This window comes from Kogia breviceps, chromosome 5, assembly GCF_026419965.1.
Source record: "Kogia breviceps isolate mKogBre1 chromosome 5, mKogBre1 haplotype 1, whole genome shotgun sequence".
Classification (NCBI taxonomy): Eukaryota; Metazoa; Chordata; class Mammalia; order Artiodactyla; family Physeteridae; genus Kogia; species Kogia breviceps.
The window spans coordinates 20,351,566-20,495,744 of record NC_081314.1 but is presented as its reverse complement, the minus strand read 5'-3'; the positions used below and the strand labels follow the sequence as shown (position 1 = coordinate 20,495,744).

The 144,179-nt window shown below is 38.6% G+C and overlaps 2 protein-coding genes across 5 annotated transcripts; one reads left to right on the top strand and one right to left on the bottom strand.

The window, feature by feature from the left end:
* Window positions 1–8,028: 8,028 nt before the first annotated feature.
* Window positions 8,029–24,812, top strand: CDV3 (CDV3 homolog). Of its 3 annotated transcripts, none has more exons than XM_059065351.2 (5): window positions 8,029–8,586; window positions 9,315–9,391; window positions 19,648–19,793; window positions 21,081–21,240; window positions 22,436–24,812. In XM_059065351.2, the coding sequence occupies exons 1-5, from the start codon at window positions 8,347–8,349 to the stop codon at window positions 22,584–22,586; spliced, it is 774 nt and encodes a 257-aa protein (XP_058921334.1). In that variant the 5' UTR covers window positions 8,029–8,346; the 3' UTR covers window positions 22,587–24,812. The 3 variants fall into 3 exon arrangements, with proteins under 3 accessions (XP_058921334.1, XP_058921337.1, XP_058921338.1); XM_059065354.2 differs by having other exon boundaries at window positions 8,255–8,586; window positions 22,895–24,812; XM_059065355.2 differs by having other exon boundaries at window positions 8,255–8,586; window positions 22,614–24,812.
* A 30,983-nt stretch (window positions 24,813–55,795) lies between these two features.
* On the bottom strand, window positions 55,796–133,811 carry TOPBP1 (DNA topoisomerase II binding protein 1). Of its 2 annotated transcripts, XM_067033776.1 has the most exons (29): window positions 133,604–133,791; window positions 132,875–132,965; window positions 130,814–130,948; window positions 130,184–130,313; window positions 129,182–129,325; window positions 127,882–128,063; window positions 126,452–126,648; window positions 124,518–124,697; window positions 123,459–123,619; window positions 121,379–121,542; window positions 120,980–121,230; window positions 103,965–104,308; window positions 103,141–103,313; window positions 98,878–99,089; window positions 97,310–97,596; window positions 90,617–90,790; window positions 90,415–90,524; window positions 87,737–87,860; window positions 86,987–87,133; window positions 86,767–86,869; window positions 85,015–85,207; window positions 83,398–83,618; window positions 82,380–82,546; window positions 82,032–82,143; window positions 72,370–72,533; window positions 71,692–71,829; window positions 67,445–67,534; window positions 67,145–67,306; window positions 55,796–56,544 (listed from the first exon to the last, which is right to left on the bottom strand). In XM_067033776.1, the coding sequence occupies exons 5-29, from the start codon at window positions 129,281–129,283 to the stop codon at window positions 56,401–56,403; spliced, it is 4,302 nt and encodes a 1,433-aa protein (XP_066889877.1). In that variant the 5' UTR covers window positions 129,284–129,325; window positions 130,184–130,313; window positions 130,814–130,948; window positions 132,875–132,965; window positions 133,604–133,791; the 3' UTR covers window positions 55,796–56,400. The 2 variants fall into 2 exon arrangements, with proteins under 2 accessions (XP_066889877.1, XP_058921309.1); XM_059065326.2 differs by lacking the exon at window positions 130,184–130,313 and having other exon boundaries at window positions 133,604–133,811.
* Between the last annotated feature and the right edge of the window lie 10,368 nt (window positions 133,812–144,179).

Genomic DNA, 144,179 nt, shown 5'->3' with positions numbered 1-144,179 from the left:
AGTGTAATATGCTGTTTTTGGATGGAATGTCCTACCAATATCAATTAAATCTATCTGGTCTATTGAGTCATTTAAAGCTTCTATTTCCTTATTAATTTTCTGTTTGGATGGTCTGTCCATTGGTGTAAGTGAGGTGTTAAAGTCCCGCACTATTATTGTGTTACTGTTGATTTCCTCTTTTATAGCTGTTAGCAGTTGTCTTACGTATTGAGGTGCTCCTATGTTGTGTGCATATATATTTATAATTGTTATATCTTCTTCTTGGATTGATCCCTTGATCATTATGTAGTGTCCTTCCTTGTCTCTTGTAACATTCTTTATTTTAAAGTCTATTTTTTCTGATATGAGAATTGCTACTCCAGCTTTCTTCTGATTTCTGTTTGCATGGAATATCTTTTTCCATCCCCTCACTTTCAGTCTGTATGTGTCCCTAGGTCTGAAGTGGGTCTCTTGTAGACAGCATATATATGGGTCTTGTTTTTGTATCCATTCAGCAAGTCTGTGTCTTTTGGTTGGAGCATTTAATCCATTCACGTTTAAGGTAATTATCAATATGTATGTTCCTGTTACCATTTTCTTAATTGTTTGGGTTTTTTTTTTTTGTGGTACGCGGGCCTCTCACTGTTGTGGCCTCTCCCGTTGCGGAGCACAGGCTCCGGACGCACAGGCTCAGCTGCCGTGGCTCACGGGCCCAGCCACTCCGCTGCACGTGGGATCCTCCCGGACCGGGGCACGAACCCGTGTCCCCTGCATCGGCAGGCGGACTCTCAACCACTGCGCCACCAGGGAAGCCCTGGGGTTTGTTTTTGTAGGTCCTTTTCTTCTCTTGTGTTTCCCACTTAGAGAAGTTCCTTTAGCATTTGTTGTAGAGCTGGTTTGGAGGTGCTGAATTCTCTTAGCTTTTGGTTGTTTGTAAAGATTTTGATTTCTCCATCGAATCTGAATGAGATCCTTGCCAGGTAATGTTGGTTGTAGGTTCTGCCCTTTCATCACTTTAAGTATATCATGCCACTCCCTTCTGGATTGTAGAGTTTCTGCTGAGAAATCAGCTGTTAACCTTATGGGAGTTCCCTTGTATGTTATTTGTCGTTTTTCCCTTGCTGCTTTCAATAATTTTTCTTTGTCTTTAATTTTCGTCAATTTGATTACTATGTGTCTTGGCATGTTTCTCCTTGGGTTTATCCTGCCTTGGGCTCTCTTCACTTCCTGGACTTGGGTGGCTATTTCCTTCCCCATGTTAGGGAAGTTTTCAACTATAATCTCTTCAAATATTTTCTCGGTCCTTTCTCTTTCTCTTCTTCTGGGACCCCTATAATGTGAATGTTGTTGCATTTAATGTTGTCCCAGAGGTCTCTTAGGCTGTCTTCATTTCTTTTCATTTTTTTTCTTTACTCTGTTCCAGGACTGTGAATTCCACCATTCTGTCTTGCATGTCACTTATCTGTTCTTCTGCCTCAGTTATTTTGCTATTGGTTCCTTCTACTGTATTTTTCATTTCAGTTATTGTATTGTTCATCTCTGTTTGTTTGTTCTTTAATTCTTTTAGGCCTTTCTTAAACATTTCTTGCATCTTCTCAATCTTTGCCCCCATTCTTTTTCTGAGGTCCTGGATCATCTTCACTATCATTATTCTGAATTCCTTTTCTGCAAGGTTGCCTATCTCCACTTCATTTAGTTTTTTTTTGGGGGGGGGGTTATCTCGTTCCTTCATCTGGTACAAAGTCCTCTGCCTTTTCATTTTGTCTTTCTTTCTATGAATGTGATTTTCCTTCCACAGGCTGCAGAATTATAGTTCTTCTTGCTTTTGCTGTCTGCACTGTGGTGAATGAGGCTATCTAAGAGGCTTCTGCAAGCTTCCTGATGGGAGGGACTGGTGATGGGTAAACTAGGTATTGCTCTGGTGGGCAGAGCTCAGTAGAACTTTAATCTGCTTGTTTGCTAATGGGTGGGGCTGGGTTCTCTCCCTGTTGTTTGTTTGGCCTGAGGTGACCCAGCACTGGAGCCTACCTGGCTCTTTGGTGGGGCTGATGGCAGACTCTGGGAGGACTCACGTCAAGGAGCATTTCCCAGAACCTCTGATGTCAGTGTCCTTGTCCTCATGGTGAGCCACAGCCACCCCCCACCTCTGCAGGAGACCCTCCAACACCAGCAGGTAGGTCTTGTTCAGTCTCCCATGGGGTCCTGCTCCTTCCCCTGGATCCCAGTGTGCACACTACTCTGTGTGTGCCCTGCAAGAGTAGAGTCTCTGTTTCCCCCAGTCCTGTCTAAGTCCTGCAATCAGATCCTGCCAGCCTTCAAAGTCTGATCCTCTAGGAATTCCTCCTCCCATTGCCAGACCCCCAGATTGGGAAGCCTGACGTGGGGCTCAGAACCTTCACTCCAGTGGGTGAACTTCCGTGGTATAAGTGTTCTCCAGTTTGTGCATCACCCACCCAGCCATTATGGGATTTGATTTTATTGTGATTGAGCCCCTCCTACCATCTCATTATGGCTTCTCCTTTGTCTTTGGGTGTGGGGTATCTTTTCTGGTGAGTTCCTGTGTCTTCCTGTCAATGATTGTTCAGCAGTTAGTTGTGATTCCATTGTTCTCGCAAGAGAGAGTGAGCACACATCCCTCTACTCTGCCATCCTCTTAAATTGTCTTTTTAATTGTTTTTTTAATTGTCAGCAAATGTTTAGTGATTGTTTACTATGGGGCTGGCACCCCCTCAGCAGGAAATGAAGACCCAAAATGAGCCGCAGGGTCAGAGAGGACAGATAAAGGAACAGTCACCAAAAACCCCTATGCAACTATAAATCATGTTACATGCCTTAGTAATAACATGAATACTATTAATAATAATAACTAACATTAACTGGGATGACTATTTGTCAGACACTGAGCTGGGTGGGCTTCAATTCCATCCTCTCACTGAGTCCTCACAGCTCCACAAGGCAGGTGTGTTTATCATCCTTACTTTACCAGTGAAAAAACCTGAGATGCAGAGAAGCTAAGTGACCCGCAAGGAAGAGGCAGAGTTGTGATTTGAGTCCAGGTCTGACTCTAGAAAACAGGCACTTGACCATGAAGTAAAGAGCAAGGTGCTTGAGAGAATGTAAAGGACTTGCCTTCAGTATGGGAAGCTCTCTCTAGGCTCCCTAAACCCTCACCCTTTTCCTGCTTTTTTTTGTTTGTTTATTCTCAGATATATTAGGTTGAACCATATGGAACTGCTACTTTGGTAGGTTAAAAAACAGATAGCTGCAACTTCATGTGGTTCAACAAACAGCAGACCTGATCCACTAGGGGTGGGCTTAATGAGTCCAACTCCCTTTTGCAAGCCTTGGTGGTAGGTTTATATATGGGGCGAGGGTGGGGTGGGGTGCAGGGTCATGCATGGCAGCCCTTTACCTCTTTCTGGAAACAGGCTCTTCTGGGTAGCCACTGGGGTCTGGGACCTCATTCCTCTTGTTAACCATTTATCCTCCAACTATAACCTTAATGTCAGGGACGAGCTAATGAGGGACTTGAGGTTGAGGATGAAGGTCAAATTTTTGGCTACACATGACTGACTATGTATTCTAAAGCCAACAAGGAATGATGTTGAGGAACACTTGGAGAGTCCGTGGTTTGTGCAATCCCCTGTTAATGTGGAAAACTGGGGACTAGTGGAGACATTTTACAAACTTCGGTCAAATGCCTCTGTGACGTAGGCTGTACGCCCAACACCATTCTTACCTTCAAGTGTTTTTGTTACCGAACACAAGGCCGTGTGTCCAATGCATAGTGAGGCGAAACAATACCAAAACATCAGAATTTGGAGCAGAGAAAAGTTTATTGCAGGGCCGTGCAAGGAGAGGAGTGGCTCATGCCTTAAAAACCCCAAACTCCCCAAAAGCTTTCAGCAAAGCCCTTTTATAGGAAAGGTAAGAGAGAGGCATGGTTAGTTGTTGCAAACTTCTTGGTGTCAGATCCTTTGTTCTTGAGGTCAGGTCACCACGTTCCTGTAAACCTCCACCAAAACAACTGTTATCCTCTGTTCTACCTAGAAAGGGCAAGGTTCCAAGGCTCAACTTTTGCCCTCCAAGGTCCAGGCCCTGGCTAAGGGGAGGGGGTCCCTGCATAGGCCAGTTACCCTGCCCAGGAGCATTTGTCCAGCACCCAGTCTGGGTCCTCCCTCCAGTGCCCAGGCTGGGCTGAAGAGGCAGATCTCTGCTGGCGGCGCCCTCAGGGCCAGGTCCCCAGACCCTGCCCAGCCTTCATCACTGAGGGGGCAAGGCGCACAGGACCCCACTGGCCCTCAGGCTCCTCAAGCCACCCAAATGGGGGTCAGGTCCTGCAGAAGACAGCCGCCGCCATTAGGTCATGGAAGTGGGGATGAAGGAGAGGTTCTCGGCTGCCTCAAGGCCTGGGCCTGGCCAATGGGTGCCTGTGGCGAGGGCTCTGGAGCCCCGCAGGACACAGTCCTGTCCCCGGGCCCCCCAGCTCGCCTGCTTGGCTCCGAGGCCGGAGGGCCTGGAGGGTCCCAGGGAGAAAGCCATGATCCCCCTCTCACCGCACTCTGCTTCAAGGACCACTGCAAGGCTGACTGTTGGTGGAGTGGACCTCTAAACCAGGCTCTAAGGGCTGCGCACCCGCTGGGCCCCTATTACATTTTCAATGTGCTATAATTGTATGTATACGTGTGTGCTTCTGGCTAACAGTTTACCATACAGTAAGCTCTGTGAGGGAAGGGCCTATATCTGACTTATACTTAACTCCTAACATCAGGCCTGGCATACAGTAGGTGCTCATTAAATAAATGTTTTACATAAATGAATGAGTTAATGAGTGGATGAACAGTTAAACAACAAATCATGCAAATACCAGGAAAGCATCAAGCACCCATACCAAACAAAAGGTCTCTGGGCCTTTAAAGATCAGGAACCAGGCTGCCTGTAGGAGTCAGTAGAGGTTTCACCAGAGGAAGTGACCTGAAAGTAGCTGCTCCCCAATTGGAAAAGGTCGTCAGTGAAACAGGCCAGGCAGTAGCTCACAGATCGGAGAAAGGAAGCCACAAATGAAAAGTTACTCCCCATTTCCTGGCAAGTCTTTGGCCAGCATGAGCTGCATTCCTTTGAGCTGAGCATGTGTGGAATTTGCAGCCTAGGTAGTAGAATGGAACTTGGAATGAATAGCTCAGCAAAAAAGAACCCAGGGATAATGGGGCTGGGCCCAGCTGCCCTGTGCCAGCTCTTGAGCTCATGGAATATTGGAGCTCAGTGGGCCTTGTCGAGGGAGATAAATGATGTTCTTTGGATTATACCACTTCAGAGGACTCAGAGAGAGATTTCCACATTCAGACAGCATTAGTATCCTTAGAAGATGTGCTGAAATACCTGGTAATGTTCCCAGTGCTCGCCACTATTCAACTTTCCATCTACCAAGTACAAATGAAGGTCTGTTTTGCTTTAAAGATGGGGAAGGTCCAGGGCTTCCCTGGTGGCGTAGTGGTTGAGAGTCCGCCTGCCAATGCAGGGGACACGGGTTCGTGCCCCGGTCCTGGAAGATCCCACATGCCGCCGAGCGGCTGGGCCCATGAGCCACGGCCGCTGGGCCTGCGTGTCTGGAGCCTGTGCTCCGCAATGGGAGAGGCCACAACAGTGAGAGGCCCGTGTACCGCAAAAAAAAAAAAAAAAAAAAAAAAGAAAGATTGGGAAGGTCCAAACATCGAGAGAGCTGGATGATGCTTCATGATGAGGATGGGATGAAGATGAGGATTCAGGGCTCTGTGTAACCCATCTGGAGGAGGGTAGCAAGGGAGATTTAAGAGGAAAACCTGGTAGGAATATATGCTGTCAGTTTCAGGTCAGGGGATTCAAAGTGGAGGAGACTAGCTTCATGAAGGAGAGTATTAACTACAGATAATGACACAACCACAAAGACCCTGGTCTCTCTACTGGCCTGACCTGAGTTTTTTACATATGATCAAGTATGGGGAGCATGCCATCAATCACACTGAACGATGTAATAGGGAATTTTACTGCATTAACCCTCAACTGCTGTACCTTCTCTGCTTTTTCCCGTCATTAATTATTTCAAGACATGGATACGTTGATAGGGACCTAAGAAAGGGAGGACTGAATTTCAGTTATTCATATCTAGATCTTTTCTTCTAGATTATAATGGAGTTGAAGGCAGGAATGACAAATTACTCTGCCTGGAACAAAGCACATTGCCTTAAATATAGCTAAATAAGTCCTTCACAGATGAGGAAAGAAAGAACAAAAGGAAGGAAGGGAAGGAGGAAGGAGGAAAGCAAGGGAGGGAGAGAAAAGAAGTAAAAGAAATTTGATCAGAGATGTTAAGGAAGGTGGGGGAGGGGCAATACTGAACTTGGCCTGCATCACAAGAAGATACCTGGTGTCACAGAAGGAAGTTACCTAGAGACCCATCCCAGGTGGCTGAGGGCAGTTTATGTTTGTGGAATTATACGTAAGCTTGCTATTGGCCAAGGCCAGGTCCTTGATTTGCTTCTTTGACATATTCTAGACTTAGTACATTAATAGTAGTGGCAGTGGAGGGGGCATGGGGGAGACAAACTTTAACGGAAAAACTGTAAAGGAAAAGACCAAGAAGTAGCTCCATTTACTGGCTGTGCTCTATCTACCCCACAAGGCTACTAATAAGTCTGAGTCATTTCCTCAGTGGTTGTGACAGTTCTCTGTCTTTAGAAGGAGGAAGTGGAAAGTTTAATACCTTACATTAGAGGCCCTTTTTCATATGCAAGGATTCAGTTCATTCTCAAGGCCCAGAAGGTACTTAAATGGGACAACCACGTATAGCATGGGCACATTTGGTCCCCATTACTATGGCATGCCATTCCCCTCCTCTTATCAGGTATAAAAAAAAGATAGATTACAGTCATCATCTCGTCAGGGCAGGTGATGCTATTTAAATGTAAAATCATTGATCGCATCCAATGTGTATTAAGCACTGCAACTAAGAGGTACTCTTGGGCTTCCCTGGTGGCGCAGTGGTTGAGAGTCCGACTCCCGATGCAGGGGACGCGGGTTTGCCGCGGAGGGGCTAGGCCCGTGAGCCATGGCTGCTGAGCCTGCGCGTCCGGAGCCTGTGCTCCGCAATGGGAGAGGCCACAACAGTGAGAGGCCCGCGTACCACAGAAAAAAAAAAAAAAAAAAAAAAAAGGTACTCTTTCCACAAGTATCTTGCAAGAGCTAACATCTCCATTTTACAGATCAGGAGCTTGAGGGTCAGATTTATTTAGCTTGACCTTGGTAGATATATCAATATCTAGTAGAAGGTGGAGTATAGATAAAACCAATCTCCTTTTAATTACCTACTGGCTTACTAAGATCTTTTAGTTAATGAGAACTAAACTTCAAGGCCACTGCTCCTCACTTTCGTAACAATCATCCCCTACGATGAAAATGAATAGTTGCCAGACCAGAGAGGGTGAAAGTACAGAGGCCAGCAGAGCGTATGGTACCATCTTTAAAATAGCTAGCTTAACACAGGGCCTTTCCGTCTAGCTAAAGTTCAAAAGACTACAAGGCCCCAGCTAGCCCCGGACCAGCAAACACACGTGTACCCTACGCATGCGCCCAGACGGGACCGACCCGCCCCTTCGACCGGCCCTCTTTAGCCAAGTCACCAGCCAGCCCTCTAAATGCCCGCCCCCAAGACTAAACCTTCGACCAATCGGGAGGCAAGAGTCATCAGGCACGTCACTTATTTAGCATATACCCTCTCCCCGCCCCCAAGCCATGGCCCCGCCCCGTCCGAGACAGGGCTTGTTGCCTAAGCACTTCGTTCTGGCATCTGATTGGCTCCCCTGCCAGCCCCGCCTCCGTCTCCTCCCACCGCCCTCCCCTCCACGCTCCCACACTGGCGGGCGGAGCTAAGTACGCAGGCGCGGGTGCTGCCTCTGTCTTCTGGTGGCCCGCCCGCTCTCCTCCCCCTCCCTCCCCTCCCCAATCCCCTTCCCCTCCTCTCTGGGCTTGCGTGCGCGCGTCCTCCTCCTTCGCGCGCCGCCGCTAGCCTAGCACTCTCGCTGGAACCCCTGGCCCGCACCTTCCCTTTGCCCTCCGGCTGCGGAGAGGGCGGGCTCCTGCACCGCTGTCGCTGCAGCCCGGGCGGGCGGGGCGGCGGCAGCGGCACGAGAGCCCCGAGGAGGGCCGTACCACCATTCGCCAGCACGCGGGGGGAGCCGCTCGCCCCGCCGCGAACGCCTCGACGACCCCGCGGGGCTGAGGCGTCGCTGCGCTCGGGAGCTTGAGCGCCGAGCCGGCCTCGACCCCGAGCTCGGAGCCCCCGGGCAGAGCCCGCCGCCGGCCCCACCCATCCGGGCCGAGGAGGCCGCGACCATGGCTGAGATGGAGGAGCGGAGCCTGGACAACTTCTTCGCCAAGAGAGACAAGAAGAAGAAGAAGGAGCGGAGCAACCGGGCGGGGAGCGCCGCGGGTTCGGCGGGCGGCGCCGGCGGGAGCAGCGGAGCCGCGGGCGCGGCGGGCGGTGGGGCGGGCGCGGGGACCCGGCCGGGCGACGGCGGGACCGCGGGCGCGGGGGCCACGGGCCCCGGGGCCGCCACCAAGGTTGTGACAAAGGTGAGGGGCCAGGGAGCCTGGGAGTCGGGGCCCGGGCCGCGCGCTTGCGCCCATGTGCCCGCCCCCGCCCGCCTGCCTGCTTGCCTGCCCGGGGAAACGGCCGGGAGGGGCGGCCGTGGCCCGGCTGGCGGGCTGATGGGCGCGGAGACCGCCACGTGACGCGGGCTTCCCACGGCGGGCCGCCTCGCGCTCCCCGCTGGACCCCCGACATCCCGCTCCCGACCCGCGTCGCTTGGCTCGGGCAAGGACGCAGGCCGGCGGCGGCACCCTCCCGGGAAATCGGCCCGGGTCGGAAGTGCATCTATCGAATGACGTCTACTCTGAGTAATTTAGCGTTCTGATTTCAGACCAGTAGTCTGAGCTGAATTTTCTAACAATCGCATTTGTGGCAGCTCTAACTGGCACAACTTGGTCTCGAAGCCCGTAAAAGAAAAGTCTCATGGCAAGATTGAGCTAGACGTTTAGTTGTGCGCTTCCTGTTGATTTCATCTGGCGTTTCCTGGTTGCTTTTAAAGTAACAGGTCTCATGAAGGAACGCGGTGGAAGTAAAGTTTACTCAACGTTTGTCCTCCAGCCTAGTTGGCCTTGGGATTGAGCAAGGGCTTTGGCCAGAAAACGAGTCCACACTTTAGGTTCCAGCCGCTTGATCCCTTTTTCATAGTCTGATAGTTGTCTTAGTTGTGTTTTTACAAATAGCTTTAATTGACTAAGTGGTACCTGTTTTACAGGATGAAGATGAGTGGAAAGAATTTGAGCAAAGAGAGGTTGATTACAGCGGCCTGAGAGTTCAAGCAATGCAAATAAGGTATGGTCTGGTTACAGATGTGCTTAGATAACCCAAGGGATAGATACTGTATGTTTGGAGTTTTTTAGCCCCAAAACAGCATCACAGTACTCTTGTGCTTTAAATATGCTTATTAGGATTCTAATGGATTGTGCCTATTCCTCTGATGGCAGCCCTTCTATATGCTGATCAAATTAGCTGCTAGCTCTAAAATCCTGTGAGAGCTTGCCTGCTTCAAATCTTGGTCAGGCCTTTTTGAGACAGCTAAAATGGATTTTGTTGTTTCAAAATTTTTACTTTTAATATTGGTGGGTCGAACTTAGTTTTTTTTTTGTTTCAAAAAATAACAGATCCTCTCTTGACAGACAAGTTATATATGTATTCGTAATTGAAGCATAGTTAGAGGGAAATAACAGATTTTACGATCAAGTTATACATGTTTTCATAATTGAAGCATAGTTAGAGGGAAATAACAGATTTTACTTATTCACACAGTGAAACCAACTTGTGTAATTAGCACTGAGGTCAAGAAACTGAACATTACACCCTCGTAGTCACTGTTTTCACCCCTCAAATAACCACTAACCTAACACTAGATTAATTTTCCTAGAAATGTATAGAAATGGAATCATAGTCTAAGTACATTTTTAAAGTTCAAGGAAACAGTAATTTCTGAAAATTGAATTGGTTGGCTTTTAGAGGATTTGAAATTAATGTGTTTTATCAAGTCCGGTCTATGGTAGTCACGTGAACTTTAGATTCATGTAAATAAATGTCATGTTTTTGAGGGTCTCATGAAGTAAAATCCATTGGTTTAGATTAAAAACCCTTTATTCTCAGTTTCAAGAAATAAGTGATCCCTGGGAATTCCCTGGCAGTCCAGTGGTTAGGACTCAGCACTCTCACTACCGGGGGGGCCTGGGGTCCATCCCTGGTCCGGGAGCCAAAGTCCCGCCCGCCACACAGCACAGCCAAAAAAAGAAGTGAACCCGATGCACTGCCTCCCAGTTTGAAGTCTGTGATTTATATATGCCCGTGACTGCCTGGCACAGTGGAGGAAATACTTTTCCTTAACAAAATACTGTCTTTTGACCTCTCTAGATTGTAACATTTATGGTGTTAAATAACTTATTTTAAAAAAGGGCTGACTTTTATGACATTTGTTGGATACTTACCACAACTAGGCATTCATGTCCTAGGTTCTTTCACGTCACTGTGTGAGCTTAAGCAAAGTGAAACCTGATTTATAGTGGGAAACTTTTAGGAAATGCAGCTTCCCCACTTTTGAAATACCTTTCGTGGTGGTGTGAAGTAGAGGTGTTTAGACTGGAGGTTTATTCCCAGACACTTCTTGACTTCCTTCGTATGTTAGATGTTTTTTGTTTTTGTTTTTTGTTTTTTCTTTTTTTGGTTGTGTTGGGTCTTTGTTGCTGCGCACGGGCTTTCTCTAGTTGCCGCGAGCAAGGGCTACTCTTCGTTGCAGTGCGCGGGCTTCTCATTGCCGTGGCTTTTCTTGTTGTGAAGCATGGGCTCTAGGCACACGGGCTTCAGCAGTTGCAGCACACAGGCTCAGTAGTTGTGGCATGCGGGCCCTGGAGTGCGCGGGCTTCAGTAGTTGCAGTGCACGGGCTTGGTTGCTCCGCGGCATGTGGGATCTTCCCGGACCAGGGATCAAACCCATGTCCCCTGCATTGGCAGGAGGATTCTTAACCACTGTGCCACCAGGGACGTCCCAATGTTAGATGTTTTTGAAGAGACATAGTTTAGAAAATATCCGTTTTCTTTCCCCTGGGGCTTAACTTTTAAAAATGGGGGGGGTAGGGATGTGGCATTATTAACAGCCATTTGTGATTGTGGAGCTGCCTGTGTGTTTGGTTCCTGTGTTCTGTTGTAGAATAAGGCTCTTGCTCTGCCTTTCCTGACTGCAGGCCCTAGACTGCATGTTCTCGAAGACTCAAACTTACTGAGCAATAGCAGCCCTTTCTGAGGGAAAGGTTTCAAGTTCATTGAATGCTAGAAGTTCATGAGGATATTTAAACTGCACCTATTTTTGTCATTGAATATATATCCCATACCCATTCAAGGTTATTCTTCATTTTTAGCTACTCCCGAGGTGGTGAAACATTTCTTAAATCACTTATCCTTCACCTTTGCCAGGGGCATAAGTAAATCTCAGCTAGTATGAGCCTTAAGGTCTCCTTGACCTGAAGTAGACCAGCTTTTTTATACTGCATTTTTCATTATTTAGCATCTAGTCATTGCCCGTAAGTGGCCATCCAGAGATCTTTCTCTTACCTGCTAACATTGAGAAACATACCTTCTTAAGGAAGCTGCTTTTGTGGATTCTCAGTCACTGTGGAGTCTGGGGTCTATCTCTGTTGTCTTCCTAAATCAACAGAGGGGAATCTAAGGGCTTCCAGGAAAGGCTTGAGAGTGAGAAGCCATCAGAGGGTTAATCTTTCACTTTATACATCTGACCCTTGAACAACATGGGTTTGAACTGCATGGGTCCACTTATATGCAGATATTTTTCAATAGTAAATGCTGTATTACACGACCTGCAGTTGGTTGAATCTACCGATACGGAGGAACCGCAGATGAGGCATGTTAACACCCCTGTTGTTCAAGGGTCAACCATGTACTGAATATCTTTATAAACTTTGTATTAAATGTTCTTGACATTGAAACTCAGTAGGAGTGCGAGTCTACAAGGAAAGACACATTGGTTCAAGAGAATGGGAAGTAGGTTACTTACACAAATAGGATATAGTTGATAATGTGGCAAAAACATGGACTTTAGGGAAAGACAAACCTGGGCTTGCATTTTAGCCCTGCTGCTTATGTGTGACCTTGGGCGAGTCACTTTACTTGTGAATGTAAAATTGAGCAAAATTGAGATGACTACTCAGGATTTTTGTGAGGATTTTGAACAGGATGTTTATAATATATCCACTTGGTTAATGTTAATCAACCTCTCTATTTAGTGGGCAAATTAGAATGTCTTACTCTTGGGAATTTCTCTGCTATTTAACCATGAGGCACCTGCTTTATAATACCAATATTTGAGGAGAAGGGGTAGTGGAGGCACATAATATTATCATGACTAAAGTCCTACTCTGGTGAGTCAGTTCACTATGGACTTAATAGGAGAACATGACATGTTCAGGTTGGCATTAGTATAACCATACAAAGAAAAATCCTTCTCAGAGTTGCTGGAGATCTTCAATGATTGTCTTTTATGACTTGGTCTTACCTTTGGGGCAGAAGCCCTTAGAAGGGGAGAGAAATGAGTTCTCTCTCTTCTCTGGAATTGGAGGTTGGTGGTTATGCCTTTAGTTTGTTACCTTTCTTATCCGTGAGAGAGACAGCCTTGCTATTTCCATATGAAACAAGGGAAAATGAAACTTTGAAGTTGACTTAATATCTTGAAATTCTCCGTCTATAGTCTTAATTTTTTTTCTCCCAACTTATTGTGTTGAAAAATTACAAACCTCAGAAAAGTTGCAAGAATAGTAGAATATGTACCCTTATGCTCTTGCCGGAGATCTACAAATCATTTTTTCTCTTTAGTTAGCTGCATACAGTCTTAAAAGTTCTTGGCACTAGTCCTCGTAGTAAGTTAGCATGCTGGACGTTTGTTGAAGGTGAGTGTGCAATTGAAAGGGGGAAGTTTTCAGCAGCAGCAAGCATACTGTATTAACGTCCTAGCTCACATTTACCCATTAGCTCAAGATTTAAATACCAAGAGTATTATGAGGTCATGTGTCAAGTTTTGTGTTTAAGTTAATAAATCTTATTCAAGATCACATGATTGTTTACAGACAAGTTCTGAGAGGGAAGCCATTGAGATGGTGATAAAAGAAGGGGCCAAGCGCTTGAGCTTAGATTATTGGTTGATAGTAGGACCTATAGGCCTTTCTCATTAAAATGGATTTGAGGAAAAAAGATTTCATTTACTACTTATTACTAAATGGTGAGCATTTGTCATGTTTCAATAAAAAATTGAGTCCTTGGAGCCCAGTGCTTTTCTAAGAATCTTAAGAAATCTAGACTTTTAAACCCATTAGGTAGAGCTGGTTAAGTTGTCCTTTGAAGAGAAGAAATTATTCCAGCATCCAAGCTAGTTTCATTGTAGCAAATATTTGTGGGACTGCTGTGTCCTGGATATTGGGCGTTGACTGCTGTGTCTTGGAGTTGTAAAAAAATAACTCATGCTCTCCTGAACACTAGTAGATCATTTCAGTGATGCGTAGGGGCCGTGGAGTCCAGGAGAGGCGCTTAGGTCTACTATGAACAGGCCAAGAAAGAGTCCTTGGATGAAATACAGTGACATTTTAAGCTGCCAGCCATGGCTCATCAGGCCATTTCTATCCCCCTGGTTTACTGTTTTAACAGTGGTTGGATAATAGGGTCAAATCAGTGGAGCTGCCCAGCATTCCGGCAAAAGTGCAGTCAAGTCCAGATTTTGTTTTAGCTGCTTTTGGGGAAGGGGGAGTTAGGATACATAAATTCTCCTGTAATGTCCCTTGAGATAAGGAGGTAAGAATGTTCTGTTCTTTATAAACACACTGCTGTAGAATGTGTCATCCCTGATCAATCTTACTAAAAAAAAGTGACTTTCTCAAATCTCAAAATAGGGAAAATTTTTGTTTCATATTGTAGAGCTATAAAGAGTGAAATGAAGTAATAGGCAACCTGAAAGAATATGGGCTCTGGAGTCCCAATGACTTGGCTCTGCTACATTGTAGCCCTGGTGAAGGTACTTAAGTATTTGAATATCAGTCTCCTCATATGTACAATGGGTCTTCTCCCTGCCTTAGTGTTATTTCAATTTTTAACTTTGTAAAACAGGTACAACACTGCCTGGCATAGTAGATGCTCAGTAAATATTCCTTTTTGTAGCATTATCATTCCCGCTACCCCAAAATAGTGCCTTACAGACTAATGCATATTTAAGACAGTATACTTTGGATTGTGGTAATGAATTTACAGTAGCATTGTAGTTTTTATTTTTATTTTATTTATTTATTTTTGCGGTACGCGGGCCTCTCACTGTTGTGGCCTCTCCCGTTGCAGAGCTCAGGCTCAGTGGCCATGGCTCACAGGCCCAGCCACTTCACAGCATGTGGGATCTTCCCGGACCAGGGCACAAACCTGTGTCCCCTGCATTGGCCAGGCGGACTCTCAACCACTGCACCACCAGGGTAGCCCTACTTATTTATTTTTTTAGTATTGTAGTTTTTAAAACATCAAATTTAGCTGATGAGACGTTGTATATTATATTTGGGTCAGACGCCAAATTTTAACCTAGTTGTCTTCTGTGGAAATAATTCTCTGCAACGTGTTTTTTGGTCTTTGGCATTTGGAGGTTTGACATTTTCTGGAATATGTAAATATGAAAGAGTAGTAGGCTATTTAAATTATTTCTGTCCTGCCATTGTTATTATAGCACTTTGGCAAGGCTCTTAGCATCTCTGGGCCTTATTTCCGTCTGTTGGATGAAGTGTCTTGACTAGACAATTTACAATGTTTAGTTTAGCTGGTATTTCAGAATCTTATGAAGGAAAATACTAAGTTGTCTTGTGCATGTTATCAATATACAATCCCTCTAATTAAAACAGATCACTCTTATTTTCTAGTAATAGTTTATAATCTAGAGGTATTTTAGATTTGTGATTTTTAAAATTCATTTCTTCACTTGGCTCTGAGGGTGAAAAGGTGATGAACACTAGACAGTAAAGGAATCTTCTTTTCTTTGAGACTGTCAGCATTCTATCACTAAATTGGAGTTTTTCTTCAAATTTTTTTTTTTTTTGCAGATTAGGAAAACAATGTATTTGTTCTTTAGAACATTTGAAGAGTATAACAGCATAAAGAAATATGCAAGAATTATTCATAATCCCTTCTGCTTAGGGATAATCAGTGTTAAAATTTTTTTGGTTTTCAGTTTATTGCAAGCTGATAATTCTGGAGTTTAAATATTAAAATAATTTAAGGGAAAAGCTATTTTAATTCAGTGCATTGTTGAAATTAACTATTTCTAAATGTAACTGACCAAATGAAAGCTATCACAGTTTGGGGATATAAGAGTGTAAAAGTGCCATGAGGTCACTTAAATCTTTGTGGGATCTTATCACCCTGTCTGGCATGGATTGGGTTGCTGCCACATTGCTACATAGTCAGTTATAGCTAGGTGAGTAACACCTGTGCTTTTACTCATGGACCAAGCAAATTACATTTTAGTGTAATTACGTAAGTGTGGCTTCAGAGGTGGGTAAGTTTTTAAAAAAACTTCTTTGGGGACAATTTTGACATTTGGATACCACTGTTAGACTCCTGGATAAATTACGACTTTCATACTCTTACCTGATCGTTCTACTTAAAAGCTTTAGGAAGCAAGGTCATACTGCTTAGTGTCCATTTTAAAAGAACATGTTTTCATGTTACTTTTTTTTTTTTTAATGAAAAGGTGGTATATGTGGTGCTTATATGAAAACTCAGATATTAAAATGCTGGAGAAGGTGTGAAGAAAAGGGAACCCTCTTGCACTGTTGGTGGGAATTAATACAGCCACTATGGAGAACAGTATGGAGGTTCCTTAAAAAACTAAAAATAGAACTACTGTACAACCCAGCAATCCCACTACTGTGCATATACCCTGAAAAAACCATAATTCAAAAAGAGTCATGTACCACAATGTTCATTGCAGCTCTATTTACAATAGCCAGGACATGGAAGCAACCTAAGTGTGCATGGACAAGTGAATGGATAAAGATGTGGCACATATATACAATGGAATATTACTCAGCCATAAAAAGAAACGAAATTGAGTTATTTGTAGTGAGGTAGATGGACCTAGAGTCTGTCATACAGAGTGAAGTAAGTCAGAAAGAGAAAAATAAATACTGTATGCTAACACATATATATGGAATTTTAAAAAGATAAGAAAAAAAATGGTTCTGAAGACCCTAGGGGCAGGACAAGAATAAAGACATAGACTAGAGAATGGACTTGAGAACATGGGGAGGGGTAAGGGTAAGGTGGGACGAAGTGAGAGAGTGGCATGGACATATATACACTACCAAATGTAAATTAGATAGCTAGTGAGAAGCAGCCGCATAGCACAGGGAGAGAGATCAGCTTGGTGCTTTGTGACCACCTAGAGGGGTGGGATAGGGAGGATGGGAGGGAGGTTCAAGAGGGAGGGGATATGGGGATATATGATTCACTTTGTTATAAAGCAGAAACTAACACACCATTGTAAAGCAATTATACTCCAATAAAGATGTTTTAAAAAATAATAAATAAATAAAAAGCATGTAATACCAAATGCTTACGGCACTTACCATGTGCCAGGCACTGTTCTCAGTGCTTTATGTCTGTTAATCAGTCTTCATAATGGGACTGTTACCCCCTTTTTACACGAGGAGACTGAGGCATACAGAAGTTAGATGCCATACTTAGTCTTCCTGGCTAGTAAATGGCAGAGCCTGGGTGTATTGAACCAGGCAGTTTGGCTTTAAAATCTGCTCGCTCCATGAAGAAAATAAAGTTATACATTCTAGCACCCACTTTTTAACATTTACCCAAGAAATCATTCTAGTTGTCTTTCTATCTATATTAGGTGCATAGATTTTTAGTATTGATACATTGTGGTTTATGTGACCTGATTATTACTTCCATGTTAGTGTAGGCCTAACATCATTTTAAATGTCTCCATGGGATTCTATTATGTGTTAGCAAAAAGGAAGACTGAAGCCTGGCTTACCCATACTCCCCATGCTTTTTTCTTCTCAAACTATAGTCTTTAGTAAAATCATGCTCTAAATGCAGATTGTAGGTAAGTTTGTTCCCTTGTCCGCTTTCTGTTGCCACCGTAAGCCTCTAAATTCATGAATCATCTCTGGTTGGTGGGCAATATGTGATGGTACTATTATCTGAGTGTCTTTAAAGAAGACCATTAGCTATTCAAGAAATTTGTTATATAGCCAGAATTTACTTTAATAGACATGGAAAGAAACCACCCTTAGATGTCATTTTGCAGAAACCAGGATATGCCCTGATGTTCCCAAGGTCACAGTCAGGGTGGGAGTCATATATACGTTGTTATGGCCATTGCCATGGATCAGATATCAAAAGGAGAAAATGTCTGAAAGACTGGAAGGCCAGGGACAGAGCTTTAGGCAGCAGCATATAGCATTTTCTTTTTTTTCTTTTTGTTGCATTGGGTCTTCACAGCTGCTCCCGGTTTTTCTCTTTGTTGCGGTGCACAGGCTTCTCATTGCATTGGCTTCTCGTTGAGCATGGGCTCTAGGCACATGGGCTTCAGTAGTTGCAGTATGCAGGTTCAGTAGTCGCAGCATGTGAGCCCTAGAGCATTGGGGCTTCAGTAGTTGAGGCACATGGGCTCAGTAGTTGCAGTATGTGGGCTTCAGTAGTTATGGCACACGGGCTCTAGAGCACAGGCTCAGTAGTTGTGGCACATGGGCTTAGTTCCTCCGCGGCATGTGGGATCTTCCTGGACCAGGGCTCAAACCCATGTCCCCGTCCCCTGCATTGGCAGGCGGATTCTCTGTGTGTGTGTGTGTGTGTGTGTGTGTGTGTGTGTGTGTGTGTGTGTGTGTGTGTGTGGTACGCGGGCCTCTCACTGTTGTGGCCCCTCCCGTTGGGGAGCACAGGCTCAGCGGCCATGGCTCATGGGCCCAGCCGCTCCGCGGCATGTGGGATCTTCCCGGACCGGGACATGAACCCATATCCCCTGCATCAGCAGGCGGATTCTCAACCACTGCGCCACCAGGGAAGCCCTGCAGGCGGATTCTTAACCACTGCTCCACCAGGGAAGTCCCGCAGCATGTTTTTTTAATAGAGGAAAGGACAGTTAGATTGATGACAGAGATTGATAAGCTGAAGACCTAGGAAACACCACCACTGTCATGGAAAGTAATCCAGGGAGAAGGTTGGTGGTCTGTGCCAGGTGCATCATCTGCAAGGGCAAAGAGTTGCAAAAAGGAAGTTTGATTTGGCAATTATCTTTGTGCTGTCAAGCCAGTGGTATAGAGAGAGGCAAGATATATGTACTTGATAATTTAGCAAATTCAGGCTTACATAAAATAGTAGTAAGTAATCCAACACAAGGAGAAATAATCAAAGATACCATGCAGAGATCACAGACTTCTGACTCAAGTCAATTCAAGAATAAAGAAATAAGGACTTGCCTGGCAGCCCAGTGGTTAAGAATTCGCCTTCCAATGCAGGGGATGTGGGTTCAATCCCTGGTTGGGGATCTAAGATACCATATGCCTTGTGGCCAAAAAACCAAGAAAACATAAAACAGAAGCAATATTTTAACAGATTCAGTAAAGACATTAAAAATGGTCCACATCAAATCTTAAAAATTAAAAATAGGCATTAAATAGAACAGTTCAGTCAGTCTTAGTGGTATGTCACCACTGAGGATATATTTTGCATTTATAATCACTAGTAAGCCAAAGACTGAGTTCTTGTATTCTCTGAGTTCTTATATTCTCACCCATTTAAAAATGGGTGACACATCCGTGATGTTAGGGACCAGTTCTGTATACTTCCTATGTCTAGACAGTAGAGACTGACATTAGTAAAGTATGAAGCACTGATGTAAATACTGAATGCTAACTTGTTTTCCTCTGTTGGAATGTGAATTAATTTTGAGAGTATTTTTTTACATGTACTAAAGGATTAGCAAATGAAATTATACAACTTTTAAAACCCATTCATTTGATCACTAAAAATATGCTTACCACAAGTGCCTGTTTGTACACTTTGGTCCTAGAAAAAAAATCAAGTAATTGTACTTTTAATCTTTCAAGTTGCCCTTTTCTCTACATTTCAGGTTAGATTGACCTCTCTTCCCAACCTCAGTAGGGGCTGCTATAAATAATCAACAAAGATTGTTAAAAGCCTGGCATGTCAGTACATTAAATATTTCTAGATGTTCTTGAGTGTATGGAGTTCGCAAAAAGGGAAATGGAGACTGTCAGACAGAGAGGTTTTCTGAACCTTTTTCCAGCAATGAATCCTTTTACATGAAGTCCTAATGCATAAAATAGATAAAATCCCCTAATTCTTCCTCTCTTTTTTTTTTTTTTTTTTTTTTTTTTAAAAACAAGTGAGGCATTTGGGCTTAAAGAGGTTAAGTACCTTCTCCAGAGTCACAGATCATTATTGATAGAATTAAGGATTTGGACTGACAGTTTTCCTGGTGTTTCTGTAATTGAATTCACTTGTTTATTTTCCAATAGTGAAAAGGAAGAAGATGAAAATGAAAAAAGAGAAGATCCAGGTGATAACTGGGAAGAAGGCGGAGGAGGTGGTGGTGGTGTAGAAAAATCTTCAGGTCCCTGGAATAAAACAGCTCCGGTACTAGCACCTCCTGCTCCAGTAGTTGGTAATCTTCATATTTTATTTTCTTAAAGATGTCTATTTGTGTATAATTTTATGTGCAGTCAGCTTTCAACTAAATGCATGCTTGCACTGAGTGAGTAGGGTCTTCTTTCCATTCCCAGGAGAGAGATTTGTGTCTAATCTAAAGACTTTCATATCGTCAATAAAGAAATTTGGAAGTTAAGGCTATAGGCTGCTTAAATCTTACTGCAGTCCTATAGCTTGCCAGATTTACATGTTTAAGCATTTTTTTTTTCAATGTTTGCTGGCTGACTAAGGAATATTGGGTACCTGTGTCTTTTTTTTTCCATTCCCCATTTTACTCCGTCTGAAGGATGAATTCTCAGAAGGGTGGATTTTATCACTCCCAAGAGGATGAAAAGTGCTTCTTGGCTCGGGGGAGAGTGGGAATGGTAAAGAAATCTTAGATCTTACAGTGGTTTGTGGCCCATCAGAGGGCCAGAGTATGTAAACATATGTATAGTGTATCTGTGGTATTAACATTTTTTGCTTGGGGCATGGGGACAGTATTGTTCAGGAGAAAGTTGTCTAAAAAGGCTCTTTTAGGAAGGCAATAATGAAAAAATGTTGAGAAATAATGCTCTAATGTATACCCATTTTATACAGAATAATATAAAGAATAACAACTCACCCCAAATGTTACTGTCCAAAGATCACAGATTACTACCATGCATAGTTTTTGCATGTTTCTTTCTAGCTGCATTACACTTGAGCTAATAAATGATGTAGAGATGTTCATTTGAAAGGAAGCTTTTGATAACTAGAAAACATGTGTAAAACACTGAATTCATGTTTAGGATGGGGTGGGGGGAAATGGTATGTAAGAAAAGCTGTCCAGGCTGTGTCCCCAAAATCTTGGTCATGGTACAAGACTTTGGGCTGCTTAATTTTTTCTCCTGTTTTACTAGAAAATAAAAAATTTCATTGATGATGTAAAAGTGGTCATACTTCGAAAGGTAGTCCCTGGTGAGGCCTGTCTCCCAGGACCAGCAGATTCCTTTCCCACTTCCAATAAGTTGACTTAATAGAACTCATTTACATAGATAATTAAAACTGTACATGGAAGAGAAATTGGAAGACTACTTTTACCCTAGAAAAATAGGCCTTTGCTTTTGGACATTTCCTCAGATAACTTTCCTTCTGTTGTTCAGAGACCCTTAATGTAAGTATTATTTTTTTCCATAACTGTTAAAATGATAAGAAATTCAGGAGTAGCTTATTAAAACGCCAAGCACTTGAATAGTTTCTCTAAACTGTTTTGAAATGTTAGTTACAGAAACCCCAGAACCGACAATGACTAGTGGCGTGTATAGGCCTCCTGGGGCCAGGTTGACCACAACAAGGAAAGCACCCCAAGGACCACCAGAAATCTACAGTGATACACAGTTCCCATCCCTGCAGTCCACTGCCAAGCATGTAGAAAGCCGGAAGTAAGTATTCTCAATATTGTGTTTTGGAGCCTTATCCTTTGGCCAGGGAGTGGGGTATTTGGGATTTAAAAACCCACCTGGGGTGTTGCAGTAAACCCCAAGCTGCAGCTGAGAGGCAACTGAGAATTAAGGTGGGACTTATATGCCCAGGACTGGGGGGAGAAGGGGTGAAGGACCCAGGGGGTGGGGGGGCAAGGGGAAAGAGCACCAAAGACAAACTTCGTCTGCAAGTTTCCCTTGTCCCTAGTTTATGTCATTCTGTAGCCATGACAAGTCTCATCTAGTAAGGATTCTTAATAAATATTAAGTACATTATTGCTGCTCCTGTGTTCCTTGTAATATAGAAACTAGAAAAGTCAGCAATATTTCATTATATTCCCAGTTGATGTGAGTAGATGAAAGATGCTGGCATTTATAAATCTAATATTAAAAATAATCTTATTTCAGCAGGTACTTAAAATGAATGCTACCTGGAGTTAAATGACCACATATGGCACATCCATATTTTATTTAGGGACATGAATTTTTTTACAAAGTAAATAAAATGGGAAGAAATGTAAATGACATCAGATGGAAATTTTTCAGGGTGGCTTTTAAATTTAAAAATCCCAGCGTTTTTGCCTCTTTGAGAGCACAGCTGGCTTGAATTTAAACCTCCACTTGACTTGTCCCTGTGCTCTGTCCTCCACGAGAGGCAGTGATTCACCACCCTCATCTTTATCTGACCCACTCCCATGAAGTAGATGTGTGGAGAGTTCTTTAAATAATGAGTAGAACTTTACTTGAATGAGGAAATTGTTGTTCTTACTTTATGCATAAAGAAAGAGATGTGTATTGTCTATTATTTGCCAAGAGTAACCGTGAGTCTTAGAAGGAATCACCATGTCATTAGACAGCTTTTTAACTTTCCAGTTGTCTTGAAGTTGGTCCCAAAATAGGTTTTCAGTTAATAGTATTCAGTAGATTTGCTACCATAGAAAATAGGACCCTAGAGCTTCAGTACAGTATTCTAAATTTTCTGTTCAATTGAAGCCTTAAAAATGGTTTTGGTAAGGATTTATATACCAGTTTCCCCCTCCTGTCCCTTCCTCAAGATTTTTCTAAGGGGTGGCTTTTTTTTAAATTCAAGGAAGGATATTTTCAAAACAACCTAGTGAAGAAGAAATATTTACTGATTACATTTCTTTTCCCTTAGGGATAAAGAAATGGAGAAGAGCTTTGAAGTAGTAAGACACAAAACTAGAGGTAGGGATGAGGTTTCAAAAAACCAGGCCCTTAAACTTCAGCTAGACAACCAGTATGCTGTACTTGAGAATCAGAAAAGCAACCACACACAGTACAATTAAGGAATGGTGTTTGCTAACCCTTCTAAGGTAACTAGACCACAGCTAACCACCACGGACAGCCATCCATCATCTGATCTCTGCTGGATCTACAACTGATGCAGACCACTCGGTAGACGGGACCGGCCCTATTGCACTATGGAAGTTTAAAGTATCACAACTGCTCTTTATGTGTATTGGATTTAGGGGGGTTTTCATTGTTACATAAATGTGTGAACTAGATTCAGCAGTGTTCTTTCAGAGTTACTCTGCAAATACAAAAAAATCAAAAACTGCCGCCAGTGGTCATTTCAAAATCTTTTTATGTTCAGATACTGAGCCTTCGTAAGGGTTGACTACCTCAGATTTGCTGCACTCATTGTGGACTTCATGTGGATCACAACTTCTGGATAAGAAGGTTACAGCTTTTAAGTGTCGATGTGAAACTTGAAACCAGCTCTACTGGATTCCTATCAGAAATCCTGCAGAAAGTCAGCCATCTGGGTTCTGATCTGCTGTAAAAGAGGAAGATTTAAGTGACCTTAATTAACCTGTCCTGTGCCCCATTCATAAGGAACACTCTGTAGTGGGTATTAGACTTCCTGGAACATGCCGCTCTCAAAAGAACTGATGTGTTCAGATAATCTGTGTAGGGCTGTGATTTATAATTTAAACTTTGAGTTGTATTCTGAGGTAACCACAAATTAAATTCAACCAAACTCGGGTCACCAAGTGGGAAAAGGGGTCGGGGGGGAATAATCTTATTTTTTTAGTAATTTTGTATTTGGGTAGTGCTTTTTCTGTGTTCCATATTAAGGCTTTTTTTTTTCTTTCTTTTTCTTTTTCTTTTTCTTTTTTTGCTTTGACTTGGAATAGTTCTTTGACAGAGCATATTGCTTGGCTAAGTAACCTGAAATATGCATTGGAATTGTGAAACGTCTCATGAATTTGCCAATCCCTAGAGCAGAACCAGATGGCCTTTGATGTAAAGGGCAGTAGATGCAGGGGGCTGTACTTCAGGTGCTGTTAAAGCTTCCTCTAATCAGGTCTAAGTTGTATAGTAAACTGGTGAAAAGAGTATATTTTCTGCTCAGGCCAAGGGAGTCACAGATGTGTCCTTATAAATTCAAAGCAGTGAAAGCAAAACCTCAACCTAAAACCCACTGAAGTTTCATGGATCTTGCATGATCTCTGACAAGAATTCCAGATGCACTTGTGCCCAAACGTTTAAGGTATTAGACGCAGTGATTGTCCCAGCCTAGCTCTGTCATCAACCTCCTGGTGTGTCTTTTTACGTTGTTCATTTGGAGAGTCAGGGGCGAAAGACAGGTGATGTAGCACTTCTGTTTTTAATGATTACAGCTTAAACTATCCAGTAATTTTTAGTCCTGGAAAAGGGCATCAGGACACTACCCAGGATTACTGAAAAGTCTTTCCATCTATTGAGATAGTCTGGTAATTTCCTAGTTTTGTATCTTCAGTTCAATAGAAATATTTCAAAGTGGCATGTGACCACTTGATGCAGAGTCTGGGTTTCTCTATAATAAAATCCCTTTGCCAAATATAGGAGTTGCAGACTTGCTACTGGCAAGAGTGAAGCAAATGGGTGAGTAAAACTATCCTGATGTGGGAGCATTTTCCTCTAGGAGTTCAGTCTTGATAAGTGTCAGTGCAGGAATCGCACTCCTAGGAGTGTTACAGAGTCATCTGCTGTCAGATGCGAACCATATCTGGGCAATAATGTTGGCATTATTTGAAGTGGCAGGCAGGATGCCTACGTTCTGGTGTACTTGGGTGAGTAGCTGAGCCAGCCAAGGAGAGGTTGGATGAGTGAGAAACAAAGGATTCTTGGTTAATCTGAAGACTTCATTTGAGAACCAAAAATCTTTTAACAAATAACTTCTTGGACCTTGAGCCACATATTTCCCCTAAAAAGTATGCATTTTTTTCCAGCAAAATTTTGTTGGGGGTTATGTTATTGAGGAATAAACTGAGATGAATATGTGGAAATGTTAACTTAATGGCATAGAAATCTGAAGACCTGCAGGAGATTTAAAAATTCCAACCCTTGTTATAACTTTTTAAAAGATTGTGAAATTATCAAAATGCACATGAATCAAGTTTTAATATGCTGTATGATGGGTGGATGAGGCTGTCCATTGTACCATTTCTTTCTTTGAATTCTCAGGCATGGTTTGGCAGTGCAAAAACTCTGTAACATTAACAAATTCAATAAAAAGTAAATATGTAGATTTTGGGGTCTGGTGGTTTTTACTCTTAACTGGTAACTGATTCTCTATCTTTGAAAATGGAGAATTGAGGACATTCCTCCTTTGCTCTAGGAGGCTGTTAATGTCATCTCGAGTGTACTCTTAATGTTAAAACCAGACCTGGAATGAAATTGGCTGTGAACCTGTGATGAATATTCTTTTCCAGAGAGAAACGTTGAAATTTACTCTTGTCTTCATTGCTATATTAAATTGTGTTATCTTAGACCATGGTAGGGAAATCTACAGTCTCTACTCTGTAAACTAAAGATTTCAGGGCTTGTCCTCTGAGAAGCTTATGAATTTCTCAAATGAGCCATTTTAAATTTCAGGATTTAGTCTGGATTATAGTCCCTAAATTTCTAAACTAGAGGAAGTATATTTTCAGTCATTTTTGGTTGGAGTGTAAATTTTTTTTCAATATCAGAAATCAAATACAAGTGTATTTTTAACTGAACTCTTCCTTTGGGGATGTAAGTATATGTATTTTTTTCATACCTACAACTCATTTATTTTGTAACTGGAAGTATGTACCTCTTAATGTTCCTCATCTATTTCACCCATCCCCACACACACCCCTCCCTTCTGGCATGTGTTCTCAGTATCTATGACTGTTTCTGTTATGTTTGTTTTTGTTTTATAAATTTCACATATAAGTGAAATCACTATTTGTCTGAACTATTTCACTAAGCATAATACCCTCCAGGTCCATCCATGTTGCTAATGGCAAATTTTCATTCTCTTTTATGGCTGTTATTTCATTGTACCTATGTAACACATTTTCTTCATTAGGTTGCTTCCATATCTTGGCTGTTGTATATAATGCTGCATTGAACATAGGGATGTAAATGTCTTTTCAAAATAGTGATTTTACTTTCCTTGGATAAATACCCAGGAGTGGTATTGCTGGGTCGTATGGTAGATCTGTTTTTAATTTTTTGAGGAGCCTCCATACTGTTTTCCATAGTGACTGCAACAATTTACATTCCCACAAATAGTGCATGAGGGTTCTCCTTTCTCCACATGCTTGAGAACTCTTGTTTTTTGTTGTCTTTTTGATAATAGCCATTCTGACAGGTGGGAGGTGATACTGTGGTTTTGGTTTGCAATTCCCTGGTGATAGCATCTATCTGTATGACTTCTGTGGGAAAATGTCCTCAGGTCCTTCAGTTCCTCTGTCCATTTTTAAATTTTTTTTTTTTTGGCTATGCCATGTGGCATGCAGGATCTTAGTTCCCTGACTAGGGATCGAACCCATGCCCCCTGCAGTGGAAGTGTGGAGTCTTAACCACTGGACTACCAGTGACGTCCCTGTATGAGTTCTTTTTATATTTGGATGTTAACCACTTATCTGATACATCTTTGCAAATATCTTCTCCCATTCAGTAGGTGGCCTTTTTATTTTGTTGGTAGTTTCCTTCACTGTGCAAAAACAAAAGCTTTTTAGGTTTATATAGTTCCATTTGTTTATTTTTTTTTGTTTCTTTTACCTGAGAAGACATCAATGTATACACATACACACAAACCTGAGACCAAGGGTAAAGAGCATCCTGCCTATGTTTTTTCTTCTAGAAACTTTATGGTTTCAGGTCTTACATTTAAGTCTTTAATCCATTTTGAGTTTATTTTTGTATATGGTGCAAGAAAGTAGTCCAGTTTATTTTGCATGTAGCTGTCCAGTTTACCAAATCATTTATTGAAGATGCTGTCTTTTCTGTTGTATATCCTTAATCATAGATTAATTGATGATAAAAGTGTGGGTTTGTTTCTGGGCGCTCTATTCTGTTGCATTGATCTATGTGTGTTTTTATGCCAGTACCATTCTGTTTTGATTACTATACCTTTGTAGTATATTTTGAAATCAGGGATCATATTACCTCTAGCTTCGTTCTTTCTCAAGATTGTTTTGGCTTTTTGGGGTCTGGTGTTTCCATAAATATTTTAGAATTATTCTAGTTCTGTGAAAAATAGCATTGGTATTTTGATAGGGATTGCATTGAATCTGTAGATTGCCTTGGGGAGTATGGTCATTTTAACAATATTCTTCAATCCATGAGCACAGTACATCTTTACATTTGTTAGTGTCATCAGTTTCTTTCATCAGTGAATACAGGTCTTTTACCTTCTTAGATTTATTCCTGGTATTTTTCATGCAACTGTAAATGGAATTTCTCTTTCTGATCGTTGTTAGTGTAGAGAAATACAACAGATTTCTGTATATTAATTTTGTATCCTGCAACTTTACTGAATTCATTGATAAGTTCTAATAGTTTTTTGATGGCATCTTTAGGATTTTCTGTATATAGTATCATGTCATCTGCAGACAGTGACAGCATTACTTCATCCTTTGAAATTTGAATTCCTCTTATTTTTTTTCTTGTCTGATTGCTGTGGCTAGGACTTAAAATACTATGTTGAATAAAAGTGGTTAGAGTGGACATCCTTGTTTTGTTCCTGATCTTAGAGGAAATGCTTTCAGCTTTTTATACCATGTGATGTTACTTGTAGGCTTGTCACACATGGCTTTTATTATACTGGGGTATGTTCCCTTCTGTACCCCCTTTGTTTTTTAATATTTTTGTATATATTTTGATGGCTCCAAGTCTTAGTTGTGGCTTGCATGTGGGATCTAGTTTCCTGTCCAAGGATCAAACCCGGGCCCTTCTGCATTGGGAGCACAGAGTCTTACCCACTGGACTACCAGAGAAGTCCCTTTGTTGAGAATTTTTATCATAAATGGATTTTGAATTTTGTCAAAAGCTTTTCTGCATCTATTGAGATGATCATGATTTTTATTCTTCAGTTTGTTAATATGGTGTATCACATTGATCAATTTGGGGATAATGAATCATCCTTGCATCCCTGGGTTAAATCCCACTTTATCATGGTGTATGATCCTTTTAATGTATTGTTGAATTTGATTTGCTAATATTTTCTTGAGGATTTTTACATCTGTGTTTATCAATGATATTGGCCTGTAATTTTCTTATTTTCTTAATATCTTTGGTTTGGGTATCAGGGTGATGGTGGCCTTGTAGAATGAATTTGGAAGTGTTTCTTCCTCTGCAATTTTTTGGAGTTTGAGAAGGGTAGGTGGTAACTCTAAATGTTTGGTAGAATCACCTGTAAAGCTGTCTGGTATTGGACTTTTGTTGGAAGTTTTTGGTTTTTTTTCTTTGTTTTCTTTTTATTACTGATTCAATTCCCATTACTGTTAGTCTGTTCATGTTTTCTCCTTCCTAAATCAGTCTTGGGAGATTGCACATTCCTAGGAATGTATCCATTTCTTCTAAGTTTTCCAGTTTATTGGCATATAAATGTTCATAGTATTTTCACAATCTTATATTTCTGTGGCATTAGTTGTAACTTCTCTGTTTTCATTGCTGATTTTTACTTACTTGGGCCTTCTCTTTTCCTTGATGTATCTGGCTAAAAGTTTATCAATTTTGTTTATCTTTTCAAAGAATCAGCTGTTTCATTGATTTTTTTTCTATTGTATTTTTTAGTCTCTGTTTCATTTATTTCTGCTCTGATCTTTATTTTTCCTTCTACTTAACTTTGGGTTTTGTTTGTTCTTTTTCTACTTCTTTTAGGTGTAAGGTTGTTTGATATTTTTCTTGTTTTCTGAGGTTTGTATTACTATAAACTTTCCTCTTAGAATGGCTTTTGCTGTGTCCCATGGATTTTGGATCATTGTGTTTTCGTTGTCTCCAGGTTTCTTTTTATTTCCTCTTTGATTTTTTCAGTGACCTATTGGTTGTTCAGTAGCATATTGTTAAGCCTCCGTGTGTTTATACTTTTTGCAGTTGTTTTTTTTCTTGTAATTAATTTCTAGTCTCATGGCATTATGGTTGGAAAAGATGCTAAAGATGTTAAGTCCATCTGATCTAATGTATCATTTAAGGCCAGTGTTTGTTGATTTTCTGTCTGGATGATCTGTCCATTGATGTAAGGAGAGGAGGGTGTTATTTAAAGTCCCCTACTATTGTGTTACTGTCAATTTCTCCCTTTATGTCTGTTAAAATTTGCCATATGTATTGAGGTGCTCCTATGTTGGGTGCATGTATATTTACAAATGTTGTATTTACAATTGTTATATCTTCTTGGATTTACAGTTGTTATATTTACAATTATTATACCTTCTTGGACTGATCCCTTGATCATTATGTAATGTCTTTCTTTGACTCTTGTTACACTCTTCATTTTAAAGTCTGTTTCGTCTGATATAAGTATTTCTGCCCTGGCTTTCTATTCATTTCCATTTATATGGAATACCTTTTCCCATCCCCTCACTTTCAGTCTCTGTGTGTCTTTAGATCTAAAGTGAATCTCTTATAGGCAGCACATAAGTTTGGGTCTTGTTTTCTGGTTGTTTTTGTAGTTCTTTTGTGTTCCTTTTTTTGTTCTCTTCCCTTGTGATTTGATAATTCTCTTTCGTGTTATATTTGGCTTCCTCTCTTGTGTGTGTATCTATTATAGATTTTTGGTTTGTGGTTGCTGTGAGGTTTATACATAACAATCTATCTATCTATCTATCTATCTATCTATATATATATATATATATATATATGTGATTACTTTAAGTTGATGATCTCAAGTATGAACACATTTTAACCCTGCATTTTTACTCCCCCATGTTTAATGTTTTTGACACCATATTTTACATTTTTTTTTGTTTTATGTATCCCTTAACTACTTGTGGATATAGGTGATTTTACTACTTTTTCATATAACATTCCTAGTAGCTTCATAAGTGGTTGATCTACTACTTTGACTATATTTGCCTTTACCAGTGAGACTTTTCTTTAGTAATTTTCACATTTCTAGTTGTGGTCTTTTCTTTTCCACTTAGAGAAGTCCCTTTAACATTTCTTGTAGAACCAGTTTAGTGGTGCTGAACTCTTATCTTCAAATATGTTCTTTGCCTCTTTATTCTCCTGGGATCTCTATCACGTGAATGTTAATACATTTGATGTTGTCCCAGAGGTCTCTTAAACTGTCTTCACTTTTTTTTTCTTTCTTCTGTTCAGCTTGGGTGATTTCCACTACTCTGACTTCCAGTTTGCTGATCTGTTCCTCGGTATCATCTCATCTCCTGTTGATTCCATCTAGTGTATTTTTTTTCAGCTACTGTATTCTTCAGATCTTTTTGAGTCTTCTTTACATTTTCTAACTCTTTGTTAAACTTCTCACTGTGTTCATCCATTCTTCTGAGTTCATTGAGCATCTTTATTATTATTACCTTGAACTCTTTACTTGGTAGATTGTTTATCTCCACTTCATTTAGTTCTTCCTCTGGGGTTTTATCTTTTTCCTTGTTTGGAACATATTCCTCTATTTCCTCTTTTTGCCTAATTTGCTGTTTTTATTTCTATGTATTAGGTAGGTCTGTTATGTTTCCTGATCTTGGAGAAGTGACCTTATGTAGGAGATGTCCTGTGTGTCCTAGCGGCACACTGCCCTCTGGTCACCAGACCTATATTCTCTAGGGGTGCCCTCTCTGTGAACTTCTGGGCTTTTCTGTTGTGGTGGAGCAGACTGCCATGGGCATGCTTGTAGTCATGACTGGCCCCTGGTCCAGTTGGTCACAAGGATCTGCTTAGTGCACAGGCCACCAGCCACTGGTGGGCAGGGCTGATTCATGAGCAGCTGGCTTCAGGAGGTGGGGCGGGGGGGCGTTTCTAGAGCTGGTGCCAGCTTGCTGGTGAGAAAGCTGAGTCCTGGGATGGTTGCTTGCAGGCCCAGGTGTCCCAGAGCTGGTGTTAGACTGCTGGTGGATGGGGCCAAGGCCCAGGGCTAGTGCTGCCCCACTGGTATGTGAGGCCGGACCCTTGGCTGCTGGCTGAGGGGCCCAAGCTGTCTTGGAGCTGGTGTCCAACACTGGTGAGTGAGACCAGGTCCAGGGCTAGCGCTGGTCTCACTAAACTGCCACTAAAGGGTGGAGCTGGGTCCTGGGGTCTCTGACTGCAGGGGCCCAGGGTTCTGGAGCTGGTATCAGCCCACTGGTGGTCAGGGCCAGGTCCTGACATGGCTGGCTTTGGGGCTTTGGGGGGCCCACTAGTGGGTGGGGCCAGGTCCTGGGTTCTGTGTTAATGAGAGGCTAGGTCAGGGACCCTGGGGGCCTCAGGCAGGCCCACAGCTGCTGTTGGCCTCCTGATGGGTAAAGCTGTGTCCCCATGCAGATAGCTGCTTGGCTTGGGGGGGCCCCAGGACTGGTGCCGACAAACTAGTGGGTAGCGTGGGGTCCCGGTGCTAATAATCTAGTAGGAGGATTCCAAAATGGCACTTGCCAGCACCAGTGTCCTTGTGATAGAATAAGCTCCCCAGAATGGCTGCTGCCAGCCATTAATGTTAACGATTTACTATTTGGTTATTCTTTGTACTTGATTGAGATTATTCTCAATAGTGCTATTTAAAATAGAACACACACAAAAACACTTCCTATCACTCTTCCCTCCTCTAAGTTCCTCCATAGATTTTTTAACCGACTTTTTTTTTTTGAGATAAAAGTCTCCATTTTAAATTGTACAATTAAGTAGTTTTCAATATATTCTCAAAGTTATGCAACTATCAATACTTTTAATTCTGGAATGTTTTCATCATCCCCAAAAGAAACCCCATACTCATGAGCAGTCCTTTCCTACTTCCCTTCAAATCCCCAATGCTACGTACTGACTATTATTTTTTCTCTATAGATTTCTCTATTCTGGACATTTCATATAAACTGGGCTATATAATATGTGGTCTTTTTTGACTGGCTTCTTTCATTTGGCATGTTTGTTGTTTTTGTTTATTTATTTATTTTTGGCTGTGTCGGGTCTTCATTGCAGCACACGGGCGTCTCTCTAGTTGTGGCACACGGGCTTCTCTCCAGTTGTGGCATGCGAGTTTTGTTTTCTCTCTATTTGTGGCATGCGGGCTCCAGAGCGCATGGGCTCTGTAGTTGTGGTGTGCAGGCTCCAGAGTGCATGGGCTCTCTGTTTGTGGCAGGTGGGCTCTCTTGTTGAGACATGTGAGCTCAGTAGTTGTGGCGCAAGGGCTTAGTTGCCCCACAGCATGTGGGATCTTAGTTCCCCATCCAGGGATCAAACCCACATCCCCTGCATTGGAAAACAGATTCTTTACCACTGGACCACCAGGGTAGTCCCAGTACTTCATTCCTTTTGATTGCCGGACTTGTGTGGATATACCATATTTCATTTACCCATTCATCATTTGATGAACATTTGGGTCGTTTCCACTTTGTCCTTGTTATGAATAAAGCTGCTATGAACTTACAAGTTTTTATGTCAACATGTCTTTCAGTTCTCTTGGGTATATATCTAGGAATGAAATTGATGGGTCACATGGTAACTTTTTTTGAGTAACTACCAAACTCTTTTCCAAAATGGCTGTGCAGTGTCTGAGGATTTTGATTTCCTCATAGCCTCATAATTACTTGTTACCTGACTTTTAATTCTAGTCATTCTAGTTGGTATGAAGTGATATCTCATGGTTTTGATTGCATTTCTGTAATGATTAATGATGTTGAATATCTGCTCATGTGCTTATTGGCCTTTGGTATGTCTTTGGAAAAATTTGTCTATGCAAATCCTTTGCTAATTTTTAAATGGACTTTTTGACTTTTTATTATTGAATTATAAGAATTCTCTCTATATATTCTGGATACTACTCCCTCATCAGATACATGATTTGCAAACATTTTCTCCCATCTTCACTTTCTTAACAGTGTCTTTTGAAGCACAAAAGTTTTTAATTTTGATGAAGCCCAATTTATCTTTTTAATTGCTTATGCTTTGGGTATATCTAAGAAATTACCTAGCCAAGATCACAAATATACTTGTTCTAAGAGTTTTGCGACTTAGCTCTTTCATTTAGAACTTTGATCCATTTTGAGTTACTTTTTGAATATGGTGTGAGGTAGGAGTCTAACTTCATTCTTTTACATGTGGATATTCAGTTGTTCAGCACCATTTGTTAAAAAGACTCCTCCATCATTAAGACTCCTCCATTATTTTGCACATTAAGCATCTTGTTTATCTTCCTCCACTAGAATGTGAAATCGGAGTAGAAACACATGGGAAGTGATGTCAGGTTTGGAGTGTGGCATAGGATTGGGGGAGAGAGGTCAGGCAGAGGGTGGTAGACATGAAAGGATTGTGATCAGAATCTGTATTACAGGGACTTCCCTGGTGGCACAGTGGTTAAGAATCTGCCTGCAAATGCAGGGGACATGGGTTCAAGCCCTGGTCCGGGAAGATTCCACATGCCGTGGAGCAGCTGAGCTCATGGGCCACAACTACTGAGCCTGTGCTCTAGAGCCCATGAGCCACAACTACTGAGCCTGCGTGTCACGACGACTGAAGCCCACACGCCTAGAGCTCTGCAACAAGAGAAGTCACCGCGATGAGAAGCCCACACACCATAACAAAGAATAGTCCCCACTTGCTGCAACTAGAGAAAGCCCACACACAGCAATGAAGACCCAATACAGCCAAAAAAAAATGTTTTTAATAAAAAATTTTAAAAATTAAAAAAAAATCAGTATTACACAGTGGAGACAGAATTTAATGGGATAATCAGAGCTAGGAAGGAGAATCAAGGAAGTAGAGAATTATATACACAGATGCTCTAATAACCAGTGTCTTGAAACTACACGCGTATAATAGTTTTAATTTATCACCCAGCTACTTTGACAAAGCATAATGGGGCCTGCAGAATGCAGGCAAGTTATGAATTGCTTCTTTTGTTTGTTTGTTTTTTGACCATGCCGTGCAGCTTGCGGGGTCTTAGTTCCCCAACCAGGGATTGAACCCAGCCCTGGCAGTGAAAGCACCAAGTCCTAACCACTGGACCACCAGGGATTTCCAATGAATTGTTTCTAGAGCTTGATATAAAGGTAAAGAATATTATGAAGAATAAATTAATCAAAGAACATAAATAACTGCTCTAAATAAGTGTTTTTATTATCTAAAAATCAATGAGAAGACTATATCCACATCAAGGATTTAGAATATATATATATATATAAAATCATAAAGGTATTTTAAGCCTTTTGAAATTATAACCCAAGTGAGAACTAGCATTTTAGACAATAACTGGATATAGTAACAGAAGATGGGTTGAACTTAAGCTGTCAACTCTTATTTTACCCATGAATATCCTCCCCACTGAACACCCTCCTGCAACTGCACTCCACAGGGTTCCAGTCAGAGCAGGCAGCAGGAAACTTGTGTGTAAGGATAAGATCCTTTGTCTCCAAATATGATGGAAGATAGTGTGTAAGTATGAAGGAAGAGGCATCCATAGTCTGTCTTAATTGGTAATAGGCCTGAGCACACAGCTTTAATATCAGGTGAAAATATCTAAGGAGGCGGCCACTTTCTCCTTAAAAAGGGTGGCAGATTCAACTGAGGGAATGATTTTTTTAATTTATTGCAAATATTTAGGGACTTCCCTGGTAGTGCAGTGGTTGAGAATCCGTCGGCCAGTGCAGGGGACATGGGTTCAATCCCTGGTCAGAGAGGATCCTGCATGCCATGGATCAACTAGGCCCGTGGACCACAACTACTGAGCCTGGGCTAGAGCCCACCAGCCACAATTACTGAAGCCCATGCACCCAGAGCCCATTATCCATAACAGCAGAGGCTACCACAGTGAGAGGTTCATGCACCATGGGCCCCTGGCAGCAAAGAGGACCCAGCACAGCCAATAATAAATAAATAAAAATAAATAAATTTATTTTTTAAAATTTATTGCAAATATTTAGTATGATGTTCTACATATTTGCAGTGCCATTTTAGGAAACATGGTCTTCTGTTTTTGTTTTTCTTTAAACCTGAGCAGTTTTGACCAAAGCTCTCAGGTTTTAAATTTTAACCAGGGTATTTACCTTTCCTTTCTTTGTTATGACACAGTGGCAATAATTTTCTATACCATCTCTTTACTCCTGTTGTATAACTTAAACTTTTTTTCCCCAGAAAACTCAAACTTTGATTTTTTAATCTTTTTTTGTGTAAGGAGGCAAAACGTACAAAATAAACTATTGATAATTTTGAATGTGAGTGTATGGAAACTCAGAATATTACCTCGGGACAGAGACTGTGTCCTGGATTTTCAACTCCAAAGTTCAGTCAGTGTATCATCTCTAAAGAGACTACAGCTGAAGTTTTTATCCTGTAATGATTTTCTTCTTAAGAAGTGAGGCAGCTCTATGGGTTACATCCATGGTTCTCAAACTGCTTCATTTTGGAATAACCAGGAGATCTTTTTAAAAATACTGATGTCTGTAGGAGGAGGAGGAGTTCAATCAAAACAATGTATCAGAGGGAAGACAGCAGAAGCAAGAAGAACTACAATCCTGCATCCTGTGGAACAAAAACCACATTCACAGAAAGATAGACAAGATGAAAAGGCAGAGGGCTATGTGCCAGATGAAGGAACAAAATAAAAACCCAGAAAAACAACTGGATGAAGTGGAGATAGGCAACCTTCCAGAAAAAGAATTCAGAATAATGATAGTGAAGATGATCCAGGACCTCAGAAAAAGAACGGAGGCAAAGATCGAGAATGTGCAAGAAATGTTTAACAAAGACCTAGAAGAACTAAAGAACAAACAGAGATGAAGAATACAATAACTGAAATGAAAACTACATTAGAAGGAATCAATAGCAGAATGACTGAGGCAGAAGAATGGATAAGTAACCTGGAAGACAGAATGGTGGAATTCACTGCTGCAAAACAGAATAAAGAAAAAAGAATGAAAAGAAATGGAGACTGCTTAAGAGACCTCTGGGGCAACATTAAACTCAACAACATTCACATTATAGGGGTCCCAGAAGAAGAAGAGAGAGAGAAAGGACCCGAGAAAATATTTGAAGAGATTATAGTCGAAAACTTCCCTAACATGGGTAAGGAAATAGCCACCCATGTCAAGGAAGCACAGAGAGTCCCATACAGGATAAACCCAAGGAGAAATACACTGAGACACATAGTAATCAAATTGGCAAAAATTAAAGACAAAGAAAAATTATTGAAAGCAGCAAGGGAAAAATGACAAATAACATACAAGGGAACTCCCATAAGGTTAACGCCTGATTTCTCAGCAGAAACTCTACAATCCAGAAGGGAGTGGCATGATATACTTAAAGTGATGAAAGGGCAGAACCTACAACCAACATTACCTGGCAAGGATCTCATTCAGATTCGAAGGAGAAATCAAAATCTTTATAGACAAGCAAAAGCAAAGACAATTCAGTGCCACCAAACCAGCTCTACAACAAATGCTAAAGGAACTTCTCTAAGTGGGAAACACAAGAGAAGAAAAGGACCTACAAAAACAAACCCCAAACAATTAAGAAAATGGTAACAGGAACATACATATTGATAATTACCTTAAACGTGAATGGATTAAATGCTCCAACCAAAAGACACAGGCTTGCTGAATGGATACAAAAACAAGATCCATATATATATGCTGTCTACAAGAGACCCACTTCAGACCTAGGGACACATACAGACTGAAAGTGAGGGGATGGAAAAAGATATTCCATGCAAACGGAAATCAGAAGAAAGCTGGAGTAGCAATTCTCATATCAGAAAAAATAGACTTTAAAATAAAGAATGTTACAAGAGACAAGGAAGGACACTACATAATGATCAAGGGATCAATCCAAGAAGAAGATATAACAATTATAAATATATATGCACACAACATAGGAGCACCTCAATACGTAAGACAACTGCTAACAGCTATAAAAGAGGAAATCAACAGTAACACAATAATAGTGGGGGACTTTAACACCTCACTTACACCAATGGACAGATCATCCAAAATGAAAATAAATAAGGAAACAGAAGCTTTAAATGACACAACAGACCAGATAGATTTAATTGATATTGATAGGACATTCCATCCAAAAGCAGCAGATTACACTTCCTTCTCAAGTGCGCACAGAACATTCTCCAGGATAGATCACATCTTGGGTCACAAATCAAGCCTCAGTAAATTTAAGAAAATTGAAATTATATCAAGCATTTTTTCTGACCACAACACTATGAGATTAGAAATGAATTACAGGGGAGAAAATGTAAAAAACACAAACACATGGAGCCTAAACAATACATTACTAAATAACCAAGAGATCACTGAAGAAATCAAAGAAGACATCAAAAAATACCTAGTGACAAATGACAATGAAAACACGTCGATCCCAAACCTATGGGATGCAGCAAAAGCAGTTCTAAGAGGGAATTTTATAGCTCTACATGCCTACCCCAAGAAACAAGAAAAATCTCAAATAAACAATCTAACTTTACACCTAAAGGAGCTAGAGAAAGAAAAACAAATAAAACCCAAAGTTAGCAGAAGGAAAGAAATCATAAAGATCCGAGCAGAAATAAATGAAATAGAAACAAAGAAAAAAATAGCAAAGATCAATAAAACTAAAAGCTGGTTCTTTGAGAAGATAAACAAAATTGATAAACCTTTAGCTAGACTCATCAAGAAAAAGAGGGAGGGGACTCAAATCAATAAAATTAGAAATGAAAAAGAAGTTACAACAGACACAGCAGAAACACAAAGCACCCTAAGACTCTACTACAAGCACCTCTATGCCAATAAAATGAACAACCTGGAAGAAATGGACAAATTCTTAGAAAGATATAACCTTCCAAGACTGAACCAGGAAGAAACAGAAAATATGAACAGACCAATCACAAGTAATGAAATTGAAAATGTGATTTAAAATCTTGCAACAAACAAAAGTCCAGGACCAGATGGCTTCACAGGTGAATTCTATCAAACATTTAGAGAAGAGCTAACATCCATCCTTCTCAATCTCTTCCAAAAAATTGCAGAGGAAGGAACACTTCCAAACTCATTCTATGAGGCCACCATCACCCTGATACCAAAACCAGACAAAGATACTACAAAAAAAGAAAATTACAGACCATATCACTGATGAATATAGATGCAATAATCCTCAACAAAATGCTAGCAAACAGAATCCAACAAAACATTAAAAGGATCATACACCATGATCAAGTGGGATTTATCCCAGGTATGCAAGGATTCTTCAATATACGCAAATCAATCAATGTGATACACCATATTAACAAATTGAAGAATAAAAACCATATGATCATCTCAATAGTTGCAGAAAAATCTTTTGACAAAATTCAATACCCATTTATGGTAACGACTCTCCAGAAAGTGGGCATAGAGGGAACATACCTCAACATAATAAAGACCATATATGACAAACCCACAGCAAACATCATTCTCAATGTGAAAAACTGAAACCATTTCCTCTATGATCAGGAACAAGAAAAGGATGTCCACTCTCACCACTATTATTCAACATAGTATTGGAAGTCCTAGCCACAGCAATCAAAAAAGAAAAAGAAATAAAAGAAATACAAATTGGAAAAGAAGAAGTAAAACTGTCACTGTTTACAGATGACATGATACTATACATAGAGAATCCTAAAAATGCCAGCAGGAAACTAGTAGAGCCAATCAATGAATTTGGTAAAGTTGCAGGATACAAAATTAATGCACAGAAATTTCTTGCATTCCTATACACTAATGCTGAAAAATCTGACTGAGAAATTAAGGAAACACTCCCATTTACCATTGCAGCAAAAAGAATAAAATACCTAGGAATAAACCTACCTAGGGAGACAAAACACCTGTATGCAGAAAACTATAAGACACTGATGAAAGAAATTAAAGATGATACAACAGATGGAGGGATATACCATGTTCTTGGATTGGAAGAATCAATATTGTGAAAATGACTATACTACCCAAAGCAATCTACAGATTCAATGCAATCCCTATCAAATTACCAATGGCATTTTTTTCAGAACTAGAACAAAAAATCTTAAAATTTGTATGGAGACACAAAAGACCCCGAATAGCCAAAACAGTCTTGAGGGAAAAAAAACGGAGCTGGAGGAATCATACTCCCTGACTTCAGCCTATACTACAAAGCTACAGTAATGGAGACAATATGGTACTGGTACAAAAACAGAAATATAGATCAATGGAACTGGATAGAAAGCCCAGAGATTAAAACCACGCACTTATGGTCAACTAATCTATGACAAAGGAGGCAAGGATATACAATGGAGAAAAGACAGCCTCTTCAATAAGTGGTGTTAGGAAAACTGGACTGGTACATGTAAAAGTATGAAATTAGAACACTCCCTAACACCATACACAAAAATAAACTCAAAATGGATTAGAGACCTAAATGTAAGACCAAACACTATAAAATTCTTAGAGGAAAACATAGGAAGAACATTCTTTGACAAAAATCACAGCAAGATCTTTTTTGATCCACCTCCTGGAGTAATGGAAATAAAAACAAAAATAAACAAATGGGACCTAATGAAACAAAAGCTTTTGCAAATCAAAGGAAACTACAAACAAGACAAAAAGACAACCCTCAGAATGGGAGAAAATATTTGCAAATGAATCAACGGGAAAAGGATTAATCTCCAAAATATATAAACAGCTCATGAAGCTCAATATTAAAAAACAAACAATGCAATCCAAAAATGGGCAGAAGACCTAAATAGACATTTCTCCAAAGAAGACCTACAGATGGCCAAGAAGTACATGAAAAGCTGCTCAACATCACTAATTATTAAAGAAATGCAAATCAAAACTACAATGAGGTATCACCTCACACCAGTTAGAATGGGCATCATCAGAAAATCTACGAACAACAAATACTGGATAGGGTGGAGAAAAGGGAACCCTCTTGCACTGTTGGTGGGAATGTAAATTGGTACAGCCACTATGGAGCACAGTATGAAGGTTCTCTAAAAAACTAAAAATAGAATTACCATACTGAGCATATACCCAGAAAAAACCATAATTCAAAAAGACACATGCACCCCAGTGTTCATTGCAGCACTATTTACAATAGCCAGGTCATGGAAGCAAACTAAATGCCCATCGACAGACGAATGGATAAAAAAGATGTGGTACATATATACAATGGATTATTACTCAGCCATAAGAAGGAATGAAATTGGGTCACATGTTGAGACATGGATGGATCTAGAGACTGTCATACAGAGTGAAGTAAGTTAGAAAGAGAAAAACAAATATCGTATATTAATGCATGTATGTGGAACCTAGAAAAATGGTACTGATGAACCGTTTACAGGGCAGAAGTTGAGACACAGATGTAGAGAACAAACGTATGGACACCAAGGGGGGAAGGATGCGGCGTGGTGGGGATGGTGGTATGATGAATTAGGTGATTGGGGTTGACATGTATACACTGATGTGTATAAAATTGATGACTAATTAGAACCTGCTGTATAAAAAAAATAAAATTTAATTTAAAAATTTTAAAAAACAAAAAAATACTGATGTCTGACTCCCACTCCCAGGCATTCTGATTTAATTGGTTTGGGGTGTGACCTGCACACAGGGATTTTTTTTCTCTTCAGTTAATTCTAATATGTGGCAAATTATGGGAACCACTGGGTTATGTCAAAGTGAGAGACAAATGATCTCTCTGTGACTGAGTGGGAAAACAGTCACAGAGCTCATTAGACTATGTAGGAAATCCTTTCTACTCTATTCTTAGCCCAGAAAAGATTATCATATTTCTGAATGCATTATTAGAGACTGTGAAATGGGGGCAAATGGATACTGAAATGGGGAGGGGGAAGACCTGTAAGCTGAAATACTAAGTTTTTTTGACTTTTCCATACACCTTTTTATAGTTCAGTAATTATCAGCATAAAGACTATGTTAAATATTTCCCAGAAAACTGCCGCACCATCAATATAATTACCGTAGCTACTTTGTTTTCCTTCTCATACAGTAATTTGTTTGACTTGTGTCTTGACAATAAGTCTGACCATTCCAGAATTTACTCAGTGTACATGTTAATCTGCCTTACACTGGCTACTTTTAATTTGTCCTTCCATTATGTTGCCCAATGACACCACCTCTGGGTTTTAAGGGTTTCTTTGGAATTCTGAGTTCTCCCTGGTGACTACGAAATGAACATGATTAAATTTACCAGAGACAGGCTTTAGCAACTGCACTATCCTACGGCTCACCTACTCAACCCTGGAACCTCAGACGCTTTACTGTCCACACTCCTGGCCGGTGGTTTACTTCAGTCACCTTCTAGGGGTTTTGTTGTGTTGCACTGAAGCATCCTTTTGAATGGCGTTTGGGCACAGAGGAATCCTCTTAGGCTTGTCTTTGGCTTTAGATGGCTGGAACTAATGCAGTTGTCTTCCTGGGTTTCTCTGATTTTAGAGTTCAGATGCATGCCTTTAATTAGGACCTGAATTAAATTTGCATGTCAGGGACTCCCAACCTCAGTAACACCATGTTAGTGTAATGGGGATGAAAGCAGGTTGCAGCTTCTGTTATGTTCCTGTGTCCTTCTCTGACACTCCCTTCTTCCTTGTCTTTTTTTAACCTTAACTCTAGTCTGGCAAGAGTGTTAAATAGCAAATCATTTGTTAGAATTTTTTTTAGAGAATTACTATTTTTAAAAAAATTATTTATTTATTTAGGCTGCACCAGGTCTTAGTTGCAGCACGTGGAATCTTTGTTGTGGCATGTGGGATCTTTAGTTGTGTCATGTGGACTTCTTAGTTGTGGCATGCATGTGGGATCTACTTCCCTGACCACAGATCGAACCCAGGTCCCCTGCATTGGGAGCATGGAGTCTTACCCACTGGACCACCAGGGAAGTCCCCATTTGTTAGAATTTTTTAAAATTACTCATATAGTATTTAACCTTGGGCCAGGCACTCTTCAAAACAGGTAACAAATGTTACTCATTTAATTCCTGGCAGTCCCTTAAAGATGGGAAAATAGATTCTGAAAGGTTAGGTAGGGCTTCCCTGGTGGCGCAGTGGTTGAGAATCCGCCTGCCGATGCAGGAGACACGGGTTCGTGCCCTGGTCCGGGAGGATCCCACATGCCGCGGAGCGGCTGGGCCCATGAGCCATGGCTGCTGGGCCTGCGCGTCCGGAGCCTGTGCTCCGCAACGGGAGAGGCCGCAACAGTGAGAGGCCCGCATACCGCAAAAAAAATAAAATAAAATAAAATAAAAATGAAAGGTTAGGTAAACTTGCCTGAATCACAGAGCAGGTGATGAAGGAGCCAGGATTCCACCCCAGGTGTTTTTGCCCTGGAGTGTTCTTAACCATGAGGCTTTGCTTCCACTCCACTTGCTAGATTTAAGGCTAGAGAAGAAAAGTGGGAAACTAACGTTTCTTCGAATTTGGCTTGAAAATGCCTTTTGCCATATTCCCATCCCAAGATCGGTATGGATGTCCTAGAGGCTGGCTTCCTTACAGTCTCCCTCTCAAAGCAGCAGAAGATAGAGTTCCTGATACTGAGGTGAGGTGTACTACCTTTAAATTTTTTTCTGGGTGTGGGATTTTATTTTTTAGGATGTTTTATGATTCAAATACATTAGTACAGAGAATAGTATAATAGATGTCCTCAAACCCATAGCCCAACTTCAACAATTATCAATCTGTGCGCCACTCTTATTTCACCTGTGAACACCCTCTCCATTTCCCAGATTAATTTAAAGTTAATCCCAGACTTATTTCATCCATAAATGTTTCACCTAGGGATAAAGATCCCTAACCATAACACCATTATCACACCTAAACAACTAACATTTTCTTTCTTTTTTTAAAATTAATTTATTTTATTTTATTTTATTTATTTTTGGCTGCATTGGGTTTTCTTTGCCGTGTGTGGGTTTTCTCTAGATGTGGCAAGCGGGGGCTACTCTTCATGGTGGTGCATGGACTTCTCGTTGCAGTGGCTTCTCTTGTTGTGGAGCACAGTCTCTAGGCACATGGGCTTCAGTAGTTGTGGTGCATGGGCTCAGTAGTTGTGGCTCGTGGGCTCTAGAGCGCAGGCTCAGTAGTTGTGGCGCACGGGCTTGACAACTAACATTTTCTTAGTATCAAATATCCTATTGGTGTTAAAATTACTCTGATTTCTCCTGGTGTTTTACAGTTGGTTTGTTTGAAACAATCCAGACAAGGATGACCCATTGCATTTAGTCTTTAAGACTCCTATAATTTTCCCACTGTATTCTTACCACAATTCTGGTCATTTGGCTTGTAGAATTGTCCACATTCTGAACTTAGCAGGTTACTTTCCTATGTCTCCTATAAATGAGTAGTGTGCCCGTTATTAAGTTATAGGCTTATTTTGTGGTTCAAGAACTCTGGACCCTGTACACATCTCTTCTTTGCCAACAGAGGGCGCCGAAGGAACACTGTAGCGTTAGCAGAGGACCGTGTCTTTCTTCAGATCCTCTGGGAGGATTGGCATGTGGAGCCTGGGATGTTCACCTCAGCAACCCTCGCTGTTCAGCCACCCTCCAGAAGTTACTTCAGCCCATATTTCCCAGCAAGTTTCTCTGCCACTGGCAGGTTGGCTGTTGCAGTGGAAGCCAGGCTCTCCCCTCACAGGTTTGAACTTCAGCCTTGGGAGGGACCCTTGCCTTTAAGTTTCTAAGTTCCTTTCTTGTTCACTCTTCCTCAGCTCTAGGGCTAGTGGCTGCTTTCTATAGTTGCTACTGCTAAACCCCTAAACACACTCTTTTACCCTTCTAATCGTTAACCACTTTTACTAGTTAATAATTCTTTATATTTTTCCTGTCTAAATTACTGTTTTAATTTGTTTCCTGGCTGATGAAATGGTACCAGGAATGGTCTCAGGAGACAAACCGTCAAAGATTGGATTTAGGGATTGGTTTGGTGGTACCTTTGGACTCAAGAAAAATGATGAGCTCCTTGCCAGTGGGAAATGGGATACTCATAATCCACGACATGCATTACAGTTCAGCTACCACCTCTGCTTGTGATGAAGTGTCTGCTGAAGCAAGTGCTTTGGGAGCCCCTGGGACTTGGGCTGCACTTGAGTTTTATGGCAGTAATGATTCCTGCAAGGGCTAGTGTGGGGCTGGTTCTCCATGCACTGGAGTGCTTACAAGAAGAAATGACAAGCTTAGGTCCTTCAGCTTAAGTCACAGTCCTAGGACCAGCGAGCATCCATGGCAGCCCTAAGAGAATCATTTCATGGAGCCAGGGAGCTGATGTTGCTGAAAATCAAACAAAACTTAATTGTACAGGTTGTAGAATTATGACATCAGTTGAATTCACAACCTCATTAAGTTGCTCGTGTGAAATTTAGGATATTGACTGGGAGAGATGGGGGAACTTGGAATGGCAAATTCTGGTTGGACTCAGACTAAACTGAGAGTGTTAAAAAGTCAAGTCTCTCTGAGCCTTCCTTGTCAGTGGACATAGTTTGCCCTCCTGTGTTAGCTGAGGAGGTGAACCTTTTCTTGAAAATCCTGAGATTCTTCACTTGGGTCAGAGTGCCTTGCAAAGACATGCTCATTCTCAAGAACTTCTTTGACGCCAGTAGTTGTGTCTGACAGGCTCTAGAGCGCAGGCTCTAGTTGTGGCGCATGGGCTTAGTTGCTCCGTGGCATGTGGAATCTTCCCGGACCAGGGATCAAACCCGTGTCCCCTGCATTGGCAGGTGGATTCTTAATCACTGTACCACAAGGGGAGTCCCTTCTGCCCATTTTTAAATCAGATTGGTTTTTTGCTATTGAGTTGCATGAATTCTTATATAATTTGGATATTAGCCTTTTATCAGTTATATGGTTTACAAATATTTTCTCCCATTCAGTAGGTTGCCTTTTCATTTTGTGGATGGTTTTCTTTGCTGTGCAGAAGTATTTAGTCCCACTTGTTTATTTTTGCTTTTGGTGTCAAATCCAAAGTATCATCACCAAGACCTATGTCAAGGAGATCACTGCTATGTTTTCTTCCAGGAGTTTTATGGTTTTAAGTCTTACATTCAGGACTTTAATCCATTTTGAGTTTATTTTTGTGTATGGAATAAGATAGTGGTCCAGTTTCATTGTTTTGCATGTGGTTGCTCAGTTTTCCCATCACCATTTATTGAAGAGATAATCTTTCCCCCATTGTATATCCTTAACACCTTTTTTGTAAGTTAATTGACTATGTATGTGTGGGCTTATTCTGTTCCATTGATCTGTGTCTGTTCTTAATGTCCACGTCATACTATTTTTTAAATAAATGTATTTATTTTTGGCTGTGTTGGGTCTTCATTGCTGTGCACGGGCTTTCTCTAGTTGTGGCAAGTGGGGGTTACTCTTCATTGCGATGTGCGAGCTTCTCATTGTGGTGCCTTCTCTTGTTGTGGAGCACAGGCTCTAAGCACGTGGGTTTCAGTAGTTGTGGTGTGCGGGCTCAGTAGTTGTGGCCCACGGGCTCAGCTGCTCCACCACATGTGGGATCTTCCCAGACCAGGGCTTGAACCCGTGTCCCCTGCATTGACAGGCAGATTCTTAACCACTGAGCCACCAGGGAAGCCCTGCACCATACTATTTTGATTATTATATCTTTGTAATATAGTTTGAAATCAGGAACCATGATGCTTCCAGCTGTGTTATTCTTTCTCAAGTTGCTTTGGCTATTCAGGTCTTCTGTGATTCCATACAAATTTTGGGACTTCTATACATATATATGTATAAAATATATATTATATATTATATATATATATATATATATATATTTTTTTTTTTTTTTGTGGTACGCGGGCCTCTCACTGTTGTGGCCTCTCCCGTTGCGGAGCACAGGCTCCGGACGCACAGGCTCAGCGGCCATGGCTCACGGGCCCAGCCGCTCCGCGGCATGTGGGATCTTCCCGGACCGGGGCACGAACCCGCGTCCCCTGCATCGGCAGGCGGACTCTCAACCACTGCGCCACCAGGGAAGCCCCAATATATATTATTTTTAATCATCAAATTATATAATAATATATATATTTTATTGACATAGTTGATTTACAATGTTGTGTTAGTTTAAGTGTAGAGCACAGTGATTCAGTCATATAGCTATATATATAGATATATGACAATATATTCTTTTTCAGATTATTTTCCCTTATAAGTTATTACAACATATTGAGTATATTTCTCTGTACTATATTGTAGGTCCTTGTTGGTCATCTATTTTATATATAGTAGTGTGTATGTTAATCCCATAATTCCTAATTTATCCCTCTGCCACCCCTTTTCCCTTTGGTAACCATAAGTTTGTTTTCTATGTTTGTGGGTCTATTTCTGTTTTGTAAATAAGTTCATTTGTATCTTTTTTAAAAAAGATTCCACATATAAGCAATACCATATGATATTTGTCTTTGTCTGGCTTACTTCACTTAGTATGACAATCTCTGGGTCCATCCACATTGCTGCAGATGGCATTATTTTACTCTTTTTTATGGCTGAGTAATATTCCATTATATATATATATATATATATATATATATATATATATATATATATATATATATATATATAACACACACACACACACACACATCTTCTTTACCCATTCATCAGTTCATGGATACTTGTGTGGTTTCTGTATCTTGGCTATTGTAAACAGTGCTGCTATGATAATTGGGGTGCATGTGTCTTTTTGAATTAGAGTTTTTGTCTTTTCTGGATAGATGCCTAGGAATGGGATTGCTGGATCATATGGTAACTCTATTTTTGGTTATTTAAGGAGCCACTGTACTGTTTCTCATAGTGGTTGCATCAATTTACATTCCCACCAACAGTGTAGGAGAGTTCCTATTTCTCCACACCCTCTCCAGCATTTACTATTTGTAGACTTCGGTTTTTTATTTTTTTTTGGTCATGTTGCGCAGAATGTGGGATCTTAGTTCCCTGAGTGGGGAGCAAACCTGCACCCCCTGCATTGGAAGCATGGAGTCTGTCTTATCCACTGGACTGTCAGGGAATTCTATTTGTAGATTTTTTGATGATAGGCATTCTGACTGATGTGAGGTGATAGCTCACTGCAGTTTTGATTTGCATTTCTCCAATAATTAGTGATGTTGAGCATCTTTTCATGTGCTTGTTGGCCATCTGTATGTCTTCTTTGGAGAAATGTCTATTTAGGTCTTCTTCCCTTTTTTGATTGAGTTGTTTGGTTTTTTTTTTATATTAAGTTGTATGAGCTGTTTCTATATTTTGGAAATTAAACCCTTGGCGTTATATCATTTGCAAATATTTTCTCCCGTTCTGTAAGTTGTCTTTTCATTTTGTTTATGGTTTCTTTTGCTGTGCAAAAGCTTATAAGTTTGGTTAGGTCCCATTTGTTTATTTTTGCTTTTATTTCTTTTGCCTTGGGAGATTGATCTAAGAATATATTTCTATGATTTATGTTGGAGGATGTTTTGCCTATGTTTTCTAGGAGTTTTATGGTGTCATGTCTTTTTTAAAAAAATAAATTTATTTATTTATTTTTGGCTGCATTGGGTCTGTTGCTGCATGCAGGCTTTCTCTAGTTTTGGCAAGCGGGGGCTCCTCTTCGTTGTGGCCCACAGGCTTCTCATTGTGATGTCTTCTCTTGTTGCAGAGCACAGGCTATGGGCACGTGAGCTTCAGTAGTTGTGGCACGCAGGCTCAGTAGTTGTGGCACATGGGTTTAGTTGCTCCAAGGCATGTGGGATCTTCCTGGACCAGAGCTCGAACTCATGTCCCCTGTATTGGCAGGCAGATTCTTAACCACTGCGCCACCAGGGAAGTCCAGTATCATGTCTTATATTTAAGTCTTTAAACCTTCTTTAGTTTATTTTTGTATATGGTATGAAAGAGTGTTCTTTTTTTAAAAAAATAAATGTATTTATTTTTGGCTGCCTGCGGGCTTTCTGTAGTTGCGGTGAGCGGGGGCTACTCTTCATTGTGGTGCATGAGCTTCTCATTGCAGTGGCTTCTCTTTGTTGTGGAGCATGGGCTCTAGGCGCACAGGCCTCAGTAGTTGTAGCACATGGGCTCAGTAATTGTGGCTGGCGGGCTCTAGAGCTCAGGCTCAGTAGTTGTGGTGCATGGTTTTAATTGCTCCACAGCATGTGGGATCTTCCTGGACCAGGGGTTGAACCTGTGTCCCAAATAATTTTAGGATTATTTGTTCTAGTTTTGTGAAAAAGATCATGGGTAATTTGATAGGGATTGCATTAAATCTGTAGATTGCTTTGGGTAGTAGGACCATTATAACAATATTAATTTTTCCAATCCAAGAGCATGGGATATCTTTCCATTTCTTTGAATCATCTTCAATTTCCTTTATCAATGTTTTATGGTTCTCAGCATATAGGTCTAGGATTGTTTTCTTAATTTCACTTTCTGATAGTTCATTATGAGTGTACAGAAATGCAATTTATTTTTGCGTATTGATTTTGTGTCCTGAATTCATTATTTAATTCTAACAGTTTTTTGGTGAAGTCTTTAGGGTTTTCTTGCTATAATACCATGTCATCTGCAGACAGTAACAGTTTCACTTCTTCCTTTTCAATTTGGATGCCTTTTATTTCTTTTTCTTGCCTCATTGCTCTGGCTAAGACTTCCAATGTCTATGATGAATAAAAGTGGCAAGAGTGGGCAACTTTGTCTTGTTCCTGATCTTAGCGGAAAAACTTCCAGCTATTCACTGTTGAGTATGATGTTGGCTGTTGGCTGGTCATGCATGGCTTTTATTATGTTGGGGTGCATTCTCTCTATAATCACTTTTCTGAGAGTTTTTAAAACGGATGTTGAATTTTGTGAAAAGCTTTTTCTGCATCTACTGAGATGATCATAGGATTTTTATTCTTCATTTTGTTAATATGGTGTATCACATTGACTGACTTGTGGATATCGAACCACCCCTATCCCTTGTATCCCTGGAATAAATCCCACTTGATCATGGTTTCTGATCCTTTTAATGTATTGTTGAATTCAGTTTGCTAATATTCTGTTGAGGATTTTTGCATCTATGTTCATTGTTAGCCTGTAATTTTCTTTTCTTCTAGTGTCTTTGGTTTTGGTATCAGGGTAATTCTGGCCTCATAAAATTGGTTTGGAAGTGTTCCCTCCTCTTTTGTTTTTTTGAAAGAGTTTGAGAAGGATTGGTATTCTTTAAATATTTCTAGAATTTACCAGTAGAATCATCTGGTCCTGGACTTTTGTTTTTTGAGAAGTTTTGGATTACTGATTTGATCTCCTTACTAGTAATCACTGTAATCAAATTTTTTATTTCCTCATGACTTAGTCTTTGTAGTCTGTATGTTTCTAGAAATTTATCCATTTTTTATAGGTTGTCCAATTTGTTGGTGTATAATTATTCATAGTAGACATCATAATGTCTCTGCTTTCATTTCTGACTTTGAGTCCTCTTTTGAGTCTAGCTAAGGTTTGTTTCTTTAGTTTATATTTGATATTTCATTTTTCAAAAACAGCTCTTCGTTTCATTGATCTTTTCTATTGTCTTTTAGTCTCTACTTCATTTCTGCTCTGATCTTTGTTATTTCCTTCCTTCTAAATTTATAAATTTAGACTTAGTTTTTTCTTCTTTTTGTAGTTCCTTGAAGTCTAAAGTTAGATTGTTTGAGATCTTTCTTGTTTCTTAATAAGGCTTTTATCACTATTAACTTCCCTCTTAGAACTGCTTTTGCTGCATCACATAAGTGTTGGTATGTTGTATTTCCATTTTCATTTGTCTCAAAGTATTTTTTTATTTCTCTTTTGATGTCTTCTTTGACCCATTTGTTGTTCAGTAGCATGTTGTTTAATCTCCACGTATTTGTTGATTTTCCAGTTTTTTTCTTATAATTGATTTCTAGTTTCATATCATTGTGGTCAGAAAAGATGCTTGGTATGATATCAGTCTTCTTAAATTTATTGACTTGTTTTGTGGCCTAACATATTACCTATGCTGGAGAATGTTTTATGTGCACCTGAGAAGAATGTGTATTCTGTTGCTCTTGCATGGAATGTTCTATATATGTCTGTTAAGTGCATTTGAGCTAATGTGTCATTTAAGGCCAGTGATTCTGTATTGATTTTCGTTGTGAATGATTTATTCATGAATTAAAGTAGAATATTAAAATCCCTCACTACTGTATTGCTGTCTATTTCTTCCTTTATGTGTGTTAATTTTTGTGTTATATATTTAGGTGCTTCTATGTTGGGTGCATAAATATTTACAAATATTGTATTCTCTTGTAGGGTTGACCCTTTTATCATTTGTATAAAGACTTTCTTTGTCTCTTTGACTTAAAATCTATTTTGTCCATTATAAGTATAGCTACTCCAGCTTTCTTTGGGTTCCATTTCATGGAATATCTTTTTATATCCCTTCACTTTCAGTCTTTTTGTGTCCTTACATCTGAAATGAGTCTCTTCTGAGACCCATATTGATGTGTTTTTTTTGTTGATATATTGTTTTGTTTTGTTTTGTTGTTTGTTTGTTTGTGGTATGCGGGCCTCTCACTGTTGTGGCCTCTCCCGTTGTGGAGCACAGGCTCTGGACGCACAGGCTTAGCGGCCATGGCTCATGGGCCTAGCCGCTCCGTGGCACGTGGGATATTCCCAGACCAGGGCACGAACTCGCGTCCCCTGCATCGGCAGGCGGACTCTCAACCACTGCACCACCAGGGAAGCCCTTGTTTTGTTTTTTAATCCATTCAGCTACTCTATGTCTTTTGTTTGGAGAATTTACTCCATTTACATTTATAATAATTATTGATAGGTACATAGTTATTGCCATTTTGTTAATTGTTTTTTGGCTGTTTTGTAGTTCCTCTGTTCCCTTGTTCATCTCTTGCTCTCTTACTTTTTGATTTGATGGTTTTCTGTAGTGGTATGCTTTGATTCCTTTCTCTTTGTCTTTTATGTATCTACTGTGGGTTGTGCTTTGTGGTTAGCATGAGCTTACATAAAACAACTTATATTTTTATTTATAACAGTTTATTTTAAGTTGATAACAACTTAAGTTTGATCTCATTCTAAAGCTCTACATTTTTACTCCCCACATATTGATGTCACAATTTGCATCTTTTAATCTTGTGTATCCATTAACAAATTATTATTGTTATTAATATTAATAATATTGTTATTATTGTTAACAAATTGTAGTTATTTTTACTACTCTTGTCTTAACCTCCCTAGTACCTTTATAAGTGATTAACTCACCAATTTTACATTAGAGTATTTTGAATTTTACTATATATTATCTCTAACAGTGAGATTTATACTTCCATGTTTCTCATTACTGATTAGTGCTCCCACCCCTCTTTTAGTTTAAAGAAGTTCCTTTAACATTTCTTGTAAGTCTGGTCTAGTATTGATGAACTTCTCTAGCTTTTTCTTGTCTGGAATACCCTCTATCTCTCCTCCAATTCTGAAGGACAAGTTTGCCAGCACAGTACTTTTTTCTTTCAGCACTTTAAATATATCATGCCATTCCCTTCTGGCTTGCAAAATTTCTGTTGAAAAATCTGCTAATAATCTTCATGGGGGTTCCTTTGTACATAACAAATTGTTTCATCTCTTCCTGCTTTTAAGATTCTTTTGTTGTCTTTAACTTTTGACACCCTAATTGTAATGTGTCTCTTTGGGTTCATCTTATTTGGAACTCTATGGGCTTCCTCGATCTGTATATCTTTTTCCTTCTCCACTTTAGGAAAGTTTTCAGCCATTATTTCTTCATAAATATTTTCTGCCTCTCTCTCTCTCTCTCTCTCTCTCTCTCTCCTCCTTCTGGGACTCCTATAATGTGAATGTTGGTCCACTTGATGTGGTTCCATAAGTCCCTTAAGCTATCTTTACTCTTTTTCATCTTTTTCTTTTTTCCCTTTTTGCTGTTTGATTCAATGAGTTCCACTGTACTGTCTTCACATGCATTGATCTTTTATTCTTCATCTAGTCTGATGTTGAATGCCTCTATTGTATTTTTTTTTAAGTTTAGTTATTGTATTCTTCAGCTCTAAGACTGCAGTTTGATATTTACATTTTCTATTTCTTTGTTGAAATTCTCACTTTGTTCATTGTTCTCATGAGCTTGGGGAGCATCTTGATGATTGTTATTTTGAACTCTTTATCAGCTAAATCACTTATCTCTGTTTCATTATAGTCCTTTTCTGAGGTTTTAGTTTATTCTTTTGCTTGGAACAAATTCCCTTGTGTCTTTCTTGCCTCTCTATATTTGTTTCTGTACATTAGATAAAACAACCACCTCTCCTAGTCTTGAAGGAGTGGGCTTGTGTTGGAGATGAAACTGATCATTCAACCCTGCTCTAGCTCTTGGTTGTTCTTCAAACCTTTGTGATTGTCCAAGCAATGTAATTTATTCTTAGTGGCTCCCAGTAGTTGAGGGTGTGCTAAGACCTGTCAGTGACCTAAAGGATCTTAGTCAGCATGTAAGATTCAGGATGATTGGAAGCCAGACTCTTAGGAAGCAGCTTTTAAAGTATGCAAATATGCCTTTTTCAGTGGAAGACTGGGAAAAGAGCATTTCTGTTTGCTCCTCTGCACTGAGCCCTGGGGCGATAACCAGTTATGAATTGTTTGCTACCATCCCATTGAACCTGTGAACACAAGTCCCCCTGACGACCAGAGCTGGGCTACCAAGGGATGTGTCCTCTGGGTGGTAGCCACAGAAGTTGGGACACCAGACATGTACACAAGCAACTTTCTCAGAGATACCAGTGACCTGGGGCAGGGCAGAGGGGGAGCATGAAGATGGTGTCCACCTTCTGAGGTCTCTAGAGAAAACTCTAGCCAGCCCTTGTGTGTGTGTATAATTAGAAGCCTGCCCCTCAGGCCAAAGCTAATAAGACATGCTAATCTACCTCTTTCACAGAAAGACTGGGTGTGTTTTAGCCTGCGTCCTTGTGATGTGCCCTGAGGTTGGTAGCTGGTTAAAAACAGTTTTTCTATTTGTTACAGTTTGGGACCTGTGAACATAAGCCCTGCTGGCCACCAGAACAGGGTGATGAAGTGGTGTCCCCTGAGCAGCAGTTTCTTTTAGAGGAAATTGTTCTGTATGCAGCTGTGGATGCAGTGTATCTGTTAGGTGAACCAATGACTGAAACCACGCACCCTGGCCAGGCACCATAGTAACCACTTGCATGAGTTAGTTATCTTACAGCAGGAGGTCCTGGTGAGGAACATGGAACTAACAAGCTACCACCAACTGGAAGAATTCAGGAAAGGTCAAAAGGAGATGCCAGTCCATAGGTACTACCAATCCTTCTCACTGGAACTCATCTTGGCTGAGCTATGCACGCACAACCAGGAAAGAACCTGAGTTAGAATGACTGGACAGAGACAACCTGGAAACTAACCCCATTGCCGTAAAACCAGAGACAGCCAGCCACGTGGCAGAGCAGTTCTCCTGGTTTCCCTTACCCTGCTGCTCTCTGCCCAGACGCCCCTTCCCAATGAAGTCTCTTGCTTTGTCAACATGTGTGCCTCCTCGGACAATTCACGTCTGGGTGTGAGACAAGAGCCCACTCTCGGGCCCTGGAAGAAAAGTGAAAGTGAGTTTATTTGGAGGGATACACACTCCAAGGCAGAATGCAGATGTCTTCAGAAAGTGAGAGTGGCCCCAGGGCATGGGGTTTTGGGGTCTTATGGGCTAATTTCATAGGCTAATGAATGGGAGGAATATTCTTGCTATTTCAGTGAAGCGTGGGCATTTCCCAGGTATTCAGCCACTGCCCACTTTTCTGGTCCAGGTAAGGGGGAGTGATTTTTAGTATTACAACAGCGGTCCCCAACACCCGGGCCACACAGCAGGAGGTGAGCAGCGGGTGAGCCAGCAAAGCTTCATCTGCCGCTCCCCATTGTTCCCATTACCGCCTGAACCATCCCCCACCCCCCCACCCCCATCCGTTGAAAAATTGTCTTCCTCGAAACTGGTCCCTGGTGGCAAAAAGTCTGGGGACCACTGTTTTACAATTTAGGTATAATGACTTAAAGGTCAATGACCAGACTACTCTTTTTTTTTTTTTTTAAAGAACATCTTGGTCTTTTGTTTGTTTTTGCGGTATGCGGGCCTCTCACTGCTGTGGCCTCTCCCGTTGTGGAGCACAGGCTCCGGACGCGCAGGCCCAGCGGCCATGGCTCATGGGCCCAGCCGCTCCGCGGCACGTGGGATCCTCCCGGACCAGGGCACGAACCCGCGTCTTCTGCATCGGCAGGCGGACTCCCAACCACTGCGCCACCAGGGAAGCCCTGACCAGACTACTCTTGAAGCTTCCTTGGTTTCAGCCAGTTCCAGCTCGTTTTTATTGCATCCCAACAGCTGTGCCCCTCCTTCATTTTCTAGCTGTTCTGTCCTCCCCTTTCCCTCCTGTCTTTTAACAGGTTTGGACTAGAGCAGTGGTTTGTGTCTTTTTTGGGTGGGAAGTTACGGATGTGAACTCTAAAACTCTGAGCTCTACCCTACGAAAGTGGGCTTATGCCATTCCTGAGCATTATGGCACAGCTTGTGAACCTCTGCACAGTAATATTGTATTAGTCTGCTGGGGCTGCCAAAAGACAATACCACAGAGTGGGTGGCTTGAACAACAAACTTCTCACAGTTCTGGAGGCTAGAAGTCTAAGGCTGAGGTGCTGCCATGGGTGGCTTCTGGTAAGGCATCTCCTCCTAACTTGCAGACAGCTGCCTCTGTGTCCCCACATGGTCTGGTCTTTCCTCTCTTTCCTCTGTGCCCATGGACTCCTGGTCTCTCCTCATAAGGCCAAAAGTCCTACCAAAGGGCCCCACACATAGGACCTCATTTAGCCTTAATTACCCCCTTATGGCCCAATTTCCAAGTACAGTTATGTATGGGGTTAAGCTTCAATTTACAAAATTTTCTTTTGGGGGTCGAGGAAGACATGATTCAGCCCATAATATAAATACTGAGTATAACTGAGTGCTGTGTCTACACTGAGGGCCGTGCCTCTGTAAGCTCTCTCAGAGAGCACGTGCTCTAAGTGGTTTCCTCCTGAAGCCCACGCACTACCTTACAGCTAAGGTGTCTTATTTGTTGAATTAATGGTGATGAGATCAGACTAATGAACAAGAAAAATTCATGGAGGAATATAAGATGCTAATTTAAGTGGCACAGATTAAAATACTGTAGTAATTCTAAGAAGAAAATAAGAATAATCAAGGAAAGATTATTTTTTTTCCTTTTAAAATGAGATGCCTACCTATGCTTGGAATTATTTGCATGTTAAGAACTTGCTGGCATTAGAACATTTACAGTATAAGAGTCAAAGCCTGAGTTGACATGATTTATGCAGGGTGTAGACTGATCTGGAGCCTTAAAATTGTAAACTGTGTGTTGAAGGCCTGAACTGAAAAAATAGTTCATAATCTTGGCAGAAAAGAAAATGGTATATTAGTTAATTTTTTCTGGCATAGAGAAATATGAGAATAACGTTTGTTTTGTCAACAGTGTGCTCATCAAGATTTGTAGAGTAACTATTTCAAAGAATTTTTAAGTAGTGAAATTCAGGGAGAAACTTACTGCAAACTGCCAATGAAAGGACCCGGCTAACACAAAATGGCTCTAATAAAACCAGGCGCATGTGTTTTTTTGCTTGGGGGAGGGGCAGGAGTACAGTTTATATAACAGTGCTACCTGTTTGGCGGTGTAGGAATTCGTATTGTGAAGGGCAGGGATAACCCCTACTCCATTTAGAGGAAAACGTGATGAAAACTTCAGGGGTTTGATGTCCAGGTTGAGGACTTTAATCCATCACCATTTGAATTTGGCTTTAAAAGAATTATTAGGAATTGAACAGTTTACATCAAAATTACAATCAAACAAAATGAGGTACCTTTATAATTAGAGAATTGTGGTCATGCATGCAGTACCTGGTGTTTAGGTTTAGATTAATAGAGGCTACTGTAATTTTGTAGTTCCTTTTTTTTCAACCCACTAGAACAATATTCTATATAAACAACATCAGACACACGACTAGATTCACTTTTTAAAGTGTTTTACAAATATTTTATTGCTTCAACAAGAGAATGGATACCAGAATGCTTTTCTTTTTAAAAACTTATTTGAACAACTACTTTGAGTCACTATTTTTATTCTTTATTGTCCTTATTTTCCAAGTTTTGGCACCCAAACTTGGCAAACATCATGGAGATTTGTATAAACATGCATATACATATATACACACACATTTAAGTTTAAAGCCTCAGTTCCTCATTAAACCTTGTGCTCAGGCTCCTGTTAAAAAGAGGTAAAATGGTGAGAAGCTAAAAATCATGGAAAACATGAATAAATCACAATTGATAACTTCCTTGTTGTTATGAATTAAAACAGACATTTTAAGGCAAAATCTATCACCTTGCTAAAACTTCCACTAAGCTACAGACTCTGATATTTACAAGAAAATAAATAAACAGAAAGCCCTTTACACATGTCAATATGGTTTAATGACAAGCTGGCTGAGGAGTTGCACTTTGTTATTTTAGGTAACTTTCCATTCAGGAATAGTTAATATTTCAATGATTAAAATTTCAGGTGTTAAAAACTAACTTCAAGCAGGGTCACTGTTACACTGAAGCTGAATTCAAGTTCTTGTCTTTAAATTACTATGCAAATCCATCACAGTTACATTCAAGCTATTAATTTAAAATACATTTAATGTTTGGTAACTGAGTAAATACAATTAGTGTACTCTAGGTCGTTTGATTTTATTTTTCTCTGTAGGAGCTTTCCTCTTTTGTGAGAATCCAGGCCCAGGTTCCTTATTATTCTGAAGAAATGAAACAGCTTCTGGTAGACAGTAATTTTCTATTTGAGGAGGGGATTCCTATAAAAAGGGGTAAAAAACCCAACATTGTTCATTTTTTTCAGATTTCAAACTGTTAATTAGGTAATAGATTCCTTTACTCTGCTTTATGACCAAAAACTTAAACACTTGTCTTTCAAGGTAGCTATTTAGCACCTTCACCTTTAGTGAACAGAGCCTGTGTAACAAAATTTCACCTTTTATCAGAAAAATGAGTTTATAGCTCAGGCAGAGTGGGGCTAGTTCAGATCTTAACGGTTTCATCTGTAAAATATGGATTAAATACAGAATATGGAAAATATGGTAAAATACAGCTAACAGCTATCATTTAACTGTGACATGTTTAGTGTAAATTTTTGAAAATCTTTGAATGGAATGGGATGAATTTCCCTTTTCATTTTTTATGGCTTTTAGACTGAGGAGAAGTCCCTGTCTGTGTCATGTTGACTGGCTAAAACTCTAAGAGAAAACTTTGAAGAACCAGAGGACAGAATGGCAACCACAGCACTAGAAAATGAGGTGGGAAATTCCAGAAAGTTTGGGAGGAGCTCCAAACTGTTTTATAAACGCTGACCAAATCATGTATGTGCAGAGACTCAAGGTAAGGCTCAAAGAACCCAACTAAGAGTTGAGCTGCCACTCACTGTGGAAGGTCAGCCAAGTACACTGCCTGCTAAACTAATAAAATGGTCCTCTTCAGAAGAACATGACAGGATCTAGTCTCTACAACTGATTTGTAATTTCTAGGATACATCCAAAATTACTATACACGTGAAGAAGCAGAACCTGAACTATTCTCAAGAAAAAACAATCACCCCCCAAAATGGAAATACTTAGGTATCAACTTAAGAAAAAAATACACATATACTGAAAATTACAAAATGCCCACGAAAGACAACCTAAATAATTAGAGATAAGCTGTCCTCAGTGACTAAAAGACTTAACATAGTAAAGATGTCAAACACTCAAACTGATCTGTAGGTTTAATGTAATTCCTATCAAAATCATAGCAAGGTATTTTTATAGACAAACAGGCTTATTTAAAAATTTACATATAAAGACACAGGCCAAAAAAAAAAAAAAAGTACAGGCCCTAGAATAGCAACAACAATTTTGAAAAAGAGGAATAAAGAGGAAGGAATCACTACCTAATATTAGGACTTATTATGTATACAGTAATTAAGATTCTTGCAGAGGGAAAGACACATAGATTGATGGAACAGAACAGAGAATGCAGAAATAGACCACACAAAATGCACATCTGAATACTGGCCAAGGTGCAAATGCAACTAAATGGAGTATAGTTCTTTTAACAAATGGTGCTGGAGCAACTGGACATTCTGAGGCAGAAAACCCCTCAACTAACCTCCTAACAATTTTGACCTAAACCTTAACGCCTCTATGAATTATCATAGACATAAAACTATAAAACCTTTTTTAAAACTTCTGTTTTGCAAAAATTCCTGTTAAGAGGATAAAGGTAGGGGGATCCCTGGTGGTCCAGTGGTTAGAACTCAGTGCTTCCACTACCAGGGGCATGGGTTCAATCCCTGGTTGGGGAACTAAGATCCTGCTAGCTGTGTGGCTAAGCCCCCCCCAAAAAAGAGGATAAAGGTAAATGGATGAATACATAAGCCACAGACTGGCAGAAAATGTGCGAATACATATCCAACAAAAGACTAGTATCTATTACAAACAACTCTCAAGCGTAAAAAAAACAATTCAATTACAAAGTGGACAAAAGACATGAAGAGACATTTCAAGGAAGAGGATATGAACATGGCAAATAAGCATACAAAAAGATGTTCACTTTGATTAGCCATTAGGAAAATGCAAGTTAAAACCACAAGAGAGATCATACACCAAATGAAATGGCTAAATAAAAACTGACAACTAAATGCAGATGAGGATACAAAGAAACTGGATCACTCATACATTGATGGTGAGAATGTAAAATATGCCCACTTTGTAAACACACTCTTGAGCATTTATCCCAGTGCAATGAAATCTTATATTCACATATGAAGCTGTACATAAACGGAAACAACCCAGATGTCCTTCAATAGGTTAATGATTAACTGTGGTACATCCATACTACTCAGCAATAAAAGGTAATAAAAGTATTCATTGTTGCATAAAAATGCAACAATCTGGATGAAACTCAAAGGAATTTTACTGAGTGAAAAAAGCCAACTGCCAAAGTTTACGCACTATTATTAATTCCATTTATTTAAGATTTAAAAAATGAGGGATTCTTGTAGTGATAGAACTGTTCTGTATCTTGACTGTGGTGACAGATACATGAACTTACACATGATAAAACTGCAGAAATCTAAATACACACATATACATGAATAGAAGTAAAACTGGGGAAATCTGAATAAGCTTGGATTGTATCAAGCCAATATCCTGGTTGTAATACTGTACTATAGTTTTTGCAAGATGCTACCCACTAGTGGAACCTGGAGAAAGTGTACATGGAATCTCTCTGTATTATTTCTTACTACTGCATGTAAATATAAAAAGTTTAATTAAAAAAAAAGTAACAACATCTTGCTCATGACCCAGATGTTGCAAATAGTAGACAATTCCAACATAGCTATTATAACTGTTCTTAATGATATAAAGGAAAGTATGCTTGAAATGAGTGAACAGAGGAAATCTCAGCACAAAAACAGAAACCACAGAAAAGAACCAAAGAGATTTTAGATATAAACAAGTAATACTTTTTAAAAAATTTTATTTATTTTTGGCTGTGTTGGGTCTTCACTGCTGCGCACAGGCTTTCTCTAGTTGTGGCAAGTGGGAGCTACTCTTCCTTTTGTGCACAGGCTTCTCATTGCAGTGGCTTTCTTGTTGTGGAGCATGGGCTCCAGGCACACAGGCTTCAGTAGTAGCAGCATGTGGGCTCAGTAGTTGCGGCATGCAGGCCCTAGAGCACACAGGCTTCAGTACTTGTGGCGTGTGGCTCAGTAGTTGCAGCATGCAGGCTCTAGGGCATGCAGGCTTCAGTAGTTGTGGCGCAAAGGCTCAGCAGTTGTGGCATGCGGGCTCTAGAGCACAGGCTCAGTAGTTGTGGTGCACAGGCTCAGTTGCTCCACGGCATGTGGGATCTTCCCAGACCCGCGTCCCCTGCATTCGCAGGCAGATTCTTAACCACAGAGCCACCAGGGAAGTCCAAAAATATAAGACTTAAAGTCTCACTGGATAGGATTAAGAGCAGATGAAAATAACAGGAAAAAATCAGTGAAGTTGGAAATAGATACACAGGGATTGGGCAATCACAAGAACACAGAGAAAAATAATTGCAAATAAGTGAATACAGGCTTAGGGGCCTGTGGGACAATATCAAAAGAGTAACATGAGTAACTGAATTCCCAGACAGAAAAGAATGAAGCAGAAAAAAATAGCAGAATGAAGAAATAATGTCCCAAATTTCCCAAACTTGGTGAGAGACATAAGTTTAAAGAAACTTTGTGGTATCAATCAGGATTCATACAAAGAAACCATACCTGGAAATTCAAAGATGAAGAGAAAATCCTGAGAACAGCCAGGAGAAAAATGACACACTGCATAAAGGGGAACAATTCAAATTACCAATAACTTCTTATCAGAAACAATGGAGGCCTTAGGACTTCCTCAGTGGTCCAGTGGTAAAGAGTCCACCTTCTAATTCAGGGGATGCAGATTTGATCCCTGGTCAGGTAATTAAGATCCCACATGCCCTGGGGCAACTAAGCCTGTGTGCCTCAACCAGAGAGCCCACATTCCACAAAACTACAGAGACCAAGAGCTCTGGAGCCCACATGCCACAACTAGAAAGAGAAAAAACCCCACACACCACAACAAGAGAGAAGCCTGTCTGTGTGCCACAATGAAGAGCCAATGCCACAAAGATCCTGCATGCCTCAACAAAGATCCCAAGTGCCGCAACTAAGACCCAACGCAGCCAAAAAATATTTAAAAAAATAAATATTTTTTTAAAAAGTAAAAAGAAACAATGGAGGCCAGGAGAGAATGAAGTCTTTATTAAAGTACCAGGAGAAGAAAAAAAACTCAACCCCAAATTCTATATCCTGCCAAACATCTTCAAGAATAAAGGTAAAATAGACATTTTCAAAAAAAAGAAAACAAAGAAAACTAGCATTGGTCCCCATCATATTCGTACTACAAACTAAAGGAAGTTCTTCAGGCTGAAGGAAAATGATACCAGATGGAAACTTAGATCTTCAGAAAAAAATAACACTCAAAATGGTATATATTAGGGTAAATATAAAAGATTTTTTTCCCCTTTTGATTTCCTTAAAATACATTGGATTGTTTAAAGCAAAACTTAAAGTATAACACTGTACTCTGGGGCTAAAACAGATAGATGGGCCAGACATTAAATATTTTAGTAGTTGCAAATTTCTGTTGTGACTACTCAAACTCTGCAGTTGTAGTGCAAAAGCAGCCAAAGAGAATATGCAAATGTATGAACACGGCTGGGTTTCAATAAAACTTTATTAATAAAACAGGCTGTGGGCTGGATTTGGCCTGTGGGCTATAGTTTACTGGCCCTTGGTTTGAAGAACAGGGGAAGCAAAGGAATCTATATGGTTCAAGATTTCTGCATTTTATGCAAAGTGGCACAATATTAACTCTAGGAAGATTATGAAAAATTAAGGAATTATATTGTAATCTGTAGAGCAAAACACCCCTGCCCCTCCGAAAACAAGCAGAAGTTTTTGCTTTAAAAAGACAATGGAGGATCTTCCCTTGTGGCACAGTGGTTGAGAATCTGCCTGCCAATGCAGGGGACACAGGTTCGAGCCCTGGGCAGGGAAGATCACACAAGCTGTGGAGCAACTAAGCCCATGCGCCACAACTACTGAGCCCGTGTGCTGCAACTACTGAAGCCTGTGCGCCTAGAGTCCATGCTCCGCAAGAGAAGCCACAGCAATGAGAAGCCCATGCACTGCAACGAAGAGTAGCTCCTGCTCTCCACAACTAGAGAAAGCCCACGCTCAGCAACGAAGACCCAACACAGCCAAAAATAAATAAAATAAATAAATTAAAAAAAAAAAAAGAGAGACAATGGAGGGGACTTCCCTGGTGGTCCAGTGGTTAAGACTCAACACTTCCAATGCAGGGGGCCTGAGTATGATCCCTGGTCAGAGAACTAGATCCCACGTGCAGCAACTAAAGATCCTGCAAGCTGCAACAAAGATCCCGCACACAGCAATGAAGATCCCCCATGCCACAACACAGCCAAATAAATAATAAATATTAAAAAAAAAAAAAGACAATGGATGAAACAGAATTCTAAAAAATATTAAATACCAAAAAAAGCAAGAAAAGAAGAACTGAGGAACAAAGAACTGAAGAGACAAACCAAAAACAAATGGCAAAAAAAAAAAAAAAAAAAAAAAAAAAAATATATATATATATATATATAGTATCAGTAATTACATCATGGACTAAACATTCCAGAGAATAAAAAGCAAGGCCCAACTATATCCTGTTTACAAAAAAGCCATTTTAAATATAAAGACACAAATAATTTAAAAATTAACAAATGAGAAATTAAATATCTGGGAAAAAATTTAACCAAGGAGGTAAAGTATCTGTAAACTGAAAGCTGTGAGACACTGATGAAAGAAATTGAAAAAGATACAAATAAATGAAAAGATAATCTGTGCTCATGGACTGGAAGAATATTGTTAAAATATCCTTACTACCCAAAGCAATCTACAGATTCAATGCAATCCCTATCAAAATTCCAATGGCATGTTTCAAAGAAACAGAATAAACAAACCTAAAATTTGTATGGAGCCACAAAATATCTCAAATAGCCAAAGCAATGTTGAGAAAGAACAACAAAGTTGGAAGCATCATGCTCCCTGATTTCAAACTATATTACAAAGCTACAGTAATCAAAATAATATGGTATTGGCACAAAACCAGATGAATGGAACAGACTAGAGAGCCCAGAAGTAAACATGAATACATGATCAATTAATTTACGACAAAGGTGCCAAGAATATACAATAGGGAAAAGACAGTCTTTTCAATAAATAGTGTTGGGAAAACGGAACCCCCACATGCAAAAGAATGAAACTTGACCACTATCTTACATCATACACAAAAATAAACCCAAAATGGATTAAAGACTTGAACATAAGACCTGAAACCATAAAACTAGAAAAAAACATAGGCAGCAAGCTCCTTGACACTGGTTTTGGTGATGATTTTTTGGATTTGACACCAAAAGCAAAGGTAACAAAAGCAAAAACTAACAAGTGAAACTATATCAAACCAAAAAACTTCTGCGCAGTGAAGGAAACCATCAACAAAATGAAAAGGCAACTTATCAAATGGGGGAAAATATTTGCAAATTATATATCTGATAAGGGGTCACTATCCAAAATATATAGAGAACTCATACAACTCAACAGAAAAAAAAAAAAAAATCGGATTAAAAAATGGGCAGAGGATCTGAATAGACATTTTTCCAAAGAAGACATACGGATGGCCAACAGGTATGTGAAATGGTGCTCAACACCACTAATTAACAGAGAAATGCAAATCAAAACCACAATGAGACACCACCTCACACCTGTTAGGATAACTAACACAAAAAAAGACAAGAGATAACACATGTTGGCAAGGATGCAGAGAAAATGGAACCTTTGTGCACCGTTGGTGGGAATGTAAATGGTGCAGCCACTCTGGAAAACAGTATGGAGGTTCCACAAAAAATTAAATACAGAACTACTATATGGTCCAGCAATTCCACTTCTGGGTATTTATCCAAAGGAAACAAAAACACTAACTCGAAGATATCTAATAGCCAAGACATGAGTGTCCAGCAATGAATGAATGGATAAAGAAAACTGGTATGGGGCTTCCCTGGTGGCGCAGTGGTTGAGAATCTGCCTGCTAATGCAGGGGACACGGGTTCAAGCCCTGGTCTGGGAGGATCCCACATGCTGCGGAGCAACTGGGCCTGTGAGCCACAACTACTGAGCCTGCACATCTGGAGCCTGTGCTCTGCAACAAAAGAGGCCGCGACAGTGAGAGGCCCGTGCACCGCGATGAAGAGTGGCCCCCACTTGCCGCAACTAGAGAAAGCCCTTGCACAGAAACGAAGACCCAACACAGCCACAAATAAATAAATAAATAAATAAATTTTTTTTTAAAAAAAGAAAACTGGTATGTATACACACACACACATACACAATGGAATATTATTCAGCCATTAAAGAGGAAATCCTGCCAATTGTGGCAACATGGATGGACCTTGAGGGCATTATGCTAAGCAAAAAAAGTCAGACAGAGAAATACAAATACTGTATGATCTCTTGTAAGTGGAACCTAAAAAAACCAAAAAACTCAATAGATACAGAGAACAGACTGGTGGTTGTTTGACAGAGGTAGGGGTGTGAGAGGTGGGCAAAATGGATAAAGGTGGTCAAGAGGTACAAATTTGTTATAAAATAAATAAGCCGTGGGAATATGATACACAGCATAATGGTTATAGTTAATAGTACTGTATGGTATATTTGAAAGTTGTTGAGACTCAATTTTGGAGGTTCTCATCACAAGATTAAAGAAAATTGTAATTATGTATGGTGATGGATGTTAACTAGACTTACTGCGTAGGTCATTTTGTAAAATATACATATACTGAATCATTCATTATTTTGTATACCTGAAACTAATGTTATATGCCAATTGTATCTCAATTAAAAAAAAAAGGTGGCTAGACTCATCATTTAGGCAGATCAGAAGACTCCTCTTTGGATAAAAATGAAACAATTCAAGAAGCACATAAAGTTATGAATCTAAGAGAGGTGTCCAATAACTAGTTCACCCACACCATCTCACCCAGCTCAAAATGGACAAGACCCAACTGTGCTCAGTACTTCTAATCAGCTCTTTACCCCCTATTTTTTTTTAAAGTGATTTAAAAAAAATTAGTTATTTATTTTTATGTTTGGCTGTGTTGGGTCTTCATTGCTGTGTGCAGGCTTTCTCTAGTTGCGGCAAGTGGGGGCTACTCTTCGTTGCAGTGCGCTGGCTTCTCATTGCAGTGGCTTCTCTTGTTGCAGAGCATGGGCTCTAGGCACGCAGGCTTCAGTAGTTGTGGCAAATGGGCTTAGTTGTTCTGCAGCATACGGAATCTTCCCAGACCAGGGCTCGAACCCATGTCTCCTGCACTGGCAGGCGGGTTCTTAACCACTGCGCCACCAGGGAAGTCCCTACCTCCTACTCTTAATCATGGACAGAAAACTAAGAGTTACTAGATATCTGATAAATTTCTCTAACATGGAAGATAAAAACCCAGATAAAGGGAAAAACACAGCTTGGTGGAAGTAGAAACTATGCAGAGATAAGAAAACTTAAAAAAATACGTCAATAAATCCTCTGAGAGCTCACAGAAGGTATTAATTGATGAAACAAGAAAACATTAAAACCATAAAATGTAAATTCAAAAAATGAAAACAGGTCTAAAACATCATAGCAAAATGAAGTTGATAGAATATTGAACTGCAAGAATCTCTCAAAAAGATAAAAATAAGTGAAAAAAAATCTAATACACAAATAGCAGAAATACAGGAGAGAACAGAAAGTGGAAAAAAAAATCCCTCATCATTGAAATCATTCAAGATTTCCCAGAACTCAAAGACAGAAGTTACCAGACCAGAAAGGGCCCAAGTGCCCAGCATAATATAAACAGATTCTGAGAGTGTATCATTTTGAAATTTCATAAAACTGGGGCAAAAAGAACTTCCTAACTAGATTACAGTTACATATAAAGGATTAAGAATCAGACGGCTTTAGACGGCTCAACAGCAATACTAGAAGCAAGGAGACAAACAATCAAAAGTCTAAGAGAAAGCAGTTTCCAACCTAGAGTTTGATGCCCAGCCAAACTATCAGTCTAGTAGGAATGAGCATAGAAAAAAGAATTTCCACACATAGAAAGTCTCAATTTACCTTCCATGTGTTCCCTCTTAAGAAGTTACGAGAAGAGACTTCCATCACAATGAGACAGCAGATTAGGATGACATACGATTCAGAAACAGGAGATTCAACAGAAAAGAGACAAATGGTGGTGAATGGAGCTCCTGGGATGGTGGCAGTGTACAGAAGTAGACAGAGGGTAACAACCAGACTGCAGCAATGTGACTAAAGACATGCTGAATGCTGTCATCACCAAGATCCCTGCAGCCACCACACCTAGTTTCTAAGCTGAAGTCAGAACATTGGGGTGAGCCTATCTCAGAGTCCTATCTGTGCTTGGCTTATCTTGGCCATGAACTTGACATGAAGCTGCTGCTCTCCCCTCCTTAGCCTGCTGCTTCACACTATATAAGTGTTCTGTTTTGACCTACTCCTGAGAGCTAGAGATAGGCAATAATGAGCTCAGATGCAGAAATACAGAGCAACTCACTCCCCCAATGTGTTTCTCCAGACATCTAGTATTTGACACACATTACAACCCTGAGAAAGGCAGGGACATGAACAACCAGGAAGGAGCAACAGGGAGCTTTTATGGAACGAGCAATCTTCTATTTCTTATCCTGAGCACCTGAATGACATTTTGCTATTCTTTAACCAGGACTTATTTTCTATACACTCTTTTTTATGTAAAAAGAAAAAATACCCCCAAATTATAGCATATGTACAAACACTTAACACAGCACAAGTTTAAGCAATTAATCTATGTTGGGTCCCATCTTAGATGGCAGTTGTATCCCTGAAATGATTAGGAATTTCTGGAGGGATGTGGTATGGGAGGTTCTCTACATTCCCCCAATCCCTGCCCTTTTCCCAGTGGGTAATATTTTAAAACCTCATGTCTCAATGAATAGAGATTTTTAAAAAGTTATTTAGATGTTCAGGGAGAGCTAGTATTGGTTTACTAAGTCCTAATCAATACACCCCACTGCTTTATGACAGAGGCTTTGTATGCATGTTTCAGGCACTCCTATTAAAAGGTGGCCAATTTCCAAACACAAGCTGCAACCACCACAAAGCAGGTTAGTTTTGGCTTCCCCCTATTTCTACACTAATCTGTTTGAAATCCTTTGTTGTAAGACATTTACAATCATGTGTCATATCTTGCTGATTCCTGATGGCATGTTAGGCACTCTGGTGTCAAGAAGATTTTTCTTTGCCCATTCAAATCACCCAACATAGGCCAATTCTGAATAGGAGTATAGTGAGCCCTCCATGTAGTAAGTGCTTCATTTCCCTTACTGTCTAACACAGGTATTTACAGTGTATCAAAACAAAAGGTCAAGAAACTTTAAAAAGGACCCTTGGGTAAATGTTTCTCCTTGGAGTTGTGGAATCAATTTCTGCTTTCTTTATATTCCAACATTTTAGAGGGTGCTTTTAGAGGTACCCAGATTTTCATACCCATTTCACATTTAACTTCTAGGCTAAATGTTTACATAGGTTTTCATTATTTTAAAAAATAGATTGAAACCGAAAGGGGTTGAATGGGGGAGACGAACAAGAGATTAACATTCTATGAATAAAAAGCCGAGGGTTTTGTTGTGTAGTTACGTCTCTATGCATATAAACACTTTTCTGGTGGCGAGGAGGTCAAGGACAGAATCTTACAAACCTGCATAAGAAAATCAGCAATGTATTCTGTTTTCAAGCAGTACACATTCTGGGCAGCAGCTTCTGCTATATTAACTCCCAAGTCATCTGGTTTTAGTTTATTAAAGTCAGAAAAGAGATGTGTAGCTTCTTTAAATAAAGATACAGAATGACCGGGTAGCACCTAAGGAAAAAACAAAAAAGCATCATAATCTATCAGTGTTTCAAAGTAGTTCAACTGTATAATCTACACATAAAGGATTATCATCTCACAAAGCACAGAAAATCAAGAATTGATCACAGTAACCTTGTCAATACAAACCTTTGCTCCTCCTGACTGAAGAAGGCGTTTGAATCCTGCTTCTCGGGACTGATCAACATGTAAAATAACTTTCCACCCACTAAATGCCCCCTACAAATAAAAAAATAATCAGTGTTGAAATTACTTGGAAAAATAAATGACAAAATAATACAAAAAATACATTATTTTCTCTGTAGACTTAGTTTTATGTCAATGAATAATCTTATAACCTTTACTTCTGATGAACACACTGATAACTATCTTGGTCCGAATACTCTGAAACACATAGCCATGGTGTCTGGCACACAGTAGGCCATAAATAAATACTTGAAGAATGAAGGAAAGTGATTCAATGATTAGGTAACATTAAAACAAAGCAACTTGGGCTTCCCTGGTGGCGCAGTGGTTGAGAGTCCGCCTGCCGATGCAGGAGACACGGGTTCGTGCCCCAAACCGGGAAGATCCCACATGCCGCGGAGCGGTTGGGCCCGTGAGCCATGGCCGCTGAGCCTGTGCGTCCGGAGCCTGTGCTCCGCAACGGGAGAGGCCACAACAGTGAGAGGCCCGCGTACCACAAAAAAAAAAAAAAAAAAAAAAAAAAAAAAAAAAAAAAAAAAAACAAAGCAACTTGACATTTGTTTAGTCCTTTCTACTGTTTTTTTTCTTTTTAAAATCTTTATTGGAGTATAATTGGTTTACAATGGTGTGTTAGTTTCTGCTTTACAACAAAGTGAATCAGTTATACATATACATATGTTCCCATATCTCTTCCCTCTTGTGTCACCCTCCCTCACACCCTCCCTATCCCACCCCTCAAGGTGGTCACAAAGCACAGAGCTGATCTCCCTGTGCCATGCGGCTGCTTCCTACTAGCTATCCACCCTACGTTTGGTAGTGTATATATGTCCATGCCACTCTCTCACTTCGTCACAGCTTACCCTTCCCCCTTCCCATATCCTCAAGTCCATGCTCTAGTAGGTCTGTGTTTTATTCCTGTCCTACCCCTAGGCTCTTCATGACATTTTTTTTCCTTAGATTCCATATATATGTGTTAGCATATGGTATTTGTTTTTCTCCTTCTGACTTAACTTCACTCTGTATGACAGACTCCATCCAGGTCCATCCACATCACTACAAATAACTCAATTTCGTTTCCTTTTATGGCCGAGTAATATTCCATTGTATATATGTGCCACATCTTCTTTATCCATTCATCTGCTGATGGACACTTAGGTTGCTTCCATGTCTTGGCTATTGTAAACAGAGCTGCAATGAACATTTTGGTACATGACTCTTTTTGAATTATGGTTTTCTCAGGGTATATGCCCAGTAGTGGGATTGCTGGGTTGTATGGTAGTTCTATTTTTAGTTTTTTAAGGAAGCTCCATACTGTTCTCCATAGTGGCTGTATCAATTTACATTCCCACCAACAGTGCAGGAGTGTTCCCTTTTTTCCACATCCTCTCCAGCATTTATTGTTTCTAGGTTTTTGATGATGGCCATTCTGACCAGTGTGAGGTGATATCTCATTGTAGTTTTGATTTGCATTTCTCTAATGATTAATGATGTTGAGCATTCTTTCATGTGTTTGTTGGCAATCTGTATATCTTCTTTGGAGAAATGTCTATTTAGGTCTTCTGCCCATTTTTGGATTGGGTTGTTTGTGTTTTTGTTATTGAGCTGCATGAGCTGCCTGTAAATTTTGGAGGTTAATCAGTCAGTTGCTTCATTTGCAAATATTTTCTTCCATTCTGAGGGTTGTCTTTTGGTCTTGTTTATGGTATCCTTTGCTGTGCAAAAGCTTTGAAGTTCCATTAGGTCCCATTTGTTTATTTTTGTTTTTATTTCCATTTCTCTAGGAGGTGGGTCAAAAAGGATTTTTTTCTTACAAGTAATAAAAGGTGGAGCCTAAAGCACAGCTTTTTAGATTAGACGAAGCCTCCAGTTAATATTTCTCTTGAAAATGTTTACAAATTTGAAACATAAAATATTTAAGTACAGAATTAACAGAAGCCAGTGGAATTACTTTAAAAGAAAGGGAATCAAGGCTAACAGGGACTTGGAGACAGCAGAGAACTCAGAATATAACACAAAAGATGATATAACTCGTGTTTTTAACCTTTTTGTGAGCCATGGACCTATTTGGAAGTCTAGCAAAACCTATGGATCTGTTGTTCTCTAATTAACTTTTTAAAAAACAACAGCTTTATTGAGATGTAATTTCCATACCATATGAATGTTTTATAAATGTCCAAAATAAAATACAAAGTATTACAAAAGAAACCATTTTATTGAAAAGTATCAAAATATTTCAAAATTTGTGACATAATAATAGTTGTGCTCCTATATTAAACCCATCATAGGGTTGAAAATACGGTTTAGTCAAAAATGCATTTAGGGACTTCCCTGGTGGTCCAGTGGTAAAGTACTTGTCTTCCAATGAAGGGGATGCAGGTTCGATCCCTGGTCAGGTCCCAGGGATCCCACATGCTGTGGGGCAACTAAGCCTGTGTGCCACAACTACTGAGTTCGCATGCCTCAACGAGACAGCCTGCGTGCTACAAACTACAGAGCCCACATGCTCTGGAACTACGCACCACAACTAGAGAGCCCATGCACTGCAATGGAAGATCCTGCGTGCCTCAATGAAGATCTCATGTGCCAACAACTAAGATCCAACACAGCCAAAAAAAAAAAGCATTTAAATACACCTAACCTACTGAACATCATAGCTTACCAGCCCCGCCTACCTTAAATATGCTGATAACACTTATATTAGTCTGTGGTTGGGCAAAATCATCTAACACAAAGCCAATTTTATAATAAAGTGGTTGAATATCTCATGTAATTTATTGAATACTATACTGAAAGTGAAAAACAGAATGGTTTTAAGTGTATCGGTTGTTTATCCCCATGATCATGTGGCTCACTGGGAGCTGTGGCTGCTGCCGCTGCCCAGTATCACCAGAGAATACTGTACTGCATAATGCTAGCCTGAGAAAAGACCAGCATTCAAAATTCAAACTATGGTTTTTACTTAATGTGTATCACTTTTGCACCATCACGAAGTTGAACCATCACAAGTCTGTATGTACTATTTTAAAGTTGTGACAAACATAAACAGTATTTCAAGTTGCAATCATAATGCAAGCAAAAATATCTGATTCCTGTGGGGCAAAATCATAGTACTGTGTTGCGATTTCTTGCCTAGACTTACAATGAAGGAAATGTTAACTTTCAGTTAGAGGTTAGTAAAAATAAGGATGTATTTCTTCCCCCATCCATAGTGTATAGCCTTCCTGAATCCCAATGTTCATTGCAGCACTATTTACAATAGCCAGGACATAGAAGCAACCTAAATGTCCACCAACAGAGGAATGGATAAAGAAGATGTGGTACATATATATGATGGAATATTACTCAGCCATAAAAAGGAACAAAATTGGGTCATTTGTACAGACATGGATGGACCTAGAGGCTGTCACAGAGTGAAGTAAGTCAGAAAGAGAAAAACAAATACCGTATATTAATGCATATATGTGGAATCTAGAAAAATGGTATAGATGAACTTATTTGCAAAGCAGAAAGAGAGACACAGATGTGGAGAATAAATGTATGGATACCAAGGGGGGAAGGGAGGGGGTGGGATGGATTGGGAGATTGGGATTGACATATATACACTATGTATAAAATAGATAACTAATGAGAACAGAATGTATAGCACAGCGAACTCTTAGTGCTCTGTGGTGACCTAAATGGGAAGGAAATCCAAGGAAGAGGGGATATATGTATACATGTGGCTGATTCACTTTGCTGTACAGCAGAAACTAACACAACATTGTAAAGTAACTATACTCCAATAAAAGACAAAACAAAAGAAAACAAAAACAAAGTGTATATAACCTTCCTGAATTTGATCTATAAAACTCATTTGGGAGAGTCTGTGGACCCCAAGTTGAGAAGTCCTGAAACTGGATGCTAGAAAGACTCTTTGGAAGAAATACAGTATGGGTCACATTTTACACATATAAATGATTTTTAAGAGAGCTATCAACATTATATATATCTTACTGTTGATCACAATTAGAATAATTAGGAGTCAGCACTAAGCTCAATTTAGAATGTCCAAATTAAGTATATCAATCAAGGGATAAAAGACAAATAGAATTATTCTTATTTTGTCAAGCACATTCTCTGAAAAAAAAATCTGGACTAGTAATGACATCGAATGCCATTTATACTACCTACATAATTATATACGTTAATACCTCAGTAATGCCTGATTCTTGTCTTTGCTGGATTTTCTTCCTCCATCTCATTGCTGCAAGTGCTAGTTTTCGTTGCTGTACACTGATTCCAGTCAAAACATCAAGTATGGAACTACTTCCCCATTCATAGTCTTCTTCCTAGAGAATCAGTCCAACAAACATTTTGAATTCCTAGAATATGTCCTCAAAGAATCCACAATCTAATAAGAGTTACAAACTATACATTCCATTCCTCTAAATACAGAGGATACTAAGTAAGCATCAGTTTATGAGCATGGAGTAAATGTAGATTAATTTGGCTTCATATGAAAGTCAAGTACATCTGGCTTTTAATTAGAAATCAGAAGAATACTGCATACATTTCTAAGAAACAGATAACTATATCTTAGCAACTGGTAATAGATTATTGGGCTTCACCTACTGTAAGATGAACTTCACAGAAGGACATGGTCTCAGAGGAGGTATGTATTAACAGCTTGATTACCTGTCTACACAGGCGAGATCCCTGAATGATCTTGATTGAAAACGTCAAAAAGTACATGATAGATATTACTGTGATGGTCAGTTAGGAACCAAAATATTTCAAATAACTAGCTGAATATTTTATGTGCTGGAATCAGTTATTAAGACCTTTACTTTTAAAGAAAAACAACCCTTCGCATGAATTTGCATACACACCAGCATGAAGCGCCCAGCAGTCCTGCAAGCTTCAAGGTAGGAGCGATGTAGCACCCACTTCCCAGCTGCCACTGAAGCTAAATACTTCTCGTTTCGAAGTGGATGTCCCACAACAATGTGTGTACAGTTGGGATCAAAGCACTGCTTCTCAATCACTAATCCACCTTGATTAGAAAAAAACAGGTACTTTATTGATTCTTAACTTTTCCTGAGGAAAAATGTACCTCAACTATGCAGAGGAATTATTTATAAACAAAATGCACCAATAAATAAAACCCCTAACATACTTTACATATATTTTTTAAATAAAATAATGTTTATTATGAAAATTCAAAATCCAACAGTAGATAAAACAATAAAATGAACCCCCATACACTGGCTACCTAGGTTCTAAAATTATCAAAATTTCACCATCCTTACTTCAAACTACCCCTTTTTTTTTGCTTAACCATTTTAAAGCAAACACCAGATATCATTTTAATCTATCCCTATGTATTCAGTATGGATCTCTAAAAAACATGGAAATCTTCTTATACAGCTACAATGCCATTATCAGATCTAATATAACAAAAATTCTTTGTTCTCTCAATACTAAATCCTTGTTCAAAGGCGGAATCTACAGACTAAAAGCAGAAGAAAACATTTTTCTTCTGCTTTTAGTGGAAATAAGGTCAGTAGACAACACAGACGCTTGGGAGGAAAACACTAGGTAAATAGAGATGAAGAAGGTGGGAGCTGAACCCTTTTTTCAGATATGTATTATGAAGTCCGACTTTGAGGACAGAAGAAGGCATAAGTAAATGTAAGCTTATGTAAAGCATGGCTTTTGATTACACTTTAGAGGTTAGGCAGAGTGGTATCAAGAACTTTCTGGAATTGGGCTTAAAGATGGCGGAAGAGTAAGATGCGGAGATCTCCTTCCTCCTCACAGAAACATCAGAAATACATCTACACGTGGAACTTCTCCTATAGAACAATAGAACACCCACCGAACGGTGGCAGAAGACCTCAGACCTCCCAAAAGGCAAGAAACTCCCCACGTACCTGGGTAGGGCAAAAGAAAAAAGAATAAACAGAGACAAAGAATAGGGACGGGACCTACACCAGTGGGAGGGAGCCGTGAAGGAGGAAAGATTCCCACACACTAGAAGCCCCTTCACGGGCGGAGACTGCGGGTGGCGGAGGGGGAAGTTCCGGAGCCACGGAGGAAAGTGCAGCCACAATGTACGGAGGGCAAAACGGAGAGATTCCGGCAGAGGATCGGTGCCGACCGGCACTCACCAGCCCGAGAGGCTTGTCTGCTCCCCCGCCGGAGTGGGCGGGGGCGGGGAGCTGAGGCTCGGGCTTCAGTCGGATCCCAGGGAAAGGTCTGGAGTTGGCAGAGTGAAAACAGCCTGAAGGGGTTAGTGCACCACGGCTGGCCGGGAGGGAGTCCGGTTGAAGTCTGGAACTGCCGAAGAGGCAAGAGACCTTTTCTTCCCTCTTTGCTTCCTGGACGCGAGGAGAGGGGATTAAGCGCGCCGCTTAAAGGAGCCCCAGAAACAGGCGCGGAGCTGCCTTAGAGACAAGAGACTTTTTCTTGCCTCTTTGCTTCCTCGGGCGCGAGGAGAGGGGATTAAGAGCACCGCGTAAAGGAGCTCCAGAAACGGGCGAGAGCCATGGCTGTCAGCACGGACAGTAGAGACGGGTGTGAGATGCTAAGGTTGCTACTGCTGCCACCAAGAGGCCTGTGTGTGAGCACAGGTCACTCTCCACACCGCCCCTCCCGGGAGCCCGTGCAGCCCGCCACTGCCAGGGTCCCGGGATCCAGGGACAGCTTCCCCGGGAGAACGCGCGGCGCGCCTTGGGCCAGTGCAGTGTCACATCAGCCTCTGCCACCGCGGACTCGCCCCGCACCCGTGCCACTCCCTCCCCCAGCCTGAGTGAGCCGGAGCGCCCGAATCAGCTGCTCCTTTAACTCCGTCCTGTCTAAGCAAAGGGCAGAAGCCCTTGGACGACCTACACGCAGAGGCGGGGCCCAGTCCAAAGCTGAACCCCAGGAGCTGTGCGAACAAAGAGGAGAGGGGGAGGTCTCTCCCAGCAGCCTCAGAAGCGGCGGATTAAAGCTCCACAATCAACTTGAAGTGCCCTGCATCTGTGGAAAACCTGAATAGACAACGAATCATCCCAAGTTGAGGAGGTGGACTTTGGGAGCAAGATATACTATTATTTTCCCCTTTTTTCTTTTTGTGAGTGTGTACGTGTGTGCTGCTGTGTGAGATTTTGTCTGTAGAGCTTTGCTTTCACCATTTGTCCTAGGGTTAGACCGACCCGTTTTTCTTTTTTTAATAGAAATTTTTCTTCTTAATAATTTTTTATTTTAATAACTATACTTTATCCTACTTTATTTTGTCTTCTCCCTTTCTTTCTTCCTTTCTTCCCTCCTTGTTTCCTTCCTCCCTTCCTTCCTCCCTTTCTTCCTCTCCTCCTTCCTTCCTTCTCTTCCTTCCTTTCTTCCTCCCTTCCATCCCTCCCTCCCTCCTTCCTTCTTTCCTTCCTTCCTTTTCTTTCCTTTCTATTTTTTCTCCCTTTTATTTTGAGCCGTGTGGATTAAAGGCTCTTGGCGCCCCAGCTAGGCACCAGGGCTGTGTCTCTGAGGTGGGAGAACCAACCTCAGGACACTGGTCCACAAGAGACCTCCCAGCTCCACGCAATATCAAATGGCGAAAATCTCCCAGAGATCTCCATCTCAACACCAGGACCCAGCGTCACTCAAGGACCAGCAACGAACAGTGCTGGACACCCTATCACCAACAAAGAGCAAGACAGGTCTACAGCCCCATCCATTAGCAGAGAGGCTGCCTAAAATCATAATAAGGCTACCAACATCCCCAAACACACCACCAGACGTGGACCTGCCCACCAGAAAGACGACATCCAGCCTCATCCACCAGAACAGAGGCACTAGTCCCCACAACCAGGAAACCTACTCAACCCACTGAACCAACCTTAGCCACTGGGGACAGCCACCAAAAACAACAGGAACTACGAACCTGCAGCCTGCAAAAAGGAGACCCCAAACACAGTAAGATAAGCGAAATGAGAAGACAGAAAAACACACAGCAGATGAAGGAGCAAGATAAGAACACAACAGACCTAACAAATGAAGAGGTAATAGGCAGTCTACCCAAAAAAGAATTCAGAATAATGATAGTAAAGATGATTCAAAATCTTGAAAATAGAATAGACAAATTGCAAGAAACAGTTAACAAGGACCTAGAAGAAATAAAGAGGAAGCAAGCAACGATGAGCAACACAATAAATGAAATGAAAAATACTCTAGATGGGATCAATAGCAGAATAACTGAGGCAGAAGGACGGATAAGTGACCTGGAAGGTAAAATAGTGGAAATAACTACTGCAGAGCAGAAGAAAGAAAAAAGAATGAAAAGAACTGAGGACAGTCTCAGAGACCTCTGGGACAACATTAAATGCACCAACATTCGAATTATAGGGGTCCCAGAAGAAGAAGAGAAAAAGAACGGGACTGAGAAAATATTTGAAGAGATTACTGTTGAAAACTTCCCTAATATAGGAAAGGAAATAGTCAATCAAGTCCAGGAAGCACAGAGAGTCCCATACAGGATAAACCCAAGGATAAACGTGCCAAGACACATAATAATCAAACTGTCAAAAATTAAATACAAAGAAAACATATTAAAAGCAGCAAGGGAAAAACAACAAATAACACACAAGGGAATCCTCATAAGGTTAACATCTGATCTTTCAGCAGAAACTCTACAAGCCAGAAGGGAGTGGCAGGACATATTTAAAGTGATGAAGGAAAAAAGCCTACAACCAAGATTACTCTACCCAGCAAGGATCTCATTCAGATTTGATGGAGAAATTAAAACCTTTACAGACAAGCAAAAGCTGAGAGAGTTCAGCACCACCAAACCAGCTCTACAACAAATGCTAAAGGAACTTCTCTAGGCAAGAAACACAAGAGAAGGAAAAGACCTACAAGAACAACTCGAAACAATTAAGTAAATGGTATTAGGAAGATACATATCGATAATTACCTTAAATGTAAATGGATTAAATGCTCCCACCAAAAGACACAGACTGGCTGAATGGATACAAAAACAAGACCCATATATATGCTGTCTACAAGAGACCCACTTCAAACCTAGGGACACATACAGACTGAAAGTAAGGGGATGGAAAAATATATTCCATGCAAATGGAAATCAGAAGAAAGCTGGAGTAGCAATTCTCATATCAGACAAAATAGACTTTAAAATAAAAACTATTACAAGAGACAAAGAAGGACACTACATAATGATCAAGGGATCGATCCATGAAGAAGATATAACAATTGTAAATACTTATGCAACCAACATAGGAGCACCTCAATACATAAGGCAAATACTAACAGCCTTAAAAGGGGAAATCGACACTAACACAATCATAGTAGGGGACTTTAACACCCCACTTTCACCAATGGACAGATCATCTAAGATGAAAATAGATAAGGAAACACAAGCTTTAAATGATACATTACACAAGATGGACTTAATTGATATTTATAGGACATTCCATCCAAAAACAACAGAATACACATTTTTCTCAAGTGCTCATGGAACATTCTCCAGGATAGATCATATATTGGGTCACAAATCCAGCCTTGGCAAATTTAAGAAAATTGAAATCGTATCAAGTATCTTTTCCAACCACAACGCTATGAGACTAGATATCAATTACAGGAAAAGATCTATAAAAAATACAAACACATGGAGGCTAAACAATACACTACTTAATAACGAAGTGATCACTGAAGAAATCAAAGAGGAAATCAAAAAATACTTAGAAACAAATGACAATGGAGACACGACGACCCAAAACCTATGGGATACAGCAAAAGCAGTTCTAAGAGGGAAGTTTACAGCAATACAATCATACCTTAGGAAACAGGAAACATCTCGAATAAACAACCTAACTTTGCACTTAAAGCAATTAGAGAAAGAAGAACAAAAAACCCCCAAATTTAGCAGAAGGAAAGAAATCATAAACATCAGAGCAGAAATAAATGAAAAAGAAATGAAGGAAACAATAGCAAATATCAATAAAACTAAAAGCTGGTTCTTTGAGAAGATAAATAAAATTGATAAACCATTAGCCAGACTCATCAAGAATAAAAGGGAGAAGACTCAAATCAATAGAATTAGAAATGAAAAAGGAGATGTAACAACTGACACTGCAGAAATACAAAAGATTATAAGAGATTACTACAAGCAACTCTATGCCAATAAAACGGACAACCTGGAAGAAATGGACAAATTCTTAGAAATGCACAACGTTCTGAGACTGAACCAGGAAGAAATAGAAAATATGAACAGACCAATCACAAGCACTGAAATTGAAACTGTGATTAAAAAACTTCCAACAGGGCTTCCCTGGGGGCGCAGTGGTTGAGAGTCCGCCTGCCGAGGCAGGAGACACGGGTTCGTGCCCCGGTCTGGGAAGATCCCACATGCCGCGGAGCGGCTGTTCCCGAGAGCCATGGCTGCTGAGCCTGCACGTCTGGAGCCTGTGCTCTGCAACGGGAGAGGCCACAACAATGAGAGGCCCGCATATCACAAAAAACCCCCAAAAAACAAAAACCAAAACCTTCCAACAAACAAAAGCCCAGGACCAGATGGCTTCACAGGCGAATTCTATCAAACATTTAGAGAAGAGCTAACACCTATCCTTCTCAAACTCTTCCAAAAGATAGCAGAGGGCGGAACACTCCCAAACTCATTCTATGAGGCCACCATCACCCTGATACCAAAACCAGACAAAGACGTCACAAAGAAAGAAAACTACAGGCCAATATCACTGATGAACATAGATGCAAAAATCCTCAACAAAATATTAGCAAACAAAATCCAACAGCACGTTAAAAGGATCATACACCATGATCAAGTGGGGTTTATTCCAGTAATGCAAGGATTCTTCAATATTCGCAAATCAATCAACGTGATACACCATATCAACAAACTGAAGGAGAAAAACCATATGATCATCTCAATAGATGCAGAGAAAGCTTTTGACAAAATTCAACACTCATTTATGATAAAAACCCTGAAGAAAGTAGGCATAGAGGGAACTTTCCTCAACATAATAAAGGCCATATATGACAAACCCACAGCCAGCATCGTTCTCAATGGTGAAAAACTGAAACCATTTCCACTAAGATCAGGAACAAGACAAGGTTGCCCACTCTCACCACTCTTATTCAACAGAGTTTTGGAAGGTTTACCCACAGCAATCAGAGAAGAAAAAGAAATAAAAGGAATCCAAATAGGAAAAGAAGAAGTAAAGCTGTCACTGTTTGCAGATGACATGATACTATACATAGAGAATCCTAAGGATGCTACCAGAAAACTACTAGAGCTAAACAATGAATTTGGTAAAGTTGCAGGAAACAAAATTAATACACAGAAATCTTTGGCATTCTTATACACTAATGATGAAAAATCTGAGAGTGAAATTAAGAAAACACTCCCATTTACCATTGCAACAAAAAGAATAAAATATCTAGGAATAAACCTACCTAAGGAGACAAAAGACTTGTATGCAGAAAACTATAAGACAGTGATGAAAGAAATTAAAGATGATACAAATAGGTGGAGAAATATACCATATTCTTGGATTGGAAGAATCAACATTGTGAAAATGACTCTACTACCCAAAGCAATCTACATATTTAATGCTATCCCTATCAAATTACCACTGGCATTTTTTACAGAACTAGAACAAAAAATTTCACAATTTGTATGGAAACACAAAAGACCCCGAATAGCCAAAGCAATCTTGAGAACGAAAAATGGAGCTGGAGGAATCAGGCTCCCTGACTTCAGACTATACTACAAGGCTACAGTAATCAAGACAGTATGGTACTGGCACAAAAACAGAAATATAGATCAATGGAACAGGATAGAAAGCCCAGAGATAAACCCACACACATATGGTCACCTTATCTTTGATAAAGGAAGGAAGGATATACAGTGGAGAAAAGACAGCCTCTTCAATAAGTGGTGCTGGGAAAACTGGACAGCTACATGTAAAAGTATGAAATTAGAACACTCCCTAACACCACACACAAAAATAAACTCAAAATGGGTTAAAGACCTAAATGTAAGGCTAGACACTATCAAACTCTTAGAGGAAAACATAGGCAGAACACTCTATGACATCAATCACAGCAAGATCCTTTTTGACCCATCTCCTAGAGAAATGGAAATAAAAACAAAAATAAACAAATGGGATCTAATGAAACTTAAAAGCTTTTGCACAGCAAAGGATACCATAAACAAGACCAAAAGACAACCCTCAGAATGGGAGAAAATAGTTGCAAATGAAGCAACTGACAAAGGATTAATCTCCAAAATGTATAAGCAACTCATGCAGCTCAATAACAAAAAAACAAACAACCCAATCCAAAAATGGGCAGAAGAACTAAATAGACATTTCTCCAAAGAAGATATACAGATTGCTAACAAACACATGAACGAATGCTCAACATCATTAATCATTAGAGAAATGCAAATCAAAACTACAATGAGATATCATCTCACACTGGTCAGATTGGCCATCATCAAAAACTCTAGAAACAATAAATGCTGGAGAGGGTGTGGAGAAAAGGGAACCCTCTTGCACTGCTGGTGGGAATGTAAATTGATACAGCCACTATGGAGAACAGTATGGATGTTCCTTAAAAAACTAAAAATAGAACTACCATACGACTCAGCAATCCCACTACTGGGCATATACCCTGAGAAAACCGTAATTCAAAAAGAGTCATGTACCAAAATGTTCATTGCAGCTCTATTTACAATAGCCAGGACATGGAAGCAATCTAAGTGTTCATCAACAGATGAATGGATAAAGAAGATGTGGCACATATATACAATGGAATATTACTCAGCCATAAAAAGAAATGAAACTGAGTTATTTGTAATGAGGTGGATAGACCTGGAGTCTGTCATACAGAGTGAAGTAAGTCAGAAGGAGAAAAACAAATACCGTATGCTAACACATATATATGGACTCTAAGGGAAAAAAATGTCATGAAGAGATTAGTGGTAGGACGGGAATAAAACACAGACTTACTAGAGCATGGACTTGAGGATATGGGGAGGGGGAAGGGTAAGCTGTGACGAAGTGAGAGAGTGGCAGGGACATATATACACTACCAAATGTAAATTAGATAGCTAGTGGGAAGCAGCCACATAGCACAGGGAGTTCACCTCGGTGCTTTGTGACCACCTAGAGGGGTGGGATAGGGAGGGTGGGAGAGAGGGTGATGCAAGAGGGAAGAGATATGGGAACATATGTATATGTATAACTGATTCACTTTGTTGTAAAGGAAAAATTAACACACTACTGTAAAACAGTTATACTCCAATAAAGATGTTTAACAAAATAAATTTAAAAAAAAAAGAACTTTCTACGTTTTCAACAAAACAATGGAATTCCACTCATGCTTTGCTCTAGTAATAATAGCAACAAGACTTTTTGAGCACTTACTATATACATTCCACGGACTGTTGAAAGTTGAAAGTATTAACTCATTTAATCCTCACAACTCTATGAACGTACTATTATTATGTGCAATTTACACATGAGGACACAGGTACAGAGTAACTCACCCAGAATCACAGTGACAAAAGAACAATAGGTAAAAATTCCATTATTAATATCAATATGTAACACTATATGACACATTTATTCTGTGACTGACAGAATAAATAGTTCTCCACATCCATAAAAGGATAGCACTAAATGACATTTAATCTTTTCTTGATGATTCAGGGCCACTATTAAAAACAACCATTATTTCTTAATGTTTTCTCTACGTCAAGCTGTCATATTACATTCTTTCTAGTAATGTTCTTAACTCTATAGGGTTGCTTTGTTCAATACAGTAGCCACTAGCCACATGTGGCTACTGAACACCTGAAGTACAGCCAGTCCAAATTGAGATGTGCTGTACGTGTAAAATATATCCCAGATTTCAAAGACTTAGTAGGAAAAAAAGGTAAATTATCTCATTGATATTTTATACTAATTACACATTGAATATAATATTATGCATATACTAGGTTAAATAAAATATATACTTAAAGTTAATTTCACCTCTTTCTTTCTACTCTTTAAAATGTAGCTCCTAGAAAGTGTACCTTCCTAGTATGCTGCTTTCAGAATGGTGTCAGATGGAGAGCCTGACAACTAGTGGAATAAGAATGTCACATGAGGAGGAGCTCCAGTCTGGATGTCACTGTACCTTCAACTTCATAAAAATGTAGTTTTAATCATATTTTAAGTCTATAATTCCATTGATTTTGTCCAAGGTTTCAACAATGAACAAACGCTCAAAGCAGCACAAGATTCTTAAACCTTAATGGTTGGTTTCAATTTAAATCTTTAAATATTTAAATCCTATGACCCAGTGACTTTAGATTTAGATTAGAGCTTTATAAAATCAAAGTTCTACCCAGTGTATGGCTTGAGGCAAGTTACCCATCTTTTTAATCTCAGTTTCCACAGCTTACAAATGATATCAATAATTAGCTACATTTGACTTCCAAATAAGGTTACTATATGGGACATTTTTGACCTAAGTAAAATACTTGTACCTAGTTTTTCAATCAGATGACAATAATCAATACGTTCTTGAGGATTCAGGGATGACAACTGAAATATGTACTGTTTTTTTAAGTCTTCATGAGTCTCCTCTATCGTTATAATCTGGAATGGAAGAGTTTTAGAAAAAATTAACATTAAAAAAGTTATCAGGCCTATGGTTCTTTTATAGTGACGTTTTACTTAGTCTTCTGAGTTATCAAATATAGAAAAAATAATAGAGTGCAAAGAAACGCAGTTTTCAACATTCGACAAACCCTTGATATTGATATCAATAAATTCTGAATGCAGCATAAGAGCAATATCTAAAAGCCTTATCACCAAACTTAGGATAAACGAACCTTTTCTCTAGGGTGTGGAGCCACAGGTGGGTTGGCTAGGGGGAAGGCAATACTGGGGGCTTGAGGCGTAGGGATCAGGTGGCTGTCTTTTATTGGAGTTTCCAGTTCTTCAGAGATCGGGTGTTTGGGGGCTTCAGTCACACATATGTTCTCAGGATCACAGACAGCTGAGGGCAATAAAATGCTGCAGTGTGATGTTATCCAAATACAACTAAGAACAAAGTCTGGGAAATATTCTCATCTGTCTTAGCCAAGATGAAATTAAACACAAATTCTGGAATGTAAAAAGTACATGCAAAAGAAGTAACCTATTTCTAGAGCTTATAATTAAATGCAATTAGTTAGCTTTAAAAGGGCAAATGGCTTATCTGTGGGTTTCCCTAACCCTTTCTTTAAGTACCACGCTCTCACCAGTAAAATGTAAACAAAATTTTAAAAATGAGAGCAATTCTACACCTGAAGAAAATCAGAAGCAGAGATAAAGCTATATACCTAGTATAGAGAAATAACCATGTGAAAGAGAAAGGGGGGAAAATGACCAACGATGAGAGATGGGAAGTATTTTGTTTTCAAGGTAAAGTCCAAGGAAGAAAAGAATAGGGAATTCAGAAAGAAACACATACAAATCCAAATGTAGGTATGTACTGGGTGGAATTCAGAAGAAGACTTAAATGAAAATAAGATGACTGGAAGAAAAACCAAGCATTAACTACACAATGCAAAAAGGACTGGAAAAATGTATAGGGAAAAAAATGCCTAACCTTAAATTTCCAAATTTAAGAATCAAAATATGTTTTTCAATTTACTGATAAATTACCTCAATTTATAATTATTTTTCTGACTTCTTAAAGTTTAAACCCAAATCTAAGGTTTGGGTTTAAACTTAAAACATCTAGTGAGTTTTTCATTTGCATGTACAATTCAAAGAACCACAGTAACCACAGGTGCTTATCTGTTTACTGTCAAGAGGTCAACATGTACCTAATACAAACAACTAAATAGATTTCTTTCTCATTACCCTGTTCAGCAATTTCTGAATCATGTAAAGACTCCTGGAAAGGAGAATCCTCCAATTTTTTAACGTCAGCCTGAAGCTCAGAGTATTGTGTGGGACAACTAGGCCACTGCAAATTGCTGGCAAGTCTTGCTCTCTCTTCCCTGGCTGTAGGGTCATCCCAAATGATTTGTTCATTTTGGGAGGGCTCTGTGTTGACATCAGGTACTGTTTGACGAGACTGCCTAAGGAATAAAAGTCACAATTTTAGTAACGGATAGCCATAACAAAATCCACACTCATAAATTCTGTAAGTCTTGTAAATTGGTGGTTCACCTTTATATGTCCACCATCTAGCACACAGTAAGCACCTGAAAATACTTATTGAATAAGTGAACTTCGGGAAATTTTTTATTTTTAAAATGTTTCTTCCAGAAACTTATCTGTTTTACCTAGAAAATGAAACACATATTTTGACTGAATGTCCATATATTTAAAACTTCAAAGGGGGAGTTTACTGTCAAGAAATTTTAAAAAATTCTAAATGATTACTGCTTTTAAAAAGAGATTTCTCCTAATTATATAGGTAGGGTAACGTGGTAATGTTTAGAGACCTGGTTACTTTGCTGACCAGTCAATAGTTGTATTTTTATCACTGGAAATAGTAAGAACTATAATTACACAGGAAGTGTACTATCTACAGGCTGCCTTAAAAGCAGGTCCTTTTGGCTACTGGTAACCAAACCTCCCAGAGTCTAAGGAACAGCCTTACAGTGAACTAGGGTGAAACATGTTTTTATGGTATAACTGTAACAATTCCACTGGAAAGTAAATAGAATTCCAATATCTTCCTTCAATGTGTACACTGAATATTTCAATTCCATATATATATGGAATCTTAGTAAAAATAATTTGCCAAAGCTGATGGTACTCCCAAAGTGTTCATTTGCCTCAAATACAAGGAAGATGGCCTTTTATTTTCAGAGTGTATTTGTTTACTCTGACTTTGACACAAGATTTAGACGCTCTAAAATGATAAAACATGATCTGGTCTATAAAACAAAAAACCATTTTTGCTCAGTACTCAGATAAAAGAAATAGCCTCATGAAATATACAGTTAATGTAGATAAATGCACAGTTCAATTAATTCAAGATGTAAGTACCATAATTCATCAAACAATTAGAGATTTTTCTATCAAGGAAAAGATGAAGTTATTCTACTGAACTTAAGTCACATCACGCTAAGATCTGTAATCACCTTCCCTAGAAGATAGATTTATAAAGAGAATACAAAACACATGTAGTTCCAATAAGAAATAACTGCTTAAATATATATATACAAATATATATATGCACTTACTGTTTAATACCAATATTATTTAATTCTAATACTAAGAACTGAGGGGACTATCCATTGAATCCATTTCAAACAAGGCAAACCAGATCTTAAAATCATTTCTTTCTCAGGGGAGATAATAAAATGTATTAATCATGCCTCACTGGAAGCAGTTGCTTCGTATGGAATAAACCTCTGCTTCCTGTCCCCAAGTAAGAATTCTAGAACTGCCTGGAACAAGAGAAGGAAGAAGTTAGGAAGGGAGGAAGGAAAAGCTATTCTGCCATCAGCGACAGGTACGGACCTCAGTGCCTCTAGGACTCTACTTCGTCCGCTGCGGGCAGAGCGAGCGCTGTCAGGGGTTGAAGAGGCACTGTTACAACCACTTCTTGAAAGGGAAGTCCTCTGCCCTTGGGGTTTCACTAGTGAAGTTGCAGACATTATCTCCTGCAGCTGTTTTTGAAAGTTCTCTCTCATCTCCAAGGTTTGTGTCAGAGCTTGAAACAAACACAAATACACCAATCAAGGTAAGTTTCTCCTTTCTATCATGCCCTATTCACATTAACTATTTTGTCTAGATTTGGTTGAACATAAATTTATTAACTTGACATTTATCAGATATTTACTATAGGCTATAGTAATGTACTAAGACTATGAATCCTGCAGAACAGAAAGGCAACCCTTACTACGAGGACTGTAAATAATCAGGAAGCCCTTTGCAGACACTGTGCTAAGACCCACAGTCATCATCCTTTTGTAGAGCTCCCTGCCTGCTTCTGACCCTCTCATGTTCTGTACTACACTGAGGTGCATTACAGTCATTTATGATTTTCCTATATGGTCCTCAAAAACACAGACTACAACATACTTATCTTTGGTTTCCTTGTAGACTAAACATTGAAGCAGGTACTAAATAAAAGATTTCTGGAATGAACAGAGTGGGACTAAATAAACAGGTAAATCATAGACAGAGAAAGCTATGGTAGGGTGAGAAAAATAGAAAATATTAATCCATTAAAAAGAGGACACCTATAGATATAAGGTTATTCAATGCTGCACTCTTTAAAACAGCAAGACATTAGAAATAAACTACATTCCCATCAACAAGGAACTGGCTAAATAAAGTGGGCCATTCATACTGTGAATACTATAGTTGCCAAAAAAAGGGAAAATGACTGAAAAAGATCCTATGTACTAATAAAGATACTCCACAGGTAGGACTGTTAAATAAAAAGATCAAGATCAAAGTATAAAACAGGATACACAATAGTTCAGTATTTACATATTTTTTTTAAAGTGGGGAAGGAGAAAACTTATTTATTTGTGGCTGTGTTGGGCCTTCATTGCCACACACGGGCTTTCTCTAGCTGTGGCGAGCAGGGGCTACTCTTCGTTGCAGTGCACGGGCTTCCCTTGCTGCGGAGCATGGACTCCAGGCGCGCGGGCTTCAGTCATTGTGGCACACAGGCTTAGCTGCTCTGCGGCCTGTGAGATCTTTCTGGACCAGGGCTCGAACCCATGTCCCCTGCATTAGCAGGTGGATTCTTAACCACTGCACCACCAGGGAAGTCCCAGAAAACACGCTTGATTGTACGCATAAAACAGCTCTAGAAGGCTCCATAAGAAAATAACATCAGAAGGGTGGGAGAAACTTTTCACACCTCCTTCTGTACCTTTAAGACCATGTGAAATTATGTTAAAATATATTGTGCACATAATAAAACTTTTTGAAAGTCACTGAAAGGAACTGAACCAAAGGACAAATGTTTTAAAAATGACCAACTCCACCTACCTTTAATAGAATAGGGCTGTGTCACACTAACTCTGTAAAATACCTAGTTCCACACATTTCATAGGTTTCACACTTAAATCACTTAAAGCTTTGTTAACTATTACTTAATGATTGGCATGGAATCTCAATTCAATCCTCAAATATATGCTTGTATTTAGCAACATAGAAAAAAACTTTTATTTGTCCATCTGATGCAAAGGAAGCATTCCATATTAAAGATACATATTTATAAATTTTTTTTGTTTGTAATTTAAAATATTTTACCTCCTTTAGAGTCATTCCTTCCATATCCATTTGATGTTGCTGATTCTTTATTACTGGTGGTCATACTGTCTATATCATTTTCTTCTATGGGCAAATGATCTGGCTATTGAAGGAAAAAATTTACCATTTCTCAAACCAAGCCCAGTATAAGGTTTCATAGCAATATACGATTGTACATTCAGCTTAAAGAGGGGGTAAACGTATCATCCGTATCATCTACCTCATCATCTTTCGTTGTCAAATCAGCTGAGAGTAGTCGGTTATTACAAAGTCTGCCATCTTGCACTGCACTGATATCCAAGCTCATTTTGGGATTATAAGTATGTGGATAAAGAGATTCAGGAAGATGTTTATACTCTTGGGCACACTGCAATACAATGGTGTGCTTTAAAGCAGGACTGAAAAAAAAATCTTAGCAAATAAATGATGTTAAGTAGAATAAAGACAGCAAATACATTATGTTCTAAGATGGCAAGAGCCCACAAAATTAAAGTTTTGAAAAGTAGTTGACATGTAAAAGACACTTAAAAATTCCATCAAATGACAAGTTGTCCTCACTTTTTAAATGTCATGTCCACTAAAGTATAAAATCTAATTCTATTTCTATGCTTTTGCCAGGCATCTATCACATTCCAGGCAATACCCAGAAAGAAAAGGAAAGGGACGAAGAGGAAAGAAAAGAAGCTGTATTGGCATGCTAAATTAATTCTCCTCAAATTATTATAAAATTTTCTTTCATACCATTTTTAATTAGCAAAGAGAATCAGAGAATCTGAAAGAGTACCCATTAAAGACTCGCTAAGCATTTGAGGATTAAAGATCTGAATTTTTTGACACCAAAGATATGAAATGTGTAATTAACTAAGGTTATCGAACTTGTTTACATACAAAGAAATGGGTTTGTGCCTTGAAATACTGTTTACATGCATTTTCATTTAAGAGGGAGGGGAGGGAAAAAAGTATGGCTTACTTCTAAAAGCCAGTGCTCTGAAACAATGTGTATTCCTCTTTCTTTTACAGATTTATACTCCCTATTAGTGTCATTTGGTCTCCCTTGATAAATGAAATGAGTCACTGTCTCATCAAAACTCCACCTGAAACAAGCAAACACACAAAAAAATGAATACCTGAGAGAAATAACTACATTCGTTTAAGGTGATCATTACTGTCTATAAACAGAATACTCTGACCTTCACAGAACTTTCAAGAACCAGAGTAAGCAAAAAATATTAAATGACAGGCTCCACTTTCATTGTCAAATTTTGTACATATATCTCTAGGTATATAAATGCAGAGATATATTTAGGAGGATATTCTTGAAAATATTACTTTCCTTTGTATACTTTTCTAAATTTTCAATTTTCTTTTATAATATCATTTTATAAAGGTGATATAACAATAAAAGTATTTTCAAGTTAATGAAATGGCAAAGCATCCAATCTGTCCTCCAGTTGTTGGCAGTCACTAGTCACTGTGCCCCATAAAACAGTGTGTACTTTTACATAGCATTATTTCATCCATTCCTCACAACAATCCTAAAACAATGTATTATTTTACTCATTTAACAGATAAGAAAATTGAAGGGCATGATTAAAGTAAACTGTTCAAGGATATTCAGTGAATAAGAGGTAGAGCCAGTTTTGACTTCAAAATTCACACGCTTAGCTATTACATTATGCTCCTGATTTCTTTCCATTTAATAATTTCTTGATTATTTTAGGAAAATAATCTAAAAAAAGTAAAATATATCATCCTTCAAAAGATCAAGTAAAAACCAAGGAGGAAATAAAAATTGTAATTCTAAATGTAATCACCAAAATAAAGGGAGGTTTCTCTTTATGGATATCTAACATACTTCCCATTTCCAAAATAAGAAATATCTTTGACCTTTTTTTTTTTTTTGGCTACGTCACTTGGCTTGCGGGATTTCAGTTCCCCGACCAGGGACTGAATCCTGGCCACGGCAGTGAAAGCCCACAATCCTAACCACTAGACCACCAGGGAACTCCTATTTCTGAACTTTTAAAATAACCAAGTTAAACAAATTAAGAAGGAATATTCCCTCCTAAATTATAAACATTCTATTTCTCACTGCCCATGTGTCCTTAAAAATAATAGTGAAAAACCCCTTGCTAATTGAATTGTCAGTCTTTCTAATAATTGTTTCTATTTCTGCTGTGAGGTAAAACAGTAAAATGTAAGTAAGTTATCAAGATAATTCAAAAAAAAAAGGAATATTTTTTGCCTGAATCATCTTGGTTTACTACTATCCGACTCCACTGTGATAATACAAAAAACTGTGCCTTTTAGTCCTTCAAGAACAGACCATCAATGGTTACAGACAGTAGATGTAGACAGATCAGGAGTTGGCAAATTTTTTCTTTCTTTCTTTCTTTTTTTCTTGGCCGCACTGCACAGCATGCAGGATCCTAGTTCCCTGACCAGGGATGGAACCTGTGCCCCCAGTAGTGGAAGCGCAGAGTCTTAACCACTAGACCACCAGGGAATTCCCAGGACTGGCATTTTAAATCTTATAGAAATACAAATCCTATATGTTCCTTTTAAATCTTACATCAAGTCCACATCCAAACAGAATACCGAAGGAAGCATTCAATTTTGACAAATATGAATACTCCTATAGGGCTATTGTGAGAATGAAATGAGATAATACTTGCCTCATACTAAGCGCTCAGAAACCAGTAATAGGTAATATAAATATAATAGTAATTATATTAGATAATTACATAATTATTATAGAATAATATATCTATAAAATAGACAATACAAATAATAGTTATAATAAGAAGGCTTTACTCTTCGACAACAGATGAATTAAACACTAAGATGCTTATAAATATCACAGACCCATTTTATTTTTACATTCTCCTGATCTAATTTCTTTATCAAAAAGAAAGATAACTGAAATGACTTACCAAAGGGAAAGATAAAGCTAATCATATTCCTCAAACTGTTTGTTACTTGTAAAACCAATCATTATGCTATCTATGAATGGCTGAAAACAAGTGATCAAGAGAGCAAGTACCACAGACAATGGAGGAATACAATCAATTCACGATTGGCTGGAATAGGCAAGGGTCTCTCATTCCCTGATACTGATGCCATTTATGCTAGAGACCTGTCTCTAGTTTGGCTGTCAGGTTGAGAGTGGATCTGATAAACTATGCCTCCAAAGTAGTAAAAATGATAGAAATTCAAACATCCTCAAAAAGACACTTTTAATTCAGGAGTGCTGTAGTATTTAGTACTACTTACAGAAAGGCTCTAATTTGAAAATCACTAAGAAACATGCTTAATGTATTACTAGACTATAAACTCCCTGAAGACAAGGATTTTTTTCTAGATTATACTCATTCATGGATCCCAAGTTTTTAGAATAGTGAGTGGCACAAAATAAGTTCTCATATATTTGTTAAACATGCCCTAAAATCAAACTTGTAAGAGTGAATTGATATGGGAGAGAATATTTTAAAAGGATGTGCTAAATTAAAAAGCAATTGGAGAGATTTTGTAGATAATATAACAAACTAAAAGGCAAAATAATGTTTTTTACAGATGCTCACAACAGTTTTTAGGTTCCCCTATAAATTTAGGCTGTATCACCACCAAACAGAAAGATGAGCCACCTACCTGTAGTCTGCACCTATAGAGGCTGCAATCCCATTTAGTTCACTCTGCTTCTTACTGAGTTTTTTACTAACACATACCACTACCTTGTGAAGTGGCTTTGGAACTTCTTCCTGCCCATGGAAAATAAAAGAAACAGAGCAACCATTATTGTTTTAAGTGTTTTTTATCTAAAACTTCCTTATAATGAGAGATTTAATTCTACCTTTTCTGACTGGGCATCTTTCAGTTGAGGGCTGGCAGAAAGAGCGACAGTATTTCGAGAGCTATTTGCCAAAGCAAGTTTCAAGTTTCTGACAATGACTTCTGAGAGTGGTGTACTCAGTTTCCTCTTCTGCTGGCTGGGACCTCCTGGAGTTTCCAAGGCTGCAAGTGCATCCTGTATGTATGGAAGCGGGAGAGAGAGAAAGGAAGAGAGGAAAAAGGAGAAGAAAAGGAGAGAGAAAGGAAGAAGAGAGGAGAGAAGGGAAGAGAGAGAGGTAAGCAGAATAAGGAAAGAGGGAGAAAATAGAGGTAAAAAGAGAAAGGGAATAATCCTCAATATTAATTGGATCATAGCTTTAACCTCCTCCAGTTTTCCTCTAAACAACAATAAAAAGACTGAACTAGTATCTACTGTGAAGAAAAAAAATTTCATACTGTCCAGCAAATTAGTTCAAAGAGACTGACAAGCTTACATTTTCAGCAGCACTTACCACATCTGTCTGATCTTAGAGTTGAAGTTGGTTAAAATTAATGATACCAAAAAACAAAATAAACGAACAAGTAAACAAACAAAACACACAGACGGAAACAAGTAAGCAAGGATGGATATAAACAAGATGTGAACTATAAGGAAGGTTAAAAAGTTAGATTGAGCTGAGAATTGTGAAAAATCTTCAAAGGTACAAAATGTATTCCCTTTCCCAAGCCACCCACAATTCCCTCATGAGCAGAGGCCACTGCTGTCCAGGGCTTGTGCTCATTCTCTTTCCCATCTGCATAGTATTACATGTATACAGCAGAAGGTATTTAACCAGTGCTCAACTGATGAATATTTAGATTAACAATCTTTTACCAGTATAACGATGTAGTGAATAACCTTGTACACACACATTTTGCACACACAAGAGTAAAGGGAACCATTTAAGCAAAATGTGCACACCAACACTGACATTCTCATGAACAAAGCATTAGTGTTTCCCAACATGCTTGACAGCACAATGGGTAATCAGATTTTTCTTTTTTGCCAATCTGATAGGTTAAAAAAATATATCTGCATGCTTTAATTTTCCATCCTCTTATACTGAATGAGATTAAACATCTTCATGCATGTATAATATTTCTATTCAATTTTTTGTGACAGATATCTCTTCCTGTCCTTTGCTTATTTTCCCATTAGGTTATCAGTCTTTTTAAAATATCCACTTGCCTAAATATAGCTGTATATATTTTTATGCACATATATACCCACTATGATATGCACATATTTGTTCCCAATTTGTCAATTGTCAAATTTTTGCCATGGAGAATTTTTTTTTAAACAAATACTTTTATTGCATATTTATAAAATCTGCATAGTTGAATGCAGAGAATTTTTTAATGCTGGCAAATTCATATGAATCTTTTATTTCTTTTGGTATTATGTTTTAGTTAGAAAGGCTTTCCTCACAACGGAATTATTTAAAAACAAACTCACTCTCTCATGGCCTGTTCTAGTATTTTTTTTTTTTTTTTTGCGGTTCACGGGCCTCTCACTGCTGTGGCCTCTCTCGCCGCGGAGCACAGGCTCCAGACGCGCAGGCCCAGCGGCCATGGCCCACGGGCCCAGCCGCTCCGCGGCACGTGGGATCCTCCCGGACCGGGGCACGAACCCGCGCCCCCTGCATCGGCAGGCGGACCCCTAACCACTGCGCCACCAGGGAAGCCCTGTTCTAGTATTTTTATGCCTTCCTTTCTTGTACTTAAGTATTGGATACTCTGAAATTCATTCTGATGTAAGATTTGAGGTTTTATCCTGTTTTCTCAGATGGCTACCCAGTTGTCTGATTTGAATGTCCCCTTAATCATACAATGCATTCTTCTACCTATGGGGTGTAATCTTCTGCATTGATTTGATTATTCATGTTAACAATAACACACTGCTTCAATTACTGAAGCTTTATAAGATGTTTTAATAATTAGTAGGGCTAGTGCCTTCCCTTAATTATTCTTTTCTATTTCTGCTTACATTTTTAATAGGATCTATATTATCTTTTTAGATCTTTAGGATGTTAATCTTTTCTTTGAGAACATGGTAAGGCTTTCTATTTGCAGAAGTTTTCGTTTTTTGTTTTTTTAAAATTTCTCTGCAGCATTTAAAAGAACTCTTCATATACAAAAATCAGAGCTCCCACACCATGTCTACCCACCTTCTGCACCTATGCCATGAGCACTGCTTTCCTTCTGGTACTTTCTCCCTCTTAAACATTAGATCCCAACCCCTCTCACTAATTCTCCCCTCTCATCTGCACCATCAACTGGATCTCTACTGATCCATCACATTGGCATAGTTATTTCTTCCATTTTAAAAACAAAACAACCTTCTTTTGATCATACTTTGCCCTACAGCTAGCACCTCATTTCTTGATGCCCCTTTACAGTAAGACTCCTCAAACGCATAGTTTATAGTCAATGTCCCGAACTCTTCCCACATTCCTGTAGGAACCCACCTGCTTCCACCTCCACAATGTCACAATAACCCTTATTGTTAAGATCACCAGTGTCCACAATGCCCAATCCCGTGGTCAACTTTCTATTCTCACCTTTGTTGACCTTTCAGCAGCATCTGACATTGTGAACCACTCCTTCCTCAATACTTTACTTGGCCTCTAAGACAATCTCTAGGCTTTCTCTTCCCTCACTGGTGGCTCCTCTCACGTCTCCTTTGCTGTTTCCTTCTCTAAATGTGAGCCCCTATGGGTGTTCCTTAGACCTTTTCTCTTTTCTTCTTCTGTTCTCTTGGCATCTCTTCTCATATGGCTTTAAAAATTACCTACAAACTCGGATCTCCAAATTTCTTTCTCTAGCCCAGACCACTCACCATTCCTCAAACTTCAGGCTTTATGTGTAACTGCCTATTTGACAAAAGTACTTGGATGTCTAACAGGCATCTCAAACTTTATGTGTCCAAAACACGAGCTCTTGATCTTTAGGCTCCAATCCTAAAGCGTTCTATTCAACTCAGTTGATTGGCAGCTCCATTTTTCTAATCTCAGACCAAAATTCAGAGAAGCCAAATTCTAAACATTTAAAAACTCACCATGTATTAGGAAAAACTGATTGAGAATGATCAATATCTAGACATATCCTTGTAAAACTATTAGACTTTAAAAATAAAAGAAAAATCCACATGGCTTTCAGGCAAAAAAGAAATAATTTACAAAGACAACATAATTAGATTGGCATTACAATTTTCAAAAACAACATACATAAAAGCAAGGTAGCAGTGGACCAGCATTTTCAGGAACTCAAGGAAAAAAAATAAAAGCAAACCAAGAATAGTACATTTGAACAATTTGTTGATGAAGAATCAAGGCCTTAGTAAAAGTTTTAAAGGTGCAGAACTTCATTCCTAACAAAAGACGACAGGGAAGCTTCACAAAGGACAGACAGTGAGCATTTCATATATTTAAATGCAGAGTTAAGATTAAAACAAGGGTGAGGTCCATGGGTTGAAGAATATATAAACATTTTATTTTCTGACAAAGTAGACAAATGTAACTAAAAATAGTGGAAGAGAGAAAAGGTGGAAACAGAATAAGATCATTGACTGCAATAGAAGCAGTAAGCAGGGGATCTAGACATAATTTAAAACTGACATATAAAAGGTTAAGAAGAAGGGGGATTAAGAACACTATAAGAAACCATGAGAATAAAACAAACTCTTTCCTAAATACCAAAAGGAAAAAAAAAATGCAGAGAGGACACAGTAAGTGAAGAAACATATAATAAACATATATACAACATAATCACAAAGCAATTACAATATAATATATGACAGAAATGAGACCAAATACAAGTCATATTAAATGTGAATGGGCTTAACCTGCCTAACTGAAAGATTTTCAAAATGGCTCAAAAAGCAAACCCAACTCTATGCTGTATACAGGAGACGCACTTAAAACACAGCAATCCAAAAAGGCTAAAAATGAAGGAATGCATAGATTTATAAGGGAAATGAAAACAGTAAGAGAGAAGCAATTGAAATCCTGATACCAAAGTACACTTCAAGTCAAAAGCATTAAATGAGACAAAGGACACATTCCTACTCACATAACAGTTATGAATATCTATGCACTAAGTAATACAGCAATTATCTATTCAAAACAAAAACCACATCAGATGCAGCGAGAAATAAAAAACACACCAATATTAGGAAACTTGAAAATACTGCTTAGTATAAGAGGAGTTAAATGAACAAAAAATAGGAAAGGATATAAAAGATCTAAACAATATAATCAATATGTCAGACTTTTATCTACAGAGAGAAAGCCCTGATAAAGAATATATCTTCTTATCAAAGAATCTTCTCAAAAATCAAAGAATGTTCTCAAAAACTGCTCATATATCAGGGTACAAAGAAAAGATCAGTAAGTTCTCTGAAGTAGAAATATTACAAACAAAAGTCTGATCACAATGCAATAAAACTAGAAATTAAAAATGAAACAAACAAAATCCTTCCATCTGGAAATTAATGAAAACTCTACATATCTGAATAAAAGGTTATGTGAGTATTCCTTATACTATTTTTATTTTGCAACGTCTTGTAAGTTAGGAATTATTTCCAAGTATAATGTTAAAAAAAACAACAACTTATAATACTTCTTTCGCAAGGATGGGGAAACTGGGTGCTCAATGCACTATTGGTGGGAGTATAAACTGGTACAACCATTTGGACAGCCTGTCAGTCTCTACGGAAGGTGAAAGATGACCCAGTAATTTCACTTCTAGGTATATACCAAAAAGCAAAGTATGTACACATATTCCAAGAGACAAGCACAAGAATGTTCACAGTAGTACTATTTGTAAGAGCAAAAAGCTAGTAACCACTTAAATGCCCATCAACAGTAGACTGAATATGTAAATTGTGATATATCCATACACTGGATTATTACACAGTAATAAAATCAATGAATATTAGTTAGAGGTAGCAACATGGACAAATCTTCTAAATGAAGGTTGAACAAAAATAGACAGACTCATAATACATGTTATGATTCCTACCTATTTAAAAGTGAAAAACAAGCATAACAAAGCTAGTGTTAGAAGTAAGGAGTATTACCTTTGGGGAGGAAGGAGGAAGAAGTGATGGGAAGGGGGGACTTGAGGAAGATTCTATAGCATTGGCAACGATCTCTTTCTGAATATGTATTGTGTCTTCCCAACTGTTAACACTGTTTCATTTACCAGCACATTTGTTGTACTTTTCTGGATGTGTGTCAATTAAAAATTAAGTTAAATAAGGGGTGCTTTTTATTGTGAGGGCTAATGTATGTTCAATTTTGTGACCCATATGGAATCATGGGCTCTTCTGTTTTCAGAGAAAAAATTCAAAATACCATATTACATCAATTTGAAGAACCACTGATTATAAGATGAAGAACTATTTTATATATCACAAAAGACACACAGAGAGAGACACTGCTAAATACACTATGACTAAACAATGAAACCTTTAAATGTGTTTTGTACCTTCACTGAGACTATTTCAGAACCATCAGCTTTTCACTGCAAGGTAGAAGAATGGTCTCAATGACTAGAAATATTTCTACTATCTTCTTGTCTCCTAATATTATTTCATTTACTATTCAAAGAGACTATGAGCTTTGAGACCTTGTAAGTCATCTAGATATGCTCCATGATTTTACAGACGGGGATAATGAAACCCAAAGAGGTTGACTCGCCTTAAAAGGCTGCAAGAGGAAAAGCAGAGGCCTGACTCTAGATCTTGCAGTTCCCAAACCAGTGGTTTTCCTCTACTTCTTAAGGCACAAGGAACAGTGTTAATCACAGCACAAAATGTTACTTCAGAAGAAATTTGACCAAAGATTTAGCTTGGAGAAAACTGTCCCGGGTATCAATTTATATTTATTTTCTGAAGATGAACAATCTGTAAACTTTAAGTCTGCTCCAAAACATACTAGTAAAAATTATTAAACTATGAGTAAAACCTCAATAGATAAACCGTACAATAATTTTACTAAGTCATGGATTAAGAAAACATGGTTTGAATAGCCATTTGAAAGGCCAAAAACTACTAAAGGAATAGTGAAGAAATTATCTTTGGGGAATGAAAGGAAACCATTTGAGAAGCTTGAATTAGCCCTTGATTTGTGAACGAATTTTTCAGAAAGGGAGCCATACTCCAGTGCTCAAAAGATGAAGGAAAGATGCACACTTAACTCATCTTTTTAAGGGAAATGATTGAAAAGTAAAGTGATAACAGACATTTTCAGAAAGAGCACCGGGTGTACTCCTAGAATCAAAGCATAAGTAGCAATGTGTTTATGTTATTTTACAGTTTACGAAATTATTTCATCACACAATTTCACTTAATCCTTATGATACACCTGTAAGTTTTCAGAGTAAGTGATACTATGCTCTTTGTACAAAAGGAACTAATGCTCAGATATGTTAAATGATCTGTGAGTCATACCGTTCATGATAGGACTTGAATCCAGATGTCCTGATTTCACACCATATATTTCTCTAGCTGTTACCTCAACCCTGGATATATGTAGGGACTCAATACTATGCATCTATTTACCAACATTTCTGGAAGTTACTACTACAAACTTCAGAGGTGATGGAGAACTTGGTGCTTTACTTTATAAGCTATGAAACTGTTATCTCCAGGATCATTTTCTATAAGCCTTACCTTCACATCAAAGGAAGGCTTGAAGAGCTTGTCCTTGGACAGAAACTTTGATGGTGTATCCAGGCGTAATGAGGGCTCCTTCTGAAGTGGTTGTCCTGCTGCAGGGGAGACTGAAGCCTGTCCGGAGTGCTGTGAGATCACTGCACGGAAAGCTTTACTCTGAAAGCGGTTCATATCTAAAGGTGTAATGGCTGTTTTTCTGTGAGTTTCCAGGTCTGTGACAGGATGCTCTGGAGTATCTGGATTTAGATTCACCCCGTTTGTTGTTTCAGTCTCCAAACTTTGTTCTAGAGATTTAAAATGAAAAGAAACAAATGTGAGCCACTAATGTCTTTTTGTGTCTAAAGAGGCACAAAAGAAGTGATGTTTTTACATCTTATTGTGAGTTTTCATGTGAATTCTCAAGTATACTTCAAACCACAAAGTTATATACCTACTTTCAAAGAAACAAACCAGACAATATATTAAAATATGTGTTGAGTTAGACAAGTACATCAACTGAAACAAATAATTAATGAAATTAGATTTCCTGTTTCATCTTGTAACTTGAAATAGTCTCAATAAACCTCATAATTTGCCCAAAATTATATAAATAATGTCATCTTAGTCAATGGCAGAGTCAAAAAGAAAATCCCAATTACATGTACTCAGAGTTAACAACTACGGTCAAGTTTTTGGAAAGTGCTTAATGAAGTTTTAATATTACTTTGCCTGCATTGTAAAATTTCCAGGTTGTCTAGATAAAAGTAGTAAGTAATAGCTTTGAGAAGCTTCCCTGAAGTTTGCCCAGGGATGCCATCATCTTACAAGAGAGGCTACTGTGTCCTCCCACCCTGCCTCCTACCTTTTTTCAACATTTAACAAATACACTTATTAGACGGCTGCTCCATGCCAGGCCCAATCTAGACAATGAAAATATATAATGCACAAGACACGTGTACTCTTTGCCTTTTCAGAGGTTATGGTTGAGCAGGGAAACATGAAAGTAAACTAGAACGGTAACACTGGGATGAGAGCTACAAAAGGCCAGGGTGTTATGGCAAGACAAAGGCCATACTTGGTGAGTCAAGGAAGGCTTTCCAGGGAAAGTGACATCCAAGTTGAGAACTGAAAAATAAGGAGGAACAGGCAAGCATGAAGCAGGCAAGAGATAACATGCAAAAACCCTAAGATGAGGAATAGAGAGCACTTTACTCACAAGATGTGTCAGTATGACCCACTGAAGGAACAGTAAATGGGATCTAAGCTCATTAGACTTCAAACACTGAGACCCTAGAATGCTCCTATATTGTTCTGTACCCTCTAGCTTTCAGATAGGGCCTACACTTGATAGTACAGATACAAATTAAACATTTGTGCTATGAACGCACATTTTTTTGCCCACACCCCCAATAATGAGTGCCCAAGAGTGGCTCACGTGAAAGGGAGAAATTTTTTTTTTTTTTTTTTTTTTTGAAAGGGAGAAATTTTAATGACCTGCCCTAAAAATAAGTTTTAGCACATTCATATCCCAGAAACCATCAAATTGTAAAAATATATATATAAAAGGACAAAATAAAAGTATTAACCTTCTTTAGGTGAATTTTTGATCAAAAAATGGCTTTCATTTGCTCTCTTTCCCAATCTAGCAGTCTCCAACAGCCAAGTTATAGTGACTGCTGGTAAATTCCACTTCTTGGCAGCTTCATATTTAGAACCACCTGGTTCTTTCAATACAAGATGTGTACTGGCAAACATGCCTTTCTTTGCATTGGATTTGCGAACGAAGAATTCTTGAACACTGAAAGTTACATTTAAAGAAAAGCAAATGTCATATGCACAATTAGCCAGCAAAATAAGAATGAAGTTTCTAATACAATGGTTTTGTTAGAGTTCTGAATATAAGAAAATACCCACAGATTAAAAGTTAGCTCTATTTCTTAAATTAAGCTAATCCCCTTACAAGTGCTTACTCTAGAATGAAAATGTATTGCTACAATTAAACGTTTTATAAAAACATAAGCAAATTAAACTAGACTTACAAGAAATAACCAGAAAAACCATCTATTTAATTAGTCATCACCCATCCACCTTGTCTTTCCTCCCAAAAGGAGGCAGCATGGAACAACTACAGGAACAAAGGAAGAGTATGAATAACACATTATATCTTTTAGCCCACTACAACTTCTCCAAGTATTTTCACATATCTCATTCAATCCTCTCAATATTTGTGAAATACCAATATTTTACAAATTATTGTAAAAATACGACCTGGGAAAAGATGCAGAGAAATTAAACGCCTTCCTCATGATCACAGAATATTAAAGAGAATATGGGGGCAAAAACAGAATATGAAATATAAACAGAATTGTCTTTTCTTTTAGGAATTCTGGGTTTTAGGTCTAGATCCCCACTTTTAAGATTTTTTTAATATTCCACATTTTTCCTAGTACTTTCATGGATTCATTATCACATTTAACCCACTGATCAATTAATTTGGTACTTATTTTGGGATGAGATGTTGCTCCAACTTTACTGAATCATATTTATTAAATAAACCATCTCTTCCTTAATAAGTTAAAATATCACTTTTATCATATACCAAATTCCTGTTTGTGTTTAGGTCTATTTCTAGACTCTCTGCCTGTTCACTGAACTTTCTGCTACTTACAGACACACTATTTTATCTAGTGAGGTTTACAAAATATATTTAAATAACTATTCTATTTCAGAATTTTTATGACTTTCCTGCTTGCTAATATTTTCTTTGAATTTAAGAATTAGTTCACTTATTGCCCTCTCTAAAAAATTTCTTTTTAATGTTTAGTCTTCCTGTCCAAGAGCAGATACATCTTTCATACTGTTTAAGTCTTATTTATTTCCCTCAATAGCATTTTACAAGTTTCTGTAGCTCTTCCAAGTTTCACTTCAAATTTTTTTAAAAATTGAAGTATAGTTGACATACAATATTATATTAGTTTCAGGTGTACTACGTAGTGACTCGACATTTAAATGCATTACAAACGATCAACACCAAAAGTATAGTAGCCATCTGTCAACATACAAAGCTAGTACAGTATTACTATTTTCCTTATGCTAAATATTACACCCCTGTAACTTTTTAATTTTATAACTGGAATTCTGTACCTCTTAATCCCCTTCACCTATTTTGCCCAACCTTCCATTCCCTTCCCCTCTGGTGACTACTAATTTGTTCTCTATATCTATGAGTCTATTTTGATTTTATTTTGTTTGTTCATTTGTTTTGTTTTTTTAGATTCCACATCATGTTGCAAGGTGCTTTATCTCTTACTACAGATTTAATAAGAGACCTTTGTTTTCATTAGCTCTTCTAACTGGTTGTACATATGAAGGTCAGTGACTTCTGTATATTAATATTCTACATAACCACTTTGCTGAATTTTTCTGTGAGCACCGCTTTAGTCTGTTGCCATATTTTGTTATTGTTATTTGCTACAATTTCAGTTTTTTCCAAGAGCTTACTGTTTGGTATAATCCAAGTACAGAACACCAGCAAAAAAGGAAATATACAATTTAATGAATTATCATAAGATGAAAACCCTTATATCCACCACCCACATCAGAAGACAGAATCTTACCAGTCACTCCAGAACCTCTCCAACATGCCTCTTCTCAGTTACTAACCCCCTTCCCTCCCATGCTAACAGTAGTCACTATTTGGATATTTATGATTATCGCTTCCTTACTTTTCTTTAGTTTTGTCACATAGTGCATCCTTAAACACTACATTTAATTTTTTATGTCTTTTAGCTTGCAGGTTCCCTCTTCTTTCCTTGCCCTCTTGTTGAAGACACTATAATGTAGAGTTATCTCAGTCTGGATTTTGCTGATTGTATTGCTGTGCTGTAGTAGAACATGTTATTCTCCTGTATTTCCTATAATTCAGTAGTTGAATCTAGTCTTTATTAGATTGAGATTTCATTATTTTGCTAAGACTACTTCAAGGTGGTGATGTATTCTTCACAAGGAAGCATATAATGTCTGGTTTTCTCTTTAGTATGTGATTAACTGTTGATTTTCAACAGATTGAAAATGTGTTGAATTTAGAAATTCTTCTAGAAAGAATCTGCTTAGATTCTTTCATTTATTAGCAGTCACAATCTTATCATTCCTTTTTCACTTATTTGTTGGAATACTTCTATAAAGGGAAATTGTGTTATCCATCATTATGGTATTCTGATACAGACTGTATAGGAAAGGCAGGATAAATACTTGATCCTTTCTCTTTATTTACCAGCTTTCAAAATAATGAGTTGGTTTCCTAGCATCCTTCAAACATAACCAATTAGCTTAGTTTGGTGCCATTATGAAGTTATGATTTAAACATTATTTGATGTGTCTGGATCCACTGCCATTATTATCTCTAGTGACACTTAACTTTCCCTGTCTTTGGCCAGTGGAGGTCCTTTGACACAACCCTTCCTACTAGTCTTCAATAATATATCAATACTTGCTCTCTGTTCTGACAAAATGTTCCAGACTCACTGGTATCTTTTCTGCCCCAGACCTAGAACTGATCATTTCTTTAAGCTTTAGTTTCTTTTAGTGGGAAGTGGTATTTTAAGGTCACAATGTGGGCACTGGTGTTGCTTGTTACTATCAGGTTGATAATGATTTCTAGGCTTAAAAGTGGTTTTGAATTCCTCTTTGAACCAAGAGTTACTAAAAAGTTCTAAAATGTCCAGTTGATAAAGACTTTCATTTTCTATTTCTACTACTTATTTCTAATTTTTTTTTTTTTTGCACTGTGATTACAGAATATGGTCTCCACTCTTTCTACTTCAGGGAACTTACTGAGGTTTTCTTTGTGGCCAATTTCTATACAGGCAATGTTTATGAATGTTCCACAGGTGCCTGAAATGGTATGGTCACTGTTTTAGGGTGGATAGGTAATATGCTGTTTAAATCTGTATCCTTTCTTGTTTTCCATTTGACTTGTCATGAGGTAAAAGGTGGGAATTAAAGTCTACTACAATTAATGTTTCTGCTGATTCTTCGTTGAATTTCCTGCTGTTTTTGTTCTATGAATGGTAGTCATGCTCTATTTGATATACACATATTTTTTACCTTCAGTGTGAATAGCACTCTTTATTTACAGTGCTCTTCTTTTTCCTGTTTAATGCCTTTTGATTTGAATCCAAACTTGTCTGATGTTAAAACTGCAACACTCTCTTTTGATATATCTTTGCCCATCTTTTTTTTTTCCCGAATGTTCCGAATCATTTCGGTTTAGATGTGTCTCCTGTTTAAAAGTATTTTAAGTGCTGCTTCATGATATAATCTAAAAGAACTTTTCCTTTAATGTAAAGTTTAGCTCATTTATATTTATTTATATAATGAGTTTTCTACTTCCTTTTTAACCAGCCACCATTAAAGTTCACTTACACGTTGGGCTAATTTGGAACTTTAAAATTCATTTTCTTTCTCCCAAAGTATTCATTATTCCTGTTTAACATTTACACTGCAGAAAAACAATGAATGTACACTGAAAAAGAATAAATCATCCATATGGCACATGGAAGGGAATAAATAATGCTTAGACAAGCAACACTCAATAACGACCCATGTATCAGCTTTAAATATTCCCTTTCCTGGTAGGTAAGCATTAATACCTGGAGTCTTAACATTTGCCAGGCATCCATCTAACAGCATTCTCCCTTTCCCACTTTGAGCCATCACATAGATATGCAACACATTCCTCATAAATGTTATAAAGACACCCAGTGAAATCCTAATCTGACTGCTCTTCTATAAGTCAAAACGAATAAAAAGTACACCAAGACAGCAGGTACACTGAAAATACTACATACCTTGCTCCAAGGAGATTTGCTAAGAATGTCAATGAATCTTTTTCAGCTCCTGCACACTGGCTGAATGAAAGAACACAATCTTCTAAAGGAGTCATTCCTGCCATTACTGGGACTGGTGTGAAGAGAGGATTTGACTTTGGATCAATTAAAGTCTGATAGTCTATACAAGTTACCTTTTAAAAACAAGAGAAACAATGACATCAACCTGAAATAAGTGACTAGTGGTTAACACTGGTTCAGTTACAGTAACAGTAATTTTAGTTTAGATGAAAAGCAATTTTACTTTCATATAAATGTGTATGTATATATGCTCATTCTCAACACATTTAAAATTATAACATTAAAGAAATACATACACATCAATCCATTATATAGGATGTTAAAATCAGTCAGATTTATCATCGAATTTATTGAATTTTGCTTAAAATTTAATTTCTTCCAATGTATTATCATTTTTTCTCTTTGAAAGTTGAAAAAAAATCAATGATGAAATTATTAGTGATAAGCCAACAAGATGGAATAATACAAAAGTGTATGTCATGTTCTGGTAGTAAGAAAACTAGGAAAATTGAAATAGTATGAGATGACCTGGAGTAACTTCCTAAGAAGGAACACTGCTGGTGTGGCCCCTCTATTCTACCAGGATTAGGACCAAGAAGCTTGCATAGTTTATTATTTAAAATTTCCTTTGCTAAAAGCAAAATCCAGACAGTTCTCAAACCCAAATAGCAATTTACTGAAACTGAACTGCCTAAGAAATAAACATGTACTCTTAGTTTCAGACATCCTTCAATACTACATTTCAACTGCTAGTGTTTTCTTACCAGCCACGTATTTGTAACAACTTCTCCCACAGTTGCCTGTACTTCACACCCCAGCAGAGGAACCACAGCATAATCAGCAACAACTCTGCTCTGAAGTGACACAATTTTTCCAGCACTTTCTCTTATGAGAGTTGTAATATTAAATTCATTTTCATTACTAAAACCTAAAATAAGAAAACTCTTTTGGCTAAATAAACCTTCTTCAGTAACTGTAGAAGCATCAGGGAGGCAATGACTGACAGAAGACTGGTTTTCTTCTTGCAGAGAAATATGAGTAGAATCAATAAGGGGCTCCACATGAGCAGAATCATTAAAGGGCCCAACTTCAGACTTCGAAACTTCAACTGGAACAGAAAAAGAAATGTTTTCTAACAGGTAGTTTATTTTATAAAGTTTATTTCCTAGTAAGGATATTAAGGTAACTTGGAACCTGAGAACTGTGACCACACATATAAAACTAAGGCTTTATAAGTATACAATGAAAAAAGAATATGAACCATCCCATTTTCCGGGTTCCCAGGAGTGTTATCAGTATTACTATCCTAGGACAGCAGCAATTATGTTACTATTCTAAGTATTGCTAGTGTACTAGAAAACTCTAATTAGTTGAAAATTATGAAAATCCAATAATTCCACGGGCCTGTTTGAGTTCCAAAACTGGTTCAGATAATTCACAACAGAATTAAGAAAATATCATTAAAGAAAAAAATGGAAGCAACAGGCCTAAGTGGTCAAGCCCATCACATGGAAATAACTGAATAAATGCAATAATAAGAGAATTATGGTTACTTCCCTTTCAAAAATTTCTAAAAAGTTTCATAATGAAATTGGAGCTATTTAGCTTCTATATAGATTCTTAAGAAAACAACTGATCAAGAACCCAACAGTCTCAACAATTTCATTTCAGGATAAAGTTAGCTGATAAATGGGTAGTAGAAGAAAAAAGCATAGCTATTTTATTTTATTTTATTTTATTTTTTTTTTTGCGGTATGCGGGCCTCCCACTGTTGTGGCCTCTCCCGTTGCGGAGCACAGGCTCCGGACGCGCAGGCCCAGCGGCCATGGCTCACGGGCTCAGTCGCTCCGCGGCATGTGGGATCTTCCCGGACCAGGGCACGAACCCGTGTCTCCTGCATCGGCAGGCGGACTCTCAACCACTGCGCCACCAGGGAAGCCCAGCATAGCTATTTTAAAATATAAATGTCAATAATGAAAATGCAGCTGCTGCCAGTATCCTAGTCCTCACAGTGAGACACAGCTAACCCCTGCCTCTGCAGGAGACCTTACAACACTAGCAGGGTATTATACACTGTAAAAGTCCTGGTTCAAAAATAAAGGGATTAGGAGAGGGCAGACAGCAGAAGAAAGAACTACAGTCCTGCAGCCTGTGGAACTAAAACCACATTAACAGAAAGACAGACAAGATGAAAAGGCAGAGGGCAATGTACCAGATGAAGGAACAAGATAAAACCCCAGAAAAACAACTAAATGAAGTGGAGATAGGCAACCTTCCAGAAAAAGAATTCAGAATAATGATAGTGAAGATGATCCAGGACCTTGGAAAAACAATGGAGGCAAAGATCGAGAAGATGCAAGAAATGTTAAACAAAGACCTAGGAGAATTAAAGAACAAACAAACAGATGAACAATACAATAACTGAAATGAAAAATACACTAGAAGGAATCGATAGCAGAACAACTGAGGCAGAAGAATGGATAAGTGACCTGGAAGACAGAATGGTGGAATTCACTGCTGTGGAACAGAATAAAGAAAAAAAAATGTAAAGAAATGAAGACAGACTAAGAGACCTCTGGGGCAACATTAAACTCAACAACATTCACATTATAGGGGCCCCAGAAGGAGAATAGAGAGAAAAAGGACCCGAGAAAGTATTTGAAGAGATTATAGTCAAAAACTTTCCTAACATGGGGAAGGAAATAGCCATCCAAGTCCAGGAAGCACAGAGAGTCCCATACAGGAAAAACCCAAAGAAAAACACGCCGAGACACATAGTAATCAAACTGGCAAAAATTAAAGACAAAGAAAAATTATTGAAAGCAACAAGGGAAAAATGACAAATAACATACAAGGGAACTCCCATAAGGTTAAAAGCTGATTTCTCAGCAGAAACTCTAAAAGCCAGAAGGGAGTGGAATGATATATTTAAAGTGATGAAAGGGAAAAACCTAAAACCAAGATTACTCTACCCAGCAAGGATCTCATTCAGATTCCATGGACAAATTAAAAGCTTTATAGACAAGCAAAAGCAAAGACAATTCAGCGCCACCAAACCAGCTCTACAACAAATGCTAAAGGAACTTCTCTAAGTGGGAAACACAAGAGAAGAAAAGGAGCTAAAGAAACAAACCCAAAACAATTAAGAAAATGGTAACAGGAACATACATATCGATAGTTACCTTAAACGTGAATGGATTAAATGCTCCAACCAAAAGACACAGGTTCGCTGAATGGATACAAAAACAAGACCCATATATATGCTGTATACAAGAGACCCAATTCAGACCAAGGGACACATACAGACTGGAAGTGAAGGGATGGAAAAAGATATTCCATGCAAACGGAAATCAAAAGAAAGCTGGAGTAGCAATACTCATATCCGATAAAATAGACTTTAAAACAAAAAATGTTACAAGAGACAAGGAAGGACACTACATAATGATCAAGGAATCAATCGGAGAAGAAAATATAACAATTATAAATATATATGCACCCAACATAGGAGCACCTCAATACGTAAGGCAACTGCTAACAGCTATAAAAGAGGAAATCGACAGTAACACAATAATAGCAGGAGGATTTCCCTGGTGGTGTAGTGGTTAAGAATTCGCCTGACAATGCAGGGAACATGGGTTTGAGTCCTCGTCCAGGAAGATCCGACATGCCGCGGAGCAACTAAGCCCATGCGCCACAAATACTGACCCTGCTCTTTAGAGCCCGAGAGCCACAACTACTGAGCCCACATGTCACAAGTACTGAAGCCCACACGCCTAGAGCCTATGCTCTGCAACAAGAGAAGCCACCGCAATGAGAAGCCCGCACACCGCAACAAAGAGTAGCCCACTCCCAGCAACTAGAGAAAACCTGCACGCAGCAACGAAGACCCAATGCAGCCAAAAATAAATAAATAAAAATAATAATAACAGTGGGGGACTTTAACACCTCACTTACACCAATGGGCAGATCATTCAAACAGTAAATTAATAAGGAAACACAAGTTTTAAATGACACAATACACCAAATAGATTTAATTGGTATTTATAGGACATTCCGTCCAAAACCAGCAGATTACACTTTCTTCTCAAGTGCGCACGGAAGATTCTCCATGATAGATCACATCTTGAGCCACAAATCAAGCCTCAGTAAATTTAAGAAAACTGAAATCGTATCAAGCATCTTTTCCAACCACAACACCATGAGATTAGAAATCAATTACAAGGAAAAAAAACGTAATAACCACAAACACATGGAGGCTAAACAATACGTTACTAAATGACCAAGAGATCATCGAAGAAATCAAAGAGGAAATCAAACAATACCTAGAGACAAACAACAATGAAAACATGACGATCTAAAACCTATGGGATGCAGCAAAAGCAGTTCTAAGAGGGAAGTTTATAGCAATACAATCGTACCTCAAGAAGAAACAAACACCTCAAGTAAACGATCTAACCTTACACCTAAAAGAACTAGAGAAAGAAGAACAAACAAAACCCAAAGTTAGCAGAAGGAAAGAAATCATAAAGATCCGAGCAGAAATAAATGAAATGGAAACAAAGAAAAAAATAGCAAAGATCAATAAAACTAAAAGCTAGTTCTTTGAGAAGATAAACATAATTGATAAACCATTAGCTAGACTCATCAAGAAAAAGATGGAGAGGACTCAAATCAATAAAATTAGAAATGAAAAAGGAGAAGTTACAACAGACACTGCAGAAATACAACCACCCTAAGAGACTACTACAAGCAACTCTATGCCAATAAGATGGACAACCTGGAAGAAATGGACAAATTCTTAAAAAGTTATAACCTTCCAAGACTGAACCAGGAAGAAACAGAAAATATGAACAGACCAATCACAAGTAATAAAATTGAAACTGTGATTAAAAATCTTCCAACAAACAAAAGTCCAGGACCAGATGGCTTCACAGGTGAATTCTATCAAACATTTAGAGAAGAGCTAACACCCATCCTTCTCAAACTCTTCCAAAAAATTGCAGAGGAAGGAACACTTCCAAACTATTATATGAAGCCACCATCACCCTGATACCAAACCAGACAAAGATACTACAAAAAAAAGAAAATTACAGACCAATAACACTGATGAATATAGATGCAAAAATCCTGAACACAATACTAGCAAACAGAATGCAACAACACATTAAAAGGATCATACACCATGATCAAGTGGGATTTATCCTAGGGATACAAGGATTCCTCAATATATGCAAATAAATCAATGTGATACTCCACATTAACAAACTGAAGAATAAAAACCATATGATCATCTCAATAGATGCAGAAAAAGCTTCTGACAAAATTCAACACCCATTTATGATAAAAACTCTCCAGAATGTGGGCATAGAGGGAAACTACCTCAACATAATAAAGGCCATATACAACAAACCCACAGCAAACATCATTCTCAATGGTGAAAAACTGAAAGCATTTCCTCTAAGATCAAGAACAAGACAAGGATGTCCACTCTCACCACTATTATTCAACATAGTTTTGGAAGTCCTAGCCACAGCAATCAGAGAAGAAAAAGAAATAAAAGAAATACAAATCGGAAAAGAAGAAGTAAAACTGTCACTGTTTGCAGATGACATGATACTATACATAGAGAATCCTAAAGAGGCCACCAGAAAACTACTAAAGCTAATCAATGAATTTGGTAAAGTTGCAGGATACAAATTCATGTACAGAAAACTCTTGCATTCCTATACACTAATAATGAAAAATGTGAAAGAGAAAATAAGGAATCGCTCCCATTTACCACTGCAACAAAAAGAATAAAATACCTAGGAATAAATCTACCTAGGGAGTCAGAAGACCTGTATGCAGAAAACTATAAGACACTGATGAAAGAAATTAAAGATAAAACAGATGGAGAGATGTACCACTTTCTTGGATTGGAAGAATCAATATCGTGAAAATGACTATACTACCTAAAGCAATCTACATATTCAATGCAATCCCTATCAAATAACCAATGGCATTTTTTTACAGAACTAGAACAAAAATCTTAAAATTTGTATGGAGACACAAAATACCCCGAATAGCCAACGTGGTCTTGAGGGAAAAAAACGGAGCTGGATGAATCAGGCTCCCTGACTTCAGACTACACTACAAAGCTATGGTAATTAAGACAATATGGTACTGGCACAAAAACAGGAAGATCAATGGAACAGGATAGAAAGCACAGAGGTAAACCCACACACCTACAGTCAACTAATCTATGACAAAGGAGGCAAGGATATACAATGGAGAAAAGACAGTCTCCTCAATAGGTGGTGCTGGGAGAACTGGGCAGTTACATATAAAAGAATGAAATTAGAACACTCCCTAACACCATACAGAAAAATAAACTCAAAATCGGTTCAAGACCTAAATGTAAAACTAGACACTATCAAACTCTTAGAGGAAAACATAGGAAGAACATTCTTTGACAAAAATCACAGCAAGATCTTTTTTATCAACCTCCTGGAGTAATGGAAATAAAAACAAAAATAAACAAATGAAACCTAATGAAACTTAAGTTTTTGCACAGCAAAGGAAACTACAAACAAGATAAAAAGACAATCCTCAGAATGGGAGAAAATATTTGCAAAGAATCAATGGACAAAGGATTAATCTCCAAAATATATAAACAACTCATGCAGCTCAATATTAAAAAAACAAACAACCCAATCCAAAAATGGGCAGAAGACCTAAATAGACATTTCTCCAAAGAAGACATACAGATGGCCAAGAAGCACATGAAAAGCTGCTCAACATCACTAATTATTAGAGAAATGCAAATCAAAACTGCAGTGAGGTATTACCTCACAGCAGTTAGAATGGGCATTATCAGAAAATCTTCAAACAACAAATGCTGGAGAGGGTTTGGAGAAAAGGGAACCCTCTTGCACTGTTGGTGGGAATGTAAATTGATGCAGTCACTATGGAGAACAGTATGGAGGTTCCTTAAAGAACTACAAATAGAATCACCATATGGCCCAGCAATCTCACTACTGGGCATACACCCAGAGAAAAACATAATTCAAAAAGACACATGTACCCCAATGTTCACTGCAGCACTATTTACAATAGCCAGGTCATGGAAGCAATCTAAATGCCCATCGACAGATGAATGGATAAAGAAGATGTGGTACACATATACAATGGAATATTACTCAGCCATAAGAAGGAACGAAACTGGGTCATTTGTAGAGATGTGGATGGATCTAGAGACTGTCATACAGAGTGAAGTAAGTCACAAAGAGAAAAACATATTCTGTACATTAACACATATATGTGGAATCTAGAAAAATGGTACAGATGAACGGGTTTGCAGGGCAGAAAATGAGACACAGATGCAGTGAACAAATGTATGGACACCAAGGGGGAAAAGTGGTGGGGGTGGTGTGGTGTGGTGTGATGAATTGGGAGATTGGGATTGACATGCATACACTAATATGTATAAAATGGATAACTAATAAGAACCTGCTGTATAATAAAATAAATAAAATTAAATTAAAAAAATAAAAATAGAGATTAGGAGCAGTTGCTCTACTGACTTGCTATATTAAAAAAAAAGAAAATGCAGTCCCTAATATGCAATATATACTATGAAACCAATGCTAAAAGTTTAAAGACATATAAACTTAGTATGTTTTTGAAAACTCTAGTGGTGCTGTGTTGAAGGGTAATGCCTTACAGCAGAGATAGGCAAACTACAGCCTAGGGGCCAAAGTGGGCCCATGGTCTGCGTATTAATGGTTTTTACATTTTTAAATGGTTGCAAAAAGAGAACAAAACAAAATAGAATGTGTGACAGAGACAGAATGTGGCTGTCAAAGCCCAAAATATTTACTGTCTGGCCTTTTACAAAAACAGTTTGCCAAGCCCTGCTTCATGGGATTCCAATAAGCCTGGAAGGTATTCAAGGATTCTTAACGTTTATTTATATAGGCACTGTGCCTAAGTGCTTTACATGCATGTAATTAATGGTCATGATACTACTAAGCTCGTTCTATTGCTGCATCTATTTGCTGTACCCTTTCTTCAAGAAGAATACCAGGTTTAACGAGGTTATGTAACTTACCTAAAGGCATACAGTTATTAGGTGGCAGAAATGAGATCTAAACCGAAGTCTGTCTGACTCCAGGGTCCATAATATTATGCTATAGTGCCATCTTCTTATTTCTATCTTCATTTCCAATAGATATGACTGTTTTCACTTTTAAACTAATTACTATTTATATATACTTTAATTTCTACTTAATACAAGTATTTGCTCTTACTGACACTCTGAAGAAGCAGTTTTGTCTAGAGCATTACTGATCAGTAGGTCAGGAGACTCTATGACCCTCAGTTTCATATTATAAGGAATAAGGGATAACAGTATATTTATAATTTATAGAGATGTATGAGGATGAATAAGTTTAGATGGAAATAAAGGTGACATGATACTGTAAAACATTTTGGAAAGTAGTTTTTAAAACAGATATTTCTAATATAAAATGTAAAACCAAAATATTTTGCCATTAAAATTGTTCACAATCACATCTAGGAGGAAAAAAACAACTTTGTTTGATGTCTATATATAGGTGGTAAGATGGGAAGAAGGAAGAAGCCCAGGGGAATTTTAGACTACTATAAAAACAAGCTAGAGGGCTTCCCTGGTGGCACAGCAGTTGAGAGTCCACCTGCTGATGCAGGGGACACGGGTTCATGCCCTGGTCCAGGAAGATCCCACATGCCGCAGAGCGGCTAGGCCCATGAGCCATGGCCACTGAGCCTGTGCATCCACAGCCTGTGCTCCACAACGGGAGAGGCCACAGCAGTGAGAGGCCCATGTACCGAAAAAAAAAACAACAAAACTCACCAATCCATTTTATCAATAATAACAAAACCCAACAAAGACAACAGGAAAAGGAAAATTATAGGCCAATATCACACCGCATAGATAAAATCCTAAATAAAATATTAGTAAACTGAACACAGTAAAAAAAAGATGAATATATCACATCCAAAAGAATTTAAACTTGATTTAACAATGTAAAATCTACTAATGCAATTTACCACACCAAGGAGAAAAAACCATATGATAATTCTAATGAGCACAGGAAAAGTATGTAATACCCAGATCAAAGACCTAAAGAATAAAAACTACAAAACTTTTAGAAGAAAACATACAAGCAAAGCATCATTACGTTAGATTTGGCAATGATTTCTTAATTATGACACCAAAAACACAGGCAATGAGAAAACAATAGATAAATTGGACTTCATCACAATTAAAACTTTTGTCCATCAAAGAACACAGGGTGAAAAGGTTACCCAAAGAATGGGTGAAAATATATGCAAATCATATATCTGATAAGGGATCAATATTTAAAATACATAAAGAACTCCTACTACTCAGGAACAAAAAAAATCAACCCAATTGAATAAACATTTCTCCAAAGATTTATATATGGCCAATAAAAACATGAAATGATGCTCAACGCCACTAATCATCAGGGAAATGCAAATCAAAACCACCAGTGAGATGCCACTTCATACCCATTAGGATGATGTTTATTAAAAAAAAACAGAAAATACAATATGTTGGTGAGGATGCGGAGAAACTGGAACTCTTGTGCATTGCTGGTGAGAATGTAAAGTGGTACACTACTGTGGAAAACAGCAAGGTGGTTTCCCAAAAAATTAAACATAGAATTACCATATTACTTATCAATTCCACTTCTGGGACTATAGCTAAAAGAAATGAAAGCAGCGACTTGAACAGATATCTGTACAGTGACGTTCACAGCACCATTATTTACAATAGCCAACCACAGAGAAAACTCAAGTGTCCATCAACAGAAAGGAACAGACAATTCCAACATACAATGAAGTATTATTCAACTTTAATTAGTAATGAAATTCTGACACACACTAAAACATGGATGAAACTTGAGGACATTATGCTAAGTGAAATAAGACACAAAAGGACAGATATTGTATAAGTCCATTTATATGAGCTACCTAGAATGGTCAAATTCAGAGACAGAAAATAGAATGATGGTTGCCAGGAACTGGGCAGAGGGAGGAATACAGAGTTACTGTTAAATGGCTATAAAGTTTCAGTTTGAGAAGATAAAAAAGTTCTGGCATGAATGGTAATGATGGTGGCACAATAGTGTGAATATAGTACCACTAAATTGTACACCTAAAAATAGTTTAAATGGTAAATTTTATGTTAGGCATATTTTACCACAATTTCTTAAAACTCAATACCCAAAATGTTCTATAGAAAAGTTTAAATATGAGATCTAATATTAAAAATATTTCATTCTTATATACCAGCAAACAAGTTTAAAAATGTAATTTTAAGACATAAGAATTAAAATATCAAAAAGAACAACGAACATAATATAAACAGAAAACAAAAAATTAGGAATAGTTATAACACAGCATGTGTAGGATCTTATGAATGTAGTTATACTTTATTGAAAAACATTAAAAAAAGATAAACTGTATGCTGATATTCTATATTCGTGGAGAGGAAGATCTTTTCATTGTAAAGATGTCAATTCTGCTCCAAATTATAAATTCAATACAATCCCAACCAAATTCCCATACTGATTTATGCAAACTGACAAACTAATTTTTAAAATTAGAAGCAAAGGTCCAAAAAAGGGTAAGACACTTTTGTAAAGAAAATTGGAGAGTCCTTTTATATCAGATATCAAAACATATTACACAAAGCTATTATAATAAGATGGTTTACCAGTGCGGTATCTCGATGGAACAGAATAAAAAGCTTAAACACAGATCCCCACTTAACAGACCCTTAATAAATGACAGGGACGGCAGTGCAAATTAGTAGAGAAAGGATGGCCTATTCAATAAAAAGTTTGAAAACAAGTGATTATCCACATGGGTAATCTAACGCTTCTTATCAAATATAAAAATCAACTCCATGTGGACTGAAGACATAATGTGGAAAGCCAAAACTTTAAGACTTCTAAAAAATATACATAAAAATAACTTTATGACCCTCAGATAGGAAAACTTGTATAAAATAGAAAACCACAAACCACAAAACAGATTGAAAAATCCAACTACTTTAAAATATTCATCAAACAACACTCAAAAAGATGCTCTACCTTATTAGCAATCAGTTATCAAATTAAAACCACAATGAGATCCCACTTTATATCCATCAAATTAATAAGAATTTCAAGCCTCATGGGAAATTCTAAATGTTGAAAGGATGTGCAATAGGAATCCTTACTATTGTTCTAGTATAAAGTGGTAAACTAGAACAGTTCAGAAAGCAATATGCATTATGAAAGAAAGTGGAATATGTACATATCCCAGGAAACAGCCATGCCCACCCTAGAAAAATTCTTGCTCATGTGCACAGAGATGTGCATAAGAACAATCTCAGCAGTACGGTTTGTACTGTATTGGCAAAACAACAAAGCCAAACCAAAAAACACACAAGAAAAATATCCTTAGGTGGGAAAATAGATAAATTGTGGTATGTTCATATACCAGTGAGGTACATTCATAACCAGTTATTTGGATGAGATGAATCTCTCTCATGCTGAGGTTAGTATAGCACAAGAGTACATACCATGTATCACTTACGTAAGTTAAAATACACACAAAACCAAGTAGTGTATATATTACTTACAGATATATACACGTTGTAAACCACAAAGAAAATGGGAAGGGATTCACAGGAAAATTTTGACCAAGTAGAATATTTTATTTTTTTCTAATAGCTAGATTAGTAGTATACAGTTACTCATTAAATTATTCTTTATATGTTTTTGGATGTATTAAATACTCCATAATAAATTTTTTAGCACATTTATCAGAGTGTAATTGCTTTACAATATTGTTTCTGCTGTATAACAAAGTGAATCAGCTATATGCATACGAATATACCCATAACCCCACCTTCCTGCATCTCCCTCCCACCCTCCCTACCCCAACCCTCTAGGTGGACCCAAAGCACAGAGCTGATCTCCCTGTGCTAGGCAGATGTTTCCCACTAGCTATCTATTTTACATTTGGTAGTGTAAATATGTCAATGTTACTCTTTCACTTCATCCCAGCTTACCCTTCCCCCTCCCCGTGTCCTCAAGTCCATTCTCTACATCTGAGTCTTTACTCCTGTCCTACCCCTAGGTTCATCAGAACATTTTTTTTTTTTTAGATTCCATATATGTGTTACCATACGGTATTTTTCACTTTCTGACTTACTTCACTCTGTAAGACAGACTCTAGGTCCACCCACGTCACTACAAATAACCCAATTTTGCTTCTTTTTATGATTGAGTAATATTCCATTGTATACATGGCCACATCTTCTTTATCCATTCATCTGTCCATGGATACTTAGGTTACTTCCATGTCCTGGCTATTGTAAATAGTGCTGCAATAAACATTTTGGTACATGACTCTTTTGGAATTATAATTTCTAAGGGTATATGCCCAGTAGTGGGATTGCTGGGTTGTATGGTAGTTCTAGTTGTAGTTTTTTAAGGAACCTCCATACTGTTCTCCATAGTGGCTGTATCAATTTACATTCCCACCAGCAGTGCAAACGTGTTCCCTTTTCTCCACACCCTCTCCAGCAATGGTTTATAGATTTTTTGATGATGGCCATTCTGACCAGCGTGAGGTGATACCTCATTGTAGCTTTGATTTGCATTTCTCTAATGATTAGTGAGGTTGAGCATCCTTTCATGTGCTTGTTGGCAATCTGTATACCTTCTCTGGAGAAATGTCTATTTAGGTCTTCTGCCCATTTTTGGATTGGGCCTTTTGATATTGAGCTGCAAAAGCTGCTTGTATATTTTGAAGATTAATCCTTTGTCAGTTGCTTCATTTGCAAATATTTTCTCCCATTCTGAGGGTTGTCTTTTCATCTTGTTTATGGTTTCCATTACTGTGCAAAAGCTTTGAAGTTTCATTAGGTCCCATTTGTTTATTTTTGTTTTTATTTCCATTTCTCTAGGAGGGGGGTCAAAAAGGATCCTGCTGTGATTTATGTCAGAGTGTTCTGCCTATGTTTTCCTCTAAGAGTTTGATAGTGTCTGGCCTTACATTTAAGGTCTTTAACTCATTTTAAGTTTATTTTTGTATATGGTGTTAGAGAGTGTTCTAATTTCATTCATTCACATGTAGCTGTCCAGTTTTCCCAGCGCACTTATTGAAGAGGCTGTCTTTTCTCCACTGTATATTCTTGCCTCCTTTATCAAAGATAAGGTGACCATTATAGGTGGGGGTTTATCTCTGGGCTTTCTATCCTGTTCCATTGATCTAGATTTCTGTGTTTGTGCCAGCACCATACTGTCTTGATTACTGTAGCTTTGTAGTATAGTCTGAAGTCTGGGAGCCTGATTCCTCCAGCTCTGGTTTTCTTTCTCAAGATTGCATTGGGTATTTGGGTTCTTTTGTGTTTCCACTCAAATTCTGAAATTTTTAATTCTAGTTCTGTGAAAAATGCCATTGGTAGTTTGATAGGGATTGCACTGAATCCATAGATTGCTTTGGGTAGTAGACTCATTTTCACAATGTTGATTCTTCCAAAGCAAGAACATGGTGTATCTCTCTGTTTGTATCATATTTAATTTCTTTCATCAGTGTCTCAGTTTTCTGCAAACAGGTCTTTTATCTCCTTAGGTAGGTTTATTCCTAGGTATGTTATTCTTTTTGTTGCAATGGTAAATGGGAGTGTTTCCTTAATTTCTTTCAGATTTTTTGTCGTTAGTATATAGGAATGCAAGAGATTTCTGTGCATTAATTTTGTATCCTGCTACCCTACCAAATTCATCAACTAACTCCAGTAGTTTTCTGGTAGCATCTTTAGGATCTTCTATGTATAGTACCATGTCATCTGCAAACAGTGCCAGTTTTACTTCTTCTTTTCCAATGTGGATTCCTCTTTTTTTTTCCTTCTCTGATGGCTGTGGGAAAAACTTCCAAAACTATATTGAATACTGGTGAGAGTGGGCACCCCTGTCTTGTGCCTGAACTTAGAGAAAATGGTTTCAGTTTTTTACCTTTGAGAAGGATATTGACTGTCGGTTTGTCATATACGTCCTTTATTAAGTTGAAGTACATTCCCTTTGTGCCCACTTTCTGGAGAGTTTTTATCATAAATGGGTGTTGCATTTTGTTGAAAGCTTTTTCTGCATCTACTGAGATTACCATATGGTTTTTATCCTTCAATTTGTTAATATTGTGTATCACATTGATTGACTTGTGTATATTGAAGAATCCTTGCATTCCTGGGATAAACCCCACTTGATCATGGTGTATGATCCTTTTAGTGTACTGTTGGATTCTGTTTGCTAGTATTTTGTTGAAGATTTTTGCATTTATGTTCATCAGTGATATTGGCCTGTAGTTTTCTGTTTTTGTGACATCACTGTCTGGCTTTGGTATCAAGGTGATGGTGGCCTTGTAGAATGAGTTTGGGAGTGTTCTTCCCTTTGCTATATTTTGGAAGCGTTTGAGAAGGATAGGTGTTAACTCTTTAAATGTTTGATAGAATTCGCCTGTGAAGCCATCTGGTCCTGGGCTTTGTTTGTTGAAAGATTTTTAATCACAGTTTCAATTTCAGTGCTTGTGACTGGCCTGTTCATATTTTCTATTTCATCCTGGTTCAGTCTTAGAAGGTTGTGCTTTTCTAAGAATTTGCCCATTTCTTCCAGGTTGTCCATTTTATTGGCATACAGTTGCTTGTAGTAATCTCTCATGATCCTTTGTATTTCTGCAGTGTCAGTTGTTACTTTTCATTTCTAATTCTGTTGATTTTGTCTTCTCCCTTTTTTTCTGATGAGTCTGACTAATGGTTTATCAATTTTGTTTACCTTCCCAAAGAACTAGCTTTTAGTTTTATTGATCTTTGCTATCGTTTCCTTCATTTCTATTTCATTGATTTCTGACCTGATCTTTATGATTTCTTCCCTTCTACTAAGTTTGGGGTTTTGTTGTTCTTTCTCTAATTCCTTTAGGTGTACGGTTAGGTTGTTTATTTGAGATGTTTCTTGTTTCTTCAGATAGGATTGTATTGCTATAAACTTCCCTCTTAGAACTTCTTTTACTGCATCCCAGAAATTTTGTGTCATCGTGTTTCCATTGTCATTTGTTTCTAGGTATTTTTTGATTTCCTCTGATTTCTTAGTGACCTGTTGGTTATTTAGTAGTGTATTGTTTAGCCTCCTTGTGTTTGTATTTTTCACAGATTTTTTTCCTGTAATTGATATCTAGTTTCATAGCATTGTGGGTGGAAAAGATACTTGATATGATTTCAATTTTCTTAAATTTACCAAGGTTTGATTTGTGACCTATGATATGGTCTGTCCTGGAGAATATTCCATGAGCACTTGAGAAGTGTATTCTGCTGCTTTTGGATGGAATGTCCTATAAATATCAATTAAGTCTATCTTGTTTAATGTCATTTAAAGCTTGTGTTTCCTTATTTATTTTCATTTTGGATGATCTGTTCATTGGTGAAAGTGGGGTGTTAACGTCCCCTACTATGATTGTGTTACCATCGATTTCCCCTTTTATGGCTGTTAGTATTTGCCCTATGTATTGAGGTGCTCCTATGTTGGGTGCATAAGTACTTACAATTGTTATATCTTCTTCTTGGAATGATACCTTGATCATTATGTAGTGTTCTTGGTCTCTTGTAATAGTGTTTATTTTAAAGTCTATTTTGTCTGATATGAGTATTGCTACTCCAGCTTTCTTTTGATTTCCATTTGCATGGAATATCATTTTCCATCCCCTCAGTTTCAGTTTGTATATGTCCCTAGGTCTGAAGTGGGTCTCTTGTAGACAGCATATATATGGGTCTTCTTTTTGTATCCATTCAGCCAGTCTTTTGGTTGGAGCATTTAATCCATCTACATTTAAGGTAATTGTCGATATGTTCCCATTGCCATTTTTTAAATTGTTTTGGGTTTGTTATTGTAGGTCTTTTCCTTCTGTTTTGTTTCCTGCCTAGAGAAGTTCCTTTAGCATTTGTTGTCAAGGTGGTTTTGTGGTGATGAATTCTCTTAGTTTTTGCTTGTCTGTAAAGGTTTTAATTTCTCTGTTGAACCTGAATGAGATCCTTGCTGGGTAGAGTAATCTTGGCTGTAGGTCTTTCCCTTTCATCACTTTAAATATGTCCTGCCACTCCCTTCTGTCTTGCTGAGTTTTTACTGAAAGATCAGCTGTTAACCTTATGGGGACTCCCTTGTACATTATTTGGTGCTTTTCCATTGCTGCTTTCAATATTTGTTCTTTGCATTTACGTTTTGATAGTTTGATTACTATGTGTATCGGCATGTTTCTCCTTGGATTAAACCTGTTTGGGACTCTCTGTGCTTCCTGGACTTGATTGACTATGTCCTTTCCCATGTTAGGGACGTTTTCAACTATAATCTCTTCAAATATTTTTTCAGTCCCTTTCTTTTCTCTTCTTCTTCTGGGACCCCTATAATTCTAACGTTGGTGCGTTTAATGTTGTCCCAGAGGTCTCTGAGACTGTCCTCAATTCTTTTCATTCCTTTTTTGTTTATTCTGCTCCCTGGCAGTTATTTCCACCATTTTATCTTCCAGGTCACTTATCCGTTCTTCTGCCTCAATTATTCTATTGATTCCTTGAGTATTTTTAATTTCAGTAATTGTGTTGTTCATTACTGTTTGCTCCTTATTTCTTCTAGATCCTTGATAAATGTTTTTTTGTATTTTCTCCATTCTGTTTTTGAGATTTTGAATCATCTTTACTATCATTACTCTGCATTCTTTTTCAGGCAGGTTGCCTATTTTGTCTTCATTTATTTGTCTTGTAGGTTTTTACCTCGCTCCATCGTCTGCAACGTATTTTCTTGTTGTTTCTTTTTTTTTTTTTTGATTGGGTGGTGCTGTATTCCTGTCTTACTGGTTGTTTGGCCTGAGATGTCCAGCACTGGAGTCTGCAGGCAGTTGGATAGAGCCAGGTCTTGCTGCTGAGATGAGGACCTCCAGGAGGTGTAACTCTGATTAATATTCCCTGGGGTCTGATGTTCGCTGTTAGTCCAGCGGTTTGAACTCAGGCTCCCATCACAGGAGCTCAGGCCTGACCTCTGGCCTGGGAACCAAGATTCCATAAGCCTCATGGGGGAGGGGTGGGGAAGGGAGGGACAGAGCAGTACAATATCAAAGAATAAAAAACAAAATACAATTAGAAAGATAAAAAATATATGAGAAAAAAATAAAACTATAATTGAAACAACTGCAACAAGGTAAAATAAAACCACAACAGAAAAAAAAAAGGGTTGGGGGCAGGAACAAGCCAAAAGGAGAGAAGAATAACAAACTATAAAGAATAAAAATATAAGAAATGCTGCCCACAACTCTTTACTGGCAATTTTGCTTACCACATTGAGACTACATCCTGAGATGGTAGTCTACAGTGCAGCATTATACCCATCAAAGAGCACAATTACCAAGTAACAGGCATTTGTTACAAGGTTAAAATAAAAGCTCAGGGTGTTACAAACTCACACAAACCAAGTGATGCCTGTGCATAAAACAGATCTAAGAGGAACAAGTGAGTTGAAGAAAGAAGAGGGAGTCAGAAGGTCCAGAATCCCTTAGCCTTGCCTGCTTAAAAAAAAGAAGTTACACACATAAAACTTTAAGGGAATAAAAACGTTAGTTTAACTAAATTCTAGAGAACCTGGCAGAAATAACATATGTATGTATTCTGCTACCAAAATATTTAATGACTGTAATCACTCTTTCTTACCTATGGTTGGGTTATTAGTCACATATTGAGAGAGCAGATCTTCATCAGCTTCCTCATGCTTTTCATTAGGAGCAAAGTCTTTCTTAGAGAAGCTGCTGTTCCTCCTTTTTAAAAGGGTTGTTTTACTTTCAGGTTGATCTGAAACTGGAATTTCCACTGGCTGGTAGTTAGCATGGATATATGGCTCTTCAGGAAGCAGATTACCTTTACTAAAACACTCTAGCAACCATTTTGCTCCCACTACATGAGGCCTACAAAAATAGTACATAGTTTTATATTAGTTTAAACTATAAAGACCACAATCCCACTTGCCATGCAGTTTACATAATTGCCAGGACATGCAATTAAAAAAAAATTATTACAGAGTAGAAATTGCTTTGAATTAAAAACTGACAAAACCTGTGGGCTGATTTATCCCAAAACTGCTTCAATTCATCATCATAATCTCCCACAATAACATGAGTTACATCTTCATTGAGCTGATTAAAACGAACTCCACCTCCACTGTTAATAAGTCTTCTCAGTTTATCTAGCTTTCTGCCACTAAAACCGCAAAGATAGATCTGCAAAGAAAGAAAACATTTACTTCAGATTAATGTATTTAAAATGGCTTATTTCTCTCAATAGAAAACTATTTATTAAAAGCATATATCTAAATCCATTATGTGTAAATAAGACAACTCTTGTTTACATTTTAAGATACATTAAGAAGTGAAGGGGCTTCCCTGGTGGCGCAGTGGTTGAGAGTCCGCCTGCCGATGCAGGGGACATGGGTTCGTGCCCCGGTCTGGGAAGATCCCACATGCTGCAGAGCGGCTAGGCCCGTGAGCCATGGCTGCTGAGCCTGCGCGTCCGGAGCCTGTGCTCTGCAATGGGAGAGGCCACAACAGTGAGAGGCCCGCGTACCGCAAAAAAAAAAAAAGTGAAGTATATTCTGAAGGTTTGAATTTTAAAGTATTCTTAAATTTTATCATTTCTTCACAATCCCATAGCCATTATTACACTTTACAGTAGACACTACTTGGTAAGTATTCTGAGGCTTTAAATAAAATAGAAGCCAGAATAATTCAATTATCTTCTGAACATTAGTGCATAGCAATTTCTAAAATCAGGTAGCTTCTTAAATTGGTCTTACCATTTTTAAATTTTAAAGTAATTACAGAAATAAACTGGCATTAAACACCTGAATTCAGAAAAGCTAGGTTTAAATTTTGGTTCAGCTGCCAATGATTAACCACATGACCACCTCAAGATACTCAGACTCTCTGAACCAATTTTCTTACTTATATATTGAGATAGCTTTTTCACAGAGTTGATTAAACAAGAAAATTTAAGTCAAAGAGCTAAGCAGAATGCTTAGGATGATATGTAAGCAGTAACTTATTAACTATCAATATGTATACATACACTTTTGGAGGCACAGACGGGGTTATGTATATAGTTAAACCAATTTAATCAATATAACAATCTTCTTCAACTCTATTTTACATAACGTGTCTTTAAAAAACTTCTTAATGACCAATCTATTCCTAACTGCATTTATATCCCAAACTAAGTAACCTCCATTACTAGAATACACTTTAACAAAAATGAGGAATCATATGTTTTTCTATAACAATTAAGTCATATCCAGAATTAGTATAGTCTAGATAAAAGATTATACAACACACTTCCTGCTCTGTTAGTAAACTGGTAAGTTTTAAAAGTATAGAAAGGAAGGTAATTTGCCCAATTTCCTTAACAATAAAATAAGGTTAAATCTTTGCTACTCTAGAATTAATGCTTAGCCTACTGATTCTACAAACAAGAATATATTAAGTATTCAGTTCTAGAAGATATATATGATGATCCCATCAAAGGCACTTATAAGATAGTTACTCAGACACTAAAAAATAAAATAGCCCAAGAGATATTAAACAAAGCAGTGCACCTAATGGTTAGGAATATAGGCTTTGGAGTAGATGTCTGGCTACTTAATATCTGTGAGATTCTGAACAGGAACTTTAATCCTCTAAGTATCAGTCTCAATATTATCTGTTTTAGAGTTATTTGTGGGAATTAAATGGGATTATATATAAAAACGTATCAACAACGTATATGAAATAATTAGCACAGGGTCTAGCATATTATAAACACTTAATAAATGATAGCTATAAATAAAAATCCATTAAGTGGTTCAGAAACTAAATGCTCTCAAAACACAGTAGATGGAAAGATTAAGGTAGTTATTAGGAAGGTTCAGAGAAGAGTTGAAAAAAATGATATGAACTTTTAATGGATGAGAGATGAAGGTACATCCCAGTCAGAGAGCCCCTAATAACTAAAAGACAGACATGGCCTAATGAGTGCATCTGCTTAGTTAGAGTGGAGGGCTTATGTAAATAAGGAATAAGCCCAACTCTGAAGGGTCTTCAAAGTGAAGTTACAAGTACTAAAGTATATTATCACTTACTGCATTTATTACAAGATAAAGACATACCCGACAACCATCTAATAAATCTTCAGGTGCCTGAAATGCACTGACATCCAGATTTTCAAGTGTAGGCTCCACTTTGCTATTAAGAACTGAACTACATATCGATTCATTTATGTAACTTGCACTGATGTTGGAAATATGGCTGACATCGGAAAGAGTATGACCTACATATTAAAAACAAAGATGTAATTTATGGAGATAAAATAATTGTGATTACATATTTTCCTACACATGAACTTTTCTTATACAAAAAAAGCCATGAACAATTTCTAAAGTAAGATTCAAATGCTTTTACTGAAATCTTGGTGGCAAAGTATGAAAAGGGAAAATGAAACTAATTAAGGCTCATATCTTATTTAAATGAAAATATATTTAATACATTCTCTTAATAGTGACTTGCTTCCAATAAAAATCTGAAGTTGCTGGCTTTAAGGTCCAGGAAAGTTACATTTGAAAAAAAATTTATAACATGTTAAATTGCCAACATAATACCTCCAAAACAGAAATGGTTTTAAATTTTATATGAATACAGATGATCTATAACAACTGCAGCAAACTAATAAAGAAAATGTACTAATACCTGCATGTCAGTCAAGTTTTTAAAAATTAATTCTCTTAAGTCTTTATTAACATTCTTAATTTCTTTAATAATCTTGTGCATTACATGAGGGTATGAAAGTATGCATTCATTATAAAAAGAAATATCAGTGCAGAGTGGTCTGGAGATTTATGTGGTTTTACACTGGGTTTCTCTCTTATGTATTTCTCTTGTTATTTTTCTGGGAAATTTAGAAATTATGAAACTTGGTTCCTTATGGTGTTCATGGACAAACACAATGATAACTAATAAAAAAAGAATAAAAAAATAAAAAATAAATAACAGTTCTGGACTAATTTTTTAATACAACTTGGTTATTTTATTATACAATTATACCTGGAAGCACAGCAAGAAAAGATGGAATTCCCTACTGTACCTCCCTCATCCTATTAACAAATCAATTCTTACACAGAAAACTGACTGTCTTAAAACTGATTGTTTACTTTAATCTGAAAGAGACTTACTATTAGTTGTGTTTATCTGGCCAGTAGGAGTTGAAGTATCAGGCATAGTCTTTGTTTCTGGTCTAGGCTCTGTCTTATATATGGATTCATCCTGACAAAAACCCTTCTCAACACTGTCAAAAAACCACTGCACAGTCACACAGTGTACATTCCATCTCCTGGCACATTCATATTTTTGACCTATTATGTTCATTAAGAAAGAGAAACAGAGAGAGAGAGAGAAATGCAAACCATTAAAATCTTTGCAGAAATATTTAAATGACAGGTTATAAAAAAAAATCTACCTGGGACAAAATTAAAGTTACCAGCAATTACTCTTACTTTTAACAGTATGCTATATAGTGTATTAAAAGGTAATATATTAGGTTATTGCTCAATTATATTTCCTATGTGTTGTTAAATACACATGCTATGTAAGGGGATTTATCTTTTACAAAACTGCACAGAGACAGAGGCAGCTGTGGGGTAACTCAATATTTTTGAGTACAGCCTCCATCATTTAAATTCTTTAAACCATTTTCTTAATCTGTAACATGGGAATAACTCACAGAATTATGTGGTTTAATAAACTGTATAAAATAACCATGAAAATTATAAATGTCTGCAATATAAAAAACACCAACTTTCAAGAGACTACTCCTATGTCAACAGGATTCTACTTGAAGTCCAGGATAGAGAGGCAAATAGTTAAATGTCATATTAAAAATACGTATCTTGGGCTTCCCTGATTGCACAGTGGTTAAAAATCCACCTGCCAATGCAGGGGACACGGGTTCGAGCCCTGGTCCAGGAAGATCCCACATGCTGCAGAGCAACTAAGCCCGTGGGCTACAACTACTGAGCATGCGCTCTAGAGACCACGAGCCACAAGTACTGAAGCCCGCGCGCCTAGAGCCTGTGCTCTGCAACAAGAGAAGCCACCGCAGTGAGAAGCCCGTGCAGTGCAACGAAGACCCAACACAGTCAAAAATAAATAAATAAATAAATTTTTAAAAAAAATCAAAAATGTATCTTTTATTGCCTTAAAAAAACCTTTTTAACACAATGTATTTTGAAATGGTATAGAGAAACTGAGGACAATATATAGCAAACAATAACAAGAAAGGTTTTTTGACATTCTTGAGAACTGAGAGACATACTGTCTTCAGATTCAGAAAACCAATAGCAGTTATCAACTTTACTCACAATCATAATATCATAACTGGCCATACCCAAAGTTCTCACTTAAAGACAATTATTAATTGATTTTAATTTTTCCCCTAATTTTACTTATTTAGGGAGCTTAATAAACACAGTATAGATATAAAAAGATATAATAAAAATATTAATAAAACTCCGCTCTTATCAATTTTTATTTTATTTTAAGAGTACTGGTAAAAAATATTCTCCAGAATAAAGGTTATAGAACACCAAAATTAAGTGTAATTTTAAGGATTTCTTCTTCTTGGTAATATATTTTTCTTCTTTCAGTTGTCTTATGTTCTGCAAGGTGCATCTTCAAGTTAAAACTTGTAGTTCATTAAGTAAGGTTGATTCATTCAATTAAAAACTAAGCCAAGCCTTTAAAATTTATAATTAAAAAGAAATGTAATTTAGCAACATCTATTAGCTTTCTTGTTATTAATCCAAATCTCTCATCTCTTAAGTACTGGGTAACCGTGTGGGGACTTTAAAAAAAAAAAACAAAAACAAAAGATCTGAAAATAAATTTAGATAAAACACCACTGGAAATTTTTTTTAATATTCATTCAATGACCTGATAAAGACTTGGGAAGTCATGTAATTTTTCTAAAGATTATAAACCAAACTATGTTTGCAAGAAAAAAAATCATAGCAGATTTGTGACATGTCAGAAGTAAAAGGCATTCTATAATGATCTTAAAATGTTAAATAGTAGAAAATGTTGCATTTGTTCATTTGGGAAACAGTTTTACCTTTTGGTTCTTGTACAATGAGGTGTGTACACTCATTCATTTTCAACTGTCCCATGTATTGACCTCCATGCTTAACTGTGAGTTGCTGAACTGCTTTCCTATCTAAGCTACGTAAGCCAGTGACACAGATTATGCAACCAAGAAAAATAGGACACTTGAAGTCTTCCATGTTTATATCGGTATATCTAGCTATTTTCCTGGGGAAAACAAACAATAAAAAAGAAAAACCATTAACATATTAAATATACCAGATAGTTTAATTTTACCAGAAGAATAATTACAAACAACAGAAATATCACTAATGCTTTCCTCATTTTTTAGGATTTTAATCATTATTAAGAAAAGGGAAACTGATAAACACACTTCAAGTGATACTAATTGCTCATCTAGCTCAAACCATGTCTCTAATAAAAACTAATGTTTCAGAGTCTCTCAAATAAAATTGTTTTACAGGAAAATATATATTTCATTAACTGTAAATCCATGCTGGTCAAAGTGGTGCATTTTCCAATATTATAAGTCTAAATTTCTACCTAAAAACCCAATGGTTCTTTGGTTGCCTACTAGAAAAACAGACTTTTAATTCTCTACTATACTATACAAATAATAAGGAATGATTTTTGGCAGAATGCCAACAAAAATATCATTATCACTCTGTTGCTGTGCTAGGCAGATGTGCTGATGAAACAGGCTAGGAATGAGGGTGCCAACGTGGAGATGTGTTTAGGATGTGCTAGATGGTGTTGAAAGGAAGACTGGTAAATGCCTGTTTAATTCAAACAGTGGTACCTGGATTTACTGGTTATTAATCTAATTCTAATGGAAACTCAATACTATCCTTTGAAATTGGCTTTAAGCTCCATGAGGGCAGGGATGCTGTCCTGTTTTGCTCTCCACTTATATCTAATGCCTAACTCAGACCAGGTACATAAAATGGACTCAGTTAATGTTTACTGAATGATCACATCTCAGTTAATGGCTTATATGTGTTTATATTCAACCTTAAATATGTCCCTTTTGGGAGGGAATACGAATGCCAAAGTGGCTAAAATTTACTCTCCATCTTAATATGTTGGCACAGTATTGAAGGATAAATGCAGCATAAAAGCTACAATTGCCACACTGATTTTCTCAACTATTTTATAAATGTTTACTTCTGAAAACCATTTTATTATCAAAGCATTTCTTACCTTGTAGCTAATGCTAAAGCCCATAGCCCATTCCACCTATCAACTTATATCCTGATAATAAGAGCTTGTAGATTATCTTTTGTTTTCATTGGAGAGAAGAGTAATGATCCTATTTTTGTCTCCAAATAACAAATTCAAAGAGGATACCATAAAACCTCCCCTAAGAAAACCCACAATGTGCCAGAATGATTGAATGTATCATTTATTCAAATCTAGAAAATATCTGAATATCTTTCTTACTTCTCTTGTGACTTCTCCCAAAGTGTTTTTATCCAAGATGGAAGTAAAATAGGTTTCTTCAGGTTTGCAGCAACTAAATACTTTTTGCTACCAACTTCTCCTGCAATAAGGTGAGTTACTGATATGTTAAGGTCTCTGTATACGCGTCCACCCATCATTTGTACATATTTATGAACTTCTTCCTGTAGCCCGAAAAGAAAATATATTAATACTGAAACAAACAATATCTCTTCCATTTTTATACAATATCCCATAAACATCTTTTGTTGTTGTTAGCTTGAATGCACAAATATTTCTCACCATTATAAAGTTAAATAATTAATGAAATTACTTTTTGGAAGATAAAGTATGAATTTTAGAATAATTACCTTTATATACATTATTTTCCTACATTTATCTTTTGCAACTCCATGAATTTAACTATGTTGGTTCTACATTAAACACTATATATTTTAATATACTACATACATATTGATACTTAAAAATATACAAATATATATAGAATATATAAAAACATATATGTAAATCTCAATCCTTTTTTAAAAGATTAAGCAACTATGGTGGAAAAATGTGACTCAAAAACAAACATGGAGGGCTTCTCTGGTGGCGCAGTGGTTGAGAATCCGCCTGCCAATGCAGGAGACACGGGTTCGTGCCCTGGTCCGGGAAGATCCCACATGCCGCGGAGCAACTAAGCCCGTGAGCCATGGCCGCTAGGCCTGCGCGTCCGGAGCCTGTGCTCCGCAACGGGAGAGGCCACAACAGTGAGAGGCCCGCATACCAAAAAAAAAAAAAAAAAAACACACATGGAAAATTACACAGGGAAAAAAGTGAGTTTCCTTTTTAAATCAAAACAAAAAACTTCGGGCTTCCCTGGTGGCGCAGTGGTTGAGAATCCGCCTGCCGATGCAGGGGACACGGGTTCGTGCCCTGGTCCGGGAAGATCCCACATGCCGCGGAGCAACTAAGCCCGTGAGCCATGGCCGCTAGGCCTGCGCGTCCGGAGCCTGTGCTCCGCAACGGGAGAGGCCACAACAGTGAGAGGCCCGCATACCGGAAAAAAAAAAAAGAAAAAAAAAAAACAACAAAAAAAACTTCAACTAGCCAGTTTGCAATAAAAGATTCCACTGTATTCAATTTATTAAAAAATAAAAAAAGATATACACTGTCATCTTGACTTGGTTATCGGTCATAAACACCAAGTCAAGGTCTTTGAAAATATCCCCTACACAGTGAAAAGTTAAGTGTGGAAATATATACATATTGACCATGATATTCCACTCAATACCGCAACACCTACCCTTTTATCATTTTCCAGGCTTGTACAAGATATAGTTACATCAGACATAACCATGTTATAAACTGGATGTTCAGCTCTTGGGACACATCGTTGGTGGTGCATACAAAATGTGACTACTTGAGGACCAACAATTCTGCAGCCAAGCTACAAAAACAGAGAAAGTTTACTAGGCAGAAAAAGACCTCCAGTCTTATAAAATTACAGTTTGTAATACTGTATTTACAAATTCTTTACAGAAGTTGATGACCACTGCAGAAAAACCACCAAATTGTTACAAGAAAAAAAAAATAACCATTATATAATTTCTCAGACTCACCAAACGTTAACATACACACACAAGCAAATCAAACAACGCAGGCTATCAAAAGAAATAAGCTCCAAAAGCCACACTCACTCAAAATTGCCATTAAAATGTTAATCTCTGAAACAAACACAATCTTGGCGATAGGTGATATGAGTAAAAGTCTTATGCCATAATAATTAGGAAATATCTACATTTACTTTTCAAATGAAGCAGCCAGCCAATGAAGCAGTCAGCCAATGAAGCAGTTAAAAAGTGTTGAGAGCCCAACTAAACCCCCTCTAAAAAACCTATTCTGCTACAAAAAATGTAAATCCTAGGCAGTTCCTACATTTGTTTTTTAAATACTTTGTTCACAACTCAATGTCTTTCCAAGGAAGACCCACGAAGACTTCTCCTAAGGTATCACTTTCATTGATAACTGAGAAATGTGACAATCTTGCTCAACATGAGCACATCCAACCCAGACTAAAAAGCCTACAGCTGCCAAAGTCACCAAAGCATGACCAATGTAAATATCTACAGGTTAAATGATTACTGCTGTCTTTTTGGTCAGTCATAAGAAAACTGAGTTTTCGATGCTATTGATTCTATCTTACAAGCAGTGTTATTTCCCAAAGGAGGGTAAGACCAACAATGCTTTTGGCAAAGGTGGGCAAAGACCTTCCATATACTGTACAGATAGTACTGAATCTACCTACTCTTCTATGTTTTCTTCTCCTTCAAACAAGAATCACTTCTTTGTAATCTGGATGGAATTACAGCCAGTTTACTTTTATTTCAATGGTTCTCTCTTGTCCAGACACCAAAAAAGTAATGAGTCAGTAGACTCTAGAATCAACAAAAAGAAATAAGATGGCTCAATGGTATATTAGCAATGCTCGGCCCCCAAATGCTTCCTTTAGCATATACTTTTTCAGACCCTATACAAAGTACAGGTACTAAAATTTAAGAGGACATAGGAAAGATAGTAAGTAACCAAGGATTATGCTGAAGTCTTTTCCTATTCTATTATTTTTCCCTAATATATCTTGCAATCAAACTGAGTTTAAGTACAGTAGAACTTCATCAATACAATGCTTCATTACTACAGGGTTAAATTATTCTAAGTGAAGTTAAATTCCCCGAAATATAAAAATTACATACTAACCAAAGCCTACTGTAATATGATTAACCTTGAAAAATAATATTCTAGTCTTCCAAAACCAAAGGATTCCTCCCAATTCATAATTTGCAAAATACTTTATGATCAGTAAAGAATTTATGTCCACTGAAGAAAAAACAAACCAAAAAACAGACTACCTGAAAGAACACACTAAAAGTTAGCAAACCTTTTTGAGATGATCAAAGGCTTTGCCACTAAAAGGGTCACAGATATAAAGTGATCTATCATTCTCCTTCATTTTCAATGCCTCTTCTTCTGTAATAATCTGAAGATATTCTTCTGATTGGAACTCTTTTATTGACTGAAAGAAAAAGTAAGAATGCATATGAAATAATTCACCTGTATTTATGTCCTATGAACTCTATCTTTAAAATCTATCTCAAACCCAGCCTTTCTCCTATTGAAAGGAACAATTATCTCTCACTAGACCTGTGCAGAAGTCTCCAAAGTGGTTCCTTCTCCCTCCCTTCCCCTAAATCTATTCTCTACCCAGCAGCTGGTAATCTTTTTAACAATACAAAAAAGGTCATGTCACCCTGCTCAAAACCTCCAGCAGCTTCCCACCACGTTCAGAATAAAATCCACGTTTCTTACAATTGCCTACAAGACCGTAGAGTCTGGCTCCTGCCTGTCTCTCCACACTTACCTTCTTCCACTAATCCCCTTTGCTCACTCTTCCCTAACCACTCCTGCTTTCTTTTGCAACCTAGAACAAACTAAGCCTGACCTCATTTAGAGATTTTACTCTTTTTCCACCACTGCCGGGAATACTCTTCCCCCCAGGACTTCACCTGACCTACCTCACTTCAACCACATCTGCTCACATGTCACTTCCTCTGAGATGCCTTTCCTTATCACCCTTTTCTAAAATATTCTTCCCCTATCCCTCTAGTGTATTTTATTAAGAAAAATGACATAGATATTATATATATATAGTTGAAATGAAAATTTCATGATCTATCTTGTTTGCCAAAATATCCTGGCTCCCAGTAAACACTCGAATATTTTCTGACAAATTTTTGAAGTCCTCACATTAAATACTTAGGGTGACCCTTTTAAAATGATTAAGTCAGATCATGTTACTCTTCCGATTAAAACCCCCCAGTGGCTCTCCATCTCACTGGAAGAAAAAGCCAAAGTCTTTACCATGATCCACAAGGCCCTTCATGACCTCCTTACTCTTACTCTCTAAAGCATACCTTAGCATTCTTTCCACATCCCTTTTTCACTACACTACAGCCACATTCAAGCAAGACAGACACCTCAAGCACTTTCCCAGGGTTTGTGTATGATTATTTCCTCTGCCTGAAACCTTCCTCTGCAGATATCCACATGGCTCATTTTCTCACCTCCTTGAAGTACACTCAAATATCATCTTCTCCATAAAGTCTACCCTGATCACACTCCATTTAAAATAAATTGTAACCTTCCCTTCTCCCCCAACAAACAACCTCCAGAACACCTTAACCTGTTTTGTTTTTCTCTTCCCATAGCACTTGGCATCTTTAACATATTATATAGTTTACTCATTTATATGTCTGATTAATGTCTATTTCCTCCAGCTAGAATAGAATGTAAGCTCTGAGAAAGTATGGATCTTTGCCTGCTCTCATCACTGATGTACCCCAAGTACTAGAACAGTGCTTCTTAGATGATGGAAACTCAATAATTGTTTGCTCAATGAATGAACTTTAAAGAAAAACCTGCTACAACAGTGTTCCTTAAACTTTAACGTACACAGGATCTTGTTAAAAAGCAGATTCCAACTGGTAAGTCTGAGTTGGGATCCAACTCTCAGGCCATGGTGATGCTACTGTGGTCTGTGAGTAGCAAGGCTCTACACTACCTAGATAATATAATACTGTACATATGAGACACAGTTAACAATTAACAACAACAAAAATGAAGTGTAACCAACATAGGACTGACTCAAATTTTTTCAACACACAGAGGTCTATGGTTAGCAGACAAAAGAAAACAATTTCCAAGAATAGTAGGTCCATCACTTTCAACAGAAATGTCATTAAAGATTTCAAGCCCCCCCAAATATATGATATACTAATATCAATTCAAAAATGTGTAACAATGAGATACCTACGAATGTAGACTACAGTAAAACTATTATGAAAATAAAATAACTAAGACAAAAAGGCCTAATAAATCAAAAACACTAAAAACAAGAAAATGAATTCACAGCACCAAACAAGATATTTTCAAGTAGTCTTACCTCAAGAGCTTTAAAAAAACATTCAGAATTGTCTGAAGACTTTAAAAACTTCACCAAAAACGGTTCTTTGTCATTTTGGGACATTTTTGAACTGTCAAAATAAAGGAACCATTAACAAGAACAAAAACACATTACATATTAAGTTAAATGTTTAAAGCACCTATTTTTCTGCGAAGACACGAATGCCAAAGGACAAACATTCCGGCCTTGCCCATGAATTTGTCCATTACGGTTTGTAAGAAACACTGGAATGTGGGCACAATCAAGGAAAAAGATGACAACACCAATCCTTGCAAATCAGAGAACGAAATTAATGTCGCTAAACTGAATACATCTAGGACCTTTGCTCTGGGGTTAAGTCCCCTAAGCCAATAGTCATTCAATTGCATTAAGCTTAAGGATGCTCGGAACGAATCGGTCCCTGCGGGTATCCGCGGCCCTTGAGGTAGGTTCAGCCCTCAGTAAATGGACTTCAAATATAAACATGAAAGCCAGCCAGCAAAGTCAGGCGCCTAAAAGGCCGGACGCTCTAGCTCCCCAGGTCCCAGGGAAAGGCTCGGCTCTCGGTCCAGCAGCAGTTACTCCCTCTCCAGTGTCTAAGTCCTATCCGCCGGTCCAGGGGCCGGTTACAAGGTCCGGAAACCAGGGCCCAGAAGGCCAGAGGCAGCATCGCGACCCCCCAACGGGGCGGGGGAAGGGAGCTGGGTCCTTATTCCGAGCCTCACTCACCTCCGTGGAGCCTGGAGGTTTCCAGGCGGCGAGTGTGAGGCGACGCGGCCCGCTGGACGGCGGCTGGGGTCGGGCGCCAGCCCGGCGCACAACCGCCGCCCCCGGCGGCGACCCCAGCCCTAGCTAGCGCAGACCCGGAAATTGCCGAACCGCGACCCGACTTTCGCGCCAGCCGCGCGGACGCGCCCGCCCCTTCCGCCGGAAGTGGCGCCACCGCAGTTGCAGGAGGAGGGAGGAGACGTAAGACTGCGGAGGTGGGTGGAGCGCATGGGGCGATGGGCCGGGGCGGGGGGTACCAGGAGCATTGAGGTCGGAGCATCGAGGACTGAGCCTCGCGATCAGGGCTTGCAAGCTCGGACCTGTGCTCCGCTGGGAGCTGGCCAAGCGCGTACGGCTAGCGGGTGGGGCCGCAGGCCAGAAGTGCCTTAGAAGAGGCCCTAACACATCAAAAAATATAGGCAGGGAAAAAGTTTCTTTAATAAATATTTTATACTGAGAAACCATATATTATAATCCAAAACAACTCTGTGAGGCAAATAGTGGTATCTCCATTTTACAGATGTAAAAACGGAGGCTTAGGGAAGGTAAATGACGTGTTCAAGGTCACAGTAAGTGGTAGAATTAAGACTGCATCCAAGTCTTTTTGACTCCACGGACTGGCAGACTGGATTCTTTTTCCTCCAGTATAGCCCGAATGTACTCACCAGCTACCACAGCCAAGAGGTCTAAAGGGAAAAAAGATGTCAGGATGACGTGAATTACACACCTGGTGCAAACGGGTCGTTGCCAACTTCTTCAGGAGTGCCACACCACCCCCTTCAGTGAGCATCTCATTTTCTTCCTCTGTAATTCCCCGAGTGTTGGGCAGATTCTGGGATGGAACCTAATGTTCAAATAGCACAGGTCAGGGGAGAGGAGGTGAAATACGACTGCAGGATCTCCGCTTGTTGATGGCCAATGACAAACTGCTTAGTTAGCGTTTTTCCTCATTTTATTCTTGACTACTGAGATTGAGAAAATCAGGACTTGAGTAATGTGACAGTTTCATGACCTGTACTTCAATTGTTTTTAATGTCTCAAGATGGCAAAGAGCAGCAGTGTGTGAACACACCTGTGGAAGGTGAGTCAGAATCAGTAACACTGGGGCTCAAAGGTAAAGGCCTGTTGTGAGGAAAGCATTACAAATAAACCAAAGTTACTAGAGTTGTTAAACAAAAAACAGAGAGAGAGCTGACGGTGTGGCAGGCCATTGTAAAGGAGCAAGTCCGTCGTGGGGCATGTCACAGTGGACAGAGGGCTCGTACTCTCTCTGCTCAGCAGTCCTCTAGAACACGGGCATCGCTGGCCGCATCACGTAGATGGGAAAGTGAGGCTCAGGGACGGCGTGACTTGCCCAGGGCCACACAGCGGGAAGTGGCTGCCCCTGGGTTTGAGCAGAGGCGCCGTGGCTGGAACCCCCCTGCCCTTCCTGACCCACCATAGCGCTCCGTGTCACATACTGCCACCCGCCTCTGCACCGGGGCAGGAGCCCATTCCTGACATTTCTGCGGCCCAGTGGATGCCTCAGAGGAGGAGGAGGGGAGTCATAGATGCTGCTACTGAAGACGAGGAGGATGAAAATGAAATCAACCCTTTAGCTTTTAGTGGCTGGCTTTGAATAGCTGGGGAGTTGACCTCCTCTTCAGAATAGGAGACCAGGTGACAAGTTTTCTTGTTCTGTGTCTGTCCCTGAGGTACCTAGTCTTGGGCCTTGGCTAGAGCAGTGGTTCTCTAGGCTGTGTGGTGTCTGGACCAGCAGCATCAGCGTCGCCTGAGAACTTGTTATATGGGAGCATTCTTGAGTCTGACCACAGGTCTGCTGGGGTCCAGGATGGGACCGCTGCTCTGTGTTTTAACAAGCCTTCGGGATGATTCTGATGCATGTTAACGTTTGCTTGAATAGCAATCCCTTGAGAAAAGGTGAAAATGGTTATATGGGTTGTGGTCCTTGAAGATGTTGGTGACAGCAGGGAATAGTTGTGATGTGTCCTCTGGCAGCTGCTTCTGAAGTTGGGGTCTGGGCATTAACTTCCCCCTTCCTTCCATTTCCTTGGCACTTCTGTCACCTAGAGCCAGTCACTCGAGACCCTGCGTGGAGTAGAATTAAAGGGAACTTTATCTGTTTGTAAAATGAAAAAATACAGGAAACAAATATGACAAAATAGTTACTTTTAAAATATGCGTGGTGGGAATATGAGTATTTCTTGTTATATTTTGCTACATAAGATTTCTGAAACTAAAATATTTTTTTTCAGTGATAGGGTTTTAGATTTGTTTCCAGTGCTGTAAATGAATAAATATGTACAAATAAGCGGATGTATAATTAAAAAATGAGATTAGTAAACGATCTTTCTTGCTGCAGAAATAGTCTTTGCAGTGGCAAATTATTTATTTAAACTGTTGTCTTCAGTACCTGGAAGGTAGAACATAGGCCTACTGAGTCTGCTGAAGTGTTGGGAAGAGGAGGTAAAATAGAATGTTAGTGGCACGTGTTGGTTGCTATTGGCTGCAGTTAATTAGGCATTATAAGAAAGTGATAAACTCAGGGAAGAACTGGCTTGTTTGCAAGCAAAAAATAAAAGGAATTAAAAAGTCCCAAACTGGCAATTTGCAAGGTTGGGAAAGCTGACTGCATCTAGGCTCTAAAAGTGAGAGAGAAACCCAAGAGAGGTTTTCCAGAACAAACGTACATTACAACTGATCCACCTGGAAAAGATCTAGTTAAGAGTGTGGTCCTCCCACCCAAGCTGGGTAGGCACCATTAATTGAGAGAGAAAGGTTTGGGGCCAAGGATAGCAATCAGGCATGAAAATTAGTCCAGGAGAGAACTGTGGGTGTGGCAGCTACTGTAGGGGAACAGCTCTGCCATGGCTTCCTGGCAGACATGCACACATCCATGCAGGCTAAGGTTGGGACAGCATATGTGAGCCAAAACACTCTGTGATCCTGCAGGAACATGAGAGGATGGAGGCCACCTCCCACTTGTCTTCCTGCCTCCCCCAGAAGGCTGTCATCAGATAGTTTCTCATCACCTCCCAGATTCTGATGAAGTGTAGGGCTTTCTGCACCACTCCCCTCAAAATAGAGCTACAGAATACAAAACGACTTAGCTACCATCTAGATTTGGCTCCCCAGTGATGGGGTTTCCCACAACTCAAGTTGCAGTCACCAGCCCCTTCAGTGTCATCCTTTTTGGTGTGTGGGTAAGGACCCAGGGAGCTGGCACCTTTGGCTTCTTCCTTTTTGCTATATATGGAATAATAAACGTGTCTCATGTATCTTCACCAGCCTCATCAGTCAGGCCTTGCCCTTGACCTTGTCTTGTATGTGTGAAACTGACTGCAAGCAAATAGATCTGGAGGTTACTAAAGTTCTGAAGGTTCATTGTTTTGTGAAGAAAACCAGAAATCCGGAGTATTCAAACTTTGTACAACCTTCAAGCTTGCATAGTCGGAAGTGGGTGAAAAGTCATACAGCCCCCAGGGAGCACAAGCTCCTTAGTACCCCAGCCAGACCTGGCTAGAGAGGATAATATTGATAGAAAAGGAAGACCATCCCAGAGGGAGGGGCCAGGGACCTTGGAGAGCAATGAGCAAAGGAACTGCCTTCAGAGAGCAGAACCTGGATCTAATCAGGCAGAGGAACCACCCAATGCCTGCCCAGTAGGACTTAAGAGTTAATGCTGATCAGCAACAGCTAGGAGTCTCCCCTCCTTCCCTTTCTTTCTTTTTTTTTTTTTTTTGCAGTACGCGGGCCTCTCAATGTTGTGGCCTCTCCCTCCCGTTGCGGAGCACAGGCTCCAGACGCGCAGGCTCAGCGGCCATGGCTCACGGGCCCAGCCCCTCCGCGGCATGTGGGATCTTCCCGGACCGGGGCACGAACCCGTGTTCCCTGCATCGGCAGGCAGACTCTCAACCACTGTGCCACCAGGGAAGCCCCCCTCCTTCCCTTTCTGAAAAGGAATTTTATTGTAATTATTCTGTCCCTGCTCCACCATTGTATATCAGGTATGCGATTGGGTCGGGGTGAGGGGTGGGCAACAACTGGTCTTGCTAATCCACGTGTCACTGGACCATCCCGTGGACTCTGGCTGAGACTGTGTAGCAGATCCTTAGTATCCCATACATATCCCCTCAGCCTTACCACTCACAGACATATTGGGAAACTTCCAGCTGCCAGCACCTGCATTCCTTAGCATGCAGGCATTCTCTGACACCAGGAGTCTGCTTAGCCACCTGCACAGTATCCCAGAAGGCAAGGGGATTTATGACCCATGGGAAAAAAACCTCAAACAATGACTAACAGGAGTTCGTGTATAAAGACTCTTGTTTGCAAGCCTCTTAATGGGATATTCTACCCTGGCTCCCAGAGTTTCCCCAGTGGAACTAAGCCCCAGTCTCCACAGTGGTAACTCACCTGTCAGTACATCCTTTGGATGCCTTCTTATCCCTGTCTCCCTTCCCCATTCTCTAACCTTTGTTTCTTCACTTACCAAATAAAACATTTAGAAAGGCTTGTCTGAAAGTGTGCTTTCTGGGGAAACTCAAACTGAGACAAAAGACCCAAGGCATGTGGTCCTCTTTGATAGTGTGTGTTGTTGCTGGGACAAAGTTACCCAGCCAGGGATTCCAGTTCCCATCCTATTTGCATCTCAGTGGGATCATGTGACTGAGTTATAGCCAATCAAATATAGGTAGAAGTGATGTTTAGCACTTCCAGGCCTGGCTCATGGAAACTTCTTGTACCGCCTTACACAATTCCTTATTCTAGATGTCAGTACACAAGGCAATCTTGGAAACCACATGTTGAAAATGGCAGAGCATCTCTTAGCCTGGATCTCTGAATGACTGACCAGAGCTATGAAGGTGAACTCCCCATCCCTGCCTCTCCAACCAAAGAAGACCACTGCTGCCATCTGGGCTTTACATTAGCAAGAAGCCAACTTCCATTATGTTAAACCATTGAGATTGGGAGTTTCATCTGTTATGTCAACTAGTACCAACCTAATCAATTCTGAAGTTGCCAGGGTTTAAACAAACGTGCTGCCACTTCAAAAACTGTTTTTATTACCACAAAGGCCCTTGGAAAGAGGAAAGTGAAACTGCTTCAGAGACAAATGCCAGAGGCCACATGGGGAGAGTCTGGACTTGGAAGCAGGCTGCCTAGTTTAAATGCTGGCTCTTACATGTACTGGCTTTCTGACCTTCGGCAAGTAACTTAACCCGTCTGTGCTTCGCTTTCTTCTTGTATGAAATGGGGATGACAATAGCACCTACCTTATGGCGTTGCTATAAATTAATATCTGAAAAGCACTTAGCTCAGTGCCTCGCACACAGTTAATGATAAATTCACAAATTCCTAATTTTCCAAAGGCCATAATGAAGTGTTTAAATAGTTTCCTACAATACAATCTCCTAACCTCCTGCTCTGCTGTTATGAGAGATTGTGCCAAAACAACAGAGATGGCTTTAGGACTATGGATGTCCTTCCTTTGCAATATGACTTTGTTCTGGTACATAGGAATTTTCCAGAGTTTGCTCCACTCAGAGGTCAGAGGGCATCTTGGTCTATTGGATTTAGGCTGTGTTAACTTTAGTTAGATCATTAACCTTAGGAGCAATGCTCACCTCTTGACCCTATTTGGTTTTTGTCCACAGGCCTACAGAGAAGATTGTTCAACCTACTTTTGAGTCAATCCTTTACATGCATTTATTCATAATAATTATCATATATTTGATCATTTTTTTTTGAGTCTTATACAAGGCACTGTTTTCCAACCTAGGGTTAGCATGCTGAACAAGAAGAATGTGGTCTCTGCCCTCATAGACCCTATTTCCTTTCAAAGGTATGAATAAATGAGGAGTTAGAGCAGTTGTGAGCACAATAACTTGTAAAATTCATTCATTCAGTAACAATATACTAGAATCTTCCAAAATAAAAAAAATTAGTAGTTAATGTCCTCATTTGTGCTTCTGTAATGGTGAAGTACCTTGTTCAAGAACTGTGCTCTTGTTGAGCACATCTAGATGTGGATAAAGCACCAGAAAACATCTATTTAAGAGCGTTAGACATTAGAGGTGCCAAGTTTCTGGAAAAGGGAAGGGGTAACCCAGGGAGGTGAGATGACATTCTGCAACCACATTTCCTTGGGGGAATTTGCCACTTCCTGGTACAAGGTAAGAGGTATCTGGCTTTGCCGGAGCAGAGAGCTCCTGCTAGCAGAGCTTTGGCAGTCTCACGGCTGGAAAAACGCAAGTGGAGACAAGATCCCAATGAGAAGGGAGGTGCAGAGAACTAAGCCTGATAAATGACCAGTTCTCCCCTTAAGATATTTGGCACAATTTGAAGTTCCATGGAAAGGGAGGCAAAAAATATAATTCCACACCTTAGAGAGGTCCCAAAGAATATACCAGGTGTATTAGTTTCCTATTGCTGCTGTAACAATCACCACAAATTAAGTGGCTTAAAACAACACATTTATTATATTACAGTTTTGTAGGACTAAAGTCTGAAATGGGTCTCACTGGGCTAAACTCAAGTTGTCAGCAGGGCTGCTCTCCTTTCTGAAGGCTCCATAGGAGAATCCATTTTCTGGCTTTTCCTGCTTTAGAGCTGCTCATGTTTCTTGGCTCATGGCCACAACCCATTCCATCTTCAAAGCCAACAACTGCAGGCTTTCTTTGCCTTATTCAGACACTGACTCTTCTGCTTCCCTCTTCCACATTTAAAGGACCCTTGTGATTATATTGACCCTCACAGATAATTTAGGATAATCTCTTTATTCCTAAATTGCCTGGCTAGCAACTTTAGTTCCATCTGCAATGTTAATCCTCCCTTGCCATGTAGCATAACATATTCACAGTTTGTGGGGTTAGGACATGGATGTCTTTGGGGGGCCATTTTTCTGCCCACCACACCAGGCTTTCAGTGGGAAGACATAGGAGCCTATCAAAACTGCAGGCTAGTCTTGATTCAGCCAAACGTCAATTGGATGAAAGTGATCAGTCCCCATTTTATCTTCTTAGTAGAATAAAAGGGTGAAAAAGGTGGAGAATTTCATTTGAGAATTGGAATCTATGAAGAAGAAATAAAAATGGAAATTCTAGCAGTGAAAAAGGCAATCGTTCCACTAAAGATGCAAGAAAAAGTGTCTTTGCACTTGTGGCAGCCAAGACTGAATGGGGGAATACAGGAATTACAAAACCATGGAAAGAGAATTTTTGCAACTCAGAAATAACTTTCTAAACAGCAAAGAGCCTGTTTTACTCCCCCGCCAAAAGTCTGAAATGTGAGTTTACATGAAAAAGGCAATAATTTATGTTAATTTCTCATTAAGTAGATTTAACAATACAATAGATGCAACGAAGAGAGGATTAGTAAACTGAAAGATTAATGTAAAATATCCAAACTGAAACATAAGAAAAAAAATGGAAATACAGAAAAAGGCATGATACATGTGTGCATTTGAAAAAGATTACTACAGGGACTTCCCTGGTGGTACAGTGGGTAAGACTCCATGCTCCCAATGCAGGGGGCCCTGGTTCAATCCCTGGTCGGGATACTAGATCCCGCATGCCGCAACTAAGAGTCTTCATGCCACAACAAAGATCCCATGTTCTGTGACTAAGACCAGCCAACATAAATAAATAAATATTTTTAAAAAAGATTACTGCACATACAATTATAGTTGTAGAAGTAGAATCAACAGAATAGGCAGGAGGAATATTTAAACAAACAATGGCTGAGAATTTTCCAAAAGTGATAAAAAAAATAGCCCAAACCTTCACAGCTAGGGTAAAATCACACTTAGGCATATGATGGTCAAACCAAAGAACATGAGGAAGATAAAGGGAATATTTTAAAAGCAGTCAGAGGAAAAAAGACAAATTACCTTCAAAGGAACAACAGTTGACCTCAGTTGACTTCTCAACAGAAATTATGGACAAAAGAACACAGTACAGTGACATTATTAAAGTTATGGAAGAAAAGAACAAACTACAAACTGTTAGTTAAAAACATTAAAAATCCTGAGAAAATGCTCTGCCAGAAGATTTGCACATTAAAAACAGGTTAGCCAAATAGAAAACAAATACAAGGTGGCAGATAACACTCTAACATATCAGTAATTACATTAAATGTCAACAAACTATATATTGCCAATTAAAGTCTAAGATTGTCAGATGGAGTTTTAAAAATATATGCTGCTTGTAAAAGACACACTTTAACTATAAGGACACAGAAACACTGAACACAAAAGGATTAAAAAATATACAATGCATACAATAGCCAAAAGAAAGCTGGTGTAACTACCCCAATATTAGACAAGGCTCTAAAGCAAGAAACATTACTAGAGATAAAAAGAGGCACTTCATAACGATTAGAATTATAAAGGGAATAACCTAACAGTAAGGTATCAGAATCTCAAATATGTATGTACTCAAAAACATAGTTTTAAAATATATAAAGCGTTAAAAGAAGAAATAGACAAATCCACAATCATAGTGGGGAACACACTTTTCTCCAGTGCTAATAGAAAAATCGCATTGAAAAAATTATAGAGCTGAACAACACAATTTTCAATGTGTATATATATATATATATACACATATGTATGTATTTGATTTATATATAGCATTATAAATAAGACACTTTACCCAACAACCATAGAATACTCATTATTTTAAAATGCATATTAAACAACAAAAAGTGACTGTATGCTGGGCCACCAGACAATCTTCAGCACATTTCAAAAGACTGAAATCATTCTGAGTATGTTATCATACCATAGTGGAACTCGGTTAGACATAAATAACAAAAGATAACCAGGAAATTGAAAACACTGGAAATTAAGCAATACATTTCTAAACAAACTATGAGTCAAACAAGAAATCACAATGAAAATTGGAATATATTTTGAATTAGAATATATATTTGAATATGTTTTAGATAATCATAAAGATATAATAATATATCAAGAAAAAGGAAATTTATAGCCTTCAATGCATATATTAGAGTAGAAGAGAGGCTGAAAATCAATGATCTTAACTTCCTTTTATAAAAACCAGAAAAAGAACAAAGCCCAAAGAAAGTAAAAAAAGCAGAAATCAATTAGTGAATTTATAATAGAGAAAATCAACAAAGCCGAAAGTTGGCTCCTTATGAAAATTAATAAAATAGATAAAACCTTGGCAATACTAATCAAGAAAAGGGAGAAAACATAAATTACCAATATCGGAAATGAAAAAGAAAATTATAGCAAGGATCCTCCGCACATTAAAAATGCATAAGGGCTTCCAGGTTGTTGAACACTTTCATGTGCTGGGAGGACAGTGCATCCCAGTTTCTCAGGGACAGAAGCTCCTGTAACAGGACCCTTCCAGACCTCACCAATGAACCTCTTCATCTGGTTGTTCATCTATATCCTTTATAATAAACTGGTAAACATAAAAAAATGAATAAAGATAATATTGTGCACAACTTTACATCAATAAATTTGAAATTAGATGAAATGGGTAAATTTCTTGAAAAACTTAGCAAGACTTGAAGAATCAGAAAATCTGAACATTTCTTTAGCTATTAAAGAAATTTAATCTGGAATTGAAAACCTTTCCACTAGAAACACATAGTGGAAACACATAGACAGTTACCTGATTTTTGACAAAGTTTATACTAAAGTGGAGTAAAAAAAGAATTATCTTTCAAGTAAATGGTGCTGGGTCAACTTGGCACACATATGGAAGGAGAAATGAATACAGGCTTCTATCCCATACCATTCACAAACATCAGTTCCAAAAATATCAAGGCCATGTGCCTTAGCCTTGTCTTCTATGACATCATGCTAGCTCACTGAGTTATTCAGTTTATAACTGTAGTTATATAGCACAAATTAGAGGGTCTATACATCATTTGTTAAATTCCAGGAGACCTACTGAGTGAATATTTGGGGCAAAAAAAATGTCATGTTAAGAAAAGTCATCCACTTCTTTTTAACCTAATTTCTCTTTCATATGAATGGAAAATAAATGTCTGTTTTTTTAAAAAAATCAATTCCAGGTGGATTCTAGATCTAAATGTGAGGGGTAAAACTATAAAGCTTCTAGAAGGAAACATAACACAATATTTTCATGAACTTGGGACAGGCAAAGATTTCTTAAACAGTTTGCAAAAAGTGTTAAACATAAAGGAAAATGTTGAAATAGGACTCAGAAATATATAAATGGAACATTCTCCAGGATAGATCATATCTTGGGTCACAAATCTAGCCTTGGTAAATTTAAGAAAATTGAAATCGTATCAAGTATCTTTTCCGACCACAACACTATCAGACTAGATATCAATTACAGGAAAAGATCTGTAAAAAATACAAACACATGGAGGCTAAACAATATACTACTTAATAACAAAGTGATCACTGAAGAAATCAAAGAGGAATTCAAAAAATACTTAGAAACAAATGACAATGGAGACACGACAACCCAAAACCTATAGGATGCAGCAAAAGCAGTTCTAAGAGGGAAGTTTATAGCAATACAATCCT

Bases quoted from the DNA above. Each gene is read 5' to 3' on its own strand.
- CDV3 (XM_059065351.2), top strand. From the start codon at position 8,347: ATGGCTGAGATGGAGGAGCGGAGCCTGGACAACTTCTTCGCCAAGAGA. The intron at 8,587-9,314 runs GTGAGGGGCCAG...CCTGTTTTACAG, and splicing joins CCACCAAGGTTGTGACAAAG to GATGAAGATGAGTGGAAAGA. The intron at 21,241-22,435 runs GTAAGTATTCTC...CTTTTCCCTTAG, and splicing joins AAGCATGTAGAAAGCCGGAA to GGATAAAGAAATGGAGAAGA.
- TOPBP1 (XM_059065326.2), bottom strand. From the start codon at position 132,958: ATGTCCCAAAATGACAAAGAACCGTTTTTGGTGAAGTTTTTAAAGTCT. The intron at 90,525-90,616 runs GTAGAATTAAAT...TTCCATGGGCAG, and splicing joins AAGATGCCCAGTCAGAAAAG to GAAGAAGTTCCAAAGCCACT. The intron at 56,545-67,144 runs GTTTGTAAGATT...CCCTTTTTATAG, and splicing joins TTGCTGATTTTCTTATGCAG to GAATCCCCTCCTCAAATAGA.